This window comes from Miniopterus schreibersii (assembly GCF_964146895.1).
Source record: "Miniopterus schreibersii genome assembly, chromosome: 10".
Lineage (NCBI taxonomy): Eukaryota > Metazoa > Chordata > Mammalia > Chiroptera > Miniopteridae > Miniopterus > Miniopterus schreibersii.
Window position 1 is genome coordinate 4,482,114 of NC_138110.1, and position 142,359 is coordinate 4,624,472.

A 142,359-nucleotide genomic window follows, 5' to 3' on the forward strand; every position below is an offset into this window, starting at 1 on the left:
GAATTTCAGGAGAAAAATCTGTTTTCCACATGGTTCAATCTACTTTTTAAAAAAATTGGTTTAGAGAGAGGAAGGGAGAGAGAGAAGAACGTCTACATGAGAGCAAAACATTGGTTGGTTGCCTCCCGCACATGCCCCGACTGGAAATCGAACCCGCCACCTTTTGGTGTGCAGGACAACACTCCAGTCAACTGAGCCACACCAGCCAGGCTCAATCCACTTTTAATTGACTTCCCTGTGACCTGCTGTCAGACATATTCTGACACAATAGTAGTCCCTGTGTCATAGGTTTCTGTGAGAATTAAATGAGATAACGATGTTTGTAAAGCACTTGGCACAGAACCTAGTGCCTATGAGCACATGATAAACTTCACCCTCAGCCGCTAGAACATAAAAGCCCTTCAACACAGTAACTGCGTAAGGCTCGCAGTAATGAGAGGCACTCATGGAGCGCTTACTCCATCTAAGGTTCCAGTTAGTATTTGGTGTGCACTGTCTCACTGAGTACTTGTAAAGGTCATCGGAGGTTGGGATATTTATTATCTCCAGTTTATGTAGCAGGAAACAGTTGGGAAGAGGTTACAGAACCTGCCCCAGGGTCCCCAGCAAGAAAGTGGTGGACTTGGGACTTGGATGCAGGCCTGTCTCCCAAGCTACCAACTCTCTCCCCTGCGCAGCACCACTGCTTCCAGACAGGAGCCCTGCCATTGCACATCCCAGTTGGAAGTGTCAGCAAACCCTACAGAGCAATGCTACCCTCCACCCCTGGAGATCCCAGCTTAGGGCCTTCAGTGATGTCCCTTCTCCCTGTGTCATGGTTGGGCCTGACCCACTTTCCAGGGAGTCAGGGATGAGCCAACATCCCCTCGCCCAGATGCCTCACTAATAAAATGAGAAAGTTCTTGTCAAGATGGATTTCCTCCGGGATGGCCAGGCCAGCCACGTGCTCAGCTGCTAGAGAGAGAGGACAGGCATGATGTGGCATCAGGGACTCAGCCATGGCAGATGACACTTCTTCATTCCCATGGCACATGAAGAGAAGTGTTATTTGCATGACAAAGCCAAGTTTATTGGGGGAGTTTTGATAACTTTTGATAACTTTGGGCTTCCCTCCCACGTTTCTGTTAATTTCCCCCTTCATCTGAGGCCAATCTCAGTGCAAGACCTGTAGCTGGGACATCACATGGTGCGGTGGCCCGTGCCCTCTGTGGGGGTCTTGTCATCTGGTCAGCCCATGAAGGGGGGAGCGAGGTGCTGTTCTGGTGGGAGTGGCCCTGCTGGTGGTCTTTGCTATCCTGCTTGGCTATCACCCTGCTTAATGGAATTCCACAGACTGTGGGGAAACCCTGGGTCAGAAACTGCTGTTTCTGTTTGCTTTTAAATTCGATCTCTGGCTCTCTCTTTGGATTTCCTTGGCCAACCTCAACCTGGACACTGCACAACTGATTCCCTCTGGAGAACTAGAACTGGACACTAATGAAGTCACCACCGAGTTCCCTGGGGGCTTCAGAGAAGGGAGAGAAGCTGGGAGGCCGCAGCTGAGTTCTGTCAGCCTGCACATCACGCCTCGGGCAGGACACGGCTCGTGCGCCTCTGACTCAGTGTCGGGAGAGGATTGCACACACATCTGTCTTCTTTTTCCTCTCATCCAGTTATCTGCAACTCTGAAATACCCACCCTCTTTCGCATGATTTGCAACCAGGGAAGCTGTCCATATTGTCATGTGCTTGTAAATCCCTGTCTCAATTAGTTTCTCGCTCTGTCCAGATGCTGCAACTGGGGGGGCAACATCTCCATTTTGATCCCGTGAACATTCCATCTTGGGGTTCTAGGTTCTTACGTGCTGATCACAGACAAATGACACTGGATTTTAGATTTGTGCTGATGTTTTTGCCACTCACCCAAGAGTGGGCAAAATACAGGCTTCAAGAGGTCCCTTCCCACATCCGCTAATCAGGCTGGTCAGGTGCTTGTGGGTGGTCTCTGCTGGGGACTGGTCCCTGAAAGCTAGTGTGAGGGGGTCTGGTAGACCCTCAGGCCATCCTCATCAACCATCTCCTTTGCCATTTCAAAGCCCCGATTATAACTTTTACTGCTGCTCTGTGATAGCATTTAATATGATCAAAGTCACAAATATATTGCCTACAGGATTTTCTCACTGCACCTCCCATACTAAAAATTCCACATTTTCAAACAAACTATAAATCATTTCAGCTCTTGCTCAGCTCTTTTGCTTTGAGTTACTTTCTTTTTTCTTTATATCACCCTCTGACATTGTATCCGATGCTATATCTGACCCTCATTTTGCTGCCTGTCTCCTCACACTGGGATGGAGGCACAAGGACAGAGGCCTTGCAGGTCTTCTGGCTGCTTCATTTCCAGTGTCTAGAATAGTATCACGGGACATTGCAGGAACTCAGCCAGTATTTGATCAATTGCATTAACTTACTAAATATTAATGGATGTCCCATGATGTGTGTGGCGTACTGCGGAGGACACAAATAGTGATCAAGTGCTATAATTTATGGACTGCTGGGTGTAGATGCTGTTTCTATTGTGTGTGTGTTCCCTGTTCCACATCTGTTATTGTGTTAACTAGGGAACAGTGGGGCATGTGGTCAGAAAGCTGGGCTGTACTGTCCAACCACCTGGGTTCCATTCTGTCCCCAGCACTTGCTAGATCTGTGACCTTGGACAGATTATTCAGGCCCCTCTGTGTCATTTTCCTCATCTGTAAAATGGGGATAATATTAGTACCTGTCTCATTGGGATGTTGCCCAGATTAAGTGAGGCAATGCATGTACCACACTTTGAAGGATACACTATGAAGGATACAGGCTCAGCGAAGGCAGTGTCACCAATCTTAACAGCAACCCTACTAAGCAGGAACCTTTAGGATCCTCATTTAGCAGACTAGGAAACTAAGCTAGTAAGCAGACAGAACCATACAAGACCCACCCTGCCTTCAAGGAGTTTGTGGTTTAATATTCGGGAGGAGACAACTACACAGAAAACTCTGCTATGCATTGCATTGCACTTAAAAGAACATCCCACGCCCGCAACATGCTTCATTTCCACCACTTGGATCCCATTCCTTACAGAAGGAATAATTCCAAAGCCTGCACCAGCTCCCAAAACTGTATTTCCTGACTTCCAGAATGCCTTGGAATAACATCCATGTCTTCCCAAGAAAACTCCGTTATGCAAGGACACAAGCTGGGGTGTGACCTCAGTGTCATGTGGTGTACGTGTTTTACACAAATAGCAGGATATTCGAAGAGTGCTCTGTGAGTGGAAAAAGCTGTAGTAATACACATCCGAAGCCAGTAGCACCCCCAGTGATGGTTTAGCGTGGACGTGCTGTTCCAGCTCATTCCCAGGCTACACTCGGCTACGAAGTGTCCCAGTGTCTGTGCCATTCATCGACTGGGTTCCATTTCTGCTTTAGGAGTGCTGAGCCCAGGAACCGAGAAGACAGCGTAGTTCCCATGTGCTACTTATTCCTTAGCAGAGGTGAGATGTTCCTTGGGGAAGGCTGTTTGCTGCAGCCTCACTTAAGGGAGACTCCACGCCCTGAGCAGCAAGCTGAAACCTGCCTCAGACTACAGCCCCTGAGGGGTAGTCATTACCTGACCCTGGCCTTTGAATCTTGCCGATGGTGGTATTTATATTCCTAAAACCCGGCTGAGCAGGCAGACGCGTCATTGGAGTCGGCACGTTTGATCTTGGCCACGCTCTGTTGGTTAGAAGCAGTCATAGGCCGCCCACACTCGGGAGGAGTGTTACACAGAGGCTGGGGTGCCAGGCCTCAGGGACCCTTGGGGGCACCTAGAGCTACCATGCACACTTCAGCGTTGAAGGGTTAGGGCAGGCCAAAGGATGGACATCTTGGTAAATATTTTTAATCTCGAGAAATGGGAGGTGAAAGGCTCTTTGGAGGAGGAGTTTAAAAAAAAAAAAAAAGCCAGGAAAGGTTTTCACGAGTCCTGTCGCTTCCTGGGCAGGGACTGTGTGCCGAAGGCCCCTCAAGGTCTTCTCTGGCCCTGTGCTCCCTGTTGATCTCAAAAAATAAACTACCAGATACTTCTCCAGGAAAATGCGTTTATTTGGGAACAACAAAGAATTGTGACTCGGAATGTGCAGTCTAATAGCGAACAAAGTGCAAATCCAGAGACACGAAGGAGGAGCTGCCTTGTGGAGGGAGGAAGTTGGGAAGGCCGCGAGGAAGAGCCCCTCTTGTTGGGAACCTACCACCCCTGGGCGAGAGGGCCCCCCCCGCGGCGCCTCCCGGCGCCCTCCTGGGAAACGGGGCCCTGTCCACTGGCCCGCGGGCCCAAAGGAGATGGGGGCTGACACCCCAGGATAAGACAGTGGCCCGGGCCCGCCTCCGCTGGGGCACCACCCTCCCCCCTCCAGGGCCGGGCACGGGATTTACCAGGCCTCCATCAGCACAGCAATGGATTTTCTTCACAGGAAAGTCTGAATCTGGCTTTAGTTGGCCAGATGGAGTTTTTTCATTCTCATTTCATGGGCTCTTTTGAGTCACAAGATAAAAAATAGACTTTATGATGAGTTAGCTTATTAAGAGAGAGAACACTCCTTAAGAGGCTGCTCCATAAGATAGTCCAAACTGTTTCCTTTTTATTATGAAAATTCTCAGATATAGACAAGTGGAAAAATTGTACAGTGGACATGCATATCCCTATGGTCTAGGTTCTATAATTAGCATTTTGCTAAACTTTGTTTTTCTCAGGCCTGTCTCTCTCCATCCCTCTCTCCATCCATCATTCCATGTAATTTTTTTGGAATTGTTTCAAAGTAAGTTGCAGACATTAGTATAAGGAAGTCCAAGTTTAAATGTTATTGTAAAAAGTTTTAGATAAATGCTGAAATTTAATAGATTAAGGTTTTATAGGATCAGGGTGGACAGTTCTATCACTCACTCATTTACATGTTTTTATCTTCACCCAAGGATATGCTTATTGCTTTCAGAGAGAGAGAGGGAGAGAGGGAGAGAGAGAGAGGAAGAGAGAGAGGGAGGAAGAGAAAGGGAGGGAGGGAGGGAGGGAGGGAGGGAGGGAGGGAGGGAGGGAGGGAGGGAGGGAGGGAGGGAGGGGAAATATTGATAGGTTGCCTCCTGTATGTGCCTCAACTGGGGATTCAACCTGCAACCAAAGTATGTGCCCTGACTGGAATTGAACCCGAAACCTTTTGCTGTACCTGCCAGGCCACCCAGCCAGGGCTCAGTCATTTACATTTTTGTAAATGTGTTGTCATTTTCTAGGATGAGTCTATCTCCCAATACATCTAAAGATTACATCTACCAGATTTGGGACCCAGGAATTTTAGAATAACATATCAGCATTAAAGGTATATGGCAAAAATTGCCATTCACATTCATTCCTTCACTCATTCACTCATTCAGAAATACCCATTGAGATCCTTTTAGGTGTCAGGCACTGTTTGAAGTACTAGCAAGCGTCTCTAGACTAGAACAGTTGAACAATGTGTCATATGCAGAAGATGCTCAATAAATATGTTTTGGACAACAAAATGAATCTCCAAAGAACTTGCTAGCAATGACATGCTTGAATGTTGATTGATTTATTGTTTTGTTTTGTGGTGGTTTCAGAATCTAATGAGTAGAAATTCCAGCCTTTACAATTTGTAAAAAGAATAACTTGTACAAAAAGATGTGCATGTTACAAATTTGTAAGTTCTGCCATTTATCACTTGTTTGATTTGGGATAAATTATTTAAATATCTGAGCCTCAGGTTCTTGACTATATAAAGGGGGATAGTAACCCAACCTCCAGGCTTGTTCAGGAGATAAAGTGAGCCCTGCAAAGTGCTTAGCACGCAGTGCCTGCCTGTAGAAAGCCCGTGATAACACTCACTTTAATGATACCTATGCCCTGGACAGCTCTGTGCCAGCTCCTGAATTCTGAATGGCCAAGAGAGAAGGCATGTCTGAGGGAGATGGGAAGGAAAGGAAGATTGTGACCCCCTATCCCTTCCGTTCCCGTCTGTTATCTCCTCTCCCACCTAGAAGCAGCCACATCCCAAGATGGAAGAACCCTGTCAGCTTGGAGCCCACAGTCTCCCTGGTCTGAGCATCTGGTAGGTCTCCCTAGGTGGCCAGTGGGCTGACACAGGGCACTGCAGGTCCTATTCCTTGCCTGCCTGCACCTCTGAATAGCAAAGTGTCTCCTAGCCCAGCCCACAGATCACCTATGTCAAAGTCACACTTGATGCACTGAGGTTCCTTTCACAAAGTACTGTGACAGCCCTTTCCAGGTCACTGCAGTGGAATTTGACCCCTGGAGCCAGGCTCTCCCCCTTTCCAGAGTGAGACTATCCCAGGGGTCATTCAACTCCCTGTGAGAGCCTCGGTCCACTCTTCCTCTGAGGAGTGCAGCTATGGCTGTTCTCATGCCATGTGTCTGTATTATTATACTGTTGTTTTTACACTACAGAAATCACATATTCTCACTGTAAAAATATTGAGACACAAATGTAGAAAGAAAATCCCTTTTCCCAGAAATGAGCAGTTTATGAAAATTCCTTTAGAAGTTTTTTTGCATATCCTGACAATATTTTTTAAGCAAAAATGGAATAACTTTATACATATTGTTTAGTCGCTTTTTTTTCTTCTTTAACTTTAGGCACATCTTAAACATGATTCCAAATCAAGTCATTCTAACGCCCGCGAAGACTCTGTTTATAGATGATCTGTAGTACATTTCCCTCCCCTGTGGGTAGATACTTAGGTAGTTTATAATTCTTTGCTATTACAAGTACTTATGCATATATTGTATGACACCTGAGGAATCATAAAACTAAACAATGCAATTAGAAAAGTAGAATCATTGGGACAAATAATAGATATAATATTAATCAAGCACTTACTAGGTTCCAGGCATTGTCTAAAGTGCTTTCCACTTATTAATTCATTTAATCCTTAACAACAATCTATGGAAGTCACTGTTACCCCAGTTTACAGGTAAGGAAATGGAGACACAGAGAGGTGAAGTTATTGAGATCACACAGCAGGTAAAAAGTGTGTTTTAAATTTTGAGCAGTATCCAATACTGCCCTCCAGCCAGATGGTATCCAAGTGCGCCCCTTCCTCTCCAACAGCTGGGCGCCGAGGACCAGCTCCCGGCTCCGGAGCGTTCACCCTATTGTAATCTTCACAGCCACCACGCGGTAGGAGCTCTTACTGCCCCACTTTACTGATGGGGAAACCAAGGCCCCATAGAGCTTCAATGCTTGCTTAGGATCACCAGCTGGTACAAGGGGATCTGGAATTTGGACATCTGTTTAATTTTCAAATTAAAGAAAATTTACATGAAAATGGTCTTATGAATTCCAGGGCCACCCAGGGGATTCCTGGACTACTCAGGTGACCTTGTCCCCAGTCATTTTCTTCGTATGTCTTACGTTGTATGTCGAGGTGGATTTGCTGTCATTTGTGGATGGTCCTGATAGTGCCTTTGGAGGTCTCTGGGGTGGCTGAGTATGATCTGGGCGCAGTGCTTGGCAGAGTTCTGTCCACAGAGGGGCAAGACTCCCCAGGGCAAGGCTTTGATGTTCCTTAGCAGGAAGGGGGTGGGGGCAGAGAATCCCTGCAAGGTGAGGAAGTAAGATGGGAGTGGCCCTTCCCCTTCCAGGGACACCATGGGACCCTCCTGGCAGTTTCTAGCACTTCTAGGGCAGCCACCTTTGTGCCCTCCCCATTGCCGGTCCATGTCCCCACCAGAGGTTGGGACTCCTTCTCTTTGTGGCCTGCAGACATGCACCTCCAGGTGAGGCCTATCAGTAGTTCACATCTTAGTGTCAATTGCTTTACTCAGCCAATTAGATCAGCACCTTGTCTCCCGGATGCCCAGACTTCCCCGGAGGGCTTATCAGGAAGGAGACAGACTAGTTTCTGAGGGAAGGTAGCCCAAGGAGGAGTGGGGGTGACTAAGTGGTGACTGTAGAGACACAGCTGCCTTCTGGGACTCCAGGAGGAAGAGAGTGGGCCTGAACGGTAGGAGGGGGCTGTCTTCTGGTCACTTAGGAAGGCAGTTGAAATGGCTGGGGTGGGAGAAGGGTGGTTTGGAGGAAGGTGCTGGACCTGGGATGGCTTGGGACCCCCAGTGGCCTGCAAACCCTCAGGTGAAGGCCTACAGCTGTCCCAGCTAGAATGTGACCCCATCCCCAGGGACAGGCCCTTTTGTGGCTCCTCTTGGGCACATCCTTGCCCACTGCCTGCCTACTCCCTTTCTACTCTCTCGGAGTGAAGGCAGCAAGCTCTGGGGTAAAGGCCCCCCCACCTCCCCTCACCCCCGCGCAATTAAGTGCAAACTGCTTGCTCACAGCCCTTTCCCCCTGTGCCTCCCCTTGAGTCCTCTCACACCCCAGCCTCCAGCTGCACCTGCCGGACCGTATGTTTCCTCTGAACCTTGACACAAACTGTTCCTTCCTCCTGGAATACCTTTTCCCTGGGGATAAAGTAGAGTTACCCCTTCCTGAGGCCACATTCCCTGACTTACCCAGTCACTCTGGGTCGAGTGCAGCTGCTGGCCATGGGCACCTTGGTGTGAATTTGTGAAAGATGCCCTGTGCTGTGAGTTAGGGGGAGCTGGGTGAGGGACATACCAGAACTCTCTGTACTGTTTTTGCAACTTTGCCGCAACTCTAAAATTACTTCCACATCAAGACAAGGCACCCATTCCTCCCCCCAGTCCTAGTGGGCTTAAGTTCAGGCCCCACCTGTCCCATGGGCAGGGCAACCTGTGCGACCGGACCTACTGGTCCTGTGGGTCTAGGTGTCTCCGTTGTCAGTCCTCCAGCCCTGTGTGGCCCCCACTAACACAAAGCATGGCCTGATAGAGAAGCTACTCAAAAGACACACAAGTTGATGCGCTGATAACCCCCGGTGTCAGCTTCTCAAAACTTGAACACAATCAGTTTGACCCCTAACCTACTGTTTGAAACCACTTTGCACAATATCTCTGTTAGAGTCCCCCTGCAGCGGACCCGGGGTGCTCATTCATGAGCCCATGATGTCTGTGTTTACTGAGGACATGTGCCCAGGGCGGCTGGACAGGGGCGGGAGGAAGCCAAGCTTGGCGGTGGCTTCAGGCACAGTGCCAGGCTCGGGATCCTGCGGGAGCTCTGGCCTGTGAGTGGCACTCAGCGACAGGGGCTGGGCTTTTGGTCATTGGCTAAGGGCTGCTGGGCGTCCACGGCCAGGTGCTTCCTGCTTCCTGCTCCTGCCGGGGAGAAGCAGCGGCCCAAGGCTGTCCCCTGAAGGGAGTGCGGGCCAGGGGTCTCTGTGAGGCGGGGAGAGAGCACAGGGCAGAAAGGGGATCTCAGGAGGCCTGGGCAGCCTCTGGCACTTGGAGTCGAGAGGACAGACAGTCGGGAAGGGAAGTGGATGTAAGGTGGGGGACAGCAGGAATGTGCCTGAACCCGTAAGTCTGAGCTGGAGCCCACTGGGATGGGATGGAGCCTGTGTCCACTCTTGTTCCCTCTGACCATGGTGACAAGGGTCCTGCAGCAGCTGTGTGCTTCACCGCACAGAGCTGAACACAGGCCTGGCTTGGGAGTCTTAGCTGAAGGAGGAGCCAGGGGGAGGGGTCAGTGGTAGGCCCGGTGGTCACTTGGTGCCAGAGATGTCAGCCAGCAGGTGAGCAACATGCATGTGGGCCCCAACATTCTGCGGCTTCACCTGCCCTCCAAATCTCACACAAGAATCTCTCTTGCGGGGCCCCCTGTTATGGGTTGAGTCGTGTCCCCCCAAAGGATACGTTGAAGCCCTAACCCCAGATCTCAGAGCATGACCGTTTGGAAACAGGGTTGACGTGGATGCAGTTAGTCAGGTGAAAAGAGGAAGTCACGTTAGAGCAGGGTGGCTCGTCCACTAGGATTGGTGGCCTTACAGGGAGAGGGAAGGAAGTTTGGACTGAGACACGTAGAAGGAAGACGAGGGATGTGGAAGTGGAGGCGGAGGTCGGAGTGATGCTCCCAGAAGCCAAGGAGAGGCCGGGCCACCAGAAGCTGGCAGAGGCAGGAGGGGCCTCCCCTACAGGCTTTGGTGGGAGCACAGCCTGCCCGCACCTGATGTTGGACTCCTGGCCTCCAGACTGAGAGAGAATACATTTCTGTCATTTTAAGCCACCTCAGTTTTTGGTACTCTGTTACAGCAACCGTAGGAAATGCAACCCACCGCAGACACCCACAGAGAAGGGGGTTCTGGGAAATGTGGCCTGGCCACACGGGTACAGAGAGCCACCCCAGCCTCCTTGATGAAGGGCCCCTCCTCGCAGAGGACCCCTGGGCCAGCCCCTTCCAGGTGCTTCAAGCACTTGCTGTGTCACTGGCCATTATTGTTCTGCTCCCCTGGAAGCCCATTCACTCTGTAGGGATGAATGTGCCACCTGGTTCCTTCTCTGTGGGTGCCCCAGGCCTAGAGAAGTGCCTGCCACATTGTAGGGCTTTTTGTAACTGACAGAAAGGGCAGGGGGTCACAGAGAGAGGGAAGTGCCCAGCCTGGGGTTGGCACTGCAACCAAGGTGGGCAGGAGTGGGGGCCCAGTGGGTGGGAGCTAAGTAGACTGGCACTGGTTCGAGATACCACGGCTCAGAGAAAACCAGCCATTCTCCCTCCCTCCTATGGGACAGGGGCCGAACCCTGGCTTACTGCTCCCCATGTTCATTTATCAGGACGTTAATAACCTCAGGGGTGATCGCTGGTTTGGAGGGACATCAGCCTGTAGTGGTGCAGCTGATAGGCATTTATTACCTACTTAACCATTTAATTCAAACAAAAAAGAAAAGCCTGGTTACACAAAGGTGATGAGTGTGTCTGTTAAAACCCTCTATTAAAATGATTCATTAACATGACAAAGAGCACCTGGGTCTCAGGACACCACTGAGGTTGCAATATCTCAGGAGACCAGTGCTCTTGGGGGGGCTTCAGGAATTCAGCATTTGCTTCTCTGCTGGGGGGGGGGGGGCAGGGGGGCGTGTCTGCACAGGTTGCAGTCGGGCTGCTTGGTGGGATTTGGGTTTTTTTAAAGATCCTGACCCTGTTCACCTCTGACAGCAACGCTGCAGGCTGTATTGTGAAGGGATTGGCAGTCAAAGAACCTCAGAGGTTTCCCCAATGTCTCCTTATTAAATCACTTCTAAACAGCAAAGGGGTCAGGCAAGGATGTCAGGGCTGTGGTGTCCAGTGATGGTGTGGTCACTCAGCTGCAGGCACAGAAGAGTGGATACTAAACCTGTAATGAATAGGAATGGGGAAGGAAGTGACTACAGCAGAGTCACGGACAGCTGGGGCTGGGAAGTGGCGAGGATACTTTGCCCTGGCGTGGGTTTAAATGACCATTTTGCCATGCCCTAGCTGTGTGATCTTGAAGAAATGACTTCTCCTCTCTGAGCCTCAGTTTCCTTATCTGTAAAACTGAACCTATTCCAAGTGTTGTGAAGATTAAGTGAGAGAATCCTAGCAAAGTTCTTGAGCGAGTTCATGGGCAGAGCTTAGCACACTGCCTGGCGCAAAGCAAGTACTGAGTAAAGTAACTCTGGGGCTATCTTTGGGCTGTGTTGCAAAATTTCTGTTTCAGCAAACACACATAGTGCTCTCCAGTATCAGCTAGCCAGCTTGGTACTGTTTTTAAAAAATATATAGATGACATTTATCCAGTACTCCCTTTTCTTTCTCCCTTAATTCTCACCACAGTCCTGTAGGCACACACTGCCATTAGCCCCATTTTCCAGATGAGGAAAGTGAGACTCAGGGTCAAATGACTCACCTAAGATCAATGACCAACAAACGAGATGAGTGCTTAATTCAAACTCGAATCTGTGTGAATCTTTTTGTCTTCGGCATTTCCAGATGCATTTTGCCAGCTGGGAGAGGCGGGAAATGGGCAAATGTTTCTTAAGGAATCACATGTCCTTTATCTCATTGAATCACTTCAAAGTAGGTATTTTCTTGATCTTGATTTATAACTGCTTGCTCACAGAGTGTTTGTTAGTCTTCTGTACAAGGAGTGACTCTGAGGAGGCAGGCAACTTTGGGGGCAAACCAAGTTTGGATTCAGCTTCACTATGGAGTGTGTGACCCAAGATAAGATACCTAACCTCTCTGTGCCTCAGCTTCCCCCTCAGTAATCCTGACACCGCCTCCTCGGGTGGTTTCCATTTCATGACTTTGTGTCTCCTTGAGAGGCTCATGGTCAGGGCCTGGTACTTGTTTTCCCTGATTATTTGGCAGCAGGGGGCTGGAGTCTGGCAACGCCGATCTCTCTGCCATTGCTCAGTGGATTGCAATGGTCCACTGGAAACTGTCCACGCTGCTGACCCCACTGATAGCTACTCCCTACAGCACACCTCCCTAGTTCTCTTTTATATGAAGATGAAATTCATACTTCTACTATCTATTCTAGGTGTGTCTGAGAGCAAAAATTAAAAAAAAAAAAAAAAGTAATTTAAAAGCTTGGAATTCAAAACCCTCCAACCTTTGAAGCTACAGCCAGCTGAAAAAATTGTAGTCAACCGTAGTCAGTCCTGTTTATCAGGGGGAGAAAATAGGTTTGTTCCAAACAAAGCCGCTGACCAGGGAGAGGGAAAATATGATAAGTATTTGGTCAACACTTCATTTGCTCCCGCGCCTGCCTCTGAGCTGCTTAACCAGCAAGGCATCTCACCCACTGGGGCTCTGGCTCTCCCCCCACCCCAGCAAGCTATTAAGTTGAAAATAATTAAGGTTGCTAAGCGATTTCACCCCTTGAGAAACTGCTAGAAAGGAATTCTGTCATTGTTTAATTAAAAAATGAAGAAGAGAGAGAAGGGGGGGAGGGAGGGAAGGAGAGAAGGGAGGGAGAGAGGGAGGGAAGGAGGAAGGAAGGAAGGAAAGAAGGAAAGAGGGAAGGAGGGAGGAAGGAAGGAAAGGGGGAAGGGAAGAAAGGAAAACTTGTGATATGCTTAGAGGATGGCTTCTCCTGGGGGCTGGGTAGGAACCTATCTTCTTATCACAAAATGAGTTCATTTCCTGCTGAGCTGGAAAGTGGTTCCTGCCATGACCCTCCCCTGCTGCCCCACCTCTTGCTGGCACCTCTGTTTTGGCAGATGCCTCCTTCCTGCACCCAGGGGAGAACAAAGGGATTCTGCAGTTCTCTTGGCATCATATGCCAACTTCTCTACGGGCCAAAGTATCCCAGTTAGAACACTGCGCAGAGGTTCTGGACTCAAGACTGGCTCCAGTGTTTCCCGGTTGTGTGGCCTGGGGAGGCCCCTGGCTTTGCTTGACCGCAGTTTTACCTCCGTGCAAGATCGGTGGTATGCTTGTCATGCCTACCCATTTAGACTGGACCCTATGAACTGCCACTTTAGTAGGCAAGAAATGGTTGAGAATCATAATTGCATAAGGTTCCTCTACTCGAATCAGTTAAAGGAAAGATCGTGGGAGTGTATTTAAGATGAGTAAGTGCTGTGCTACCTAAAGGCATTAGCTCAGCCCACAAGGACTCGCTGTCTGCAGGGCGCCCGCCCTGGGTACGCTGCCAGGTAACGTAGATACTGCTTCATTCTTGCGGTAGCACCGAGGATGGCTACAACTGCTCCTCACTTTGTAGATAAGAACAGGGAGGCTCACGTGGCCGAAATGGCACACCCTAGTCAAATTGCATTTGACTAGAATGCACAGCCTCAGGATTGAAACCCAGGCAGTCTGGCTTCAGAACCCAGGCTCTTCACCATTAATTAATCAATCATCAATTATTTAAATTAATCCATTCACTCGATAAGTACTTTTTGAGTTTAGTTTTAAATGGGCCACACACTCTCCTAGGCATTAGGAATATAGTGATAAGGGAGATAAAGTCCCTGCTCCCATTGAAAGAGAAAGATAGCACCCAGCAGATGAGTAAAAAGTATCACAGATAACGGCGTTATCAGAAGGGAAGATGAGGGGTGGTGATGGAAAGGCTGTAATATAATGAGAAATATATATATATATGGTCTTTATCCCTGGTTCCTGGCACAGAGCTCCTAAAACCTTTGGAATTTCCTGAGGAATAGGGGTGATAGAAGCATCTTTTGTTCTAATATTTGGTCTTTGCCTCTGGTTCCTGACACAGAGCTCCTAAATCCTTCGGAATTTTGTGAGTGATAGGAGATTCTTCTAACCAGGGAACTCTTGGCAGATTCCTAAATAGCTTCGTGGTGGGGGCTGGTCACAGGAAAGACCAAATCTTGATTAGAAGCTTGGAACTTTCGGTCCCATCCCCCAGTCTTGGAGGGGTGGGGATGAGAGGACCAGAGATTGAGTTAATTCATCATACCTATGTGATGAAACTCCATAAAAACCCCTAAATGATGATGTTTGGGGAGCTTCTAGGTTGGCAAACACATCCGCATGCTGGGGCGGTGATACTCCCCAACTTTACAGAAAAGAAGCTTCTCATTTAGGTACCTTCTCTATGTACCTCTTCATCTGGCTGTTCATTTGTATTTTTTACAATATCATTTATAATAAACCAGTGAATGTGAATAGTTCTTTCCCTGAGTTCTGTGAGCCATTCAAGGAAATTATTGAACCTGAGGAAAGGGGTTCATGAGAACCCCCAATTAATAGCTAGTTGTTCAGAAGTGCTAGAGGCCCAGGACTTGCAGTTGACATCTGATGTTGGGGTCGTCTTTAGGGATGGAGCTCTTAACCTGTGGAATGTCCGTTAGCTCCAGATAGTTAGTATCAGAATTGAATTGAATTGAATTGTAGGACACCAGTTGGTGTCCAGAGAGTTGGAGAATTGATTGGTGTAAGATAAAACCCACACATGTTTGGAGTAGAAACAGATCATAGTTGGTGTCAGAAGTGGGATTTGTTAGAACAGCCCTGTCTCATAGAAGCATGTGGCTTGAGAAGAGAAAGGATGAAAGGGCAGGACATGAGGGACTCTTGATTCCTGGGTGGCCATGTGGTCACCCATGGTCTGGAGCAGCAGCTGTGCTGTGATCAACTACAAAAGTAAAAGTTACCAATGGGCTTCAGAGTTGCATCCAACTCCTGGGGAGCTGGTTTACTGGATGCATAAGGGATTGCAAATAATAAGGAAAAAAAAGCATAATATATAATCACTTGGTCATTGTCATCTGTAATAGCTGATGCGATATTAAAAGAGAATGCTGGATTGGACCTTGATGTTGAACAAAGCTCAGATTTCAGTCAGTCTGAGGCTGGCCACTAGCCTCAAAGCAACCCATAAAGGGAAAAGTAATGGAACAACAGAGAGTACCCCGAAGACCTCTGATCACCAAGAAGCTAGACCATGTGAGGGGAGGGCAAAGCCAAGAACCTGTTGAAACCAAGGGGTATTATATGAAGGAGTGATCTCATTTTGTGGAGTGCTATCATCAGCTTCCTGAAGAGCCTTTACTAAAACCGATTTTGAGAGTGACTAACTTGGGGGCAGTGTCCTTGGTTTGTAATGCTGCAGAGTAGAAGAGGCTATTTTGATAGGGTGGTCTGGGTGGTGATGTTTGAGGAAGAGTTCAGGATGGCTGGAACTTCGGGGTAAGGGTTGCCAGAAGGGGGGAAGTTGTGGACTGTGGCATGGGCTTCAGGGGAGGCCAGGGAGTGGGCCTGGCCACCATCCAGGCAGAGGTAAGGGTGGCCTGGATTCAGGTGCAGGTGGGAGAACTGAGTAGAGTTTGACTCCACCCTGAAGGTACAGGTGGCGGGACCTGCTGATACATTAGGTGTGCAGAAGGGAAAGAGAAGGCTGTTGTCTTTGTTACTCCAAGTCCACAGCTAGGAAGTTGTAGCGAAAGGACTAGAAGTCCTGGCTCTTAACATCGATCAGCTGCTCTCTTTGCCATTCATTCATTTCATAAGCATGTACTGAGTGCTAACTGTGTACCTATGCCAGGCACTGAGATGGACCTGCTCTGTACTCGTGGAGCTTACATTCTCAAGGGGAAGATAGGTTTGTGATCACAAATGTCATAAAAGCCGGTATAATTACATGGGTGTAGAGAATCAGTGTGCCCCAAGAACACATGGCAGGGGGACCTCATTATTCTAGGCTTCCCAGAACCTGCAGAGGGACAAAGCTGGACCATAAAGATAGTCAGCATCTCCTGACCACTTCCCAGGGCTGGGGAGTGACTGAGTGAGCAGTTTACATCCATGATTGCATTTCAGTCTTGGTAAGAATCCTAGGAGGAAGGAACTATAATTATTTCCCTTTTACAGATGAGTCAACCCAAGGTTCAGAGAAGGGAGTCAGGTTACCCAAGATCACAGAGCTGGCAGAGCTAACACTCAAACCCTGGGACTTGGATTCTAACTCTCTCCCCCTTCTTCTCTGTTCAAAGTTCTCTATCAGCCCCTTCTCATTACTTCTCGGAGGGAAAGAAACATGACTAATAAATCAATATGTCAAATAATAAGCACACTCTGCCTCCAGACAGTCCCCTGTGATAGAAGCAGGTGTGTTTTTTGGGAGGAGGTGAGCAAGAGGGAAACGTGATGAAAGTCCACAATTTTCCCTGTGAAGTCCCCATGACCTTTAATTACTTACAGATTTAATAGAATATCATTCCACATGATTTATTCCACTGAAAGATTGATTAGTAATACAACTTGAATTGTATTCCATTTCCCATGCAATTTAAGATGATTTAGTGCCAAATAAAGACTAACCCAAAGCCCTTCTTCAAAGACCCGCAGTCCCCTTGCTGTTGTGATGCATGGCGAAGGGAGAAACTGGGCCTCCACCAGTCAGAAAGCAACTGCTAACCTACTGCTAATCTTCCCTAACCTTCAGCCGAATGGGCGCCTGGTTCCTTCTCATCGTGGCGATGGGGTGCAGGCTCTCCTGGGTTCCCAGCCTCGGCACTATGGACATTTGGGTTGGATCCTTCTCTGTCCTGTGCATTGTAGGAGGTTGATCAGCATCCCTGGCTTCTACCCTCCAGGTGCCAATAGCACCCCCCTCCCGAGTTGTGACAGCTAAAAATGTGCCAGATATTGACACAGGTTTCCTGGCCCAATTGCTCCTGGCTGAGGACCTGTGAAGTAGACTTCACTAATATGGGGGAACCAAAGTGTGTTCTTTGGAAAAGAACAAATTAGCACGTTTAAGAATCTTACTTGCATGTGTACAGCTAAAAGTGGGGGGACTTTCTCCAAAGGAAAAATCACAGCCTTTGCTTGCTTGTCTCTTGGTCCCTAGACAACATCCTTCAGGTGCCACCCGGGAGATCCTCATAGGATGGACACTGTGGACCTTGGGTTTTAGCAGAGGTGTTGAGCGGGCAGCCTGTTGTGCCTTGTGACTGGCTGGTACATTTCGTTTCGTTTCTCCCTTCTGTGTTCTGGGTTCTGTTCTTACCAAGGGACTCCTGAGACTTCCAGATGAAAAGCAAAGTGGTCAGAAATGTGGGTTCCTTAATGCAGTCCGAGTTCTCGGGCCAGGGGAACACATGTTGTTCCATTTAGTAGATTTGCTTTACCAGCTTCTGGGTTTTCAGATTTTAGGACCCCTGTCCCTTCAGGATGACTGGCGTTTGATGTTACTCTGTATGTGTGTGTGTGTGTGTGTGTGTGTGTGTGTGTGTGTGTCTAACACTTTGTGGGCGCTAATTATGGAAATTTGTGGGACAGTCCCCTCTCACCAACCCCCTCCCCTTTTCTATCTCAGACAACAAATAAAATAGCCCAGTTCTCCTTTGCGGCAGGACCACCAAGGCTGAGCAAAGGGCCGCCAGCCCCTCCCAAGGGCTCCCTCGGCTCTGCTCTACTTGGCTCTTTCAAGGACGTCTCAATGAGTGGCCTTGTTGAGACTTCCACTAAGGCCCGGCCTAGAAGGGACCATTAAAAACAGTTTAATCCAAACAAAAGAAGTTCTGTTCTTATTGTCCCCCTGATTGCCGGTTGGATGCAGCAGCTGAAAATCTATCTGCACCAAGCAGCAGATCTGGGCTGGCCGTACTGTGGAGCTCACCCTCACAGAGATTCTGGATGGATCCTTGGAGCAGATAATTTACAGCTGAAGCAAAACACAAGGAGAGGCCTTTCTATTTGGCACAAATGTTTCCTATTAAAAGCCTTCGGAAGCCCCTGGTAACTGGAGCTCTCTTCTTCCTGCACAACTCAAGGTGATCGTGTTTACGCACACAGAGCCCCTTAAAAGAACTCCTGGTCTGGGTGCTGATCCTGTCTGTGAGGAACAATGCGATTAGACTATGAGAAAGTGCACGGAGGCAGAAGCATGTGAGAGAGGAGTGTCTTTGGGTTGATTTTAAATGCCTGCCCTGGAAGCTTTGCGGTTGGTGATTTTCTGCTGCTGAGAAGCTCCAAACAGGCAGGGGCATTTGTGGTAAACCTCCAGAACCTTCCAGAAACAGAGAGAACCACCCCAAAGTGGAGTTGTTTGTGTGTCATGGAGGATGGGACTTTTGTGGCCAGCTTTCTGGGACATCAGATGAATTCAGTGCCACCGATTCTTAGAAAAGACCACCAAAAAGAAGTTATTTTAAATTTTTTGGTTTTTTAAAATCAGATTTTAATTTTATTTTTTTTAATGTATTGCAAAGGTGAAATTTCTAGGGATGCCTAAGTTCAGAAGATCCTCTTGTTGGACCTCTGGAGTCCGCATCCAGATTTCCAGAATGGTTGGCCCATGGGGCTGTGGGCTATAGTTGTGCAGGGCCTAATGCATCTCGGGACCATTTTCATTCATATCAGGAGTAGATCTAAACAGAAGCAGTTGAAGGAACAGGTCTTACTCTTTTGGACTCAGCTTGGGGGAAAATGTGCCTGCTGAGGTCTGAGGAGGACCCTCACACACCTGAGAAACAGCCAGAAAGCTCTGTGGGAACAATTAGATAGAAGCCTTGCTGTGTTATATCAAATAAAAGCCCCAGAGAGAATTCAGCACCAGACTGAGACTGATGTCCCCAGTGTTTCTCTCCTGGTGCCCAGCAACCAGGAGAGAACAGGAGCCTGTCTTTGTCTTCAGAGGACTTCATAAGTGCCCTCCTGGGGGAACGAAGATCGTGAGGCTCACATGAAGACCAACACCAGAGATCCGTTACCATTTCTTAAGGAATTATCACATGTCAGGCACTTTCCACGGATTATCTCCTTGATTCTTCCTGGCAACACGAGGGAGATAAATTAGAGAAATAGTTTTGTCTGTTTTACAGGGGAGAAAATGGAGACTAGGGAAGGTTCTGTAGGTCGTGCACCCTCACGCAGTTAAGTCGCAGGTTCCGCTAAACACAACCGCTGGGCCTAAGATCCTGCTCCTGGTGACACTGCTGCTGCTGATCCACCCACCACACACGAGTAGCAAGGACTTAATGCCGGAGCCAGTAAAACATTTGCTGTAAAGAGTCAGATTGTAAATAGTTTTGACTCTGCAGACTCTACGTTTGCTGTCGTAGCTACTCAACTCTGCCGTTGCGGAACGAAAGCAGCTCTAGGTAATATGGAAACAAACAGCTGTAGCTATGTTTCAATAAAACTTTATGAACTAAAATAGGTGACTGAATGTGGCCAGTGGGCTGTAATTTGCTGAGCCCTGACCTAGTGGATACGAACTCTCCATATCTCACAAGGACATTGGGAAGATGGATTGAATTAAGCCTGTGATGTGCTGAGGCAGATGCTGCCGGTTGCGGACTCAGTATCCATTCCCCCCCTCCTTCCTTCCTACCAGAATCAACATTATTCCAGTTAGAAATTCTCACTGGTTAGCCTTCCTTTCCCCTAAGGGTGTCCGTGTGATCCTAAGACAAAGAGGCTGATGAGATGTGAGAATGAGATGTGTTGATATTAGTTAGGAGAGGCTGTTGTTTTCCCTGTCCTTCCTCTTCTCATTCATCCTGCCTAGAAGGCTGATGTGATGCCTGGAGCTGGAGTAGCCACACTGCAACCAGGAGGAAGCAACCCACAGGCTAGGGGCAGCGGAGCGGGAAGCTCAAGAGGAGGGAGGTACTTGCTTGCTTTTCTGAGAAGCTGCATTAGCCTTGGGCTCCCTACCTAGATACACTTCCCACATGGGAAAAACGCCCCCTCCCCTTTTTGGTCAAGCTATTATGGGCAGGTTTCTGTTATGTTACAGCCAAATGCTATTCTACCAATTCCAATACTGAGTCCCGTGCTGGGCACATAGTGAGTCCCTACCTAATAAGTGATCATTACTCAGTGTTAGAAATGTCAGAAGGGAAATCTTTGACCTTCTTTGGCATCTTGAATGATGGGTAGGGTGGCAAGGTGACATGCTTTGGCATGGAATCAATTTTAATGCCTGTTTTCCCCCTTTAATTCAATGAGCAGTTAGGAGGCTGGGCAAGGGTGAAAAGAGCAGAGCCTTAGTATTTTTCTACCGTAGTATTTTTCACACTGTCATAATTGTGACTGTCTCTCTCCTTCCCCCAAAGACATAGATAACCTCTGAATTGTCCTGTGCCCCTGGGTACTGGGACCTGAAACTCACCCACCACATGCTCGGAGAGGTTGGGATGTAGCCTTCTCACTCCCTGTAATGGTTAATTTTATGTCATTTTTGCCATATTCTGTTGGTTGGAAGTAAGTCACAGGTCTCTCCCCTGTGCCCAAGGGGAAAGGATGACACAAGGTGTGAACATCAGGAGGTGGGAAAATTAGGGGCATCATAGAGTCTCTGCCACAATAGCATTCAAGGCCCTCCCTGATGTGGCTGCTGATTAAATCTCTGAGCTAAGCTCCTAACTCTCCAGCTCTTCCCTAATGCTCCAAGCTCGGGACCTCAGGCTGTTCCTTAAACACACAAGCATGTCCTGCTTCAGGGCCTTTGCTCTTCTTGGTCTGGTAACCTAGAATGCTTTCTCCAGTGGTGAGCAGCTCCCTCCCCACTGCCTGCAGGGGTCTCTGCTCAGACACATCTCCTCCAAGAGGCTTTACCTGATTACAGTGGCTAAAGCAGCACCATTGTCCCTCTGAACCCCTGCCCTGCTTCACTGGGTCCCTTCTCTGACAGTTACATTAGGATAGAAGCTCCACAAGTCAGGAATTTTATGTAGCCCGTGTTGTTTGCTCCTGCATCCGCCACTCTCAGAACAGTGTCTGGAGCATAGTGATGCTCAGTCCATACCTGTGGAGTAAAGACAGGGTGAGCCCCCAGCAGGATGGGCCCTTCCTCTTGAAGACATGAGTTTAAGATGAAGGGTAGGAACAAAGACAGGGAAAAGCAAACCAAGACACAAGCAAAAACCTCTGGCAAGTGACATCCATTCCCTGATTCACTTCCTACTCCGTGCCAGGTGCTGTTGTGGCTGAACAAGGCAGGTGTGACTCTGCCTGTCAGCAGGCAGCCTTTTGCCGGGAGCTGGAGAGGAAGCCAGGAACAGCCCTGAAGTGACATGAGTTAGGCTGTGAGAGGAGACATGCGGCTCTGCAAACTCCTCTGTCAGTCAGGGATTTATTGGGCACTGGCTGTGCAGAGTCCCAACACAGAAAGCATAGAACAAAGGTACAGAGGGTGCCCTCTGGGACCTCACAAACAATGAGCATGTGGCATCCAGTGCTGAGGATCTACCCACAGCCAAGCAAGGGCTGAGTTTGGGGGATGGAGTGGCCACTTTTCAGTAATAAGTGCTAGTTCCCAGGGCATCTGTTGCAGAGCCCCCGCTCAGCTGGATGCTTGATCAGACCTGGTGCTGGCATCTGCTGGTTTGCCCACCGAGCATTCCCTTCCCTGCTTTTTTCTGGTGACAGCAACAACCCCCCCCCCCCCCCCCACTTTGGAGGGACTGTTCCTGCCCACAGCGTGATTCTCAGGTGAGGCTGAAGGCTGCCTCAGGGATGGTCAGGTTGCCTATCCAGAAATCCAGGTTCCATCCCCTGGTCCAAGAAGTGAGCCAAGACCTGGATGTCCTCTCCTGGGAGGGAGCGAAAGGGAGAAGCTCACCATCTCCCCCAGGGTCACACCCTGACACTGTACTCCTTCTGGAGCAATCAGTCCCTGAGTCCCCTTGCCCTGCAGAGGAAGCCTGTCTGTGGTAGGAAATAATGAAGCCAACATTCAAACAGATGCCAGATTGAAAGATAGAGCCCCAGAGCCAGGGAGACAGGTCACCCTGTGAACCCCTGGGCCCAGCACTGCCCAGGCCTGACCTCCCTACTAGAGGCACCACGCTGACTGAGGCCTGTGTCGCTCGCACCCTATAGGCCCTGGCTTACTGTAGCAGCTCAGGGAAACACTGCGCTCTAATTAGAGACTGAGAAGCCCTGCAGGGGAGAAACCTGTTTAACCTTCTGGAGCTCATCACTTCTTAAACCTACTGGACCAGGAAGCCCTTTTTCTGTGCAAACAGCTTAATGACCAGGGAGAAAGAGAAAGGGCGGTCCAGGTGATGGCTCAGCACAGGCGTGAAGGTGATACTTGCAACGCCAAACTCATCTAGAAAATGGGGCTTCAAGGGGGCTGTTTGAAACCAGGCAGAGAACGACCCAAATCCCCAGACCTTCCTGTCCGTCAGAGGGCTCAGCTCCTGAGGGACAGCTGAGTCCACGCAGGGCCAGTTGCACAAATGACTTCGAGTCACGTCCTGTTGTTTTATCTATAAAAATTCTGCCTTGGAGACAGATCCACTTTTTAAACACAGGATGGTTTTATCTGCTTGGCCTGTTTACTGCTTCATGCCAAGAAGGCTTTCTAAAGTCCCAGATGCCTTGAACTAACCCCAAGGAAGGGGGACTCAGGGTGGCCACACTCAGTGGATTTTTTTCTTCTCCTTCAAAAATGGAAATGAAAGAACCAAATTAAATTTGGTTCTGCAAATTAAATTTTCTGGTTATAAAGAGGCTTTTGAACCCCTGTAAGTCATCGTTTTGTTTTTCTGGTTCCCACCTCCCACCCCCAGCAATTCCCACAAGGCATTTGAGAATCAAAGAATATTACCCCATAAAAACAAAACCAGGGGCCATAGTGCCAGAGATGTGCAGGGACATGGGGGCCACAGATTGTGGCATTAGGGTGGGAGTGGGGGGAAGGGCGGCTTGAGGTGGCGTTGGTAGCGTCTACCCTTCATTGGAGCCTAAGGAAAAAGCCTCGGACTTGGTATCTACAGAGCAGCTGCAGGAAGAGGCCTGGGCCTAAGGTGACCGCAACCTTTGCAACCTCTTTGATGTCTGGGAACATTACGCTTCCTGGTTTTGCAACTGCAGATAATTTACTGGGAGCACACTCTTCAGAGATGGCGGGGAAGGGTCTGGCTGAGCTTCCAGCCAGGAAAAGTGGATCAGCACCCAGCGACACCCATGCCTGCACTCCGCTCGGGGACGGGGCCCAGGCGGGAAGTTCTGGCAGTGAGAATTAGGTACGTCGTCAAGCCTCCCCAAGAAATGTGGTATCATAAAGACACCTGCGCCCCGGGATCTGGGCACAGGGAACCACCAAGTCTCAGGAAAAAGTGGAGTTAGGCCAAGTAGCCCAGATGACCTTGGGATTCGCCTCAGGGCCTTTGCACTTGCCAATGCCTTCACTAAGGACGCCCTTTCCCTGTCACATGACTGGCTGCTTCTCAGACATCACCTTTCCCGAGACGCGCCCCCACCTGCTGCGCTCAGCCCCTCTTGGCTTCCTTTTCCTCTGTGGCACTTGCTATTCATTCTTGTTTCTCATCTGTCCCCCCGACAAGGATATCAGGGATTTGGGGCGTCTTTCCACTGCTCCCACCTCAGGGCCTGACAGAGGGTTACACAGTAGGAACTAAATAAATATATGTGAGTGAACCACTGAACAAGCCAAATCCCAGTGCTGCCAGGTATGAGGGTCACCTCTCAAGCCTGTGGTCGGAGGGGTGACCTGGGGCTGCACCCCAGACATGGGCCCTGAGCTGCTTATCACGTGCGCTCGCTCATATCAGTCATGGCCATGTGGGCTGCACTTTCTATTTCTTTTTTTTTTAAAATATGGTTTTATTAATTTCAGAGAGAGAAAGGAGAGGGAGAGAGACAAACATCAGTGATGAGAGAGTCATTGATCAGCTGCCCCCGGCACACCCCTCACTGGGGATCGAGCCCGCAACCCGGGCATGTGCCCTGACCGGGAATCCAACCGGGCCTCCTGGTTCATAGTGCGATGCTCAACCCCTACACCACACTAGCCAGGCAATGCACTTTCTGCCTCTTGACCCAGCCCTACTCCCATTTTCTCAGAATTTTCTACTTCAGATTCCCAAGAGAATGACTCTGATAAGTCTGGCTAGTTGTCTTGCTCTAAGCCATGTCATGGATCACTCTGGCCAGCTTGAAATGGTGGCCCTCAGGTGACCTTCTCTAACATAATTATCTCTGTCCCAGGAGGGGACTAGGTTGCTTATGGGGGGAACCCATGTTCATCGCCTGCCCTGCCCAAGCCTACATACGTACTTCACACAAGACCCCAGCAAGGCAGCACTACTGTTACGCCTGTTTCCCAGGTGAGGAAATGACTTGGAGACTGACATCATGCTGTCTGCATTCATATTTGACTTCATTACTTTCTTGTAGTGCAACCTTGGAAGAATTGCTTACTCTCTCTGAACCTCAGTTGCCTCATCTGTAAAATGGGTATGACAATAATGACTTCAAAAGAATTGTGAAGATTAAATGGGGTCATGAAGACAATGTGCCTGGAGACCTAGAGTATTAGCTATGTTGATGATAATGTCTGCAAGTGTGTTTTCCTTCACAGGAAAAGTGCTTGACATCGCAGCTTGCACACACACTAAGAAGTAGGTAAAATGGGAAAAGTTGGCTTTTAGGGTTTGTGTCCCTGGGACTCATGGTCTGGAAGCATGAACCCTTGAGGGAGAAAAGGAAACCACACTTGAATACTTGAACATGTGGCCATTCTAGTCTCTATCCAACTGTCAAGGCTGCTTTGTCACTTGATCTCCCCAGTGAGGTGGGGCTGTGTGATGAGCCATCACTCAGCACCTTGGTGACAGGGTGCCAGTGACAATCCCAGCTCCTGATTCTGAGTCAGACAGAAACCAAGACATCTGTCAGGGAGTTCACTCAGCGAGTATTTGTTGAGTGTCTACTGAATACTAGATACTATCCTGGGCTCTGTTTACAGCAGTGAACAAGCAGACCAAGATCTGTGCCCACGTTGCAGAAGGGGAGAGCCAGTAAACAATAAACATGGAGCTAGATGACATTTCAGGTAGTGAAATGTGTTACAAACAAAAAGAGAACATGAGGGCCAGGAGGATAGGAAAGGCAGGCTGGGGAGACAGAGATTTTTGGTAGGGTAGCCAAAGAAGGCTGCAATGGTGAAATGATATTTGAGCAGAGACTTGCAGGAGATAAAGGGGGGAGCCATGTGGATATAGGCAGATGAACCTTCCAGGCAGCTGGAACAGCAAGTGCAAAGGCCCTGAGGTGGGTATTTAACTACAAGGCAGAACCTAGGACCAAGGTGATGCTTCTTGCTTTACCCAGAAGAGTCCTTTTGTGTAGAATTGTCAGATATAAAATACAGGATGCCCAGTTAAATTCTAATTTCAGATAAACAATGACTAATTTGTAAATATAAGTATATCCCAAATTGCGTGGGACATACTTATCCCAAAAATTAGTCATTGTTTATCTGAAATTCCAATTTAACTGGGTGCCCTATATTTTTACTTGCTAATTCTGGCAACCTTACTCAGTGGTCATCATGTGAGCTCTGGAAATCAAAGCTGCTGGCCAGCTTTATGGAGAGGTGTGGCTGGAAGGAGCAAGGGACTCAGAATCAGGTTGCCCAGGCTCTGAAGGCTGGGGCTCCCTCCCTTGACTATGTGTCTTTGCCATGTTCTTTGACCTCTGTGCGTCCATCTCTCCTTCTGTGAAATGGGAGACATAGCATCTAATATTGGGACTGCTAGATCATTCAAGATAACCTGCAGCGACTCTGCATCAGTTAGTTGTGTCATTCCTGCTACTGCTTATCAATCTTCCCATCCTGTGTCAGATGAGCTCAACTCTGTTCTTCCCAAATCCTTTTTTTTACATGAGTGCAGACTGACCTATATAGTGAGGGTGTCCAAAGGTGGAGGCAATAAAGATAAAACCCGAAGTAGAAGAAAGATAAAGATAATACCCTTTTCTTTTCCAAAGAAAAGGGTAGTAACACAGAGAGGCAAGAGAAGAGAGGGCCCGATTTTGTGGGCTCTGGTAGGCTGTCTTCTCAACCCTCACTCAGTGGTCCTTGAATAGTGAATTAAGTGGAAATTCATGAAGGGCACCAACCTTGGTGCTTTTTTGGTTCGGGTCAGGGTAGGCAGGAATCCTCCAAACCCAGCAAAGCCCTCCATAAGGCCAGGGAAAACCAGTTTTGTGGAATCTGACTGGTAGATGAGTTTCCTTTGGTCTAAGGGTTCAAAAACAAATTGAGTTATTTGCCAACAAATACATATTGAAAGCTGTCAGGCACCAACCCAGATTTCCAGCTTCTCTTAAAAATTAGAAGTATCAGGTGACATTGGCATCAAATTCCTGGAGGGCAGCACCCATGGGCAGTGGTATCCAGTCCACCCTGGTCCCTACCTCTATCTTCTCTGGGCCTCCTGTCCCTCGCCACCTGTCATTGTGTCAGTGCTCATGGTCCCTATTAGTGGAATTAGGAAGGAGGTAAATATTCATTGGGCCTCCCATCATGGGCCCTGCATCTCTGTATTTATGTTACCTGACTGGTGCCTGTAGGTACTTTAAGTGTATAAAGAAGGAATTGAAGAGGAGCTCAGAGGTACTCTAGGCATTTATCAATGCTGATGAGGCACCCATTCTGTGTGCTAGGCCTCTGCTGGGCCTGGGAAATACAGACAGGACCAAGACAAACTCTCCCTTTTGGTGTAGCCCAGGCCATAAGGACTCAGGCCCTTGGACCAGACAGCCTGCCTTAGAGTTCTGATTTCACCACGCAGTCACCCACACTGGCTGTGAGCAGGCTCTCTCAAGTGTGTGTGTGTCTCAGTTTCCTTATCTGTAAAATGGGGATCATAATAATGAGCATCTTATAGGGCCGTCACTTGAAATAGCTGGCAGATAGCTAAGGTTCCTTTGGAGCCTCAAACAATTGGCTGTTAATTCAGGAATGTAGAGCCTTGCCCTTCCACAGCCAGTCCTCAGATCAGCAGCGTCTGCACCCCTGGACCTGGGGAAAAGTGCAGAATTGCAGACCCCTCTCAACCAGCTGTCTGTGTGGGAAGCTGCATTCTGATAGCTCCCAGGAATTTACCTGCATAGTTAGGATGGAGAAGTGTTGCCTTAGGATCAAGCAAATGGGAAAAGGTCTTCTCCCAGATCACTAAACTAGCAGATGGTTACGAGCCTGGGCTGTGACTTGGAATAATGGTTTCATCACAGATGAGTTGTGTGACTTTGAGCAAGTCACTCTCAGAACCGTAGTCTCCTTTTCTGTGGCTTGAGAAGCAGAACAGGCTCCTTCATGTTGGAGAGTGATGTGGGCTGAGGCGGTGCGGGGCTTCGCAGGTGCCTGGTGGACAGGAAATGCTTCAGACTTGTCAGCCATTCTCATTCATGCCTGGGAAGGGGGAAAGGGCTCCCCCCAAAGCTGAACCAAGAGTAGTGATGCTCGAAATCAAGACAGATTTCCTCCAGTCAAGGAAGAAATAACAGTAGTAAACAAAACTGCAGCTTCTCCAAGCTGTATGGGAGACCCTGCAAATCCTGCCTTGGCCATTAGCTTGCTCTGGAGTGTGTGTGTGTCCGTCTATCTGTGTTTTCCATATGGAACTGTGGCTACTGCCACGTGTAATTAAGACTGATAGAAGCTGTTTAGTATCTTACTCCTCTGTTTAAAAAATTGTGCAAAGAAAGCCCCAGAGTGAGCAAGTGATGAGTCTGTATCTCCAGTACAAGGGAAGATTTGCCTGGAGAGCAACATTTCATTACAGGTATGCTAAAACGATTTCCTCTCCAGGGTGCATCTCTGCAGGCAAGGATTTTAAAGTCTGTGCATGAGAAGGCTCTTGGCCTCCTCTTCCCTGCTGGGGTCTGAGGCCCAGGTCATCAGGCCTTGGCCAGGTGGGTGGACAGGGAACAGCCCTCAGGCTGCCTCAGCTGTGTGTCATGGCCCTGGGGAGCCCCAGGCCAGCCGAGCTTCCTCCAGGCAGATGGTAGAAGAGTTCTGCCGATGAAGATGAGGTCCCTACCTCGCGCTGAATGTGCATGTCAGCAGAATTCTTTCCTTCTTTTTATTGCCTTTGAGACATATGCTGACTTGGTCAAAATCGCTTAGGCAAGATGTGACTGATGATGTATGAAATGAAAACTCCTTGCCCAGTGCCGGGAGGCCAGTGAGCGAGGGGTGCGGACACTCTGCCAGGGCGGGCCAGACACAATAACACCCCTCACATTTCCAGGCCATCATTCATCCAGGGGAGCGGGCCCCAGGTGTGGAGCAGACTGGGGCAGATCCGGTTACGGCCTAGGAGTCCAGCGCTGGGTGCCTGGGCTTGGGGAACCACAACTGGGGGGTGGGTGGGTGGGTGGGAGGCTGGCTGCTGGGGGAAATGGGATAGGCCCTGGGGAGTTCCTGGGCCCTGGATGGCATGGGGGAGGAGTGGCTGGGGGGACAATGAGAGTACGGAATGTAAGGATTTTCCTTTCACTCTCAATACCACTCTCTGCTCTGCTTGCTTGTGTGCTGGATCTCTCAGTCAGGATAAATTTGCTTTTCTTTGCTTGGCCAAAAAGAAGACCATCATGAAACTTCTGTTGTTGTTTTTAAACTTAGGAGGCTTTCCTGTTAACATATTTTCCTTTTCATCCAGATGGTAACTAACATTTATCAAGTGCTTTCTCTGGGCCACAGGCACCTTGCAAAGTCCTTACGTGAATTGAATTAACTTCTGAATACTCCTGGCAACCCTATGAGAGAGGCAGTATTAGGGCCCCACTTATACACAGAGGTTAAATCCTTGGTACACAATTGTAAGTGGCATGGCTGGAGTGTGAAACCAGGAGGGCAGGCTGCTGCTTCCCACCCTAGACTTTCGCTAAACAATCGTGAAGCCTTTGCTGGTGGCCTCACCTCTCAGAGCAGCATCTGATGTAATCCCCGCCAGATATTTCCTGCCTGCATGTTTGCATTCATTCATTCATTCACTCATTCATTCATTCATTCAGCAAGCATTCACTGAGGGCCTGGTGTTGTCTTGGGGACTCCTTTGGGGAAGAAAGCAGGAAAAATAAAGAACCCAACCCTCCCCCAGCATGGATCACAGGAAAGGTAAGGTCAAAGACGGGGCTGTGGGAGTTCAGAAGGAACCTTCTCTCTTCCAGGTCTTGGGTATGGAAAGCATGTTGCCTCTTCATCTTGCATGAGAGAAGACGGCCTCCAGAGGAAGGATGGTGGGACAGGGGTCTGGGAGATGCCTTAGCCTGACACCTGTACAGCCAGCCCTCATCCACCGTGCTCCTAGGTATTGGCTCTGCTTATTACTGTTCATTCAGCAGGTACTTATGAGCACCTGCTGTGTGCCAGGCTCGGTGGGCTTGGTGAGATGCCCGGAGGGGTAGACTATTACCCTTCCTTCAGGGCCTTCCCAGGACCAAGGGGGGGGGCAGGACAGATGCTGACCAATCAGCTGTCATATGCAAATTGGCAGCACTAGTACCTGCCCCTCCCACCCCAGCCTCATTTGCTCCTTAAAATCTCCCCCAGAGATTTGAGAGTAGATTCAAAATCAGAGAAGGCTGCTGCAGGGCAGTAGCGTTTTAGGCTTTGAGAGAAGCAAGCACCTTCACCCCAGCTGGAGCTGGAGGTGGCCGGGCAGTGGCAGCAGCTTTGCCCCTGGAAGGCCAGCCATGGGAGGCACTGGCAGCTCCCCGCAGCCCAGTTTCTGCCGCTCCCTCTGCAGGGCTGTGCACTTGCTGGTTACTCTGCCTGGGATGCCTTCCCTGGGAAAGCTTTCTCTTTCTCATCCCCCCAGGACTCAGGCCAGTGGCATCTCTTCCAGGAGATCCTGTTGCCACCTCCCGCCATGTCACCTTGTTTGTTTCCTGCTGTCACTTATCACAGGCTGAAATGGTCTGGGCTGCACACTCTACAGTGGACACCGACGCCAGCCAGCACTCCTCCGCCTGCCTCAGTAGGCCCCCCAGTACACACTGCCTTTCCCTCTGGTCTTTCCCCCTTGACCCTCCTGCATGTCCCGCTCCCCTGGCTCCAGCAGTTAAGCACACCGCACCCTTCCCTGAGAGAATCCATGGACAAGCACAGCCTCCTGTCCCACCCCAAACTGCACTTGAAGTCCCTACTTTGTGTTCCTGGCCTGAAAGCCAGCTCTGTGAGGAGGCCACTGTGTGGGCTCACTCACTGCTGCACCCTGCAGCCAAGCACTGTGCCTGGCACCAGGATGGTCCACATGACTTTCAGGGTCCAGTACAAAATGAAAGCGGGAGCCCTTTGTTCATAGATTATTAAGGCCCGGCCGGGCGTGGCCTAGGATCCAGGTGATCAGGGTTCGATTCCCAGTCAGGGCACATGCCTGGGTTGCGGGCTGCAGCCGATCAATGACTCTCTCATCATTGATGTTTCTATCTCTCTCTCTCCCTCTCCTTTCCTCTTTCTGAAATCAATAAAGATATATTTAAAAAAAAAAAAATTGTGATATGGCAATAGCAGAGCATAAAGTTCAGTGTGGGGCCCTTCTGAGTTTGGGGTCTGGGCACCTACACAGGTTGTACAGTCACAAAGCCCACCATGCTTGTCACCCAGGAAGTACTCAACAAACCTGTGCTGAGGGAAAGAGTGAATGGATGAAGGGCAGGTGGAGGGGCTTTCAGAGTGCCTTGACTGACAGGTGGGCCAAAGCCCAGCCCTGGGCACTGGATTCAGGGTCCCTTCTCAGTCTGGGCAGGCCTATGCAACAGGGCCTGCCTGTGTGATATGAATGGCTAGGACCTGCAGCCTTGAATTCTTGCCTGGCTTCTGGCCTCTCCTGTGTCCATCCATGTGGGCCCTCAGGCTGCCATCTTTTCCAAAAGTCCCAAAGGGATTCCTGGCAGAAGCACCTATGCTCCAGAAAAGCTAGAAGACCAGGTTCCTTTGCACCAGCTCTTGGAGCTTTCTCCTGCCCCAAGGTGAGGCTTAGCCAGACCACCCTCCCAAAGGAAAGCCCATCTTCAAATTCAGCCCTTCGCCTTTCATCCCAGTGCCCCAACCTGACACTGGTTTGTGGGTTTGTTTCTGTGGGGCAGCCCCAGGAGGGAAGGAGGCATAGAGAAACATCCACCCCGTGTGTCTCACTGCCACTCTGGGCAGTTATTTTGATCCTATATTTATAGATGAAGAAGCCAGGGCTCTGAAGAGCAGTAATTCACTTAAGGTCCCACAGCAGGTTCCGAGTTGTCTGGGGAGCTTGTACCCATGCCCCGTGTGTACTGGGCTCTGAGTGGGTGGATCTCTGTATTGTTTGTGGGATGAACAAATGAGGGGAGGGAAGAAGGGAGGCGAGGAGCTGCTGTCTGTCCAGTGAGGTCCGAGGTGAACTAGATGCAAACTGGCTGCCAGGCAGGGGCTGATGGGGAAGGTCACAGTGATGGGCTGGGGTACCTGTCTCAGGCTGAGGAGTGGCTGGAAATAAACAGAGCCCAAAGTGGGAGGAGATGGGAGGAATTCTCCAGCTCACACGATTTCATTTATTCATTTAACAAACGATTGTGCAGCCACAGTGGCTGCCAGGCCCTAGGTTCAAGGTACTGTGGGTACAGGGCAACCAAGGAAAGTGCAGCCTGGGCCCCAGAGTGGTTCATTTCCAGTGGGGGAGACAAGACAAAGAAAGCATGAATAACTCAGACAGTAACTGCAGCTAGTGAGAGGAGTGAAAATAGAACAAGTGTGTGGGAATGAGGTGGGGAAGTGACCTATGCTGGTCTCTGGGGGGGGGGGGGGGGCTCCTGAGTGGCACCTGGAGGTGGAGGAGGGCTGGCCAGCCTCATACTTCTGAAGGTAGTGCAAAGGCAAACTGGTGACAAGTTGGAGAAACACCGAGGGGTCAGAGTGGCTGGAGTACATGGGGGCAGAGCGTCAAAGGGGCTGTGGGTCCCCTCCTTCGGGGAGCCTTCTCAGATTCCCGCGCAATTTCCACACTCCCCCAGCTTCTTCCACACGGTCCGAGTCCCCCGGTCCCTCTCAGGCCACCTTCCTGTCCGGACTGCCAGTGCGGGGAGGGGAGGGCCCGCGTGGATTCTTTCCTCCGCACCCTGGTGGCGCCCGGCCGGGCGCTGGGCACCCCGTGGGCACTCGGTAAATATTTGTAGAGCGCTCAAGAAGGAATGAATGAACCCATTGGGCGCAGCTGGGGGGAGGGCGGGGCCGAGGGCAGGTGGGAGGCCGCGGGCGCGGGAGGGGCCCCTGGAAGCCCGTCCTCCTCCTCCTCCCAGGCCCCAGCGCGTACCGCTCTGGGCTCCCGAGGCGGCCTTTCGTGCGACCAAGGGCACGCAGGCCCTGGAAAGAGACCGGGGGCCCCTGCTCTCGACGCTGGAGTTCGAAAAAGGGTAGTTCGCCGCCGCCCGAGGGCCAGAGCGCGAGAGGAGCGGGAAAAGGAGCGCTCGCCTGCGCGCCGCCCGCCGCCTCCCCGCCTCGCCAGCCGCCCCGCCGCCTCGCTCTGCGCTCCTAGGGTTGCTGGCTGCTCCTCCCACCCGCGTCCTCCTCCTTGCTCGCTCGGTCGCTCGCTCGAGCTGGTTTCTTAGCCCTGCGGTGCGTCCGGGCGATTACGGGGCGAGGGGCCCCGGGGCCAGCGCCGAGCCGCGGGTGGGCGTCCGGGCAGAGAGCAGAGGGCCGGGGAGAGGCCATGTCCGGCGCGGGCGCCGCGGGGCCCGTCTGCAGCAAGTGACCCGGCGGCGTGCACCGCCGTCTGCCCCCCTCCGCCACCTGGGGCGGCGCGGGCCCGGGTGCCGGGTGCCGGGAGCCCGCGTTGCGCGTAGAGCCGGCGCGATGCACGTGCGCTCGCTGCGCGCCGCGGCGCCCCACAGCTTCGTGGCGCTCTGGGCGCCCCTGTTCCTGCTGCGCTCCGCCCTGGCCGACTTCAGCCTGGACAACGAGGTGCACTCGAGCTTCATCCACAGGAGCCTCCGCAGCCAGGAGCGGCGGGAGATGCAGCGCGAGATCCTCTCCATCTTGGGCTTGCCCCATCGCCCGCGCCCCCACCTCCAGGGCAAGCACAACTCGGCGCCCATGTTCATGCTGGACCTGTACAATGCCATGGCGGTGGAGGAGGGCGGCGGGCCCGACGGCCAGGGCTTCTCCTACCCCTACAAGGCGGTCTTCAGCACCCAGGGCCCCCCTCTGGCCAGCCTACAAGATAGCCACTTCCTCACCGACGCCGACATGGTTATGAGCTTCGTCAACCTCGGTGAGTGAGGGCAGGAGGGAGGGGGTGACCGTCTCGGTCAGAAGGCGCTTCGGAACAGGGAGGAGGGGGCCGCTTCTTACATCCAGTCCACCCATCGTCCCACTCAGGCCGTTTGCAAAACCGTAGTGCCTGGCCAAGGCTCTCCTACCCCCAGGTCCTTGAGGACCCCACGCTGTGCGCGCCCCAGGTAGGGCGAGCCAGGCTCATTTGGCCTGTGGGAGCTTTGGGGAGGGAAGGACTAGTCCTGAGACCCCTCCGGGTTAAGTTGGCGGCCGCCCCTCTGGGGCTGGAGGCGCCGGGCCGGCCGCGGCTCAGTTCAAAGCGCGGGGCTCGGTCATGTGAGCCGTGCCGGGCCGGCGCGTCCCGCGCTACCTGGATTTAAAGGGCCCGGCTCCGCGAAGCTGCCTTCCCGCCCTTTCTGGGCTCCGCTCAGCCCTACCTGGCCCTGGCATCGCGGGCGTCGCGCCCCCGTCCCCGCCTGGGCTAGCACTACCCTACCTGTCCGTTCGCTGTGCGCCCGCCCTAGCGTGCCGCGCGCCCCGAGCGCCTCGGGGGGGCCCCCCTCCCGGCTGCCGGGCGCCCCCTCGCTCTCAGCTCTCCGGACTGGAGCTGGGGAAGAAACGTTGCCATTGCGAGCTTTCTATTTTAAATATTTAATGATAGGTCCCGGGCGGGCAGAATCCATTTTCAGCGTTTATCACATGTGGCGTGCAAACCACGGCTTTTGGCGATTGGGTGGCGCGGGATGGATCTCGGAGCAGACGCCGCCCGGGGCGGCTCGGGCGCTGCTCGGAGCCGGAGCCCCGAGGCCGCTGCGGGGCGCCGCCTCCTCCCTCTGCACGCAGACTCACCAGACTTACTCAAACTAACCCCCGGCAGCGCTCTGTAGGCTGACGGTCAAATATTTGGTTTCCGAGATAACACGCCCCGATAGCGCTGTTTCCTGCGCGGCTTTCATTCTGCATGTGTAACTTGCTGCGAAAATCCGAACCAAGTCAGGACAGCAAACTCACGCCCACGGGCGCCGTGTCAGCCTGGAAACAGTGATACTCAAGCGCCCCCCCCCCGCACTGGGGGCGTGGATGGAGGGCGCAGGGAGGCAAGGATCAGCCTTAATGCTTCCCCCTTTAGATAAGGTACCGGGGTTCCCCGGATGCCATTGTCTGCCCTTAATCATAGCCAAAAATCAAACAGAGAAACGAGTGTCAGCGAGCAAGGGGTGGGAGGTTTAGATGCCAAAATAACTTCAAGAAAGTTTAAGTTATACTGAGCAGCCTGTTAGAATGAGGCAGCTCCATATGTCCTGATTTAGGACAATCTCCAAGATGTATGAGGTGGAAAAAAGCAAGGTGCAGATCAACGAGGTTACATATGTGCTTGTATATCATCCCTTCCCACTGGAAGAAGACACCAGGAGCTGGAAATGGACTTTACTGGGGGCTGGATGGGCAAGGCTGGGGCTGGGGCTGGGGCTGGGGCTTAGGGAGTGGAAGCTGGAGTCTGATCTTTCATTGCCTGCACTTTTGTCTTTGTGATTTTTTTTTTTTTAAACAATGTGTATTTATGATCTATCCCAGAAACTAAAGAAGAAATTCCAAATAGATGTAAATAAGTAAATTAAAGCAGAACTCTGTAGCTGTTCTGAAGCTGGGGTTAACCAGGGCCATTTCTCTGGCTGGGATTTATGACATCCCTTTCTGTTGGGTACCCATGACTCCCAGTGAATGCAGCAGGTCCCAGTAGCTGCCTTCAGAGTCTGGCTAGGGTCATTAAAAAGGTATTTGTAAGCTCTGGCTTTGCAAATCCCAGGCAAAAAGTACCCAGTAGCAGGGCCAGACCTGGGTGCCCCTCCCCCTTAACTGAGAAAGACTAGGTTGCCAACTGGGTGCCCCTCAGGATGTGGGGCAGGGCTGTTCGCTCCCCTTGATGGTGGGAGCAAGCTGGGACTTGTTTGGGAAGGCCACAACTGGGTGGTTTTCCTCCTCTGGCTGTACACACACCTTTCAACCCCGTTAGTCCCATTTCTTTCATCTTGAAAGGACAAAGACCGACTTGTCTGAGCCTCTTAATCAGTCAGGCTGGCTTTGGGCTTTGTGGGACAGTCCTGACTTTCTCAGGTCTTGCTTTCTGGAACATCACTCCAAATTAGATGGCAGAGTGGCTTTTTAACAGAGTGCACTGACCTTGTTTTCTTTCTCTGTCCCTAAAACTTGAGGTAATTAGTTGGGTGAAGACCTGTACTACAGTTTGGCAGGACTCTTCTGTCGATGTTTCTAAGGCTGACCTATTTCTGCTCGGCACTGGAATAAACTGCCTGTCCCCTCCATTCTGTTGTGGTCCTGGAATTCCTACCCAGGAGGGGCTTGGGGGTATCAGTGGGGTTGGGGTGGGGGTGGAGGGACATGCAGGAAACTTGCCTGGAAGCTGAGTTTGCTGAGAGAGCACGTGATTTTCCCTTGGATTGCAAATCATATTGATCTGTAACCTACAAAGTTTTCTAAAGGTGTGTTTAGTCTCACACTTTACCTAAGCATGAGAAAATGCCACTTGTCCATATCAAACCATTGCTGGTTGTCTTGCAGGGGACCTGGGGGGCACTTTGGGGAGCTGTTGATGGAGATCTTGAGGGGAGGCTGACTTTCTCCATGGTCCCTCCTCCCTGCACTGCACACCACGCCATCCTGCAGGGCTTGGGAGACCTCTGCCTGAAGGCTTTTGCAGACCTGGTGCATTTGTTCTTCCATCTGCAGCCAAACTGGTTTTTGTTCCTATAAGTCCTTGGAATTCAAGCTCTTTGCCAGGCTGAGCGAGATCTAAACTAGAGAGGGAACTAGAGGAGAATTTATGACAAAACCAGGTGCTGAGAATGAGGACTTCAGACCGCACCTTATGACAAAGACCAGCCTGTACGATAAACCCAAACTGAGACTCCCATCTTCCCAACCTGGGCCCCTTAAGTTCAAAGGTGAGATTTGTAAACTGGTTTGGATTAACAAGCCCCGACTCCTCTGTGTCGACTTAATTTTTGGAATTCAAAACAGGCTACCCTCTCTTAAATAGTCCCCAGGCAATGTGAATTCTATAGGAATCCAAGACACCCCCCCCCCATTCTTTCTTTGGAGAAATCCAGCAGCTTCTTTTGGAATCTTTTAAAGAAGCTGGCTGGCATGAGGGGGTGCAGTGCGTGTTTATCTCTGGTTCCAGCCTATGAAGGGACCAACTTTGGTTAATCCTCAAAGCTAAATTAAAAAAAGAGAAAGTTGGAAACCTATCATTATTGGACAGCGGGTATAAAAGTGGCTTTTGTGAATGCAGCTGAAGAGCAGCAAGAGGCCTTGCTGTTGGACTTTTCCTTTATACCATCTGGCTATCCTTTTTGTTGACAAGTGTTTGGCATTAAGATCTCTCCTTTTGCCCCTTAAGAACAGGCCCTACCACTGTAGAGTATTAGAAAAAGATTCTGTTACAGTTTAAAAATTTCCTTCAGGGAGTGCTTGGGGAAGGGAGCATGGGCTGCAGGCATTTGCAGCTGTAACCTGGCTTGTGTTAAGATTTGGAAGGGGCTGTTCCACATTCCAGCACTCGGAGCGCCGGCCCTCACTGGGAAGCAGCCAGAGGTTAATATAGATGTCACCCAGGCTTTCCCTTCCTTCTTTCTTTCTTTCTGCAGCGCCTTCGCTCGAGGAGTGCACCAACAGCTGTGTTTTTAGTGACCCTTTCAAAAATCACTTCTTTTAAACCTCATTTCCCTGCTTCTATAAATCAAAGATCCCCCCCCTCCCTTCTCCCAAGGATATGTGTGACCCAGATTTGAACTTTTTTGATCTTCTTTGTATTTCTCTTCTGGAACTGAAGCAGGTTAGGGCTGAGCCCTGGATGCCAGCTTGGGTGGCTATTTTTAGTTTTTATTCCAGGCTTGTCATTCGGTTGGGGAGTGGCCCATGGAAGGGGTAAGGGAGGTGGCCCAGATACAGATCAATTTCAGGGCAGCCGAGGGACTGTTCTCTGAATGCTTGGAGAGGAGAAACTGCTCTGGGATACAGCTCCTGCCAGCCCCGGCTCGGGGCCTTATGTCGGGGAGCAGGCTCTCAAGCCTCTGCGAGATAAACACAGCTGGTGCGTGAGCCCTGACCACCGGAATGCCTGCGATGTGAGCGCGCATCACATGGCCGTGAACTCAGACAAGTGATGACTTCATTGCAGGGAGAGTCCGTTTGAGTTGATTGATCACCCCTATCACTTTAATATTTTTTTCCCTATTGGGTAAGGTCATATTTGGCCCATGGCAAGAATCAGAGTGTCCTAACACTCCCCCAGTCCCCGCCCTTCGTCAGCCTGCCCATCCCTTTAACCAGCTGAATATTTTGAATGGAGAGTCCTTTGCACCAGAGGGCTGGCCAAGTTCATTTTTTCGCAATCATTCTTCAGACCTGGCTGGGGGCTGTCGACACACTAGTTTTTGTTTTGTTTTGTTTTGTTCTGTTGCAAGTCTCTGCGATGCTTTGCCTTAATGCACTCTGGCAGTGTCACCGGGGTTAGGGCACAGGCAGGGATGTGTGGGACCCGTCATATATTGTCAGAAGGCATTCAAGGATTAGCCTTTAAAGCATGGTAGTGGGAGAGCCCTGCAGCTGTGTACACTTATTATAAAAGATTTAAGTCCCACTGGTAAAATCAATATATTGAATTGCATGACCCTCTGCTTTTAATTAGGTTAAATCAAACGCTCCAGTGTCATTTGCCTCCTCTCGCCTTCATGGGGTGAGGAAATATCAATATTTACATAGAAACTGTTAATGTGTGGTGAAAATGATAACACATTTAGCTTTACACACCCAAATTGCCCCTATTTGATGGATCCCAGATCAATGTGGAGTTGTGGGGTGATGTCACTGGGGTGAGGGAGGAGGGCAGTGGGCAACATCAGTGATGTTGGTCCCTTAGACCCTGGATGCCGGACTCAGGCGGGCATGGCTGTGGGCGAAGCACCTGGGGATGCTGGTCTTCCAGGAAACTAGCTGATTCTTTCATCGCCAGCCAGAAACCTTGAGATTCACTCACATCGCATCTGAAATCTCTTACCTAAGCATTCTCGCAAAATTGGGAAGTGGGCACTCGCCTCCCCGGCTGTTTTGAGTGTCCTCCTAGCGTGCTGGGTCCTTTGCACGGGCAGCTCAAGGCGCAGAACTTTATTCCCGAGCTTCAGACGCTTTTCTTTCCAGTCGCTGGGACGGTCGGTTCGTAGAGGAAGGGCTCCTGCACTGCATGCCGCGTGCGACCGCGGCAGTGACCTGAACCATCCAGGCTGAGCCTCAGCTGCAGTTGAATTCTGGGTTTTGCAGCAAATGACATTTGACAAATAATATCTGACAAAAATGCGACTTGGTATTTCTTAATATGGAACAGATATTTCATAGCTAACCTTCCCCGGTGAAGAGCTGCGTGGACCCAATGGGAAATGGCAGTGCCGATGAACACCAGGGCTGCCGCGGCGAATTCTCCCCTCCCCAGCGCAGAGTGTTTATGATTTGGGGGGACATTAGGAGCTCATGAAGTTTGACACTCACTTATGTGAAACCCGGAGTAGCATGTGCGATGCCGTCCTTTCAACATTTGTGTTGGGAGGCATTGTTGGGAGCCGCGCAAAGCCTTTGCTGATCCGCGTGGAGTGGATTGAATTAATGACAACTCAGAGAGCACCAGTTTTAGGGTAATTGCTTTATTGTTTTGGAGCCAGGGTGCTTATAATCCGGTTCCTGTACAAACATGTTTAACGTGTGTTAATGCATTTCCAAACCAGAGCCTCTCAGCACAACCCTGCTTTTCATTAATTGATGTCGGTAGCATGGTACAGTATTTCAAAGGGCTGGCCAAGTATAAACTGTGTTTCCAATTTCCTTCCTTTCCTGTGTTTGGAATGCCAATGTTAATTTGTTCCCATGCAGGAGCGGGACTGCCAACTGCGGCTTTCTATAAAGGGCTTCACAGTGAAGGCTTCCAGCCCTCGCTGATGCTGGGGGCTGCCTGGCCAAGTTTCCTGACACTTTGCAGCTAATTCTGGATGATATATGGAGTGGGGGGTTGGGGGGCTTTACTGCCGTGTAACGGAAGTTCTCGGTGACAGCAGAGGGTGTGACTTGGCAGAGGAGAATGGCACGGCATCCACAGTGATTCTCTTTAGACACAGCTTAAACCCATGTGTCTGTTTCCACCAGGGTTGCATGTTAGCTGTGTGACCTTGAGCAAGTTACTCAACATCTCTGAGTTTGTTTCCTAATTTTATAAAGCTGGATAACAACTCCCTCCTCCATAGGTCCTCATGAAGACAAAAGCCATATCATGTATGTGTAGAGTCTGGCACACAGTAGGTGCTCAATAAATGGTAGCTCTTGTTTTTATTGTGGTGGCCAGATCACTATTCACTTTGGTATATTAGTCCAAATTTCCGTTTTTAAGTACTTAATCTTATAATAAATACTGAGATCAAGCCACGCATGTTATTTTAAATATGTTAAGAAAATGGCCCCAAAGCTGTGTGTGTATTTGCATTTCCCACCTCTTTCAGAGACCAGCAAAGTCTGAATGAGAGCACCAAACCTGCATGAGGATAGGAGAGGATAATGCTGACTCTCTCGCTTTTAGCATCTATAGCTATTTAAAATTTTTACTACTTGAGAAACTGAAACTTGAGTGAGAGCTGGCTATAGAGGAACTCTTTGTACTGTCTTGCAACTTTTCTCTAAATCAAAAATTATTCTAAAATAAAAAGCTTTAATTTCAAAAAACCACATTACTGAAGTATTTCTTCCCACCCCTTTCTGGAAGATGGTCAAAGTACAAATTGTCTTTTCCTTCAAGGGAGTGACAAGCCCAAAGCATTCATTAACAGAACAGCACAACTTCCCCACTTTTTATGGGAGCAGGTGCAAGGCTGCCCCCTCCCCCAGCTGCTGTCAGGCTGTGACAAAGCCCTGGATGGGTTCAGTGCCTTTAGACGCCTCTGGAGACCAGAGGATGGAGAGCCCGCCTCCAGGACCGAGAGAAGGGGTGGGCTTTCTCACTCTCTGCTTCCCATAAATTCCCTCTGGCTCCTTCTATACTGTTTGAAAAATCTGACTTAGCGAGTGTTAGGTTTCGCTGCATCTTTGAGGTCACGAGTTATTCTTTCACATCTCTATCTCCCCAGAGAAGCTTTCAAGTTTCCATCTTTTGTTGTCGGGCTTAATTAAATTTGGCTGTGAATAAAAACTTGCACCGTTTCCAAAATTGAGGACTTGCATGTTTTTAAGCATTGGAGTTAGGCCTGTACTGTCTTGTAACACCAGCCTCTCTCTTGCTTTCATGTAGTTTGAAAAAAAAATCTAAGCACGTAGCATGACAGGCAGCCTTGGATGGTCCTATAATGGTCCCCGTGCTCATCTGCCTAGCAATTTAACAGCACACACAAAGGCAGGCGAGCTCTTCTGTGGTTTCCATGACTTGTGTTTTGGCCTTTGATAAAGGACTTTCTTCTTGACTGTTTTCACGTTGTTACCCGCCTGCTCTAGCACTGCCTCGCAGAATTCTCATGGATAGGAGGTGCCCAGACAGTGGCTGCATGTGTATATGAATGAGGTGAAGATGTTCTAAGACAGGCTTGCTAAATATTTTTAACTTTGCATCCCCACTAATTTTAAAAAATTAAAATATAATTTACTTAAAATTGATTGATTGACTTTAGAGGGAGGGAAAGAGAGAGAGAGAAAGAGAGAAACATCGATTTGTTGTTCCACTTATTCATGCATTCATTGGTTGATTCTGGTGCCCTGACTGGGGATTGAACCCTCAAACTTGGCTTATTGGGATGACACTCCAACCAGCTGAGCTACCCAGCCAGGGCCTCACTAATAAATTTTTGAGTACCTACCCTAAATAGGAATAGATCGTGTAACTATTGTTTTAGGATAGTTTTTACTATATAAAACGAAATAAAAACTGAAACAGAAATTTAACTAGGAGGCACTGAAGATAAAAACAATCCAAAATTATTTTTTCAAATTTGAATTTGTTGGGGTGACACTGGCTAACAAAATTATACAGGTTTCAGGTGCACAATTCTAGAACACGTCACCTGTACACTGTATTATGTGTTCAGCACCCCAAGGCGAGTCTCCATCCATCACCATTTATCCCCGCATTCCCTCCTCCACCTCCTCCACCTTCCTCCCCCTCCCCCCGTAATCCGAAATTCTAATGTTACCCAATATACATTTTAACTAATTGATCATTAATTAGTACAAAGATTTAAATTTTGATTGAGACAAATTTAGCCAGTTTTGCTATTACTAAAATTTTCAATGTGATGCAATTTGATCTTTTAAACTAATGGTTCAACAGTTTGCCATAAGTGAGCTAAAGGTCTGGTCCTAAATTTTGATCATTTTGATCATTTTGATCATTTGTCTGGTTAACATGTTGTAACAAAGAATCCCACAGTCTCAGTAGTTTAAAACTCGTAGGTGTGTTGTTCTCTCATAGTAAGTTATAGCTCCATCGTGGGTCGGGAGAGTGCTCAGCTCCTCAGTATGATGGACCTGTCACCTTCTGAATGTCGCTATATTGTACCAGAGGAGAAAGAATGTGAATTGTGCGTGGGCTTTTAAAATCTACACCTGGAAGTAACCCAACACATTTCACTGGTCAGAGCTAGTCACATGGTCAACCGTGACCCAAGGTGGTAGGCGGTTACAATTCCACCCCGTGCTTCGAAGGGGAACCCCAGAAAGAACCTGGGAAATGGCCCGAGTGGCCACCAGACTGTCCTAGGCGAAGGCATATAGATAAAGAGGTGGAAATGGAACAAGTGAGTTGTTGGCTGCGTTACAGAAACAAGATCCTTACTTTTTAATCTCATCCCCCACTTATACAGAGATTGTTGAAGCTCAGCTACATTTCCATCTTCCACGATGCCCGTCAGTTCTTGAAATTTACTCAGTTGCAATTGTAATCTTTCCCTGTCTCCTGATGGACCCCTCCTGCCCCTGCCCCAAGTGCTTGCACCCCATTTTGGAGACCAGTGTTTGTAGAAGCCTCCGCGTCACTGAGGTGTTCACGTGGTTCAGCAAGAATAACCACTTCTCTCCAGCCGCACTTGTAAAATGACTCGCCTCTTTAGGACTTGTCTTTCAGCAAAAGCAAGCTTGAGCTTTGGTTCGCCCGGCTCACTACCCAGAGAAGTACGGGCACTTTCTTCCTTGGACCCAGAGGCCTTCCCGGTCCCAGGCCCTTGCGCGGCTGAGTCTGGAAACTGAAGTCAGAGGCGGCTTGGCTGTGCAAGTGCAAGTGCGTCGCTGGAATAAGTCAGTGATAACGTGGGAGGGTTGAGTTGAGAGCTTTCTGTAGCAGCGATGGATTCCTGATGGCTTTCCTTGTCGGGCTTCTCATTTAATTCTCCCCGTATCCTGTAGAGCAAGTAGTGTTCCCATTTCAGGACGAGGGAACGGTAGGGCCCAGACTCGCAGAGCTAGGGAGTGGTGGCCGTGGCATTTTCGCCCAGCTCTTGCTGAATGGAAAGCCATCGGCTCTTTCCTCCTGGCCCGTGGGGGTTGTGAATGGACTAGGGACCACGCAGAGTAATCTTGAGCCCACCCAGACAGACGCTGAGCCCTTGATCTTGACTTTGTGGTTTGGAGCTCTGAAGAGTAAGATGAAGAAAGGCGGCTGGGACCTTTTCCTTTCATTATTCACCTGCTTACGGTAACCGCCCTCTCCTTTGTCTCCGTGGCTTCAACATCCTGGTCAGGGCAGAGGGCCCGAGTGCCACGCGCTGGGGCTCCTGCGTGGGGGAACTCCAGAGGCAGCCAGAGATGGATATTTTAGCAGCAGTACCCCAAGACACTGTCTAGAAAAGCCCATGGGGATGGTGTTTACGTTACCAGAATAAATATTGCATATTGTTTGTAATAGCATAAAATCACCAGCAGTCCACCAACGAGCAGGGGATTGGAGAAATAAATTTGTGTGATAAATGTACTTACTCATTTGTAATAAACCAGAAGGGAATGCGAGGACTTCTTTTTAATGTATTCACGTAGACTCAAACAGAATGTCCAGAGGGAGAAAGCCGGCTGCCGAAGGATGTTTAGGCAGTAACCATTGCCATTGTGTCAGAACACACGCACAGGGGCCCCAAATAATACTGGGTATGGTTTGTGGGTTCCTACAGATGTGGTGACACCATGGAAACATGGGCAGCAGGAGTCACCCCAGCTGCCTCTGGGGAGGCAGGAAAGAGATAGGGTTGGGGAGGCATTTGAAATGTCTCTCCAGCTGTTCCTGACAGGTTTTCTTTCTTTAGGAAGTGCAGTGTGGGAACCCTGGATTGGATCTTGTGGGACAAGAACGTCAGTGGAACACCTGGGGCAATCCGAAAAAATCTAGACTTTGGTTAATAGTGACACACCAATGTAAATTTCTTAGTTTTGACAAGTCTCCCCTAGTTAGTTATGGAAGGTGTTAAATTGGGGAAAGCTGGGCAAGGGTGAACTCTGTACTTTCTTTGTAATTTTCCTGTAAATCTGAAGTTATTCTAAAATAAAAGGTTTATTTATTTTTTAAAAAAAACACCCACTGTATTAACGTTCGTTCATTCTTAGTTGTGGGTGTTTGTTACATTTTTCTCTGCATCCTTTGTGATTGCATTTCCCAAGCCCCACCGAACCAGAAAACCCGCGTGTTGGCGACGAGGGGAGGTGGCTGTTGGTGGTGCCCCTGTTTCCAAAGCTTGGATGCTGGAAGCCGGTCTTAGAGTGTGTTCAGGGGACCACACCCTAAAGGCCAGTAACCCACAGACCCACTAACCCAAGGCGGCCCGCGGCCAACCCCTCGCAGCGCCCCGAGCCCTTTGAAACCCTGCCTGGCTCAGGAGGAGCCCCGTGGAGAGCAGTCACTGGTTTATGAGCACGGAGGGGGGGGCGTTTAGTTCTTTCAGTTTTCCTCTTGGTCCTGAACTTCATAAAATGCCCCCCACCGCCTTCCCGCTTCTCAGGTTCCATTTTCTGACTGACTTGACCTAACATTTGTTGGGAGAAAAGCCCTTAAAAATGGCAGTGGGGCTCCGAACCTTCCAGGGCTAGTAAATGTTTATGGGGGAGGCACCGATCGGCCATTTCCTTCAGGAGGAAACAGTAAATGAAGCTACTCGCTTATACCTCCTGAAACGCAGAGCGCCTCGAGGCGGGGGAGGGACCCAGAAATCTCTGGGTGTCTTGTGACTCAAACACCCTGGGCGCTTGGAAGCGCCCTTTCAGGGAGGCTTAGCACAGGGGTTCCCAGCGTGGCGCTGCGGACGCTTTAGGCCACACAGTTCTGTTGTGGGCCTTCCGGGCGTTTCTGGACGTTGGGCAGGATCCTGGCCCCTGCGCACAGGATGGCCGTGGTGCCCTCTCGCAAACTGTGACAGCCAAAATGTTGCCAGACATGGCCAGATGTCCCCTGGGGGGCCCGATCGCCCCCAGTGGAGAGCCACAGGTTTAGGGTAACATCCCTCCAACTTGGAAACTGCTTTGAGGGCCTTCGCTTCGGGCCCACTGGCCCATGGCAGTGAGTGGAGGGAGTGGCATCGCTAGACTGATGGGTTATTTTCCGGTTGAGAGGAGCCCAGATTGCAATCAAAACGTGAGCCCTCTCCCAGGAACAGAGCCCTGCCTGCGTGCGAAACTCCCTGGAGACGAAACCGGAGGGCAGATGGCTAGAGAGCGGCCATCAGCTCCTGGGAGCCGAAGATTGTCACAGCGCCTTTCGCCCGAGAGGCCAAGCACCCTCTTTGAACCGGGCCTTCTTTTTTCCCTCCCCCAACTTTCCTCAGGCGGAAATAGGGCAAAAACCTTTCTCTTACCTGTTCCCCTCTCTGGGCAGGTAACTTGTTGGGCGGCGGGGGGAGTTGGGCAGAGAAGCTGCGTTTTCCGCGTCTCACCTGCAGCTCAGACGCTGCTCAGAGCCGGGCAGCTGGGGCCCCAGCCAGCCCGCTGTCTGCTTTCGGACAGCCTGCGAGCACAAAGCGTTTTCATATTTTTTGAAGGGTGATACATAATCAAAAGAAAAACAGTATTTCCCAACATGTGAAAATGAGGTGAAATTCCAGTTCCAGGGTCTGTACAGCTTTATTGGACACGCTCATCGTTCGTGTAGCGTCCAGGTGCTCGTATGGTCAAGGACAGGTGAGTCGTTGCCACGGAGACTGTATGTCCCAAAGGCTAGATTATTCAGTATGTGGCCCAGTATAGAAGTTGGCTGACCCCTGCTTTCCACAGTCTATACCGTCTACCTCAAGGGTAAAACATTTTTATTTTATTTATTTTTTATTTTTGAAATATATCTTTATTGATTTCAGAGAGAGGAAAGGAGAGGGAGAGAGAGAGACAGAAACATCAATGATGAGAGAGGCATTGATCGAGCCCGCAACCCGGGCATGTGCCCTGACCGGGAATCGAACCCCGATCGCCTGGATCCCAGGTCGACGCTCAACCGCTGAGGCACGCCTGGCCGGGTGGGCAAAACATTTTTAAAAGCCTCGGTTTCATCTGCCCCTTTGTCCCTCTGCAGTGACCCTCTCTCCTCCTGGATGTCCAGGGGGGCTTCCAGGCTGAGGAAACGGGTTTACACAGAAGCCGCCTCTGAAGCCGTCTCGGCGTCTTTAACGTGGGGCGTGCTCTGAATCGCGCAGGGCCCGCGGAGCACTTTGTGCGGCTGGCTCTTCCTCAGCTGGCTTCGCCCCAGCAGCCCCCACTCATGTTGTGTTTGCAAAACGTTCTCCCGAAACATCTCAGGTGGCAGTTAAGACTGGCTCTGGGGTCAGACCATGTGAGTCTAAACCCCACCTCTGCTACTTGTTAGCTTCGTGACCTTGGGCAGGTCACTGAACTCTGGCTGCCATTGCCTCCTCCTGGGGCTGCCTGGATTTCGGTGTCTGCCTCCTGGGCTTCTGGGAGGATCCCCCGGGGAGAGGCAGGAGGAGAGCTGAGCACGGTGCCCGCATGGCACCAGGCGCCCGGAACGTTAGCTGCTGGCAGACGCTGTCACTTGCCAGGCCCAAACGTGGGCCGCTGGAGTTGGCCTGCCTGTGTGGGTCCCTAGTGCAGCTCTGGCATCCAGGGGAGTGGGAAGCGCTGCCTGCTCATGCCAGGATGAGAGCAGGGATTCGGTCAGGCTGATACCCCTGCTGAAGCAAGAGGCCCAGCTATATTGATTGGGCTCAAGACAAAGCAGGAAGCTGGTTTTCTTATTACGAATCCTCTGTTCTAGAACGCTGCCTCACGCTGATGAACTTCTGTGTTTATGGACGCAGGGTTTAAGGAAACAGCGACCCGTCAGGACCTATGTGTGCTGCCAGCTCAGGGCACAGACACCCGCAGATTTACACACTTGACTGTAGGCTGGCCTGCTTTTCAAATCAACCAATCAATCAATCAATCAATCACAGTGAATTGATTGATTCACAGTTCAATTGATTGATTCAATCATAGTTCTCTGTCTTTCCTGAACTCTATCTGACTTAGTAGGGTAGCATTTCCACTGCCCTTCCCCCACCCCCCGTTTTGACATGGACAACTGACATTTCTACATCTTAAGCGAGGACCCACCCATGCCATCATCCATCAAATAGCATGAGTCCCACATTTGTTTTTATGTGTGAGGAAACTGAGACTCAGGGATGACATGTCACTTGCCCAGTTGTGTGGACTTTAAGTCTGGCTTTGAGTCCCAGGTCATTGTGTGTGACCCCAGGCAAGTCACTGCAGGTACCAAAGCGCTCTGGGCCTCAGGGTTGGTCAGGTCAGGCCACCATAACAATACACCCTCGCCTGGGTGGCCTAAACTACAGACATTTATTTCTCACCGTCCTGGAGGCTGGAACGAGATCAGGGTCCCAGCAGTCAATCCTGTTTCTCTCCCTGGCCTGCAGTTGCCTTCTTGCTGTGTCCTCACATGGGAGAGAGAGGGCTCTAATCTCTCCCTCTTCTTATAAGAGAACTAGTTCCATCATGGAGGCTCCACACTCGTGACCTCATCTCAACCTAGCAGTATCCCCCGAAGGTCTCATCTACAAATGCCATCATGTTGGGAGGTAGGGCTTTAGCACATGAATTTTGGGGCGACATAATTCAGTCCATAGCAGTTTCCCTCAAATGTGGGGTGGCTCATGGATCAGGGCAGCTGGGATTAAATGAGAGCATGGCAGGGAGCTCTTGTAAATGGAGGCCACTCCTAGGGCTCCCTTTGGGGCCTCATCTGGCTGCAGAGTCTCTTCTAGGCCCTTCTGTGACCATGACAGTGACTCTCACCTGATGTCCTGATCAGTGTGCCAGTTGCAAGTCATTGGGGATGCCTGTAAGTTCCTCTCCAGTCCAGTCTGGGCTCTCGTATTCAAGACTACGCATTTCCCTAAGTAGCTTCCCATTAAAAAATTACGTTTATGTTATTTACTCAGATAGATTTTGACAAGACTCCTGGGAACTTGAAAAAAACACACGAGCATGATGTGCAGTTGTCCCTTCCGTGGGGCTAGGCTGAAGGCAGGGGGTAGAACAGAAAGTGGGCACAGTGAAAATTGCCTTTGACATCCCTTGGTTAGCTGTCATGTTGGATATAGACACAGTCTGTTTCTGATGGTAAGTCCTTGTTGCTGTTTTTCCTTTGAGCACTGGGGCAAATTACCACCTCTTCCACTGCACATGAGATGAAATAATCGGCTTAAGTTATGGCCCATATTGTTCCAAAATACTTATCTTTAAATACTAGCACCACTCTCAGGGACAGGAGACGCTGTGAGACTTTTCCTCCTAGAGCTTACTCCCTGCTTCTGTGGAGAGGAGTGATGTCTCATTTAGGACTTGTTCTAAGTCACAGAACACCTGCCTAACCACTAAAAACATGTCATCTCCCACAATAGCAAGTCTTCAGGGAGGTGGCTCCAAGTTGGGATAGCAGCCCCAGTGATACCATCCAGATATCCATGATCTTTCCCTTTTCCCTCCATCAGCCTGAAATTCCTTGTGCCTGTTACGTCATGGTTGCAAGGTGGCTGCCACAGCCCCAGACATCGCTTCCTCATACAGTCTCACATTTAAGGCAGGAGAAAGGGGAAGGGTCCAAAGACCTCTCCTTGCTTGTCTATCTCTTGGTTTCCTAGAAGTTCTTTAGAAGACTTCTCCTTATGTCCCATGGGCCAGACTGGTTCATAAAGCCAGGTGCTGCTGTAAGGAAGGATGGGAAGGTTTGAAACTGGCCTCTGGCCACCACAGTGGGAGGTGGGTGAGGGAAAGTATGTTGGGAGTGGTTGCTGGGCAGCCACATTCAAATGATACATTGTTCCTCTCTCCCTCTTTGTCATTGTCCCCTCTGTGGTCTGTAGTTGGCTTTATAGAAGTTATTTACACATGTGATTTGGCTCAACTATATGCCCAGATAGAGACCCTACTCTAATTTACAAAGCGTCCAGATAACCGTTCCACTGTGAATATGTGCAGAAGGTTGGCGTGTTGACATTATTTCAACCAGGTCCTCTGCAGCCCATGGAGAGACTTTAGTTTCTCTTTAAACTCAAACCTGTAAGAAGGTACAACTTTAATCCTAACTTTGAAGTGTGCGTGGGACTCCAGCCAACGGCCAATTGTTTGCTGAAAACAAACTATTTTATCTACAGAACCCTCCTGATCTCCTTAAGTAAGAGGCTGAAGTTCTTGGAAATGACCCGAGCAAATCAGGAATCATTGTCCCCTGGGAGGACGCAGAGGCCGGGGTGGGGCTTGGTCCAAGTTCTGCTTGTGGGACTGGTGGCTCCTTTTTCCGGGTGGATAGAAGATGAACTGATCGAGATACTCAAGGCATTTTAAGAATCTGTGTCATTGTTTGCTCACCAAGGGTGGAGAGCTGCTTGGCAGAAAGGCCTGCTTGGTAGCGCCTTGTAGGTACAGTGAGAGCGTGAAAGAACTTTTCCAGTAAGTGGGTCCTGGGCACCTGGGTTGCCTGTGCTTGTTTGCAAGAGACACTGAAGTGGGAGTGTCTGCTGTATCCGTAGGGCCACTCATTGGAAGAGATGGTCTGGGGGAAGGGGGGAGAAGCTATTCTCAGCGGTTGTTTTTGGGCAGAGTTTGGTGTGAACCAAATTACATGTAACAGAATTCTTTTGTTTTAGGCAAAAGAAATATGTTCAAGCTAGTTTAAGGAGGAAAAACAAAAGGAAAGGAAATCAATGCATTCCCAAGCCTTGGGGAAGGACTCACCAGCAACTAGAAGGTCCTCAGAGAATCCAGGGGTTACTCTCTACACCCCTCAACTCTGTACTGAGCAGCTTTCTTCTTGCCTCTCTGCTGAACTTGATTCCTCCACTCCCCTGCCTGTTGGGAGAAAGCTGGCTATTCATACCCACTAGTAGTTACAACTACCTGGCTACCCACACACTTGCTTTCCCAGCCTCCCTAGCAGGTTGAAATGGTCACAGATGCAGTTCTAACCAGTGAGACATGGGAGGGAGTCCGCTAGGGGTAGAAAGGGGTGGGAGGTGGTTGTGAAAAATATTTTGCTTCCTGATGAGTGACAGCTGAGTAAACAGAACTCTCTATCCATTCCCCCCTTTTCCTGCCTTGAATGTGGTTCTGTGATGTTTGGAGCCACGGCTGGCATCTTGTGACCATGAGGCAACAAGCCTAAGGGTTAAATGTCAATGTGCAGACAGTAGCAGAGCCAAAAGGCAGAAGAAACTTGAGTTCTTGATGACATGGTTGAGCTCCTGCACCCAACTAAAATTCCTGGGGAGCGACTCAGGCAGCGCCAATCACACATTCACTCATGAGTCAGCTGGGTCCAGAAGGCAGGTCATGCTACATAAACACGGTTGCTGGGAGTCAGCCTCTGACCCCTTCCAGCTTGGTTGAGGGGTTGGGGGGTATGCCCACTATTATAGCTGTGTTAGCCATTTTAATGATATTTAATAATAATTTCCATGATGACCATTCAGGTGGGGTTCTATTATTTTATAGACCAGAAAAGTGAGCACAGAGCCATGAGAAGCTGGCCCAGGATAGCCAGGGAGTGTATTTGAATTTGGAGGTTTAGTTACCGATCCCTCCCTCTTAGCCTTGATCCTGAACTACTTCTCAGCGAAGAATGGGTTTGGAACAGGTTAGTAAACTGCCTTCTAATGGGAGGGTCATGTGTGAGGGCAGTAGGAAGCCTCATTAAGGTTTTATAGCTGTGTGCTTTAGGCATAATATCCCATTTCTTTGATTATCAGTGTTTCTGAAACCAAGATGTCTTAAAATTGATAAAGGTGGTGGTATCTCTCCCCAAAGAGCTGCCATTCAATTGCTTGCACCTCCTTTGATAGAGGAACTATGGTGACAAATACTCCTTGAGTACTGCACCTGGAGAAAGCCAGCCAACGTTTATCGTTAATAAAACTGTTTATTAACGTGTGATGTGTGTGCAGAGCCGAGCACAAATCAAGAACAGTTAGGGGTTTTTGCAGAGAGAACACATCTGGGTAACCAATGCCCAGAGCAAGAAACAGAACGTGATCAACTCCCAGAATCCCCTCACAAGCTCGCCCAGGGTGACCACTGTCCGGTCTTCTAGTGGCATAGGTCAGTCTCGCCTGTTTTAAAGCTTTATGTACATTTCATCGTACAGGAATTCTCTTAAATCACTAATCACTTCCAATGATTTGGAAAGATGACCTCATTTAGAACCGGAAGCCTGTTTGCAACTGTACTGGCGACATTCAGCTGGGGACCCAAAATGTAATTTCAAAACCAATCTTTGGTTTGATCTCGGGTTCTCCTTCCTGTACCAGAAGTAGGTTCGAAGGACAACAGTGCGGTTTTGAGGGTGTTCTGATAGTTCAGCTTGGGGATTCGAGCGCAGGTTGTGAAAATGTGAACACGAAAGAGGCTCTTGAAGACTCTTATTTTGAAAGGGAGACGGGAGCTGGCATGAAGGAAACGCAGAACAGTCTCCTCGCTGCACCTGCACCGCCAGGGCCTAATGAGTTTAGGTTGATGGAACCCAGACCCCAGGAAGGATTATAAATTCTCATTTGATTTGATTTGCTTCTAAAGTACCTGAAACCAGCTGTGCCTGCCCAGCTGACCGAGGCCTCTCTGGCTGCCTTGGGGGAAGGTCTGGGCAGGCACCCTCCTGTCCTCCTCTCCCCACCCCGGCTGCTCCCATGATTGATAGCCTCTGTCTTCTTGAATTCTCACAATAGCCCCATTACCTGGGGACTATTAGTGCCCCCATTTTATGGAGGGGGGAGCTGAGCCTCCCAAAGGTGGGTTACCTGGTCCTGAGTCACTGGCAGGGATTGGCGGGGCCTGTGTTTAGACCCGGGCGGTAGGTCCCCCGGCCCATCTCTGCGCCAGTCCCTGCTGCTTCCCGAGCTGAGTGAGGCCAAGATGGGGGTTTTGTCCTGAGGGAGCCTGCGGGGCATGTTTCCAAAGTGTCTTCACTGAGGCACTTGATAGGCTGCCCAGGGCCAGGCCAGGAGCCGGTAGATGGTGGAGGGAGGGCAAGCGGTAAGGGTTACCAGCGCTCCCCACCTTGCCGTGTGCCCTGCTCCGCAGGCGCTCCTACGCCAGCAGCTCTGCAAGCAGGGCCCCTGCCTGGCCTCCCGGGCCTCCTGGACTGAAAACGCTGGGACACCACCCACTAGTCAGTATTGTTATCATCAGCCTCCCATTTTACAGGTGAGGAGGGACTTTCTAGCACCCATGGGCGCTTGAGTGGGTTCCCATACCCCAGCCTCGCCCCACGGTGGATGCCTATGTTTGTGTCTACCCTCAGGTCTCACTCTCTTGGAGTTAAAACCTAGAAGACAGTTAAGACTCAGGTCAACAGGCCAATCAATAAAATAATGAGAGTGGTTAAGTTCTAGGAAGAAAACGAACGGGGCTGGGAGGGGTGGGTGGCCGGCCGTGGGGCTCAGCCCAGGGGGAGGGGCCGAGGGGCCAGTGTCCTGGAGCAAAGCCCCTGCCCCTGTGCTTGAACTTGGTGTCTCTGATGATTACCCAATATGATGTGATTCACCAAGTGACAAGCTCCCACGTGGCCCTGTGGCTGAACAGAGTCGTCCCTCCTGTTTGATAGACAGAACCGAGAGCCAGGGAGCCACCAGTGTCCATCCCGGACCTCTCGCACGATCTAGAATTAAATTCTCCCTTCTTCCATAGAATTTCTCTCTGAGGAAAAAGCTTCTCGTCTGTCTCTGAGAACATCCTTCCAGATGCTCGTTGGCAACAAGGCCTTTATGTCATTGCATTGCTTCCTGTCATCTTTATGTCAGTGCGCTGACGCTGTAGTGTAGCGGGTGCTGTGAGACAGAACTCTCTGTGGCTCCAAAAGTGCTCTGTGCCTGTGCTGTCCAGGACAGGAGCCACTGGCCACATGCGGCGACTTCGACTTAAATTAATTACACTGAAATAAATGTAAATGTCGAGTTCCCGGCCACACTGGCCACATTTCAAGTGCTCAGTAGACGCATGTGGTTAGTGGCTGCCATGGTGGACAGCACAGATGTAGGATTCAAATTTAGAAGTATTTGGTTGAACCAAATGTAGGTCAAAATTGGTAGAATGTTGGCAACTTTGTAGGGTACAACCTAATAGAAGAGAAAGGGACTTCAGGCCAATTCAATCCATCCCTTTGATACAGAGGGAAAAACTGAGGTCCAGTGAGGTCCTGGGGTCCCACCCCGCTGGCTGAGAGCCCAGACCCCAGGTTTCCTGACCCCCTTGCGGTTTGCCGGTGAGCTCAGGTGTCCCCTCTCGGCATGGTTGGCAGTGGGGCTCCCTGTGCATTGCGTGATGTTTAGCACTGTCCCTGGCCTCTGCCCACCAGAAGCCAGTGGCGCATACGGAATGAATCCAGGCATTGCTCGATGTCCCCTAGTGGGGGCGAGGAAGACACACTTGCCCCTGGTTGACAATTGCTGGTTTAGCTGAAAATAGTGACTAGTTTCCATTCCTTTCCCTCATTTTCAGTTAGCCAAGGGTGGGATTGGGACCCAGAGATCCCTGGGGGCTGAGTTCCTCCCTCTGAGGAGACAGGGCGTGAAGGGTGGCTGCCTCGGTTTACATCGGAAATATTGACATACACTTACAGCCCGTTTTTCTTTTCAGCTCTACAGCGTCTGGGTCTTTTTAGGCAAACAACTGGCTTCAGCCCTGGAGATAATTAAACCCATCTTTCCTCCCTCTCCCCACCCATCCCCTAAACCCTTTGGTCCATTCAATTCACAATGATAACATTGTTTGAGCAACACTGCACACATGTTGACACTGAAGTGTTTAATCTTGCGGTACAGTAATTCTCTCCCCCCCACCCCACCCCCACCCCTACCCCCACATCTGTGCGGCCTGCAACGCTGATGACAAAGAGCCAGGCTGCCAGAGGTCTTGCCTACACACCTGCGTCTCAGGACACAGCCCCCGCATCTAACAAGGACGCAGTGTCTCTGAAGACCCTCTCGGAGCCCGGCACTGCAACTCCAGGTGGTCTTGCTGGCAGCCCAAGCATTTGGTGGAAAGTTCGAGAGTTGAAGCGGCACTTCAGGGGCCGGGGAGACAATGCCTCTTGTGTGCCTTTTGCCAGGCAGGGCCCTGGCCCCCGATTTGGGGGGACTAGGGAGGGATGGAGGGAGACAGGTTAATGCTACAAAATCTTCAGGCTCTGAGCCTCGATCAAGGGTGACTCTGGCATTTGGGTGGGAGCAAAACTTACGAACCAGAGAGGGACCTGAGTGGGATGCAGTCTTCGGACTCTGAGTTCATTTTTTAAGGAGATTAATGTTGTGAACACATCCTGTGTGCCAAGCGCTTGGTATACTTCAGAGCTGTCCTTATTTAATCGTTTTCATAGCTACAAGATCGGGGTGGTTCACGGTTTGGGGGAGAGAGTGTGGCCAAGTGCTGAAGACCATACAGGTATTCACACCAGCTGTATGGCCATGGGCAAGAGACTTTACCTCTCTGAACCTCATTGTCTTCATCTGTAAATTGGACACGATGTGTGTGCTGCCTCTGAGCAGGAGTGTTACAAGGATTCAATGAGATGATATGTGTGACATGGGATATGGCATCCCGGCCAGTGGGAAAGCTTTTATAGTGGTGACTGTCCATCTCCCACCCATTAGGATGGCTGCTATTAAAACAAAACATCAGAAATGACAAGTGTTGGCCAGGGTTGGAGCAGTTGGAACCCTTGTGTGCTGTTGGTGGGAATATAAAATGGTGCAGCCTCTGTGGAAAACAGTGTGAATGTTCCTCAAAACTTAAACAGAGAATTACCATGTAATCCAACAATCCCACTTCTGGATCTATATCCACAAGAATTAAAAGCAGGGTTTCAAAGAGCTATTTGTACACCCATGTTCATAGCAGCATTATTCGCAGCCAAAAGGTGGAAGCACCCCAAGTGTCCATGGATGGATGGATGGATAAACAAAAATAGAGACAGAAAGGAGAATGGTGGGGGCCAGGGGCTGCGGTGGCGGGGATGGGGACTTGTCCGATGGGTACCGACTTGCAGTTCTGCGAGGTGAAAGAGCTCCGGGTGTTGTTTGCATCGCGCCGAGAATGGACTCCACACTACTGACCTGTATGCTTAAGAACGGTCACGATGGTTACTTTTGTGTTATGTGGCCGCCACGTGGTTTGGGGGTTAGGTAGGTGACACCGCAGCCTAACCCGGCTTTTTACCGGCTTCTGCCCTCCCGCAGGTCAACAGCAGTGGGACGCTCCAGAAAGACCTGCTGGGTGAGCACACCGGGCGCAAGGAGACACGGGGTGTTGGCTTGGCGCGGCCGGCGGCTTAGGCTTGTGTGCGATGTCCCTTCCTCTGGGCTTGGCCCCCGTCCCTTCTGCAGGAGCCGCGTGCAGCGCGGAGCATGCGCCCCTGTTGTGGGCAGAGGTGTCCCTGCGCCAGTAGCTGCCTCTGCTCCGCTTCGAGGGCGGCTGGTCTCTGGCGGGCCCCTGGCTGGCCCCTGGGGCCTTGCGCGCGCCTTCACCTGCCGTGTGAGTCTTTGAGCGAGTGAAGAGCCATCATCGAATTTCACATCCCGAGGCTGCGGGTGTATGTCACCTCCCGAAGGCAGCCCTGGTGGCGTCAGCTCCAGTGAATTCCGCACGAGCCAGAACCTTCTGGATGAATTGTATTCCTGTAGGAGGAAGGGAGGGGTCCGGTGGGATGTGTCAGAGCTCAATTGGGGTGGGGGGTTCTCGGCAGTCGAGGGTCCTTGAAAACTCATTTCCAGCTTCTGGTTATATTGTGGACTCTGGTCTGTTTCTTCTCCCTCAGGGGGTTCAGGGGTGTGTCCCGCCGTAACTGGGGCTCCTCTGTCCAGTCTGAGCTTATGGAGGCCAGGCTCCTAACGCTGGGCTTGCAGGTGTGACCTGGAAAGCGTGCCTTTGCTCATAAAATATTTGGTCCCATCTCAGCTTAGTGGCATCTTTGGGGGCAGATCACATGGTCTGAAGCTTAACCAGTGTTTTCTGAAAACCACACAGTTTTGGAAGGAGCTGCTGGGCGATTAAGTTGGTTATTTAACCATTTATTGGCTCTTCCTCGCCTGGGCCAGGAGAGCGTCTTGAGGAGGAAGTGAAGACGGCTTTGTATGGCTGACAGTTCCCCTCCCACAATGCGAATGTGTCATCGGCAAATGGCCGCTATCTTGCCCCTCAGGTTTCTTTTCTGCCTGGATGTCCCCATGAGAGCTGCTTACTGAGGTCTGTGAGCTGCTGATGACCAAATCCAGTGAATGGTCTCCCGGTCCCTTTATATCTGAATCTGGCCACCATCGGTCATCTTATTTTGCCTGTCCTCAGTCCTGCTTCTTCCCCGGGGCCAGGTTCTTCTGGTGGCCATGTTCTCCATCTCCCACGCAGCCCTGATGTCAGCCCAAGGCTGTGCTTGTCCTTCTCATTGTCTGTGTATTTTCCCCACAAAACTATCCTAAGCTCAGTTCAATAGCCCCAAACTTGAACTTTCTTGCCAGGGTTTCAGACCTCTCTTCTTTCAACTTCAATCAAGTTTTTTACTTGGGTTGCCCAGAGGTCACCTCAAGTGTAGCCTGTCCGCAACAACCTGCATTCTTTCCTCCTACCTGACCTGCAGAGCTATGCCTACAATATTTACATCTGCTGGTGGCATTATTGCCTATCATGCATTCCTAGCTGGCCGAGGACATCCCCTCTCTGGCCCTCTCCCTTCAAATGCTTTCATTTGATCAGTGTTGACTTCTGTCCATTCTCCTAGCTTCATTTCCTGTCCATTCTATCTCTTCTGTAGTCCGTAGCTGGGGTGGGAAATACAGTCATTTCTCAGGCAGCCAGGATTGGTAGTGGCTGCCCGAGTGCCAGGTTGAAGCAAAGAGTGTGTGATTGTTTAGTGATGCCTGCCCTGGTATAGGAAGGGAGAAAGGGGGCACGTGTGCTGGATATGCATCATCCCTGCCCCAGACCCTCCTCTGCTCTCCCTGTCTCTGTTCTCACAGTATTGCCAGTCCTCTAGCTAAAACAGGTTTGATCAAGGCACCATCCAGCCTAACAATGGACCAAACCAACCATGGTTGATGGTGTCAGTGATTGACCCCCTATCATGGCATCCACGAACCTTCTCAATGAGGAACTAACCGCCCTTTTCTTGTTATTTCCAACAGACTTCTTACCACTCACCAACATGCTCTGTCTCTCAGGCTTTCAGTCATGCTGTTCCCTCTGCCTCCCGTGGCCTTCCCTGTCCCCAGGGCTGGTCAACCCCAATTCTTCCTTAACTTCCTGAACATTCTTCCATTCCACCCCTTTCTGTGAAGAGCTCCCACCGCCCTCACACCTAAACAAATGCACCAGGGTATATTAAAATAAACTAACAGGAGCTCTTTCTTTAGGGGTGATGTCTCATTTGGCTCCATACCCTGTTACCCCCAAATTTCTAACACAGAAACAGTGAGATGTACATATTAAAGCCGAGCACCAGCCCTTTGACCGGCAATCATGGCGTCCACCCAGTAGAAATGTGTTCACCAAAAGGCCCAAGCACGAATATTCATCATGGCGCAACTTGTAACAGTCCCAAACTGGAAACTGCCCATCAAAAAAAATGGACTGTGGGCTATCCGTACAATGGAGCCCTCTACAGCAGTGGAAATGAATGAGCTACCACTACGAGCAGCCACATGGGGTGGGGGGTAGGCGAGTGGAGGCAGCAGATGCAGAAGGGAAGCGCCAAGCAGGCAAAGTGAGCCTGTGGTGTTGCATGTTAGGGAGGCTGTCACCTCTGGGGAGAAGGGGCTGGTGTTTGGGAGGGGCCTTTTGGGGATGTCCTTGCTGCTAGTGAACTTCTGTGTCCTGCTCTGGTGTTTACACTGAGGAAGTTCATCAAGCTTCAGGACCACTTCTGATCTGTACGCTTCACTGGATGTACATTATGAATATAACTGCTCACTTAAAGACTAGACGGGAATTACACCAAGAGAGATGTATTCAATCCAATAGATGTATGGAGCCCTCCTAACTTTCAGGCTGTGCTGGACACTGGACTTCAGGATGGAGATAGTCATTGTCCCTGTTTCTAGGGTCCAAGGGGTCATCTGATATTTGGAAATTATCCAAGTCTAAATACAGCATCTTTCATGCCAAATGGTCACCTGGAGATGACCACTATTACCTGGGTGTGTTTCCTGCCCGTCCCTTTCCGGGCATGTATATAGTGGGCTCATGATTGCTTTTCTCAGAGCTGCCTTGGTTGCAAAGGGAGCAACCTGACTCCAGCTTAAAGGGGACTTGTTTGAAGGCCGTCCACATAACTCATAGGTTGGAAGAACTGGGGCACAGACTGGACTTGCATGTGGGGCAGAGGTCGTCCCTGAATGTTAAGGGATCATGAGAGCTGACACCCAGTGTGTGGCTTCCTGTCCCACCTGCCTCTACCCTTTATTGACGCTCTGCTGCCCAGAATTCCCCCTCCCAGGGCCAGCTTTAGGGTTATTATTTGAGGCTTTTATGAAAGGACACTAGGATCAGCTTTGGGGACAGTCACAGGGCTGGTCGCTGTCAGGATGGTGCTTTCCAGAATCCACGTTCTTTGGACTTATCGTTTGGTCTTGGGGATTTGGGCCCTTTAATCTTTTCAAGATGAAAGTCTTTGTTAATGCCTGTGAGCTCTTGGAGCTGCTGGGGTGCTGGAATGTAAAGAGCAGTGGGGGAAAAGCTGCATTTCCAGGCTCTGGATTTTCTTAGGAAGCCCAATTATATTCATAAAGTTTTTTTTATGGGCACAGGGAGACATCAACACTGGACACTTATTTTAAAGTGCAAGTTTTGGGTAATCAGTCTGGTAGTTTAAGAAGACAGTGTTAAGAAGTGCTTTTCCCCTAAAAGGGCACATGTGCTTCCATCTATACCTTTGAGGTGCTGATTAAACTGTTGATTCCTGAAGGAAATGCTGTGGAGTCCATGCTGTGGAGTGGCTCCCACATAGAGTTGAACCCTTGGGAAGACCAAACTTGGAATTTGGGCTGTACTTGGAATTACTCACTGTTCTTTTTAAAAAATGACTATTCTTTCTTTGGTAAATCACAAAATTATTTTCAGAACAATTGATGATGTGGGTTTCAGGAAGAACAGGCGATGTGGCTCATGCCTCTTTGTTGTCTTAAAATAATTAAAGAAGAAAATTCACTCCAAGCCATCCCAAAGAGCCTGCAAGTGTGGCAAGAAGTTCACTTGGACACTTTATTCATTTATCTTTTTAAAAAAAGAAATTTTATAACCCTGCTATCTTAACTGTCTGATAGCTTCTGTCTCTTAACAGTTAAGATGCATTTATCTTATATGCTAAAACAGCCACACGGACACCTGCTGCAATAAACTTTATATTTGTGATTATGTATCAATGTTTTCTTTCTTCACTGGGTGTGTGGCTTTAGCAGTTGTACCTGTGTCAATGTCATGCTTATTCAAACGTTTCTGTATTGTTTGCTCTATTGCACTTTTTCCCCAAATAAAGTTATCTTGGCTGAACTATGTAAATACCCACACGCACACATGAATTCTTCTGCACTGGTGGACGTTCTCTGGGCTCATTGTTTTAGAGGCCCTGTAACAAAGGCCAACACGAATTGCTTTCCATTTGCCAAGCTCTGTTGTAAGTGCCAGCTCCTGTGGTCTTCCCAACAACTCTATGCAAAAGGGCCTTTATTATTATCCTGGAGGAAGGGGACACACACAGAGGTTAAGCTGGCCAAGGCCACACAGCTAGTGCACAGCTGAGACTGGAACTCAGGCCACCTGGCTCCAAAGAATGTAAAGGTCAAGAGTGTGGGTTTTGGCCCAGCCGACGTGGCTCAGCGGTTGAGCATCAACCTAGGACCCAGTCAGGGCACATGCCCAGGTCGTGGGCTTGATCCTCAGGTGGGGGAGGTGCAGGAGGCAGCCGATCAATGACTCTCTCATCATTGATGTTTCTGTCTCTCTCTCCCCCTCTCCCTTCCTCTCTCTGAAATCAATAAAGTTATATATATTTTTTAAAAAGTGTGGGTGTTAGAGTTCAGCCACTCACCTAACTTGTGACTTTGTGCAAGTTTACCTGGCTCCCTGAGCCTCAGTTTCCTTATCTGTAAAATAGGGATCCATCCTGCTTCACCGGGTCCATCAGATTGGCAGACTTCCATGTGGGACCCATCACAGAGCAGGCACTCATAAGCACACTTTTTTTTTTGCACTTCTGGATTCTTCATCCAACTTTATTGTAAACCGACCAGGGTTCCCAACCCCCATTCTCTGTTCTGTTGGTCGCTGTATTTACCGGTAGGAGCTGTTTGAGGTGTGGTCTATCCCGGCACTGGGAGCAGGGAAACTGAGGTTTGTTGGAGTCTGACTGTGCTCCAGGCATCATGCTGGAGCTCCTCTGTGTGATCACAGGAGCAGCGCTCTTTGCTGAATGTTGGAGCATCGTGGGCCTTTCTGGCCTTCAGAGGGTTGGCTCTGCTGGGGGAGGAGAAGGGGAGATGGCTGGAAATGGAGACTTTATCTGTGCCATCTGTCAGCATGGGGGCGGGCCTGGCCTGTGGAATGCTGTCCTGATCTCCACAGCTCCATGTTAACTCCCGTAAATGGGAATAGCTAAGGGCATGTTTCCAGGAGTGGCCGGAGTGGTGGGCTGGGGGCAACGTGAATGCTCACAGCTCAGGGAGCCACAGGGAGGCGAGATTCTTGAAGGGGGGAGGGCCGAGCTGAATGCTGCTGCATGGAGGTCCAGCAAGAGGATAACCGTGGGCGTCCTTTCCGTTTAGTTACAGGATGGTCTTTGGTGACCTCGGAGTGAGTGGGGTGGTGGGACCAGGGCCACTGTGGGACACGTTCCCTGGGAGCTCCCTCACTGGAGGCCCAGGGGTGGGTGCTGCGTGGGTGCACCTGACTGCTCGCTGCGAGTACAGGATTCTTTCCAGGAGTTGTTGCCTCACTGCCCCCTCCCAGCCCCCTGAAGAGAAGCACTGAGGAGGCCACCTGTCATCCCCAGGCTCTGCCCATCTTCCTAGATAGACTGTCCCCTCCTGGCACCCTCTTAGCAATCTCTCGGGTACAGTTCTGGGAGAACAGCTTGGCGATATTACCACAGCTGAACATACTCAGGTCCACTTCTCGGTAAGCGTGCCAGGCTCGCCAAAGTGCAGGTGCCCGAGCGGTCATCGAGCACTGCCGTCAGCCCGGATCACAGACCCCCCGTGCCGTGGACTGTAGCAGGGCTCCCCGAGGGCTGGACAGTCAGGCTGTGGACTGTTCCACAGCAGTGAGTGTGGGGCCGAATCACGCCAGCCCTGGTGAGGGAGGCAGCCAGGCACAGAGGAAGGCACTTTATCAGCCCTGCTTGGAATGTGCAGAAGCAAGCACAGCGCACCTGCGGCCAGAGACTGGGGGAGAGGAAGGGAACACCGGGCATGTTCCGTCTCTCCATCTGGGGAGTTTCCATGGGTGGGTTCCCTCTGTGACAGTCGCAGAGCTGCACACATCTGGTTGTGTACATATTGTACAAATGCTGTAATACGATGGAAAAGTTCTGACAAACCAGCAGGGAACTCCCCTTCCCAGCTGTCAGCACCGCCACTGAGATGCGTGCTGAGGCCTCTGGGTGGGTGGCACCTGGGTCTGAGTCCCCGCTCTCTGTCTCTGGCCAGGCTACTCGGCACCTCTTTGGTGTCAGGTGTATTCCCTCCCGGTGTACAGGGTAACTGAGCTCGAGGGTGGCAGAGTCCAGGCTGCTTGCCACGCCCCCGCCCCCCTGAGGCTCCTGATGCCCAGTGGTCTGCACTTCCTAGAAGCCGCCACAAAAGCCCCCTCCTGCCCTCTCTGCCTTCATAAACCAGAGTCCCCATGGCCCTGTTTGCCATCAAGTTCAGCTGTCCCTTTTTCTTGGATCGGGTCGGGAGAGAAGTGCTCCTTGTGGGATAAAGTGGGTGTGTGTGAGGACAGTCTGGTTTCTGGAGAGCACTTTCCACTGGCCAGCTCTCCCCATAGAGCCCAGATTCCAGAGGCCGTGGTCCAGAGGCAGGGCCACTCCTGTGCCCAGCCAGAGTCCCTGGCCTTGAGGATGTCACCTGCCCCCTCCGCCCCCGAGGGAAGAGCCTAATGCGCAAGATCACTCCCCAGTGCCTCCTGCCCTTACCCCCCCCCCCCATATCTTTTCCCTGGAGACCTGTAGGAAGGGCCCTGGGGCTGCCACTTCTGGGGCCGTGTGCCTCTGTCCTGCTCCAGCCCCCACCCACCCTGAGAGCTTGGGCTCGTTAAGCTGAAGCATGCTGGGCATGTTTCTCCTCGCCTCTGGTCAAGCTGGCTCCCTCCCCCAGGCGGGAAGGGCAGCTGGGGCTGTGTCTCCCAGGAGATGAAAGGGTCTGTAGATGCTCAGAACCCTCCGGGGCCTGGCCGTTCTGCATCTTCCCACACTTGATGACGCCCAGCTTCATCCCTCCTCTGTTCGGATCCAGAGGATGCATGAGCCTTGGGAGCCCCAGATCCACTTCCAGAAACCTGGCCTTGGGCTCATACCCATCTCGGTGTTTATCACCTGTGAAATGGGCACGATGTCTTAGTCCAGTCTCACTGCCTGTGTCAGGGAGAAGCACTGAGGCCCTTCACTTTATTTTGTCCTGAAGTCATTTTCCAAAGGCCCCTCCCCCCAACAGTGCCATCTCTTTTCTGCATTTAGTCTAAGTCTGCAGTTGTAAACCTGGCTGCTGTGAGAAACAGCCGGGTGCTCTAAAAAGCATGGGGCTCTGAACCCTCCCAGCGACACTGATGCAGTTGGTTTGGAGCGAGGTGAGAACAGCAGCTTCTGGCGCCCCACCTCCACTTGGGGAAGTTGAGATCTGCCGAGATGGAAGTGGCCAACATGACAGACAGGCTCCCAGAGAGCCAGTGGGCCAGGACACCCAGTATTTTTTTCAAAGCTCCCACGGTGATTCTCACATGCAGCCAGGGCTGACCTTGGGCCTAAGGTACCTTGGTAGGCAGAGCGAGGTTGATGCTGACTAATAATAGCTCGCAGTTATCTAGCCCTACCAGAGGTAAGCTACATATGTGAATTAGATCGCTTACCTCTGACAACAACTGCAGGAGGATTATTCTCCCCGGCCGGTGTACTCAGTGGTTAGAGCATCGGCTCTCAAACCAAAGGGTTTCGGGTTTGATTCCCAATGAAGGGCACATACCTGGGTTGCAGGTTCGATCCCACCACGTGCAGGAGGCAACTAATCGATGTGTCTCTCTCACATCAATGCTCCTTTCTCTCTCTCTCCCTCCCTCCATCTCTCCCTTTCACTTTCTCTAAAATTCAATGGAAAAAATATCCTCCGGTAAGGATTAACAAAACAAAACAAAAAAAAGAATTATCCTCCCCATTTTTTAGGTGAGGGAATTGAGGTTACTTGGTACCTTGTCCAGGCCATTCCGCTAGTTAGTGGCTGAGCCTGGATTCAAGCCCAGGCCTGATCTCCCAGAACCCGAGCCCGTCCAGGGCCCCTGGGACAGCTGTGGTCAGCCACCTCTTCCCAGCAGGTCGCACGCCGCGCTGTTGCCCCCATTTTCCCAGGTGACCACAGGGTCTGAGCCTGCGATGCTTTAGCCTGCAGCAGGTCATGGACTGAGCCGTTATCACCAGGGGTCGCCAGCAGTGGGCATGTCCAGCTTAGGCCAGATGCTTGGACTCTGAGCCTGGAGAGTGAAATCCAGTTACTAACGGGCTTTTGGTGCTGGTGTGTGTTTCTTCCCTTTCCAGTGGAACATGACAAAGAGTTTTTCCACCCGCGCTATCACCATCGAGAGTTCCGATTCGATCTTTCCAAGATCCCTGAAGGGGAAGCCGTCACCGCAGCCGAATTCCGCATCTACAAGGACTACATCCGGGAACGCTTCGACAATGAGACGTTCCGCATCAGCGTCTACCAGGTGCTGCAGGAGCACTTGGGCAGGTGGGTGCTGTGCTGATACCTGGGAGGGCTGCTGAGCTTCCTCTAGCTACAGAGGAAGGACAGGCCTGGCTGCTTCTACCCTGGAGCACCCACCTGTGCCAGGCCCTGGACTGAGTATCTTTTTAGAAGAGGGTGTATATGTATGTCACTGTTTCTTTTTGTGTGTGTGTTTATTTTTGTTTAAAATATTACAGATGTCCCTTTTTCTCCCCAATGACCCATTCCACCCCTTCCCACCCCCCTCCCCAGTCCCTCTCCCCACCATTGTCCGTGTCCTTGGGTTGTGCATATATGCATATGAATTCTTTGGTTAATCTCTCCCCTTTCACCCACCCGCCCTCCTCCATCCCTCTGAGATCCCTCAGTCTGATCTGTGCTTCCATGTCATTGAAGCTATTCTGTTCATCAGTTGATTAAGTTCTTTAGATTCCACATATAAGCGAGATCATGTGATGTTTGTCTTTCTCTGCCTGGCTTTCACTTAGCATAATACTCTCCAGGTCCCTCCAGGCTGTCCCACAGGGTATGAGATCCTTCTTTACAGCTGCATAGTATTCCATGGTGTAAAGGTCCCACAGCTTTTTTATCCGCTCATCTACTGATGGGCACTTGGCCTGTTTCCAGATCTTAGCTATTGTAAACTGCGCTGCTATGAACATCGGGGTGCATATATTCTTTCTGATTAGTGTTTCAGGATTCTTAGGATACATTCCTAGGAGTGGAATCACTGGGTCAAAAGGCAGCTCCATTTTTAATTTTTTAAGGAACCTCCATACTGTTTTCCACAGTGGCTGCACCAGTCTGCACTCCCACCAGCAGTGTATGTCACTGTTTCTTAAAACTATCACCATCCATGAATCCTGCTAGGAATAGGGGATGGCCAGTGAGCCTGGATTGTGTGGCCTCGAGTGGGTATTTATGGGTGGTCTGGGCCTGGCACGTGTTTAGGGGCATGGAAGGGGAGGATGGGGAAGAGGGAGAAACGTTTTTGAAGGTCTGCCTCTCCCCCATTCATCACTGTGAAACCCTCACGTGATGTCAGGCAACCAACCAAAGTGGCCATTTGTAATCATCTTAGAGGACAGAAACCCCCAAACCAAAAATAAACAGGCAGAGAACTCTCAGCCTTCCAAATTCAGGATGTCAGGAACCAAATGCTAGTGTTTTAAGATTTTAATTTCTTGAGACCCTTTAGTTTCAAGGTCTCCTGAGAGGTAAGAAGGTTAAGAGAACTGACTGGAACGCATGACAAGTCCAGTCCGCAGTCCTGAGGTGCCCAAGACCAATGTCGTCCTACCCGTGGGCTGGGTTTCTGGATGTCTCAGGTATCAGACTTTTACCCACTCCCCACATACTGTTCCTTGGTAATTAATGGAAGGAAGGTGGGTGGGCAGCTTCTTCGGATGGGCAGTCAAGCATCTTCAGTTGGAATGGGGACCTGTTACCACACTGGGGACACAGGGACCATTACTGCCTTGTTTGTCAAGCACCTTCATTTTGGGAGTAATCTTAAATATTGAGAAAACCAGACTGTTGAGTGTTTCCGATGCCTTGCACTCATTATTTCATTTTATACTCACACTAGCCCCCTAAAGTGCACACACATAGTGACTTGGCAGATTTTAACTGCTGCGTGTGAAGCTTGTATCAGCTTATACCAGGGCAGGCAAAAGTAGGTTTACAGTTGTAATACAAATAAGTAACACAAGAATTAAAAATAATAATACAAGAATAAACTGTACTCGCAGCTGTAAACCTCCTTTTGATGACCCCAGTCTTCCCAGCAGCCACACTAAGGATGCCTGTTTCCCCTGTGCTCACCAACATGGTCTCGTATCAGACTGTTCTGGTCTTTGTTGGTCTGATGGGTGACAAATGGTATCTCGGCGTGGACTGAATTTGCATTTTAGGGCCCTCATTCAAATGCAGTGCCCTATGGTACCTGAACATGGGCATGGTGCAGGGGAGGTGGCTCTGAATCTTACCAAAGGTGCTCAGGTGCCCAGTTTCCCCTGGTGGGCTGTGCGCTGGCCCAGGCCCAGTTATAAGAAGCATTGAGTTCCTTCCTGGGGACATATATGTTTGCTCTGTACGCTGACAAGTCCCTGGGACTCTTGAACAAGATCACATGACTTTTCTCATGAAGGCACAGTAATTGGGGGTGAGGCAGGTGCCCAGCGGCTATTGGTCAAGAGCACTCCATTGCCCCACTTGTACAAACCCTGGGCCCCGCTCACACCTGGGCCTCCTGCAGGCTCCCTGAACCTACCTCAGAAATCTCAGGGATGTTGCTGTCCCGAGTGGGCTTGGCTGAACAGAACTGGGAGGGTGGCTGGTGTCACCGGCATGGCTCTTCCTGCAAGTTTTCTGGGTGGGAATGTGTCCCCTGCCCGTCGGTGTCGCTGGGGTCTCTGGGGTCGGCCAGGATGCCGCTGTGCCGCCCTCATCGCTGAGCAGGAGTGTGCTTCGAGACTGCCAGCGCCCGCGGGCACCGCCTGGATGGGACGGTGCCCCACTCGTCGGCCCTGTGCCTAGTGTGCACACCCAGTCTGTCCCACACCCTGGGAAGAGCACTCGGACCCGGAGACGGGCTAGACGGGCATGAGGGAAGTCAGAGACCACTGCATTTGGAGATAAACGTGGGGGCCTGGTGACTCGTTTATTCAGCCACCACTGAGCACTCATGCGGTGCTGGCCTCATCACTGGACTGCGGGCGCCAGCCAGCTCGGGTTATGAGAGCGGGGACCTTGCCTAAACATTAGCTGAGGGGTGCACTAGTTTCCCAGGGCTGCCCCAACGAAGGACCACAGACTGGGTTGCTTAAAACAGTACAAATTTCTCTCCCAGTTCTGGAGCCCAGAGGTCTGAAATCAGTGTTGGCAGGGTCATGTTCCCTTTGCCACCTGCATTCTTTCTGTGTGCCTCTCCTCTTCTTATAAGGATACCAGTCATCTTGGATTGGGATTCCACCCTACTCCAGTGTGGCCTCATCTTACTTAATTACATTTGCAAAGACCCTGTTTTCCAATGTCACATTCACTGGTACTAGGGGTGGGACTTGAGCATATCTTTATAGGAGACAGTTCAACCTGTGACAGGGAGTGAGGAAGACAGGCAGTAAGCAGGCAAGCGAGCAGGTAGACCAACTGGCCTGATAAGGTAATTGGGTCGTCACTGATGGCCTTGTTGAATGGGTGACATTTGAATGACAAGAAAGATCTGGCATTGGGGTTGGGGATTATCTTGGGGGAACTTCAAGGTATAAGGCAGAGATGGGCCATTGACTGTGGGTTGCAGGTAGGACAGAAGGGAGGTGATGGTACAGGGCACGGTGAGTCACTTAGTCCTTACTTAGATGAAACAGGAGCCTTTGGCTTCCCCACCAGGCTGCCAGCAGCTGCTTGTCTTTCTGCCTGTGTCAACCTGCTGACATTGTGGGCACCTGGTCCTTTCATGGTTTGAGGTGGCTGCCTCCTCGACCCTGCCTTATATCCATGGGTAGATCTGAAGGCCCCAGGGGAGAGGAGAGAGCCTGAGTCACTGTGGTTGGAAGAGGGACAGGTGGGACAGCTGTCCACGGTTCCTTGGCAGGTGGCCAAGGCAGGTGTACCAGGTTGCCCTAACAAGCAGCTTGGCCACAGGTAACCTCTGGGGATGCCCAGCCTACCTTTGGGTTCCTGCCTCTGAGGGCTTTTGGCTTGCTGGGAGGCCAAGTCCCTTGTCAACAAATGTTTGAGCACCTGCTGTGTGCCCTGCACCAGTGGAAATTAGCAGACCCAAGTCTTTGCCCTCTAGGAGCTCACGTTCAAGCAGAGGAGGTGACATGACAGGTGTAGAGTACAAAGTAGGGCAGGGGGTAGAGTGAGAGGCAGTGAGAGGGGAGGAAGGGCTGCTTTCTTTAGATTTCTAAATTTCCTTTCTGCACCTGAAAGAAGGAAGCTAGTCTCTCATTCTCCAGAAGTTAAAATGTAAAATTTTTAAAAATTACTGTTTCTTTTTCTGGGTGGGTTATTTTGTTTTTTAATGCAGAAGCAAGACGATCCTATTATGTAATTCCCCAGGTGGGATAACCAGGCTATTAAGATTTGAATCCCAATGTGGTCTTGGGAAGTAGTAACCCCTTGGCGCCTCAGTTTCCTCCTCTATACAAAGGGGCTCATGATTGCATGTACCTCTCAGAGTTGTGGTGAGGGTAAAGGAGGTTAATATATTTACTTGTAACATAGTAAGTGCTCAGTAAAATTTATCAATATTGGTATCATCACCACATCATCACCACCATCACCATCAACACCATCATCATCATCACCATCACCTTTAGCACCATCTTCACAACCACCATCATCATCACCATCACCTTTAGCACCATCATCACCACCATCACCTTTATCACCATCGTCATCATCACCACCACCATCAACACCATCATCACCATCACCACCATCATCATCATCACCATCACCTTCATCACCATCGTCACCACCATCACCATCACCTTCATCACCATCGTCACCACCATCATCACCATCACCATCACCTTCATCACCATCGTCACCACCACCATCATCATCACCATCACCTTCATCACCATCACCACCATCCTCCTCCTCCTCCTCACCATCATCACAGGGAATGCAGAGCCTTCTTAGGAAAATGGAGGGCTCCAGGCTTGGCTGTGGCAGTGCTTTTGCCTCTCTGCTAAATCTCTGAGTTGTTCAGCCTTTGATGGGGATAAAAGCCTGAGCTTGTGTGGAGGTGGAGCCTGGTTTGCATTTCCTCAGTCTGGGGTCAGGCGTTTTCTTTAAGCTGAAGGCCTGTGACTGATCTGATTCCCTGAAAGGAGCCCAGATCCTGCCCCGCCACCCTGCTGTGTGGCCGGCCTGCTCCCCCTAAGGGAGCCATGGCCTCATTGCTGCCGGCCGGCTGCTCAGCTGTGCGGGGCTGGGACATCTGGCTCTCTGGCGAGCCTCTGCCTGAGCTTCAGGAAAGCCCTGGGGGTGCCGGGGATTAGCTGGCTTGGGTTGGCCTCAGTGTCTCTCCCCTTGTGACAGCCACTTTCCACCCAGGCCTCTTGATCTCTTGGAATCCAGATTAAATTCCGATAATGAGCCCAGCTGGAGGTCTTCCACGGCCTCAGACCCTGCTCGCAGTATGGCCCCAGACAGCTGGAAAGGCATGCTGGAGCCACCCCTGCAGGCTGGGGGCCAAGTGGGGGCTGAGGGGCAGGTCTGGGGTCAGTGGCCTTGGCTCCAGTGGCCTTGCTGGGGGTAGTGGGGACCAGGGCATCTGAGTCTTGCCCTCCTTTTCTGGACCCCAAACCCAGGGCCTGATCAGCTGAGGCCCAGCTTCCTGGAGCTGGACTCACGTCTGTCCCATTGGCTCAAACTCCTTTTCCAGCTGCAGGTGAGGGTGTTTGGGGGTGGAGGTCACATTAGTTAACGGGTTTCATTCGTGGAAACTAGACTGAGCATTTCCCATCTCCCCCCACCCCGCGCCCCTGCAGGTCCCAGTGCTGCCTATGTGTAGGGGATGTGGGTGCTCTGTGAGATACCCCTTGGGGGTTGCAGGCCTGAGAATCTGCTCAAAGGGCATCAGACACTGTCCAGGTCTAGGTGATGTTGGCAGCTGGATGAAAAATGTTCCTTGGTCCATTTCAGGGACTTTGGCTGCCAGGAGGGTGACCTCACAGTGGTCTCCGGGGCCAAGGTTGGATCAGTGGCAGCCTGAGTCACTCTGAGGAAGAGGGAGCTGTCCCTGCAATGGGCTGGAGAGGGAGGCTGAGGAGTGGCTTACCAGCTCCCTTCAACCCAAGGCAACCCCCAGGCGGTGGGGAGGGAGGAGGCCAGCCCTGTGCCCCCAGCAGCCTTCCCCGGGGCTCCCCAGGTTCTCAGCTTCCCATAGGAGGAGGTGTCTCTGGTGTCCTCAGCAGTGCCCCCAACTCTCCAGGCACCCATGCACCTACCTCGGCCTTACCTTTTCTTTTTTTTTTTTTTTTAAATATCTTTATTGATTTCAGAGAGAGGAAAGGAGAGGGAGAGAGAGAGATAGAAACATCAATGAGAGAGTCATTGATCGAGCCTGCAACCCGGGCATGTGCCCTGACTGGGAATCGAACCCCGATCGCCTGGATCCTAGGTCGACGCTCAACCGCTGAGCCATGCCCGGCCAGGCAGCCTTACCTTTTCTTCAGAGAAGGGTGTGTCCTTCAGAGCTCCCTGACCCTGGCCCAGTGGCATCCTTGCCCCTTAACAGCTCAGCTCAGCCCAGCGGCTCTGGGGGATCAGGTGAAAATACAGTGCAGGGTCAGCTGGCTGGGGTGGTGCCTTAGCCTCTGCATTTCTGACCCACCCCAGGGGATGTCCTTATGCTTAGGTCCAAGGAGAAGGTGCGTGGGTGCTGGATGTAGAGGACATCTTGCTGGGAGAGCACTGTAGTCCCCGCACCCCAGTGTGGGAGATTAGACGCTTCCTGTCTTCATCGTGCTACGTAGGACTTGGTAGCAAGACTCTGGCTTTTTCTGACTTGAATCACCATGAGCACATCTGGTCAGAGGGACACGGTCACCAGCCAGAGCACACCCCACCACCTGCTCCAGGCTTGTCATCACTGTTGTGCGGGACACTTCACCTTGGTTGTGTACCTTGTCAATGATCCTAGGAAGACTTGTCATCCCCATTCACAGGTGCAGAGACTGCTCAGAGAGGGCAAGTAACTCACCTGAGATCATGCAGTGAGAAAGTGGCCAAGTTCTTAGATTCTGGGCTCATGCTCTTGGCCATGCCAGCGACATGGTGCTTTCTGCTTGTACAGATTTCCTCGCCTGGGGTTAGACAGGGCGATATGCATCCGAGCTGTGGTTCTCAGCCTTGGTCACGCATGAGAATCACGGGGGCTTTCACAAGCCGGACACAGCAGAGGCTGAGGTAGGGCTGTGTGTTCGTGTGGTTTCCTGTGTAGCCAGGGCTGTGGACGGGTGGCTAAGCTCTCTCTTCTCGCTCTTCTGTGAGCTGTCTTATGGCCTCAAGATGGAAGGGGAGAGATTTCTCCTAATACAGGCCCCCGGGGCCCTTTTGCCTGGTCCTCAAGGGTGACTGTTTTTCCTCCATAGGACTGAACCCCAAGTGAAGTCCAGGCCCTGATTGACAGTCTGAAGGAGGCGGGGAGGTGTCTGGCTGAGGGTGCAGATTGCTTCGGGCTCTGGTTCTAGAGGTTTCTGGAAGCTTCTGGAGCCTTCTTTCTGCTCCTGAAGGCCTACGTGCCTGGTTCCATGTCTCCTGGCTTCCCTCTCTAGACACTACACCTCAGCCCCAGGGCGTGAGCTCTGGTTTGGAGCCACTGTCTCAGGAGTTTCCGGTTCAGCTCCCCAGTAGCCTTTTCAAGGGCAAGGAGGGAGCAGCCGGCTGCCAGGGCCCCTCTGGCACGTCCTGGAAGGTCAGAGGGGAGCACAGCAGGGAGCAGCCTGGTCAAGGTGCCCCAGTGCTCTTCCTTGCCTTGCCACCGTCCTCTAGACCCCAGCTTGGAGGGAGCAGCTGGAGCAGGAGACCAGGGCCAGTACGTCTCTTGGTTCCCCTTGGGGTCCTCCCGCGTATGTAGGGGCATCACTCTGGGAAAGCCTGCATTCTCTGACACCTTGCTGGCACAGATGGAAACGCTGTGCCCAGTCCAGTCAGTGCTGGTCATAGACGCAGCCGGCCTGCCCTGCTTGGCATCCTGGAGCCAAATGGCCCAGGGCTTCCTGTCCTGCGGGCTGAGGCCATCTGGTGGGCCTTGGTGTGTTTTTTTAAATCTTTGTGCCTTTTATTTCCTCCCATAATCCATCCCAAGCCTAGCATCATGGGTGGAATATGGGTGGTGGGTGGAGTCAGTGGCAGCAGATCTCATTTGTTGTGTGCTTGCAACGGATCAGGCTGGTGCGTGGCAGGTGGCACACGTCCTGTCTTACTCCTCACAGGGACCTTGAGAGGTCTGTTTTCTCCCATTTTGTGGAGAAGGTCACTGGGGCACAGAACAATCAGATGGCCCTCCCGAGGCCACACACTAGAGGTCTAATTCAAAACCAGGTAATAGATAAAATTCAGGGTGCTGGGGCCCCACCTTCAGAATGCTCATGGCACCTGGGCACTGAGGATTTTTCAAGTTCCCCAGTGGACTTGCTCCCTGCTCTGTTCTGTTCCATTGAGGATCTGAGGGACTTTGGATGAGTCACTGCACCCTTTTAATGGGGGTGGAGATGCCTATCCTGCCCCCTCCCAGGAGTGTGCAGGCCGTGGACAGTGCTGGGGAGGAGCAGCCAGGATTCTCCAGGTGAGCGGATGGGGGTCCAGATGTCTTTCTGGGAAAGGAGAGCACACGTGATGACACCAAAGGCGTTTACAGACACTTCCTCTGTCTGCTCTGTTCACGTCCCTCCGCGTGGATGTAACACTTGACCATGAAGGTCAAGATGAGCACATGGCTGCATGAAGCTGTCCCCTTGCAGACCTGCCTGTGGGAAATGGCTGCTCCTTTTACATCTCAGTTGATTTGGCTGTTGCCTCCCAAATTCGCCATGTAATCTTTGCCCCCTCTTTTTCGACAACATCTCCCTGGACGGGGAGAAGAGATGGCTGCCCTCATGAACAGTGATGATGACAAAGGTGATTGTAGTGAGCACTTACTATGCAGCAGACACGCCTTAGCCCTTCCATCACAGCCCCCGAGGGAGGCAGCTTCACCAGCCCCGTTTCTCAGACAAGAAAATTGAGGCACGGTGCCACATTAGGGGTCAAGGACAGGAAGCCTGCCCCTTTCCTCAGTCCCATTTGCTTGTCTCCCTTGGCTAGGGACACACATTTTTCGTTCCCTTCACGGCAATCTTAGGAATTGGTTATGGTGGGGAGATGTGTTTTCTACCCAAGGAAACTGAGGCAGAGAAGATAAAAGACCTGTCCAGTCGGCTGGGTGTGGCTCAGTGGTCGAGCATCAACCTAGCATCCAGGAGATCGTGTTTCGATTCCCAGTCAGGGCACATGCCCAAGCTGGGGGCTCCACCCCCAGCCGGGGGTGTGCAGGAAGCAGCCGATCAGTGATGACTCTCTCATCACTGATGTTTCTATATCTCTCTCTCCCTCTCCCTTCCTCTCTCTGTAATCAATAGATATATTTAAAAAAAAAAAAAAAAAAAAAAGGCCTGCCCAACTTGTTCTAGCAGTGCCAACGCATCTTTTGTCCCTGGAGCATGACACATAGTAGGCACTGAGCAAAACGTGCACAAATGGATGAAAGAAGGAGCTGGTCTTCGAAGGCATGGGGCCCTGACTTGACAGGTGACTCCGCACAGAGGCTTCCAGCCCCTAGCGCCGTGCCCGGCACGGGATGCATGGGGAGGTGCACGATACGTACCTGTTGGCTGAGCGAGTGCCCGTCCAGGGGCGCTCGTGCCTGCCCTTAGCCCCCCCCCCCCCCGGCATCTCGGCATCTCCAGCCATGGCCTGTCCGCCCAGCAAACTTCCCACGTGTTCTCGCCTGCAGAACTGAAACCCGAGAACGCCCTGTTTGCAGTCTCTCTCCAGCATCTGAGCCCAATTTCCAAAAAGTGAAAATTGCCCATAATTATAATACTTTTCGATCTCAGGGCACTTTCCCCATGGTGATTATAATCATATTATTTAGAGCTTATGTGCCAGCGGGTACCCAAGGGTGGATTGGTTCTCGTCTGAAAACGGGGCATGTTGTGTGCGCCATGGCCCTGGTTCCCTGTGCAGAATGGATTTCGGGGGAACAGGCGTCAGTATTGAGGGCTGGCTGTAGAACTGGACCCGGGCTTTAATTCCAAAAGCACTTCATACTTGGACCTCTGCTCGCCTATAGGAGCCTATTTTCCAAATGTATTAACATCTGTGTTTCATATCAGGGCCTGTAATTCCTTTAGCCTTTTTGGCAGGAGACAAAGAGAATTAATATTTTTCAATTTGGTCATGAGCGGTCATCTGTAGCTGGGAAGAAAAGTGCCTGCTCGACTGTGACCTCAGTAGGGACAGGAGTGAGGAGATGTTTCTAAGTCAGCCACGGCCGAGGAGGTCCTTGGTTACTTCACATTCAGGGTAGAAGTGGGCCTGGGATGAGCGCTTGAGGCTCCTCCAGACACCGGCTCTGCCTTCAGCTTCTCACTGCCAGCCCTCGCCAGAGCCATTTTTTCCCTCCACGGTACCCATGGCATTCCACTTGCCCTCTAAGGATGGCGGGAGGAAAGCTGACGCCTGGCCTACTTTCTGGCACACAAGCCATCACTTCCATCTGGGACCCGAGGCAGGCATCACTCATGGATTGCAGCACCCCTTCCTGCCAAACCTGGAGGAGGCCTGAACCCCAGTGCAGCCCCCCCCCCCCCCCCCCCCCGGGCAAGGCAGCCGTGCTTGGCAAGTGACGTTGCTGGCCCCTGGCCTCTTGTCGGGTTTCCCTGAAGATGACCCTGAGATGAGCATTGTGTGTGAAAATGAATGATCAGAATGTGTTTCCAGATACGGTCAGAGCATGGGGAAGTGTGCCTGGAAAGGCAGGCAGCCAGGCAAGGGGGGTGTGCCTTGCAGAGCCCCCGGAGGGTGACTAGGCTCCTCCTCCTGCAGCGGCTTCTGGAGACAGAGTTGCACGTGTCACCCCAGCCAGTGTCAAGGATCTGAAGTGTATATAACTCCACGTCCATCAGTATTGGAGGCCGGGTTCTCAGCTTCGGCACTGCCCACGTTTGGGGTAGATCATTTCGGGGGCATCCTGAGCACTGTAGGGTATTTGGCAGCATCCCTGGCCTCCACCCACAAGACGATACCTCCAGTTTTGACAACTCAAAATGTCTCCAGACATTGTCAAATGCCCCCTGGGGGGCAGAACCGCCCGGGCTTGAGAAGCACTGGGGTGGAGGAAGGGGTGTGGATCCCTGGATGCTCACAGGTGAAGTGGGGCTGGCAGCCAGGAGCCAGGTAGAAGAATCTGAGATGCTGCCCTTCTGGGCGAGCCCCGGGGAGGCTGCTGCCCTGCCCGTGTTCACTTTCCGTCCTCCTCCCTGTTCGTATTGCTCGCCACCCTCTACCCCCTAAAACACCGCGCCGTGCAGCCCTGCCCCTGCTGGCGGGCTTCTGGGTGTCCTGTGGTCTGGGGTGGTAGGGCTTCCTTAGTGAAAAGTGGATCGTAAGTACCTTTTGAGGGACAGGATCTTTTTCTGGCTCTTCCTCAGGGTGGTTGGGGACCCTTTAAAGAACTTGGATCCACAGGAGGCTTCTTTATCTCTTAATGTTGTGGGTTCAGGATGTGCGCCCACCCTTCGTTTCTGGGTGGGGCCCATAGCTTGGGGGAGCGGGCTGGAGGCCAGGTGGTTTGCGAGTCAGCTTTGCATATGGGACTGAGTTAGAAAGAGGAGCCCCCTGATCTCCCAGGGGAGGGACCTGGGAGGGCCAGAGTTGTGATTCCTGGGCAGTTGAAGAACCCCTGTTCCCTTCCACACTGTCTTCTTTCGCAAGCACCACCCACAGGTGACCTTGGGCAAGGCCCCTGCGCCGTATGTAGGCAGCTGTCCCTCCTCCAGCATGTGCCCTCGCTCCCAGAAGCACCACGCTGAGCTGTGCTCAAGCAGCAGAGGGGGAGTGGTGGGTCCCAGATGCCCACAGCTCCTGTTTTCTCTTTTTTCCATCCCTGCCCCCTTCAGGTGGTTCTTTGGGTCACTTCTCAGACAAACTACTTACATTGAAGTCCTTGACTCAGGATGTGTCCCTGGGGGGGTCTCCGAAATATGGCGGAAAATGAGTATCCACCTGGAACTGTGGCGGGTCAGTGGCCTTGAGGCACGTTTGGCACTTGGCATAGTTTGCTGAGTGGGCCGTGTCTTTAGCACCCCCTTCCTTGCCAGCACTCTGGTTTAAGGACCCACAGTCACAGTGACTGTTAGATGCCGCTCTCACTCTGCGTCGAGTTGTTCTGATCTGTCCTTTGCTCTTAGAAACCTTGGGTCTGGTCACTGGGACACATGCTTCTGCCTGCAAGCTCCACGGTTAAGTTCATTTCCTCTTGCCCTCGCCTGCCTGCTGCGCATCACTTTTCTGAAAGCCTCTGGTTTGGAGTCTTAAAACAGCCTGTGGTTCTTTAAAAAAAAAGGTAGGAAAGATGACCCGGCGCGATGGCTGTGTTTGTGTTGGTTTGTTTATTTCTTGCATGTGCGTGAAGAGGCTGAGTTTACCTAGTTTTGTTTTGGTCTGGAGCTGGAGCTGGAGGAAATGAGGCAACCAGGGAGTCTCGGAAGATGCGTCTCTGTCCCGTCCTGTGTCCTGGGCGTCTCACCACCCCCCCTCCTCCACTGTGCCAGCCGCACACAGCTGCCCAGCAGCGTGGGATTCCCGGGGCTGTCTCAGAAGCTCCCCACAAGGCCTGGTTTTCCCGGGGGACCCCAGAGGTCTTTATGTGTCACCACAGATCTGTCTCTGAGCACTGCCGTCACCGGCGTGACTCACCTCTCATCACTTGGGAGGCTGGAGAGAATGACAGGGCCTCCGGTTCCCGGAAACCCTGGGACCCAAACCCTGGGGTTCTGAGCAAGGGGGACAAACATCGGGTTCAAAAGTAGACCTGAGATTGGCTTTCTTCCCAGCTGTGGCTCCTTATTTGTCCCTTTTGGTTTCTTCTGACCAGTGCGGATGAAGGAGCTGGCCCTGGTGAAGGGAGGACATGAAAATGGCCAAGGCGAACCCCAAATAACCCTCAGCTTCCAACTGGGGGTGTGCGGGGGGTCATTTGGCAGCCTCCGGGTTACACAGGCAGGCCAGTGGAAGGGTGTGGAGGTGCCTGGGGGCTGACCAGTGGACACAGGGTGGGCAGTGGACTGAGGCCCCAGGGAATTGGAGGCAAGTCCATTTCTGGAGACACCTGAGTAATTTGGAAAAAATTCATTCTGCCTCTTTCATAAACACAAACTATAGAAAGCAACACCAGAAAACCTCCTTGGCTGATCAGAACACTCTGAGGATGCCAGCATATCCGTTCAAGGTATATTTGAGACCCACTATGGGCTGTGCTGTTTGCTGGGTGCTGGGCTATGACAGTGGTGAGCAAAGTAGGACTGGTTCTTGCCCACGAGGCGCTTCAAATCTGGTGGGGAAAGAGGAAAACCCAGAGAGCTGGGTGAGCAAATTTAAACACAGCCTGAGTGCTAGAAAGGAGGGTCTTAGAGGGTCTAATGAGGTTTCCCCTGATGGGCATTGGCGGAAACTTCCCCGGGGAGCTGAAGGATAGACAGGTGTGACAGAGGTAAAAGGTTAAGGAACAGTGTTCCAGGTAGCAGGAACAGCATGTGCGAAGGCTGGAGTCTGGGACAGATCAGATGACAGCCTGAAAGGAAGCTGGAGCACTGTGGGCTGGGTGAGAGGAGAGGGGATGAGAGGGGATGTCAGGGGGACGGACCACCCAAGGCCTTATAGGTAGGTAAGGTGACTATGCGCCCCTGTGTGCCCATCTGGAATTATAGTAGTGCCTCCCTTCTCTCCCCAGAGTTCCCCAGTTTGACTCTTCAGTTACACATTCTCCTGTACTGTGGAAGACATTAGGGGATTTGGGCTTTTTACCGTAAGAGCTAAGAGAGGGTTAAGGCAGGGCAGTTATCTGTTTGGACCTGAGGTTCTGAAAGCCTGTGCAGGCTGCTGGGGACGGGCAGGGTGGCTGCTCTCCCTCCATCGGGGGAACATTTGCAGGCTTCCCTGAACCTCAGTCTCCCCCGTGACGGGATCACAGCACCTCCCTCCCAGGTACCCGGAGCCTCAGCGAGCTCTCCGTGTCCTGGAGCCAGTCCTGTTCTAAGGTGTCGTATCTTGACGAGGGTTGGAACAATACGGTTGTGAGCTCCTTGCTTTAGGACTGGGGAGCTTAGATTCAGTGGGAGAGGTTCACAGTGACATTGAGGTCGGCTCCTTCCCGGAGCCCCAAGCCTCTGGCTCTGTGCTGGCCTCTTGACTATAGCATCCCATTTAATCAACAATGCTCACTGGTATCTCCACTTGACAAAGCAAAGAACCCCAAGGACAGAGCTTGACTTGCCCAGAATCACTCCTCTTGGGTTGTACTATAACTTCCCGAGGACCCAAAGCCTTGTGCTGTAATGCCTACGTCGCCTACATCCCTGACCACCCAAAGTGTGGGCCGAGGACCACCCTGGGGATTCATCACAAAGAAGATCTTGTGCTCCACTCAGACCTCTTGACTGTTTTCTCGTGCTGGTAGGTGCATCCCTGGTGGGGGAGAACCTTCCATTTCTAGCTGTGCTCCTCCTCCCTCTCCACCTCCAGCCCCTGTGATCTGCGTGTACACACAAGTTCAAGAGCCTCTTTATCACGCGCTGTTGCTGGAGTAGATGTTTCTTTGCATCAGGACTTCTCAGAGCCTTTAGAGAGCTGATGTGCATTATAAAGTCTCTAAGGAGCAATAATTGTGTGGTACTTCCCAACCTTATTGAAATAGAGCTTTTTAAAAATGTTCATCTCATTCTCCTCTCTCGGATATCCTATTAATGGGAGGCAGTTTTCGAGACCTTGATGAACTCCAAACCCTTCATTGCAGATGAAGAAACTGAAACCCAGACCTTCTGGCTACTGACTTGTTTCCTGACTTTGACCACAGAGCTTCCTGGACTCAGGACAGGAGTGTATGCCCAGGTGCGGGGGTGGGAGAAAGGAGGAGGGAGACAGACAGACAGACAGAAGGTCACGGGGCAGGGAGGCCGTGGGCTGGGGACTCGTGACCTGGCTCCTCCATGGGAGGAGGGTACCATGCTTCTTTGTGTATTTTTCCACCTTTCTCCCAAATGACTTAATTTTAGTCTTCCTGGATGTGCAGTCTTAAAGTGTGCTTAAAAAAAGCTTCGGACCTCCCTGACTTCATCTTCCCGCCCCGGGGACGCCAGGGACTGTTTGGTGACTTGGTAGAAAGGCAGGGCACTCCCTGAAGCCTGAGGTGGGGTGCTGGGACTAGGGCTGGGTCCCCTCCAGCCTGAGGCTCAGGAGGGGCAGCCCCTGGCCCGGAGCCTCAGAGCCCGGGAGCCACACCCGACTTCCTCCCTCCCGCTTCCTTTGATCTCCCTCCCGCTTCGCTGCAGGCTGGTGTTTGCGTGCTGGTCCCACTCCAGGTGCGGCGCTGGCTTCCCAGCCTGACTCATCCTTAGCAGCCACATGCCTGCTGTCCTCCGTGACATCACGTTAGCCCGGGAGCGCTCCGGCTCTGGCTGCTCCATCGCTTTCGCTCTCTGTCTCCTGAGGAATGTTCTCCAGGCCCGTAGCAGTTCACAACAGGCAGGGCTTGAAAATCCTGGCCTCGTGGTGTCCAGAGAGCCAGCCACAGGCGAGGGCGAGGGCGAGGGCGAGGGGCAGAGCAGGGGTGAGGGAGAGTCTGCTGGTGACCGCCGGTGGTGAAGCTGATGACTCCCAGCCCCTGCCCGATGCTCTCCCAGCCTCCCGGTTCTCTTAGGACCGGACCTTCCAGGGGCCGGGCCTTGGAGGCTTGGCCACCGCCTACTTGCCTGCTCTCCACACACCCGCCTCCTCTCCTAGCCACCCCCTCTCACACTTTGAGCACCCTGTCCCCTGTGCCAGAAGGCCCTCCTGCCCTCCTGCCCTCCTGGCTGCATCGGCCCTGCCCGTCCCTGGGACCTCCGTCCCAAGACACTCCCCAAGGAATGTTCTCCCTGACCGTCCTCACTGCCCACATCAGTTCGTTGCTCCCTCTGCTTGCCCAGAGGACTCCTCTCCCTCCTTCCCGCCCCCCAATCAGGGCTTCCTGACCCTCACTGTGATGTGCTCGCAGCCATGGTACCCAGCTCTGGCCGAGCACCTGAGACACAGGAGGCATTCAGGGGGTTTCAGGAGTGAAACCATTAGTCCCCTCTGGCTGCTGTAATAAATTATCACAAACTTAGTGGCTTCAGACAATCCAGGTGGACTCTGACAGTTCTGGAGGTCAGGAATCCTCAATGGATCCTACCCAGCTAATATCAAACCTTCCTCCTGGAGGCCCCAGGGAGAAGCTCTTCCCGTGTCTTTCCAGCTTCTGGAAGTGCCTGCATTCCTTGGCTCCTGGCCCCTGCCAGCAGTCTCATCACTGACTCTGTTGCTGTCCTCATGTCTCCTTCTCTGCCTTCCTGTCTCCCCGTGATCACCTGGGTAGTGCAGGATCAGCTTCCGTCTCAGAAGTCCTCACCTGAATCACCCCTCCGAGTCCCTTTGCTGTGGAAAGCGACAAATCCACAGGTTCTGGGATTAAGACGTGGACATCTTGGGCCGGGGTTGTTATTCTGCCTGACGCAGAATCTGAAGTTCATTTCCCTTTCTTTGATGGGGGCCACTTAGCACTGGGCCAGTCGCATTCTCTGTTGGGTTCCCTCTGTCTCTAACCCTGGGGAGAGTTCCTGGCTGGGGGCACCCAGGGGGCAGCTTGCTCCATGTGCCTCCTGTCACTTTCTGTCTGGGCGTCCTGCTCACTAGCTGAGGATGCCTTAACTCCATTGCCTCATCTGTAAAGTGGGCCTTGTGACCGCATGCAGCTCGGTGGAAAAGGGTTTGGTGAAAGAAGGTCACTCAAGGCTTGCTGCACAGTAGGTTCCAGGATGTGGCGCCGGGTGCCACAGCCCTAGCCACCAGCCTCTGGGAGTGCCCTTGGTTGACTCTGAACATGGCCCTTCCAAAGCCTGGCTGTCATTGCCCCTAAAGGTGACAGGCTGTGTCTGAGGGACCCCGGGTTTGCAGGGGAGTCAAGCCGGGCCTGGGGCTTGAGGGCAGGAGTGTTTCCACCACACCACACTAGGTGGAACCCAGAACTGGGTCCTGATTTTCATGCGGCCACCAGCAGCCTGTGGGCAAGGCCGAATCTCTGGTCTCTCCAGCTTAAAAGCAGCTAGAGCTGATTTCTGAGGTCCTGTGTGGCCAGGAAGACCTAGAGCACAAGGGCCTGCTGGCAGACCAAAGGTGCCATCCCCACAGTCCTGCAAGGGAGGAGGGAAGAAGAGTGAAACTGGGTCCTGAGATGACAGGGTCTGTCCCAGGTGTGAGGCAGTGGGCACTGGGTGACCCAGGTGCAGTTGTGTTTCCTGTGGCCCCTGCTCCCGCCTGGCATGCCTCGGACCAGAGGAATCCTCCGATTTCCCGTCTCAGTGCCGCTCTGCCAGCTTCAGGGCTGGCTTCCCTGGACTGCGTGTGTCCAGGGACGACATCCTGCCATCCTGCCTCCCACATGGGGATCTTACTGCCACTGGAGTGGACCGTGGGTGAAGGCCCCTGAGATCACAGTCTCTAAATAGCCTCTAAAGAACCAGAGGGCCAAAAATAAAAGGACTTTCCACCTTCCCACGTTGGAGATTTTAAAATACCCACTTTTCCATCGTGGTAGAACTTTCCAGGGGAAGGTGGGCTGAGAGATGCTGAGTGGAAACCAGCACTGGTGGTGTGTGTGGCTCCTCCTTCTCCCTGCGGGTGAGATTTCGTCAGTTCCCATGGGTGTCCCTGTGAGGAGGAACCCGCAAGCCCCAGCAACACTCTCTCCCCAGGCCGGTGGTTAAATATTAACACCCCCAGCCCCATAGAGTTGGGGTCACTGGTGGTTCATGCCTCACAGAGAGCAGGGCTTTGGAGGAACCTGGGTTTCAGGCAGCAAGAAGTTGACCTTTGGGGTGTTCATTCTGTCTGTTTCTTCCATTGGAAGCTGTGTAAGAAGGAGGCAGGAGCGCCAGGTTTGCACCCCAGCTCGCTGCCTCTCTGTTTGCCTGGTGGAAGGGCAAGAGCCAAGCCACCTGCCTGGCCCAGGTTTGTCCTGCAGATCCAGCAGGACATGGAAATTTGTTGCCCCCAATGGATCTTGCTCTTGCAGAAATAGAACTGTGCTTGCTAAATTGAGACAATGTTGACATACATGTATAGAGGGGAGCAACTTCAGAGTGAATTTTTGCTGAAACTCTGGAGTTAAGGGCATATGTGCTTTTCATGCATAGGTGTGTAAACCTTCAAAATATTATTAGTGTAATGACATTGGGCTATACTTTGGACTTATGTTGTCTTTGTCCATTTTTTAAAATAGCTTTATTGAGATATATACTTATAAAGTATACAGTTTGGTAGTTTTTAGTATATTCAGAGTTGTGCAACAAATGCCACTATTCAATGTTAGAACATTTCCATCATCCCAAAAGGAAACTCTATACCCACTAACAACGACCCTCCCCCATTTCCCTCTCCCCCACCTGTTGGCAGCTATTAATCTTTCTGTGTGGAGCTGCCTCTCTGGACACTTCATATAAATGGCATCATACAATATGTGGTCCTTTGTGTCTTCTTTCACTTAAAAGATTTCAGAGTTCATGCGGGTTGCAGGATGTGTCAGTACTTCGTTTCTTTTTATAACCAAATAATATTCCACTGTAGGGATTTGCCATATTTTGTTTATCTGTTCATCAGGTGGTGGCTATTTGAGTTCTTGGACTATTATAATGCTGCTATGAACATTTGTGGATAGGATTTTTATTTCTCTTGGGTAGTAAAATTATTGGGTCATATGGCAACTCCACATTTCACCTTTTGAAAAACTGCTGTACTGTTTTCCAAAGTAGCTGCACCATTTTATATTCCTCCCACAGGGTATGAGGGTTCCAGTTTCTCCCCATCCTTGTCAACACTTGATACTGTCTGTTTCTGGTTTAAGCCGTGCTAGTGGGTGTGAAGTGCTGTCCTACTGTGGCTTTGATCTGCATTTCCCTGAGATGTTGATTAGCTTTTCATGACCTCACTGACTGTTTGTACATCTTTAGAGAAATGTCTGTTCAAGTTGGTTTTATCCAGTTTTGGAATCAATAGCATGCTAACTTTACAATACTAGCTTTGCAATTGGCCCTCTTCCATTTTCTTGATCAATTTGTATAAGACAAAATTATCTGTTGATAATTTGATTTAAAAACTACAGTATAAAACCATCTGCAGGGATTGGAAAAGTCTTTTATTCCTTTTCAGTTCTTTAATGTATATTGGATGACTCAAAATTTCAATACCTTTTTTCACCATTTTTAGCATTTTGCATTTTCCCAGAAATGTACATACTGCACGTGCTGTTTTATAACACCTGCTTGCTTCATTCCATATTTCCCCCTTGCCAGGAAGTACAGATTTACAGAGACCTTTGGTGCAGCTGTGTAGCACTTGTATGCACATAATGTTTGTACCAGTCCCTCTTTGTAGATGGTTTTCAGTTTTTCTGTTATAAACAGTGGGACTGTTGCTTGGTTCCATGTCTGTCGGAGACAAACCACCCACAATGCAGTGGCTAAAACAACAGTTACCTTATTGCTCAGGAATTCAGGCAGAGCTCCGCCGGGCGGTTCTACTCTGTAGTGTCTGCTGCATCACTGATGAAGCTGGGAGCTTGGCTGGGGCTGGAACACCCACGATGGCACCTAGTCCAGGGGCTGGTTTCTCTCATAGACCTGACTCCTCCATGGCCTCCACCTCCTTCCCCTTCCTGCGATCTCTTTCTTTAGCAGGATAGTCAGACTTCTTGATCCAGTGGCCGGCTTCTCAGGGAGAACTGCTAAGCCTCTTCCATTCTAGCCTGGACATGGTGGGACCTCCCTCCCACTGGTCCTGTATGGTCAGCCCAGACTTCAGAGGAGGGACACACTACACCAATGTGTGGTAGAGCTGCATGTGGGTACAGTGATAGGAGGAATTGTTAGTGGTCGTATTTCCAGAAAATCTAGAGATGTGAACATATGGATACTTGTCTGATGAATTTTGGAATCAAATGACCATCCTTTGGGTGAATGGATGGATGGATGGATGGTCAATTGACATGTGGATCTTTGGAAGTCACATAACGCCTGGGGCCAAGACCGATAAAGTCCCCAGCATTTCCTGCAGTCTCTCAGGGAGTGGATGCCAGCACCCAAATGACTTGTAGTAACTGCAGAGACACCCCAGGGACCTTGACAGTTTTATCCCAGGTTGGGCTTCACTGGGCTCTCACCAGTCACTGAAGAAGGTGGCGTTGTCTTGACTTGACGGAGGAGGAAACTGTGGCTCAAGATTTAGCTGGCCTGACCTACTTGCCTTCTCCCTCCCCCACCACCTCAATCTCATGCCTCTAGAATTTTCTCTGCCTCATGCAATGTTGTGACAATAACACCTGCAGGATTCAGCAGCTTCCTGTGTCTCTTGTCCCCAGGTTAGAGGGTGAGTTATGGAGGTGATTGGCTTCAGTGCTTGAGTTTGAGATCACTTATAAGGTCTATCAATGCGGACAATTGGCTTCACTTCTGAACCTCACTTCGCTCATTTGTAAAATGGGAACAGTAATCTTACTGTTGGGGAGATTAGTAGAACCCGAGCAAGGAAAGCCCCAGAGTTTCTACAGTGGGAGAGTGGCAGGTTTCCCTCAGGCCCTTTACCCTGAGCCTTTCCCACCTCTGCTCTCACCTGGGCTGGGCTGGGGAGGCCAGTATGTTCAAGGTAAATAAATATGTCACAAAGGACTTGTTCAGTTCCTCCTGGTTGTGAGAGCCATTGTGTTCTAATAAGATGCCCCAGGTGGCAGCTGGGAATTCCCACTTTCCCACCTGGCTAGCTGGGCTTGGCTGTCAAGCTTTCTTCATGGTCATGTTCATGTGGGCGGCCTCATGCCTGGGCCTTCCGTCTAAAAGCAGGGCCTGTGTTAGGATCTCACTTGCCCCACCTTGACACGGGTCTCCTGTCCCGATGCCATCACACAAAGGCCGGCTCTTCCCAGCTTGCCTGGAACAAAGTGCAGACTGTGGCTTGGAGGAGGGGAGCCAAGCGTTCACTGGACTCATGGATGAGTCAGCGCTGGCCTGCAACATCTGGCCCTCGGAGTCACGGCCTGTAATAAGAGAATGCTTAGTATCGTTTGGCAAGGCCGTTGCTCATCAAAGGCCCGCTTCCGTTTCTTCAGTCACTATTTGTTGTTCTGCTGCCCATAAGGGCCTATCCAGATCGCTGGTCACATTTTCCTACAAAGCACAGTTTCCCAGCACAGCACCACCCAGGTCTGTGACTTCTGTGCTGTGGTGGGTGTTCCTACAGGGGCCTGGGCCTGTCTCAGTTGGGGGCCTGTTTTGTTCAGAGCAGTGTGTCTTCTCTCATCGCATTGCTGAGGACTATCAAAGACTCAAAATATTGAAACTGAATCCTTATAATTAAAAAGAGATGTTATGATACTTTAGATACTAGAATTTTACTATCTAGGAATATAAAATTCATCCACCCATCTACTCACTCATCCATCCATCCACCCATCCACCTATCATCCATCCATCCACCCACCCATCTATCATCCATCCATCCATCCACCCATCCACCTATCATCCATCCATCCAACCACCCATCTATCATCCATCCATCCATCCACTCATCCATCTATCATCCATCCATCCATCCATCCACCCATCCATCATCCATCCATCCATCCATCCACCCACCCATCCACCTATCATCCATCCATCCACCCATCCATCATCCATCCATCCACCCACCCATCTATTATCCATCCATCCATCCATCCACCCATCCATCATCCATCTATCTACCCACCCATCACCGTCCATCCATCCATCCATGTATCATCCATCCATCCACCCACCCATCTATCATCCATCCATCCACCCATCTATCATCCATCCATCCATCCATCCACCCATTCATCTATCATCCATCCACTTATCCATCTATCATCCATCCATCCACCTATCCACTCACTCATCCACCCATCCATCCACCCATCTGTCATCCATCCACCCACCCACCCATCTATTATCCATCCATCCACTCATCTATCATCCATCCATCCACCCATCCACCTATCATCCATCCATCCACCCATCCGTCATCCATCTATCCACCCACCCATCTATCATCCATCCCTTTATCCATCCTCTGTCCCCTACGAGGTCAGTTGTGGTCTTACCCATTTTGCTATTGCATCATGGGAGGGAGAGAGAATTAAAGGGCTTAATAACATCAGTCTAGGAGTTCACCTCCTAACACCTATGGGCTTGGGAAGACGTTGCATGGCCTGGAAATGAAGAGTGTCTGTGCTGGGGCCTAATTGCCTGGTCTTGAGCCCCAACTTGGCAACTTCTGGCTAAATGACCTGGGACAAGTCATGGTTTTACCACGTATGCAATGGAGATGATAATATCCCCACAACTTAGGGTTGGGAGAACTGAATGAGACAATGTGTGTAGAACCCTTGGGGCAATGCCTGGCAATTGGCAAGTAATCAGCAAGTGTGAACTACTGCTCCCCAGGATGTCCAGCACCATGGGGTTGTATCACTTCTGTACCACTGGCATCCCTCTAACAAATTTGAAGGGCGAGCTTGCCTCCTAGCAGCGCCCTGTCTCCTGTGTTATCTCTTTACACCGTTCCTGCAATCCCTGTTCTCACCACAGCTACTAAGGGGTCTCTGTGCCTGGATCTTGGTCTGATACACTCACTTTTGGGGACCAGCAGACCTCCTCCCACCTCCCCCACCCCACATGGACCTCGTCTCCATCAGTGTCTGTTGGATCACTGGGTGGCTGAGCCTGTGTCTCCTCCTCTCTTGTAGGGAGTCGGACCTGTTCCTGCTTGACAGCCGCACCCTCTGGGCGTCGGAGGAGGGCTGGCTGGTGTTCGACATCACGGCCACCAGCAACCACTGGGTGGTCAACCCACGGCACAACCTGGGCCTGCAGCTCTCTGTGGAGACCTTGGATGGTAAGTCCCAGCCCCCTCCCAGGCGATTCTGATGCAGCTTGTACTCCTGGACTTATGTGGGCCTCCACTATGCTCCTGCTTGTTCCCCTCAAGAAAAGGCTTCCCCTGCCTCCTCCCCAACCAGCCCTCTGTGTCCAGCCTTCGATCTGAACCGAAAGCAGCCACTAGCCCCTTTGCACGGGATGATTACCCAGGCGGCTGCTGTGTCGGGTAAGGCCTCTTTGAGTGGCACCTTAGCACCGGGGACAGAAACGTGGACTCTGGCCCATCTCAGGGCTGCTGCGTCAGAACCTGCACTTTGATGAGCCCCAGGGGATGGCTGAGCATATAACAGTCCGAGACGTCCTGCTGTGCCTCCTGCACCCCAGGCCACGGGACATTCTGGGCTGTCCTGGGCATTGTGGGATGTTTGACAGCACCCTGGCCTCTGTCCACCCGGTGCCTATGGCCTTTCCCAGTTGTAACATCCAAAAATGTCTCCAGACATTTCCAAATGTCCCTGCAAGGCACAATTGCCCCTGGTTAAGGACCACTGCCCTGGTTGAGGCAAAGACAACTTATCTTGGAGGTTGGTCCTTTCAGTGATTTCCTCATTTGTTTAAAGGCTGTTGTGTTTGTGTTTGTTTGTGTTTGTGTTTCTGTGGAGTGAGTGTATCTCTGCCTCTTACTGGCTGTGTGACTCAACTTCAGAGTCTCAGCTTCTCCCCTCCAGCAGGCAGGTAATGAGAGGGCCCGGGGCCATTGGGCTGTTCTGAGATTAAATGAGTTAATACGGGAAGAGTTAAAATAGTGCCTTAACATGCACCCGAACCCCCTGGGCATCTTGTTAAAATGGACATTCTGATTCTGGGGTGGACGCTGGGAGTCTGCTCTTCTAACCAGCCTCCAAGTGATGGAGAGGCTGCTGGTCCCTGGGTAGGGCTTTAAGCTGTTATTATTATTGTTGTTGTTATTGCTACCAAAGGTGACTTACCCAGTCTCCTTGGGAGGGATGTGTAGGTTTTTTGGTCTTTGGCGTTTACAAACAGGGCTGCGGTGGAAAACCTCAGTGTAAACGTCATTGTCCCCATGAATGAATGTAGGTCTGGGATAAATGCCCGCAGTGACGCTATTTGTGGATTTGACAGATATTGTTAACTTACCCTCCATAGGGGCCCCTCCTTCGGCACCCCACCAGCAGTTCCCGAGGGCACCTGCTTTCCCATCTTAGCCGGCACAAGTTCCCAAACTCATCCCTTCTTGCTAATCCCACAGATGACGGACGGGATCCTGGAGCTGGGATCCTCCTCGGGTGTGCCCTGTGCACCGTCTCGGCACATCCTCTGCCCACTGTTCTCACCAGGTGTTAGTCTTTCTCTTCTTTATATTTTAGAGACGTTTGGCCCCTTGTGATTGAGCTGCAGATAGTTTCCCAGTCTGTATTTTCCCTCTTACTGTGGTTAATGCTGGGTTTTGCCAAGTGGATTTAGACAGCGTAGCTGAATTTTATAACCTTTTCCTCGATTGCTCCTGGGCTTTGCCTCTTTTCCGTCCTATCAGAGGCCGCTGCTTTGGTCTGGAATTACTGGCCTAATGAGCCACATGGGAAGGGGGCCACAGAGTTGAGGACCACACTTATCTTGTTTTCAGGCCAGTCTTCTTCCTATGGACGGTCTCCCGACCTTTCCTGACCTCCTTCCCCTGTCCACACCCCTGACACTTAAAAGTGGTTCATCAAAGATGCTGGATTTCCCATCTTTTTATATTGGGGGTCCGCAAACTTTGTCTGTGGGTCAGATTCGGCCTATAGTTTGTTTTTGTGTGGCCTGTGAGCTAAGGATTGTTTTCACATTTTTAAATGGTTGAGAAAAGTCAAAAGGAGGCTATTTCGTGACATGTAAAATCACACGAAACTTCCACTTCGTTGTCCATAAATAGTCTCATTGGCACACAGCCACGTTCCTTGGTTCATGGATTGTCTAGGATTGTTTTTGTCCTGTAACGGCAGAGGTGAGTAGTTATAATAGAGCCTCCATGGCCCACAAAGCTGAAAATATTTATTATTTTCAGAAATAATACTGAGAGAAAAAGTCTGCAGCCCTTGCTGAGGATCACGGTCAATTATGTGTGAGAAATGCTAGGTTGGAGAAACGAAACAGATTTCCCTGCAGAACTTAACAGAGCTTTTATGTTGCTGATGTCCATTGTGAATCTCCCTCCTGATGGGGCATGTAGCACTTTTTCAACTTCTCTTTTTCCTGAAAAGCCCCTGCAGAACTTAATGGAGATGAGGTAAAAGTGAGGCGAAGGTAGACTTGATTTCTCTCTTCAGGGTGACCATTTCCCTAGACTTGCAGATATTGGCTAGACCTTCCAACTGGACCTCAGTGGGTCCTGTGCTTCCAGGTTTGGTTTTTCTCTTAAGCGACACTCAATTCAGTGCCCCCTCCTGTCAGGTGTGCCATCCTCTTTTTCCCCCAAAGTCAGGGTCTTTGTGGCCCTTTGCCTCCAGCTTCTGCTCCCCCTAGGCCGTGGATAAGGCTCAGCACTATCAAGGTGGCACAGCCTGATGGTTGGAGTGTGGGCTCCAGAGCCGGCCAGACTCCCCAGGTTCAAATCCCAGCTCTGCTGTTTCTACCACATGACCCAGGGTGAGTCACTCCATGTCCCTCATCTGAAAAGTAGGGTTCATAATAGTTTCCACCTCCCAGGGAGGTTGTGAAGGATTAGGTGAGCTCACGCAGGTGAAAAGCTTAATTACTCAGCCTGTGGAGCTCCTCTGCTCAGCACAAAGTAAGCGCTTTATGTCCTTCATTGTCTCCCGTAATCCTCACCAAGCCTGGTGAGCTCGGCACTGCCATTACCATCCACAGTCCAGTGCAGAGACTGACACCCCTGAGAGGCGGCAGGCTCCACATTCCAGCAGCCGCCAGGACCCCTCTCCATCCACGGGGAGTTAGCGTAGTGGTCACAAATGCCACCTAGAGTTAGAGCGTGGATTGGATGCTGTACCCCTGACTCGGTGCCCCATCTCCTCCCCTCCCAGATGAGCACTGGGGGGTGGGCAAGGGTGCCCTGGGGCTCAGCCTGTGCAGGCTCTGTGCATGCCATTTGGTGTGGTTGCCTGGGTCAGGGAAGAGGCAAAGTTTGCCAGCTGGCCAACTTGACCAATTAGGCATGTGCATTTTTGAACCTTTTGAGAGTGAGATAGGAAGCGAGTGAGATAGGACGCAAGTGAGCCCAGCATTTCGCAGACCACAGGCTCCTGGCTGTGAGATTCTTTTTTCCCTGCCATGGAGTTTGTTCAGCATGGTGCTCATCAGAATTCCTGGGGAGGCACGGAGAGTACAAATTCCTGGGCTCCACCCCAGACCCCTGGTGGCCAGTCCCTGAGGGCAGGCCCGGGAATCTGCCTTTTCTTGGAAGCTCCTTGGGTAACTTGGGGCTTGGGTCGGTAATAACACTCTGGGCAGAGTTGTGCCTTCTGTTTTGGGGTGCCCCGTTAATAAGATGGTACCCAGCTGATTGGCTTCCTTCAGGGTCCAGGACTAAGCCTTTTCCTGATAGATGTCAACACTGGTGAAAGACCAGCAGGGCCTGCTGGGGAGTCTGTGGATTCTGGGGTTCATTTGCTGGGCAGCCTGATGCCCACCTCTGTGTGCCAGCCTGAGCTGCCTGTAGTGACAGCCTGGTCCCTGCCCGGAGACTTCCCACCAGCATTAACATAACTCCGTGAGCACCACTGCCTCCAACAGCACCTGGATGAGCTGAGTCCCTGGGTGGTGGCACCCATGCCCAGCTCCTGGTCCCCATCACAGAGAGGAGGAGATGGGACACCGAGTCAGGGGTGCAGCATCTAATCCTTGTCCAGACCTAGACAGCATCTTGCAGCCACTAGGCAGCTGCTAGAATACAGAGCCCTGTCACCTGTCAGGACCTCAGTTTCCTCACCCTTACAATGGGCATGTTGTTGATAGTGATACAAGCAAGCTTGCTTCCATTCTAAGGAGGAACACACATCACAGGCCTTTTTTCAGAAGCTTTTTGTTTTGTATGAGGTGAGCCCCCTGCCCACCTGGCCTCCAAATGCCTCCCGAGACCACCCAGGCAGCCTGTGCCTGTTCCCTCTTCCTCTAGCTGTCACCCTCCTGTTATCACTCCTTGGGATGGCACAGCTGGGCCTCTGCTCTGCGGGGTGTGCCTGGGCGGGGGAGAAGCCTATAAACTCCCGGGCACCTGTGGCTCATCGGGAGCCAACTGGGAGCATCCTGTCATCTCCAGAACAGGATGCCACAGGAGGGAGGCTGGCGTCTGCTTGGCTTTTCCCTTGTACGGAAGAGGAGAGGCAGCCCCCCCCGTCCCCAGCACACAGGGGGGGTGGGGGGGGCACGCTGAGCGGAGGGAACCTGTGAGCAGCTAGCCCCTGAGAAGAGGGCTGTCTAGGTGGGGCTGGGGAGAGCTGAGCCCTCACTGCAGGCCAGGCCCATGCCGGGTTCCTGTGCAGAACTGGGACAGCCTGGCGGCTCCTATGCCGTCACCAGGGCTCCTCCAGGCAGCCTCCTGGCATCTTGGGCAGCTAACCTAGCCTTTCGGTGCCTGGTCCCTTCATCTGTCCCATGGGTTTAATAACGATTGGGAGGAAGACAAGAGTGAATTCATGCAAAATGCTGAGCCCTGGGCCCGACATCCTGTCTATGCTCATGAGTATCAGATATTACTATTATTATCGTTATTGTTAATATGTTTAATTCTCACAATGACCCTGCCCAGGTTATTGCCAGCATCTTACAGATGAGGGACAGACTGAGAAGGCCAAGAAATTTGACCAAAGTCACTCAGCTCTAGGTACACTTGTGTCACCATGGAGTCTGACTTGCTCTTTGCTGGAAAGCCTTCTGAGGAAGTGTTCACCAGGGACCAGACTGGGGGCCCTATGTGATCAGTGAGCCCCTCTTGGGCACACGACTAGGCTGCAGATAGAGAGCCCAGGACACTGCAGTATCTGGCTCCTGCCTGGTTGTTCTCGGCACACCTCCTTCCTGGGAAGGAGAGAGTTTGAAAAGAACCCAGAGATAGTGGGCTTCCTGTAGGACTAACTGAAGGAACCTCAGCACAGAGGTGGCCAGGCTGCATCTGACTTCTGTGAGCTCCTCCTTCCATAAAAAAATATATTAAAAATTATGTTTTATGATCATGTTAGTATAAAGACGAATGCAATCCTGGCTGGATTAAAAATTAAAACATGTTCTCTGACCCTGAACAGTTCATGTTTTGTCTTATGATTTTAAGAGACATTAAAACATTTTCATGGGCCCCTAAAAATGTCCTGGGCCCGGGCACTGTGCCTGAAGGACACGTTGGCCCTGGGCAGTGTATCCCAGGCCTGGGAGTGATGTTGAGCTCTCCCCACCTCAGCACCTGCCTGTTAAAATCAGCTTCCTACAGTCAACAGCCTTTTCACCTGCATAGGAAGCACGTTTGTTCACTCAACAAACGCTTGTACCTATGATGTGCCAGGGACTGTTATAGGCGCTGGGCTAAGGCCCAGACAGAGCGAGCCTTTTGCTGTTGTGTGGCTCCCATCCTTGCAGGAAGAGGCGGGTGTGAAGGGACCATCTGCTGGAGTCAGGGACGAGGCCCTGAGGACGGGGCCTGAGTTCTGAGGATGGCGCGGGCGGACTCTGGCTGCTTTCCAGATCAGCACACTTGGTGTTTTTTCCCCATGCTGCCTTCCATCTGTCGGAAAGCTGCGGGGAGATGAAGGCGGCCGTGGGCTGGGGACTCTTTCCTCTTTGCAGACGTGGAATCATCTGGTCATTTGTTCCCAAGATGAGGACTCCAGCATCTTGTCCTAGCCCATGGGGGTCCCCTCCTCTCCCTTGGCCACAAAAGAAATAACTTGGAGGCTTGGGAGGGCAGTGTGGATCAGCCTTGCCTCTGATCCAGAAGATGATCTGGCTGCCTCGTTTCCCCAACTCACACTTCCTCCTGGTGGTCCTCCCGCTGCTGCCCAGTGTGCCCTGAGCTCCAGGACCAGGAGGCCCCTTTTGCTCCCCCCAGCCTGTCCCTGCCTCCTGGACTCAGCTACGTGGACAGTCTGGTGTCTGCGTGCAGAGCCCCAGGCTCCTCTCAGGCGCAGGACCTCTTCCTGATTGTCCCATGTGGCATCGGATGGGATTGCATGGCATTTAAGGGACTGAGGGCATACGCTCGATGCTCAGGCCGCAGCTGCTGGGATGGCGTGGAAGGCGAGCCATTCACCCACGGCGGCCACGGAGCCTGAGCCCTGCAAAGCCAAGGTTGGCGAGCAACCCGCCCCTGCGCAGCTGCCTCGAGGCGCCCGTGCCCTTGTGATTGCTTCACATCCTGTTTGTCCAGAAGCTGGAGTGAGAGAGGAAAGGAGGCCTTGATGGCCCACAGGCTGGGATGGGTCCTCCCAGGGCTGGGCGGGCAGTGGTGGCAGGGACGGGATTGGGTAATTGGGGCCAAGCAGATGTCACAAGTGTTAATGATGGTCTTGCTTGCCACTTGGGCCTCAGTCCGTCCAGAGAAATAGTTGGAATTAATGTGTTTTGCACAATTAATAGGAACATTCTTATGCTCTGGGTCTCCTTGGGGCAGCTGATGGCCCTGGACCTGGGAAACAAAGACACCACAAGAAAACCAAGATGCTGCTCTGTCTGTCGGCAGGTTGCGTCCCCTTCTTTCCCAAGAGGCCCTATTTGTGCTCTATACCTGCTCCTGGGGCTCTTCCTCTGGGCTGGACCTGCTGATTCTGCTCTTGCCACTGGTCCCTGTCCCCAACTCAGAGTCCTGCATCCAGGCCCCCCCCCCGGCTTGCCTCTTGGGAGGCCTTACTCCCTGTGCCTCAGGGAGCCCTTCCTATCCTCGGAGGCCTCACAGGTGGCCCAACCCATGCCCAGGCAAGCTCTCTTTTCTGCATTTTCCCAGACACCCACCTAGACTCAGTGGCGAGTCAGCTGGACCGGGGTGTGGACTCTGTCTCTGTCCTCCATGGCAGCAGGTCCAGGGTAGATGGCTTCATGCCTGTGACCTCACTTGACTCATCTGTAAATACGAGATCAAGAGTCCTGCCCATGGAATGGGCTCAGCACAGTGCCGGGCTCAGAGCAAATGGTCAGAAATGGTTGTTTCTTGTCTTTGCTGAGGACAGTAATGGAGAGAACCAGCTCTCTCAGGATACTGCAATTGGCAAATAATAGGCACTGGGATGTCTCATCTCATGGGGACATTTGTGGTGTTCTTGACAAGTCTGGAAGGAAGTGGAACTGGGGTTGGTTAGAGCAGAGGCCGACAGGCTTTCTGTCAAGTACCAGCTAGTGGACATTCTGGTATCTGTGTGCAGAGGCTTTGCGGGTGGGTCAGACCTTTTCTGTCGCGGGCTCCTCAGCTCTGTGTGAGTGTGAAAGCAGACGGACAGCGTGCGGATGGAGGCCCGCAGCTGCGTTCCTGTGAAGCCATCTGTGAGAACAGCCGGTGGCACCACGCCCCGACCAAGGAGGAAGGAAGCAGGTGGGCCCGACAAAGGACGTGCTCTTCTCGTGCCTGCCTTTGTGGGGAGGAAGACATTTCCGAGGAGCCTGCAGCCATCCCAGAAGGAGCTGCAGGGAGGCTGGGAAGGGTCAGACTGGCACCTCCTCGGGTGGAGGAGCACCAGGGAAGGGGGCCGGGCAGGGCCGTGGGGTCTGCACCCTGCAGCCCCTGCCTCGCTGAGCCATCCTGGGGTTGGGCAGCCTCTACTCAGCCCTGCTGTGGGAGCGGAGCCCGCTTGGCCAGCTTCCCTGCCCTCTTCAGGTAGCAGGCGTCATGGTGGAGTGAACGGGCACCCAGACTGCACAAAGACTGGGAAGTGGGCCCCACGACGTACTCCACTCTGCTTCAGTCACCGAAATGAAAACAGAGGCCTCGCAAAATTCTCTGCCGGATGCTTTTCATGATATTCATGGAAGCCCCCGATGTCCCGCGCCAGGTGCACCGGCCAGCAGCCTGCGTGCACCCACGCTGTGGGACACTGCTCAGCAGCAAAGGGATGAACGGCTGACACCTGCGACCCTTGGGTGAACCTCAGAATGCAGATTGAAATAAACGCAGAAGACTGAGAGTCCATTTATGTGAAATGCCTGGAAAATGCAAAGCTAGAGGGGTGAGAACAGGCCATTAGTTGCCAGAGTCTGGGGGTGGGGAGAAGGCGTGACTGGCAGAGTTTGTCCCCGCAGCACTGCTGGCATTTTGGACCTGATCTTCCTCTGTTGTGGTGACCACTGTGCACTGGAGGGCGATGAACAGCATCCCCAGCCTACACCACTCGATGCCCAAAGCATCTTCCCCAAGACATGGGGGAACTACAAATGTCTCCAGACACGGCCACCTGTCCTGGGGAGCAGAACAGCCTCTGGGTTGCACACACTGAGATGAAATGCAGTAGAAGGGAGTTATTTGGGGGTGCTGGGGCTGGTCTTTACCCTGTTAGAAGTGGTGATTACATGGAACCATATGGGTTAAAATTGACAATCTGCACAAAAAAGTGTCAATTTTACTATATGTTAATTTAAAAATGAAAAAAATTAAAAAGCCAAAAAAACCCAAAACAAGCAAAACACACCAGAGAGAGGCAAGCTGTGAGTTCTACTAAAGAAGAAATCAGCAAATTTATTGACTTGGGCCCTCTTACCTGCCTGTGGGGTGGGCCAGACACCTCCCCATCACTTCCTGTTGCCTGCAGGGGATCTGCTGTGATCGTACATCTGGTAAACCTTTCCTTCCTAACTTAAGGATCACCTCTTGGCAGATAAAATACAAGACCCCCAGTTAAACTTGGATTTCAGGTAAACATCTAGTAATTGCTTAATATAAGTATGTCCCACATATTGCGAACACATTATTCATTTATCTGAAGTTCAAATTTAACAGGGCACCCTGTATTTTTATTTGCATATCAGACAACCCTATTCTTGGAAAAATCTTTACAGTGTGTTTTTTTTTAATCTATTAACCCTTGGCTACAATATCAATCTTTTTCAACTTTCCTAAAGATATAGACCTATGTTAAAATAGTATGTATATCTTTTTCCCCCCATTTATTCAGCCACCTCAATCCCTCTGCCTAATATATTTGGCCTGACTTATTCAATATGACTTGCCTTGGACATTTAAATACAAATAAAGTGAACTCTTGCATGTGTTAAGAAAAGGCTGTAACCATAACACCATGAAGTGGAACAGATTCCCTCTCCCAGCCAACCCTCATGTCCTCTCCCCATAGAATCTGTCCCGGCCTTTTTGGGGGTATTAAAATAAAAATGGACTTTACATATGAACACACCCACACGTGTTTGTCTAGGCTTTAAATTTCTTTTCCCCCACTTGTAGTCACACTGGATCACGTTGGTCCTCTTACTCCGGGGCTGATCTCGGGGGCCTTTCCCTCTGTGTGCCCGACGAGAGCCTGGGCCAGCCTTGTTCCCAGTGCACCCTACAGAGCAACACTGGCCTGGATACCGCAATGCCTTGTTGAGGTGGCTTGTCACTACTTCATGCCACGCCCCCAAATTTAATTATCTTGTCTGATAACATCCCATGGTCTCTCAGGTTTTGCAGTTAAAGGCTGCAGTGACTTGTCTGTGTGTTACTGTCTCGCTCCGGGGTAGGTGTATGTCAGGCCCCGGCTCTCCATCTGGGGCATTTTGCCTCTCAGGAGACACTTGGACATGTTTTTGGGAGCATCCTGGGATGCTCCTACACACCCTACAACACCCACACAGCCCCCGAAACCCATGTGCCAGGTGGAGGAGCCGCTGTGTCTTCAGTGGTGTGTTTGGTGGACGGGTCTGGGCCCAGCATGCAGCTTCACCTGTCTGTCCCATGCAGGCTGGTCAGCGGCAGATGCGGGTGCAGAGACCCTCTTCTTCCCGCTCCGTCGCCCATTTCCCAGCAAAGGCTGTGGGTCCCTGGCCCTGGGAGTCATGACAGTGGAGGAGCAGCCTGCCCTCCACCCCATGGGAAGTGTAGGGTTACTGTATCTGGGCCGCATCGTGTTTTCAGGCATTTTTATTTTGCCCTTAAAAGCCTTCCAGGGGGGAACGCAAATCCTAGCGGCTCAGCTTTAATGGTTCCTTTTACAGAACCGCTCCAATTATAGATGGGTGAACTCAGGGAAACCCCGCTAAAGAATGCAGGAGAGAGAACGTTAAAGGGGTTAATTTAGAGAAAAATAGTGGCGGTCGGGGAGTTTGGTCTTTGAAACACGCTCGTTGTTAAAAAACCAAAGTGAACCCCTGGTGCTGGCCTGGTCCTTGGGAGGCGGGTTTCCTGACTTCGGCCCGTCTGGGGGGCTCCAGGTGAAGTTAATTCCAGATGTGGATGGGCCCAGTGCTCCAGGAGCACCGATTCTGCTGGCCTCTGACCCGTCACCTAATGTGGAGGTCACGCAGCCTGACCTGAGTTCAGGGTTTGCCCCTTTGCTCCCAAGCTCTCCTCCAGCAGGTTATTCGGTCTTAAGATAGGCTTTCTTTGTCCCATCCCTTGCTTTATCTGTCTTTGGAACCCTATTTACCACCGGACATGACATTATATCCGTGTTGGCCAATGGCCTCATTATTGCCATCACGCTCGACCTATTGGCAGAGCACAGGACATGGCTATTGCTCCATCCGCTTTGTCCCCTCGATCCCCAGGATCCCATATCCTCTTTTTGCCCTTCCTCCTGTCCAGGCCTCCAGATCCTTCCAGATCCTTCCTCACTGGGCGCTCCCATGCAGCCTGTGCCCTGTGCCCTGATCACTCAGTGGTGGAGATGGGCACCTGCACGTGGAGTGCCCAGCTGCACACTTTCCCCGGGTGCGCTCATCCAGTCCCCATGCGGACCCTGACCACTGCCCTGGGCCAGCACTTACCGGGCACTTTTGAGGTGCGAAGCTCTGCTCTGAGGGGCAGCTGCGTGCTGAGTGGCGGAGACAGGACCTGAACCTAGGAAGGCTGGCCCTGGGCCAGAGCGGGTCTTGATCAGAAGCCGAACCCAGGCTGCGATGTTCCCCTGCCACCTGCCACCCTCCCCTCCAGGCTTGTTCTCCATCTCCCCCCACCCCTGCCATGGTTTCCCCACCTCAGTGAACAGTCCTTCCCTTCTCCTTGGTGACTTCCAGGTGCTCAGGCCCAGAGTGCAGAAGTTACCTGTGACTTCTCACTTTCTCATCTTTTATATCCAATCCCTCAGCAGTTTCCCTCAGTTTCTCTCAAAACAGAGCCTGGGTTGGTCATTTCCCAAGTTGGGATATTATACTCTAGTTATGTGACCATTAGGTGAAACGGGGTGAAAGGACATGGGGCCTCCTGGAAGGCTTTTATTTTTCAACTTCCTGTTAGTCAGTAGTTATTTCTAAATAAGACATTACAAATAAAACAAATTCTAAAGGTGGACTTAAAAATAAACTTCTGAAGATATGACCATTTCTGGCCAATGCCACTCCATGGCCCAGGCCCACCCAGGTCCACCTCCCCCTGGGCTCTGGCTGCCATCCTCCCCCACCCAGTGCAGTCTCCAGGGTCTTTGCAAACAACTCAGTTGCCCAATCCTCAGCTCTCCAACAGGCATGGTTTCCACTTCATGCAGACTGTATGAGTGTCCTGGGGCTGCAGTAACAAAGTACCACAAACTGGAGGGCTTAGAAAACAGAACTTTATCCTCTCAGCCTGGAAGCTGCAAGTCCAAAATCAAAGTGTCCCAGGGCTGCACTTCGTCCTAAGGCTCTGGGGAAGGGTCCTGCCCTGCCTCTCCTGACTCTGGTGGCTCTTGGCGTTCTTTAGTGTTCCTTGGCCATGTTGTGTGTGTGTGTGTGTGTGTGTGTCTGTCTGTCTGTCTGTCTGTCTGTCTCCACTTGGCCTTCTTCTCAGGACACCAGTCGTTGAATTAGGGCCCTTAACTGATTTCATCTGCATAGATGCTATTTCCAAATAAGGTCACATCCTGAGATCTGGGGGACATGAATTTGGGGGGCACACTATTCAACTCAGTAAACAGAGTAAGATAGAGTGATTGCTGATGCCTTACTGTCCCCCACTACTTATCCCTCTGAACCCCCTTCTACCCCTCTAACCCCATTCTCTGCTCCAACCAGGCTGCCAGTCTCCTTGAACATGCCCACCTGACTCCACTCTCCGGGCATTTGCCTTTGCAGGGCCCTCTACCTGTAATGCCCTCTCCCCAGATATCCACATGGCTCCCCTTCTCGCTGTTACCCAGCTCTCTGCACAAGTGGCCCCTCTGTGCAGATGGGGTAGACATTAGGGCTGCTTGCAACTGTTACCACCTTCCCTGTCATCATGCAGGATTGCCCCAACCTCTTGAAATTAGGTGGATCGTGTGACCTGCTTCGCCCAAGGAAATATGAGTGGAGCTTCCTCTAGCCTGAGACCCTGTGCAAACCTCAGCCCAGCTCTGCCCCTCCCCTGCTTCGTGTTTTCACCCTGGGATACCTGCCATCTGTGTTTCCTGCCCAGCATGCCTGCCCAGGGGACAGGGAGTTTTCTCTGTGTGGTCCCCCACTGTGTTCTAAGCTCCTAACACACCTGGCCTAGAGCCAGTGCTGAATAAATACAGGCCGGGTGGACAGATACGAATTCGAGAGTGAGCTGTGAGGCTCCAATGACAACCCCGCTAACCACCTCTCCTGTAACCATCTTCTATGCATGTGTCTGCTTCCGATCTAGGGCAGAGCATCAACCCCAAGTTGGCGGGCCTGATCGGGCGGCACGGGCCCCAGAACAAGCAGCCCTTCATGGTGGCCTTCTTTAAGGCCACCGAGGTCCACCTTCGCAGCACCCGCTCCACAGGGAGCCGGCAGCGCGGCCAGAACCGCTCCAAGACGCCCAAGAACCAGGAAGCCCTGCGGATGGCCAACGTCGCAGGTACGCCCAGGGCGGGAGGGTCCAAACACAGACCCAGGGCCCCACGGGGCCCCGCGAAACTCGAAGGCCATTCATGCGCTCCGCTGATGGTTCTGGAGCCAACGAAGCAGGCAGACAACCCACAGACTCCCCTCCTGACCTGTGTCCAAGTCACACATTCACTCAGAAGTGCAAGTCCCCAAACATGAGTATAGCAGGATGCCAGTCAGGTAAGTCTCTCAGTAGACAAAACAATGGCTACAGGTAAATGAAGGAAAACTGTGAGAGCCTGTGTGGGAAGACGCCCCACCCACTGCCCAGGGAGGCTGCTGCCAGGGTGGGGGGAGGGCTCAAAGTGGGGGACTTGGCGGCAACCTTAATTTTATTTCTTAAAGCGAAGAATACTTGAAACTCCTGGCAAATTTGAATACTTGTTAAATATGGGTTTTCCCTGTCAGGAGTCCCTCTCCCAGCACTCTGGGTTGGTCGTGAGGCAGGGACCAGCCTCTGGCCTCGCTTGTCTGGAGCTCGCAGCAGAGCTCATCTACTGTCCCGGCTCCTGGGCCTGGGGGTGGTCTCAGGAAACACAGAGGGGGACATGGGGTATTTAGAATATGCAAAGCAGACCACACCCCCAAATCAAGCTTATCTTGTCAACAGCTTCTTTTTCCTTTTCGAGGGAGAAGGGAAGTAGGTTGCTGAGGTTTTGAGGTGCGGGCTTGCTGAGCCCCAGCGAGGGGTGTGGATGGCTCCGGAGTTTGCTCGCAGGTTTTGTAGGGCGTCTTTTCTGCCAGGTGCATCCATCTTTTCTCAAAGGGGTCTCTGATCCCCACATTAAAAACCAACCAGACCCTGAATTTGTGTTGGAAGCCTGCTCCATGCTGGGCTCTAGAGGCTGGGGTTCAACGGTGAAAGCCAGCCATGGCCTGCCCTGGGGATTCCAGACTGCAGGAGGTGGCTGTCATTCACAGCCACACTAACAACTAATAACAGGCCTGAGAGTTGAGGACAGCGACTAGGGACTCACCCCTGGGGGCAGGGTTCAGGAAAGACTTCCCAGCTGGGAGCCCCGGTCAGGGCAGGTGCCCACCAGGCCAGGCTGGGTCAGCTCCGCTCCGGGCTCCAGGCAGCGGGACCTGCAGGTGCGGAGGCCTGTGGTGGGAGGTTCGCATGGCACCTACGAGGGGAGAGGGTGAGGATGTGGCGGCTGGGACGGGGGAGAGGGGAGGGCTGGTGACGTGAGCGCATCTTGAGCTTGAACTTCATCCAAAGCAAATTAGGAGGCCTTTGCAGAGTTTCAGCTATGGTGAGGGGTGGGGGTGGATTAGACGATCCTTCGATCCTTTGGCTGCTCTGAAAATGGTGGGGAGCAGGCAGGGAGGGATGGTCAGTGTAGGGAGACCTGTCTGAGGCCTGTTTGAGGTGGGAAACACTGGCTAATTCCATCCCAGCAAAGACTCCATGTCTTGGAGTCCTACCAGCAGTACCTCAACGTCTCAGAATTCCACACTCAGTTTCCCCCACCACATTCCTGGCGATTCTCCATTTACATAACCCCCAGGATGAGGCTCTCACTACCTCACGTGGCAGCTATTCTTTCTCGCCTGGAATCTGCCTCCTTCCTGTGGATTCTACTTCCTGGCCCTGTTGGAAGTTCAGTTAAACCCTGCCTAGAAGTTTGATAAGGAAAGAAATACTGAGGCCTGGACCCCACTGCAGGCTCAGTAAACCAGAAGCTGTGTGTGTGTGTACACGTGTGTTTGCGTGCATGTGTGTGTGCGCTCATGCCCATTCGAAGTGCTTTACCCCAGATGACAGACTCGGAGTCCTGCTGTAGGGCCGCACGAGCCAGCTCCTCTCTCAGGGCAGCCCTGTGCGTTGGAAGGAGACGTGCTCCAGCGTGCTGCCGCCAGGAAGCTCTTTCCTGCAGGCTAACCCACCCCCGGCCTTCCACTGCTCTTCACAGGTTGTGGTTTGGGATGAGAGACTGGGGTCACTGCCTTCCCTCCACACCCTTCTCCCCACCCACGTTTGGACCCAACTCCCTGGTAATTAGCCGTTCTCAGCAGATGACCCTGGGGAGTGGGAGCTGAGCCCCAGCACCAGTTGTAACTTGTTAGTTGCTCAGGGGGGCTCCTGGAGGCGGAGAAGCAGCTCGCCTCCCGCTGGCCTCCTGCTCGCCTGCTGGCGCTTGGGGCTGGAGGGGCAGGACTGGAGGGAGGGCAGCGGGGCTGGGGCCTGCTTCTCGATCATCCCTTTCCTTCCCTTTCTGCACCAACATTGCCGGCTGCTTGGTGCTGACACCAAGTAAAGAAGGATCTGAAGCTAGGTGAGGGCTCAGTGAGGGGAAAGTGCCACGATTGATTAGCAATGTCTGCTGTGAGCAGAGGAAGAGCAAGTAGTGGCCTGGTTGCCACTTTCCAACCCCGCCTTAAAGCACAGCAATGACACTTGGCTTCATGTTGAAGCCCAAGGCCCAATAGACCAAGGCCACAAGCAGCTCATGGAGCTAGTTGTGGACAGGCAGCTGCAGGGTATGTGCACGTGTGTGTGTGAGACAGAGACAGAGATCTCTCCGTGTTTACAAATGCTTAATCCCTAACCCACATGCCTGCAAGCCTCACGTACTTCTGGAAAACCCCAGTGCATCATTTCACTCCTCAGAGAAACCTCAGTGGTGTGTTTTTCTGGAAGGTCAGGGGGATTTGACTTTCTGCCTCTTGTTTCTTCTTGGTGGTGGTGGTGATAGGGACTTTGTCCCAGGCCTTGTCTGTACCCCTCTTGCCCCCTCCCACAGCGAGATTGGTCGGAAGCAGAGCCCTCAGGCAGCCTCCTGTAGCCGGTGTGGGATGTGGATGGGTTTTGATTCCCTTATGGAATCTGGGCAGATGTCAGCATCTAAACCACACGTGGGTATAAAAGAAACCAGTGTCCGCAGAAGGATCCAGAGTATGTTGTGAGCTCCAACTGTGAGAGCAGGATGGGGTTTGGCACCTCCCTTGTGGGACTGTCTGCTGGGGGGTGGAAATGCTTTTGAAGGCTACGGGCTCTCAAACAGTGTTTGTGTCAGAAAAGCCACCCTCTGGCTTTACACCACTGCCTTAGGCTGAGGAACTAACGAGTGTGTTTCCTGTCTCTCCGCATCCGGCTCGTCCCGCAGAGAACAGCAGCACTGACCAGAGGCAGGCCTGCAAGAAGCATGAGCTGTACGTCAGCTTCCGCGACCTGGGCTGGCAGGTAAGGGGCAGACCCTGTGCACCCCCAAGGCTGCAGGCTGTGCCCCACGTGTGCAGTGAGTCATGTTTCTCCTCTACATCAGCTAAGACCCCGTTATCAAGTGTCCTGACCAGGGTAGAGGATTTAGGGTGCCTCATGAAACCCAAGAGCAGAAATGTGGCTGAGACTCAAGCTGGAACCAGGAACCCAGACACTTTGGACTCTGAACCTCGTTCTGCGCATGAACCCTGTTTCCATTCCTGCACTGGCTGCTCCTCTCAAACTTGTGCTAGAATCCAGCTGCCTGGAGAGCGGCTCCCTCCCTCTGCCCTGTCTGCCCCCCCCCATGATCCAAATTCCCAGTGAAGGAACCGATTGGCCCAGCTCCGGTCAGGTGCTTGTTACTGAACCAATGAGCTGTGTTAGGGGTGGGATCATGTTATAGGAACATGACTGCTCCCTCTGGAACCATTTGGATGGAGTGAGGTGAAGGGCAGGGGATGAATCCTAGAAGAGGAGTGAGGGTCATACAGACTTATAACTAGGAACCTCTGTGACATCCTGGGCCCTCTTCTAGGTCCTGAAGGTGTAGCCCTGAGCATGACAATGTTCCTGTCCTCATGGAGCTCAGATATCCTGAGTGGGGTGCTGTCAGAAGATCACCAGGTCAATGGGATAGTCCAGATGCTTCCCTGGGGCTCATGCCCCTATATACAGCCAGGCACTTGTGCGCACAGCCAGCGCAAACCCCTCCTTGATTCTGTCCTCATGCTCATGACAACACCCCATGATCTAAGGGGAGCCAGGTCCTGCTTGAGTTCTGTGCTGGAACAGAGCCCCAAACTCCAGTCTCTGCTGGAAGGTTCCACGGACTTGAGTCAATTAGGGGTGCATTTATCGATAGAACAGTCTTTCTGCACTAACCCGACCTTAAAGAAAGCATGGCCATGGGCATTCTTGTCTGAGCCACACATGGGTGCCAGGCACTAAGCTGGGCCCTCCGCACTGTCGTTTCATTCTCCCCGTGATGGGCTATGCGTCTCCCTCCCAGGTAGGGGAGCTGCGTGCCGTGTGGAGGTTATGTTTATGCAAATGGCCAGTGTGTTACCACCTAGTAGAGGTAAAAGTGATGCCACCCTGGCCACCCGTCTCTGTGCTACTTCTCATAAAGCCACACGTGTCTGTTCTGGGCTCAGCCCAGCCCCCTCGGTGGTCTCTTCTTCATTTTGCATTCTGTTGGGACCATGAGAGGTTGCCACCCATGTCTCCTGCCTCTGCAGGACCCACAGCTGCTCAGGAGGGTGTCCTTGACCTTGGGAGTACTGGAGTCTGGCCCACAGGAGGAGGGTTTTGACCTGGAGGGTGGGGCCCTGGACGCAGCCCTCACAGCCACACGCTCTCCTCTTCCCTAGGACTGGATCATCGCACCCGAGGGCTATGCCGCCTACTACTGCGAGGGGGAGTGTGCCTTCCCTCTGAACTCCTACATGAACGCCACCAACCACGCCATCGTGCAGACGCTGGTGAGTGGCCCGCATGCCACTGGGGTGTGGTCAGCCTGGGGGAGCGGGGCCCCCAGATCCTGCCTCAGGCTCCTCAAAGCTGGGCCCAGAGTAGATCTCTGCCTAAGGCCATGTCATGACTTTCAAGCCCCTTTCCCTATAAAAAGAAAGGTTAAAAATTATATTTTTCTACTGTGTTGACATAAAGATGTGTTTAATTTTTTACCCTAAAGTTGATTTATTTCTCCTGATTTTAATATAAATGAGAAGTTTCATGGGTTCTTAAAGGTATCGTGGGCAATAGTCACTGTGCCTGGTGGAGACGTGGCCGGGCCATGGCACTGCCTCTGTCCCGGGGCCACAGTTCGTGGCCGTCAGCATGTCTGCTCCACATCTACAGACCTGCCACGCCCCCCCCCCCCCCCAGTGTCTGGTCTTCCCCTGGGTTGGGGGCTTGAGAGCTCACCCCCTCCCACACCTCACATCTCCACCTCCTGGCCTTGAACTTCACAGTTTGGCCACTCAGGGTATTTATTATGTTTGTTGAGAGTCTACTGTTTGTAGACCCTGCGTGGGGAGGTGGGGGCACCGCAGGGGCCAGCACAGACGTGGGCCCTGCCCTCAGGGCCTCGTTTTCCAGGGGAGGAAATGATTAGTAAACAAATGAGGAAACTTCAGAGACTGAGGAAGTGACAGGAAAATGATCCAACAGGATATTAGGATCCTGAGATGGGGGGTATGGGGCTGTTCTGGGTTGACCTTCCATGGGCGTCATTGGAGGAGTCAGTGTGATGAGATTAAAGCTTTTAACTGGGTGCCCAGAACTGACAACACAAAACAGACGTTACTTTTACTATGCTCCCAGCAACAGCAACAGCAACAGCAGTAGTAGTTAAGGACTTGGTTCATTAGCTTGGAGTCTGGCGTTCAAGGACCTTGGTTACCTAGCTCCCTGCCATGAGCATTGTCTGGGCCTTTCCTTACAACTGGTCATCCTCCCTGGCTTGAATGCTTCTAATGACAGACAGCTCACTACCCAGGGCCACCCCTCTGTCCCACAGTTCTGTTTGTCATGGAGCTTTTGTGCTTCTTTTTAGTAATCCACCTCCGTCCCTTGTCCCTGGCCCACGTGTTCCATCTTGGAGGAAAAGCTCCTCTGTTCCTTTCTCTGGACCAGGCTCTGTCTGTAGAGGGAAGCCTCTTTTTTGGGCATTGCTTTTCCAGGGCCCCTCCCCCAATAGCAAACTCCGAGGCCTACTTAGGATTGAACATCCCTGCGCTGGAGATGCAGAGTCCCCCAGCCTGCTCGGTGGCCTGGACTTGCTCCCCTGTCCCCCCCGAGGACCCTGGGAATTGTCCCAGGTTGCCAGAGGCACACCTCTACCCTCAGACCCTGCTTCGTGGCCCTGTGAAACACCGCTCTGTGTTTCACTAGAGACCTCCAGGCTCAGACCAAACCCTCCGGTTATTCTGAAATGAAGGTCATGCTTTCAAAGGGGGTGAATCCCTGTCTTCCAGGGAGTCCCAGTGAAATACAAATGTGATGAGCTGACCTCTGGGACTTGCTTTAAAATAATTCCTGGGCAAAAAAGCTGGGGGAAGGTTTAGATTTTAAGGTTTGAAATTGTCCGTAATAAGTTTAGAAAGTGTGCTGGTCTGTGTCGGAGGTCACAGACCGGAGGCCAGTGAGCAGAGGGTCGTCTACAGTGCTTTCCCTGGGCACACACAGTGTGTTGGAAACCTGGAAATTTCACCAAAAAACAGAACAGAGCTGAATCTTGGCCTGTCCTGCACAGTTGGCACATCTGCTCGCACGGGCTTTGGGTGCAGCAGTGCTTGTGGCCCGAGAAGAGAGACCTTTAGGTTGCCCGTCCTTACTCCTGGCCTCATTCACGCGTCGGTGACACTCATGTGGCCCCTGTAGGCATTTGATTTGTCTGCCACCTGACCCTTGTCCTCTGCAAGGCACATGGAAGCCCATGAGTGAGAAGGGGCAGTAAACCTGAGCGACTGACCCAATCTTTCTTCATTTCTTCCCTCTGGACTCTGCTTTCCTGTTGATGTCCATCCACCCAAGTGTTGCCCGAATTCGTTGCCCCTTATTTTTATTGCTCAAGAAGTGAAATGGTCCAGTATGGCCCAGACCTGTACTATCCAGGACGGTTACATTTGCATGTGGCTCTTGAGCACGCAACATGTGCTCAGTCCGAATCAAGATATTTTATAAACATAGAATACACTGGGTTTTGAAGACTTAGCACAAAAAAAGTAAAATATCTCTTTAATGACTTTTTAATGTTAAGTATATATTGAAATAATATTTTTAAAATACCGGATTAGATTAAATACATTATTTAAATTAATTTTATGTGTGTGGCTTGCATTATGTTTTTCTTAAACAGGACAGGTCTAGCTCAGAGGTCAGCAACCTTTTTCTGAAAAGGGCCAGATAGTAAATATTTTTTACTTTAAGAGTCTTAATTTGCAGCTGTTCAGCTCCACCCTCCTCATAAGAAGGCAGCCTTAGACGCTATGTAAATGAATGGGTGGGGCTGGTGCCAATAAAACTTTATTCACAAAACCAGGCTGCGGGGCAGGATTTGGCCTGTAGGCTGACCCTGGGCCAGCTCAGTGGTTCTCAGCTCGGGGCAGTTTTGCCCCCCCAGAATATTTGCCGTCTAGCAACATTTTTGGATGTCATGATTGGGGGGTAGAGAGCTTCTGACCTTGGAGCCCAGGAGTGCTGTTAAACATCCAGCCCCACAACAGAGAGAGATGTGCCCCACGCGTCTGATCTGGCCACTGACTTCCCAACTGTGTGCTCCCAGCTCTATACGGACACCTGGGTTCCCTCCTCTGTGAAGCAGGGATAATCGCAGAACCGAGTTAGTGACACGTGGCGTGCTCAGAACTGGTCACACTCAGAGTGTCACCTCAGTCATTTCGCCCAAGCAGCACATGCGCTTACAGAGAGAAGGGACTGACCACTTCTGATCATGTTTCGGTGTGTGTTCCAGGTCCACTTCATCAACCCAGACACGGTGCCCAAGCCTTGCTGCGCCCCGACCCAGCTCAATGCCATCTCTGTCCTCTACTTTGACGACAGCTCCAACGTCATCCTGAAGAAATACAGAAACATGGTTGTCCGGGCCTGTGGCTGCCACTAGCCCCTCCTAGAAGTCAGACCCTTTGGGCGACCTCTTTCTGGATCCTATGACTCACCGCCCAGCGTGTCCCACTGCCCGCCTTGTCAAGGAGCCAGCAGCCCGGTCGGCCACCTTTTGCGAGAACTTCCTGCCCCCTCCCCAACTTGAACGGTGTAGGAGCATTCAGGAATTTGAGAGGCAAATGGCTTTTGGTCAGTTTTTCGTTGTCATCCTATGGACAAGATCCTACGGACAAGATCCTACAAGCTGCTGTAAGCAAAACCTAACAGGCAGAAAAGTCCATCAGGAGAAGCTGCCCGGCCCCGATCACGCTGCAGGGCCTCGGCCTTGCGCCGACTCGCTCGGGGTGACTGGGAGCGGCCCCCGCCAGGCCCTGGCGGGAGGAAGGGGCGCGGCCGGGGTGGGCACGTCTGTGTCTGTGCTGAAGGAACGGTGCGGAACTTCCTGTAATAAATGTCCCAATAAAACAAATGAATGAAAATAGTTAGGATGTTACAGATATATTTTCCTAAACAATTTATCCCCATTTCTTGGTTTACTTTGATTTCATAAACAGAAGCTGTGTCTGGCGGAGGGAGGGGGGCACCCTCTCTATTCCATTTGGGCTTTGTCTGAGGTTTCCAGAGACCCAGGGTTTACAGAGACTTGCCCAAATCCAAGATTTGGCTGGGAGGGGAAAGGGCAAATTTCTGCTTGGAGGAAGGGGCGTGTTGGTCTTTCAGCTGGGCGTGTGATGGCAGAAATTAAAATAGGCACTGAAGCCCCAGCACATGTCTGCAGGTTCCTCTTCAGTTCCCCTCCACGCTAGGATCTGTGTGAAGGGGAGTGGAGGGCGATGGCATTAGGACAGAACCTGCAACTTGACCCTGAGCTCTGGCCGGCACGGCCCTGTTTATAGAAGCACCAAGGAAGCCCAGCTCTCCATAGGGCTACCACCCGTCTCCTAAGTAGGTTGTCCGTTGTACACTGATAGCTGTTTTCTGAAGTCTGGGTTCAGACTGGGCCTCCGTGGGCCCCCCTTTTCGTTGGCAGACCCTTACCGAGGGCTCCTTGAAGCATAGTGGGGGTTCTGCTGGGTGTAGGGTTTGCTGGGCGTGGATCCCAAATGCAAGGACCTAGAAGCCTTTTGAGAATGACTTCCTGATCAAGTGACCAGATTTGAAAGTGCCATTTTCTGACATGGCTCTTGGTGAGAGCCTTCCTCGCCCTGGCCAGTGGGTCCCCTAAATGCCATGCACCCCACCTCCAGCTGCGGCACAGGGCTTGGGGAGCACGGAGCTCTCTGAACAGAGAACAGGGTTACCCAGAAGACCCCTGGGATCTGCTGTAGGGGGAACTGTTTCTCCATTGTGATTAAGTTGGTTGCTGGAAACTGTGGGAAAACTTTGTTTTTTACTTTCTTTTGTTTTTCCTTCTTTAGTAGCTTGGGCTGCAGCCGTCACTCTGTCTGGTCCACAGGGAAGAGTTGCTGTTATTGTTACATTTTGTTTTGTCTGTTGGCAGATCTGGGGATTCTTGTGTGATCCCCTCTTGGTGCAAGTTTCCTCACCAGTTAAGCCCAGACGGCCTCTGGTTAGCTTCATTTGTACATTGAAACGTGTAAATAGTTGTTACAAAACAAAGAAATTATTTATGTCCATCAGAAATCTTTTTAGACCCTCTTCCAATCGCTCGTTTGGGACAATAAGCTCGCTTCCCTCCAACCTGCTTGATTTCTTATTTAAGACTATTTATTAACGGTCGGACCAATGTACCCTCAGCTGTTGCGTAGAGCAGTCCTCAGCGAAAATTCTGTATAAATAGACAAAATAAAAAGCGTTTTGACTTTGCAATAAAAGGAGACATTTGGTTCTGGTTCTTGGGCCTGTACGTGTCTGTGTGTTGTTGTTTTTTTTCTCTCAACTCCGGACACTGGCATCCCCTTGGTCTGCTGAGAGCTCTCTGCCTGGCCTCCAGCATTCGCATGCTGTTTATCATCCAGGCCCTGGGGAGAAAGGGGCACTCGTCAATATTTGGTGCAGCTGCGTGGGGCTCCGGGCAGGAGAGATGGAGCCCAGCAACAAATGTGAATTTGGTAGGCTCGACTACAAAGATCCTGCGCGGAGTTACATGTAGTGCAGCTGTCAGCAGCTGTTTCAGAGAGGCAGGGGGTAAATTAGCTGTGTTTACTGCTAACATAGTTGAAAGGTTTAGTCATCCCAATAAAATAGAGGCACAAGAAAGAAAAAAAAAAGGTGGGAGGGGAGTGTACACCCAAAAGTTTTAAGCAGCACAGGCCCCAGGGCCGACATTGTCCAGTTCAAATTATTTCAGTGGTTTGGGGGCTGCTGCTGGTTCCAGGCCCCAGCTGGGGATGGCCCACCGCAGGCCGAGTGAAGCAGCCAGGGGCGTGGGACAGCCTCTTGGGTTTCTTTTCACTTTGAAGTGCACACGAAGGTCACCCGTTGGATGTTAGAATCCTGGCCATCATTTGGCCAGACTGCTCTCTCTTCCCTCGGTGCCTCAAATAAGTGACCGCTTTTAACAAGTTCCAGCCCCTGTGATTTCCAAACCCTCCTGTCATTGTCCTGATACGCAATTTAGCTTTTGTTCTGTTTCCAGGCTCGAGACCAGAGCCACAAATCAGAGGGCCAGATGCAGCCTGCAGACGTGTCTTGTTCCCCCTGCGTGGTGTTTATACTTTTTTTTTTTAAAGTGACTTCATTCCAACATGTTTTAGGAAATCAGAAGATTTGGGTGAGGAAAAAAAATCCCAAATTCTGGCTTCTCTTGAGAAATTAGCAGATCTGGCCATACTGGGCGTCATTCCTGTGTGGAAGCTCTTGGCTGGAGGCAAAAAACAGTTATTGCCACAGTCTCCACTACTCCCTATTGCCTCTCTCACAAAGATGCAAATGTCAGTTGCTGTGTTAAAAATTGTATATATCTATTTGTCTCTATTAAGAGTAGGAAAATAAAAGCAATACCGAGAGAGCCACACGCTTCAGGAAGAGCAGACGACAAAACTTTTGTTCATCCCTGGCTCTTTCCCCATTTTACACCCAGTCAAGCTACCATAGGCTGATATGTTTGTGGCTGCAGCACCACAAATAGCCTCATCTTCTGCCCCCACCCTTTCCCCATCCTGGTTTCCATCTCTCTTGCTCATTTCTACCTTAGAGCATTTTTCAAGTTGCTTCTTCCAATCCTGCTCATGGAGCACCTGCGTCAAGTAACACTGCTCCCACCACTCCACCTGACATCACCATGGGTCATGCTGAGAGGGTGCCAAGAAGTGAAGGAATTGACTCGAAGTCGCAGCTAATAATTGCTAGATCCTGGAATTTGAAATTGGAACCCAAAGCCTGGGCTTAAACAGAAGAAAAGTTTATTTCTCTCTCATTTAAAAGAAGTCTGATCCAAGACCTGGATGGCAGCTTCACTGTGCCATTTGGGATCTAGTCCCTTCCCATCTTTCTGTTCTGTTAACCTAATTCATGGCTTCCATCCTCACAATTCACCTCAGGGTCCAACATAGCTGCTGGAGCTCCAGTCATCATATCTATATTCCACCCTGTATGTGCCCTTTAAGCAGCCATCCCAAAGGGTAGACACAAAATATCTACTCACTCCTCATTAACATAATATACCACACCTAGCTGCAGGGGAGACTGGGAATGATAATCTTTATTCTGGGTGGCAATGACCACACCTAGCTGCAGGGGAGACTGGGAATGATAATCTTTATTCTGGGTGGCAATGTACGTAGTCAAAAATCAGCAGTCAGGATCCTATTACTATGTGAAGTTTATGAATGCTAGACATTAACAATTAACTATCTGTACTATTTTTCTATAGCTGCATAACAATCACTGCAAACTAGGTGGCTTAAATCATCAACCGTTTATTATCTTACACCTTCCGTGGATCAGAAATTTGGGCAAAGTTAGCTGGGTTTTCTGCTTATGGTCTCACAAGGCTCAAATGAAGGTGTCAGCAGCTGCATTGTCACCTGGATCTTGGGTCCTCTTTCAAGCCCATTCCTGTTGTTGGCCAAATTCAGTTCCTTGCAGGTGTAGGACTAAGGTCCCCAATTTCTTGCTGGCTGTCAGCCACAGGCCACTGTTAGCTTCTCTAGAGGGCATTCTCACATCCTTTCCACGTGGTCCTCCTACAACATGGCAGCTTGAGTATCCAAAGCCAGCAGGAGAATCTCCTACTTCTTCTAAGGTTCACCTAATTAGATCAGACCCACCCAGGACAATCTCCCTTTGATTGACTCAACGTCAATTCATTAGGGGCCTTAATTACATCTGTGAAATCCCTTCACCTTTGGGATTGATAATTAAATATTGGGCAGAAATCTTCGAATTCTGCTTGCATAGTAGCTAAGTTGCATTACACAACTCAGGCTAGAGAAGGCATTCGTGACAATACATATGGAAAGTACCTGGCATAGAGCAGGCACACATCTGATAGTGCCTGCAGCTGAATACAGGTCTTCCCACTAGGAATCTCCCTACCCACCAAATCAGTTGAACAATTTGAATTGTGACCATTATGTGTCTGGAATCATTACCTGTAGTCCCCAAATTCTTTATAAAGTCACTCGTCACCCCAGCTATTCTCATGTGCACTTGGGAAGGATGAGGGCATGACAGGTTTGGATCTTTGCAAACGATGGTACATGCTTCTGGGTGCTCCCTCTTGGCCAGGCCCCACCCAAAGCACATCAAGTGCCTGACACTAGCTCACTGACCCCTCTGGATAAGCCCGGGAGCTCCATACTCTCACGTCCTTCCCATGGCAGACAAAGGAAGGAGCAGGGAGGTGGGAATGGCACCACTGAATGATCGCTGCATGTTCGTGGACTGGGCCCTGCACACCTCCAGGGGGTGCTCTTCACCCAGGCGTCAGGGAAAACGGCACCCTCCAGGGTGGGGCAATGCAGAGGCAGCCTGCTCCAGCTCTGAGTCGGGGTCTCTGGTGGAGAGAGGAACTTGTGTCCTGCCCCGACCCTGCCTGCAGGTAGGAGCACATCCATCCCCTCTGAGGATCTCCACAGTGACCTCGTGCAGACATCTTCCCCCTGCCTGTGGCCGATTCCTCCTGGCTCAGGCCCCTTCAGAACTCTGGCACTAGCCTCTCTTGGTCTGAGATTTGAGGAAATGAAAATAGAAGAGGGAAAACACAGACCTGTCCCAAGCCGTTGGAGCTGCGACAGCTGTTTGGACGGAGGCACTGTGCACCTGGGTGGGAGCACAGCGCTTCCTCCATGGCTGCAGCCCTGCGGCCCCGCCCCGTCTCGGACAGCCTCCTGAAGGCAGAGGAGGGCCAAGTGGGCAGGTCTGAAGCCCCCCATCCACGATGCGAGGCCGGGAGCTGGACCTGCTCTGAGCATGCGCTCTGGGCACGGTCACGGTCACAGCACAGCGCCAGTGACCAGGGCTACAGGACGGAACCAACGAGCCCCGGGCAGGGCCGGCTTCCCAGGCAGCCTAAGTGTCACACAGGGTGCGGGGCTCCGAGTGGCCCCGAGTTTGGGTAACACTTGCTGCTGCCAGCCTGAGACTCCGAACCTTTAGAACAAGGCCCCGCAGCTTCATTCTGCTCTGGGCCCCTCAATTCTGTGTGGGTCCTGTGCCCAGTGGACAGAGCAAAAGACTTTGGTATCAGGCCCAGGGGCCGAGGGGGCCTCTGCCACATTCACCATTCAACCCGTGCGTTTTGGGCACCCCCACACTGCAGACAGTATTCTGGGAGCAGAGGACAAGACCGAGGGGGAGGGGGAGGCCTGCCGTCTTGGACGCATGTCCACCCGCAGGCAGAGCAGGTGCAAGCAAGCAGTCAGGAGAGGCGGGACCCCGCGGAGCTGGGCCCAGGAGACGGAGGGCACCCCAGTCGGGACGGGCCGAGGAGGGTGTCGGGAAGGAGCGAGGTGCTCAGTACGCAGAGTCCCCTGTGCAATGCCCAAGCCGCAGGGCCGAGGGCAGAAGCCTGGGGGACGGTCTCTGATTCTGCCTGCTCCGCAGCTAAGCTGCAGTGCACAGCTGGGGTTACGGAAAGTTAGCAACAATACACACATAGAAAGTGCCCGACACAGAGCAGGGACGTGTCAAGGCCGGCAGGGGACCTGCAACCAGCAAAGGGGGATCAGTTAGAGGGGTTCTCACACGTGACACTTTGACATTTGGGGCCAGAAAAATCTCTGTTACAAGGAGCGCCCTGTACTTTGTAGGGTGTACAGCCTCCCTGGCCTCTACCCACGCGATGCCAGTAGAACTGAGTTGGGATAACCTTCTGTTGTGATAACCACTCATGTCCCCAGACCTTGCCCCATGTCCCCTGGGGGGCACAGTCACTCTCAGGTGAGAACCACCAAATTAGACTGAACTCAAGCAAATGAGGCATTCACCCTCCCGCACCCCCAGCCCATCTCCCCTCCCACACACTCTGCTCCAGCGGCACCCCCTCCTTGCTGTTCACCCCAGGTGCCCTCCTGCCTCAGGGCCTTTGCATTGTCCTGCCCCGCACCAGGAGAGCTGTTCCTCCAGACAGCTGCAGGCCATTACCTAAGCAATGTCAGATCTTTTCCCCGTGTCCTCTGACTCCTGTTGATCAGAGCAGTCTCCACCCGGCCCTCCCTGTCCTTTCCCTCTTCTCTCCATAATGCCCATCGCCACCCAGAAAGCTCAATGTTTTACTTATTTGTGTAAAACACAAATCTAGTCACTGTGGTGTTCCCAGTGCCCAGCCCAGGGCTTGGCACACGACAGAGCTTCCTCGACAAGTTTGATGAATAAATGTCATTACTGTTATTAACAGGCCCAGAATCAGGACACTTGGGCCCTGACCCCAGTAGCTGAACGACCTTGGAGAGGGCCTTCACCCCCTGTGCCTCCCCGTCTCTGGTCAAGGCCAGAGCCAGGGGATCTCTGTTGGCCCCTCTGGGCAGTGCTTTGGCAGCTGGGTAACACGGGTTCACCAGTGACATGCTTTCCCAGGAGCTCCCAGAACCATCTCCAACGCAGCAGTCAACTCACTACTGGCTTTCAACCCAAACCCTGAAGCTGTTCTCTAATGCCAGAGCCAGCCACCGAGTAACACACTAACTCCCAGGGAAAGCTGTGTGTGTGTCGGGGTGGGGGTGAAGGTGGCGGTGGGCAGGGTCTGGAGACCTTGGCAGCCCTTTGCTCAGAGGCCACACCCTTGTACATGACCCTCCAGGTGAATAGCCTAATTAAGTTATAGCATTTCTGAATAAAAATGGTTTCAATTGCTAAGGCCAGCAGAGAAATTACGTATTTGAGCTCTGACCCTTTCTAAGCAAATCCAGACTCAAGATCTGCCTAGTTTAGGAGGTTTTAGCAGAAGTTGTGTTACCCACTCCCCCGAGCCCAGAGCTGGAGGGTAGCCGCTTTGCCCCTTCACCTGGCACCACACCTCGCCCACGGGGCCCTGAGGGGGATGGGAATAGTGGCTCTGAGCACACTCCTTCCCAGCCACCTTGGGGAGGGTGGTTTTCCGGCCCAATGGGGCCTCTCCAGCCCCCCATGCGAGCACTGGTCTTCATTCGACCCTCGTTGAGCACGTTGATGAAGGAAAGGTTGACAGATGACCTGGGCCCCCACCCCATCCGTTCTTCTGAGTGGTCCCTAAAATAATACCATTAGCGAGGCCAAGCGCCTTGATTAGTGGAGGCTCAGTGATGATAACGATGTCACATTATCTTTGGAGTTGGCCTGCTGATAGCGCTGAGCCAGTCCTCAAGAAGCCCTGGGCGAGACCGGGCGGCCACTGCAAGGGCCTTTGCTTCCCATCAGCCCAGTGACATTCTGGGGGTATAAATAGTCTGGCGGCTCAAAGCCTGGTGGGCCGTGTAACACCTGGAGTGGAGCCTGGGTGCCTGGCCCTCGACAGCCCCTGAAGCTCAGGTGCACAGAGACCTGCCACTGCCCCCGTGTCCTCAGCCTGAGCGGGCTCGTGAGCAGAAGGGAGCCCAGGTGGGCTCACCCCGACATTTCTTCCCAGCCCTTGCCCTCTGTGGCTAGAGGTGCTCACCTTCTATGTCACGTCCTAAGCCTTTGTCTGGCTGCCTATGGCTCGTGACCCGAATGCTGCTCTGGTTAACATTGACCATTCCTGGTCCTAGATTTGGAAATAAGGAACAGCAAGCACACAGGAAAAGGTCAAGAGGTCCAGAAATCCAAGCTTGTCCCCTGGCCAGATGTAAAACACCACACACATGAACACGGCTGTGTCCCGTTGATAAACGGCTGCCTGGTCCTTCCAGCACTCACTCGGACTGTGCCCAGTGCTGCTCCGGAATAGGGCACCCGGCAGGGACAAGACGGACAAGCCCCTGCTCTCCTACACTCCGGCAGGACACCCTGGTCTCAATCAACCAACAGACCCAAGCATGCAAGCAACACCCACCCAGCAGAGAACATGGTGCCCAGGAGAGACAGCAGGTGGGGACAGGGGAGGGTCACCGAGGGCATGGCGGTGCTGGGGGCTGATTTGAGATAGGTCTCCAGAGACGGCGCTTCTGAGGTGACATTTCAGCTGAGACAGGATGACAAGGGGCGTCCCCGACAGTCCAGCCCCCATAGCCCCTTGGACGAGAGAAACGTGATCATGACTGTGTGACTATTTGTTTTTCATTTTCTACTGAGTTCTGACATGCGGGCAGGAAGGACACACCTGGAAGAGTGGACATCCACCAAGTGAATTCAGAATGACGGTCTCTGTACCTGGGATAAACCAAGAAACAAAAAGAAACAGCCTCACAGTCCCCAGAGGTCCCCTGCGCCCCCTTCAGGGCAGCCACGGCCCTGAATTCTCACTGTGGATTTTGTTTTCTGTCTTAGAAAGCTGTGAGACCCACACGAGCTGGACGCGCTGTTCCTCAACATTATGTTCATGAGATTGTCCCCTCTGGTTGTGTCTAACTGTACTTTGCTCATTTTCGTTGCTGTATAGTATTCCGTTGCGTAAACGTAGCGAATCTGCGCTCCATTCTCTACTGGTGCGCCTTCAGTAGTTTCCAGGTCCTGGCCAGGGGGAAACGCTGCTGTGCACACCCGAGTACGTGACTTGGTGAAAACACAACTGTGCCTCCGTCGGGTCCACTCCTAGGAACGGCACAGGGCTGGTGAGCTGTCCACTCCAGGCGACTCTGTCAAACTGCTTTGCCAGGCGGTCGAACCCAACACCCTCACAGTACAAGGGAGTCCCATTTGCCCCACATTTTCTCCAGGCCTTGGTACTGTCTTTTTTCTTATACATCCTGGTGAGTTATTCAATTTTGAATTGAATTTAATTTCTTTGAGGGGGAACCACAACCACACAAAATTATTTTGGGACAAGGTCAAGACCAGAGATAGAAAAGAGGAGAGAGCTCTCTGCGTGTTCCTGGTCTCTACAGCAACCTCCCTGGGCCGGGTGCTGCTCGGGGCGTCTCCATCCTGGGACTGGCGTCCAAGCTCTGTGAGAGCTGCACTTACCAGGCCACCCCTTTCCCACTCACACAGAGGCACTGGGCAGCTTAGAGGTGGGCCCAGAGAGAGCTCCCTGCTAGGAGCAGGCATTTGAAGCGGGTTCCTCCCACTCCAACCCTGCTGCTATCCCTGGGGCTATCTCACCCACCAGGGCGCTCCTCCTGCCAAGTCAGGAGACACCGAGATGACTCTACCGCCGCAGACCAACGGCTGTTTCTTGTTTTCTTGGTGTCTGCCCCAAGCCCTGAACATCACCGAGGTGGGCGCCCACCATCTGAGAACCTGAACTGGAACCCGGGCAAACAGCTTCTTGCCCAAACCTGTATGTGGGTGAATTAAAACAAACACAAGTGAGCACATTGGTCATCTACCGAGCACAGCCTGAAGACAGGACTTAGCAATGGCCCTGCTCACTGCCGCTCCAGCCGAGCCAGCCCGGCCCGACCCGGGTTCCGTGGGTCCTGACTCACAGGGGCGCCGGCAGCTCCCCTCCAACTGCACCAGCACCAGGACAGCTGTGGGAAGGACAGTGACATATTTATGTGTTTAGGATTTATAGACGACTGCTTCCCAAAAAAGGTTTTGTGGGAGATTTAACAAAAAACTTAAACACATGATAAACAGGAAGATTAAAAATAAAATTGGAGCAAGAGATTTTTTTAAAAGGATCAGGGAAGGCAACAGTGGCTGTTACCTAGATTGGGACAACTACACACACGTCCCAGGGGCTGCTTAGGGGATCTGAGTACCATGCTGACACCACAGAAGGCAGAGCAGAGAGACAGAAAAACTCGTCCCTTGCTAAGGGGACCAACCATCCCGGTTTGCCTGGGACTGAGGTCTCCTCCGCATGCACACATTTCTGTGCTAACACTGAGAAAGTCCTGGGCAACCTGGGTCCAGCTGGCCACCCTCGACCTTGGTGACATCACTGAGCTGCTGAATCCAGCTGAAAGTAGGCCACGCCTGCAGAGCTGCAGACGCGTATACCAATGAATTCCTTTTATTATTATACCAATGAACTGCTTTTATTACTTTTTTCCCCATAGAAAACTGTCCTTTTGTTACCTTTTAATTTAATTTTTATTTGTGCAGAGGTAAATAAAAAGTTAAACTGTAATACAAGATTTATAGGAAAAAGCAGCTGTGCTTGGCCCTCTCTCCAGCACCGGCGCCGACCCCCAGTTGGGGTCCAGATTGGTACCGGTCATTCTGAAACTTATTGTCCTGGGCACTTGATGGGCACTTAAATCTGGATATTAGGACTTCTAGAAGAAACCACTTGTCTTTTCACCTCTTTAGTACTTTTTTCTATTTCTAAATAACATGTTCATGTGGTTCTTTCTTGATTGCCTCCTTTAGACACTATTCATAGACCTCTCATATGGAAAATGAGGGTTGAAAACCTTATACCACCTCCGTGTATAGCTTGTCCTCCCACCAGCTCTGAATCTATTGGTCCCGATTTGTGGTGACATTACTATTCAGGGTTCACATAATGATGGCCACATAAGGGTTGGTTATGTCTCCATCCTGTAGTATCTACAGTGGCATCATTTCCTTTCTTGTAAGACCTTTTGTTTTTCCTGGAGTTTGTAATTGCCTTTAGAAAATATTCCGCTTAGTTTTCTCTGTATTTATCACTGTCTTTGTCCAATTCTCAAAAAAAGTCCTAAAATTTTTCTCGGCACAAACGCATTAGGTAAGCCAGTGGGTGAATTTGGGGTTTTGTTTTGGATGGTGTTTAAGTTACTGCTCCTGGTTCCGTCAGTGGCTTCCAGGCCTGCTGCACCGTGGGCAGCCCCCTCAGCCCTCCTGGAAGATGCCCTTGCCTCCCCCCTCTAATGGGTCCCAGTTCCTGGGCCCCACGCCTTCCTCTCTCTGTTGTGTGGCTGGAACGAGGTCCAGGAGCTGCCTGGGACAAGATACATGGGAGGCAACTTCGTGAAACTTCTAATATCTGAAAACATCATCGTCGTAGCTCCCGCCTTGAGTGGTTAGCCCAATAGAGACTTCGAGTCAGAATAATTTTCCTGCCCCCGGCCCCATGCCTGTCGTAGCTGCAGTGTTTCCAGTGCTGCTGTTATGAAGCCCTGATTCCTGCTCGTGCGTGTGACCTTCCCCGCCTGTCTCTCTGAAAACTTGGAGTGTCTTTGTTATCTCCAGTTTTCTGTAAGGTTTTGAATGCTGTGCGAAGTGCTCCCTCCATTTGATTTCCTCTTTCGAAAATGCCTGCCAGTTGGGAGCTGGTGTCCCAGGATGGGACCTCTAGTTTCCTTATCTCTCCCTTCTGTTTTTTCGTCTCCAGGTTTTTATGCCAAGTGTGGGGATATTTCTTCACCTTTATCGCAAATATGCTGCTGGCTCTCTCATTACAGTTCTATAGGGGTACATTCTTGCTTCTTGATGGCTCCCTTTTTTAAAAAAAAAGTATTGCATTTTCTTCTTGTTTCACAAATTTAATCTTTTGTCTCTGTGAGGCTATTAACCATGTTTTTGTTTGTGTTTTTCCTCCGTATGTGTCTTCTCTCTGCTCCATCTTTGTTCCCTGTGTTCTGTGGTTTTCTGCCTGGTGTTTTGGTTTCTGGCTTGGACGTGGAGGCGGTCCCCACGATGGAACGAGGGTGAGGCCTCCCAGCGCCCTTGGACGTAAGAGTCCAGTCCTCACAACAGGGCTGCCCATCCTCTGGGCTGGCATCCCAGCTCCCGAGCAGCTCAGGTTGCATGGCTGTGAGGGGCAGGCCTCCCGCCTCCTGGGGGAGGCGATGCAGTGAGGGGCCCAGTTTTCAGGCCTGCTGCGGCCCCCATGCTTCCTAACGGCCCCTGCCTGCCGGGCTCAGGGGATTTCCACCCATTTCATTCCCCCGGCTCACGTCGGTGGTCGTTGGGTGCCCTTCCCCTGCTGTGTCCCCTCCTCTGTTCCTGTTGTTCTTGGGTTTATACCTTTACTGTCCACTTGGTTCCTCTTTATAAGCATGTCCGGATGGAGCAAAGAGAAACGCCCACCTCCCATCCCCCAGGTTCACCAGGAATAGAGGGACCAACTCGTCCTGGTGTGTCCAGGACTTTCTTGGCTTTAAAACTGGAAGTCCTGCGTCCCAGGAAACCCTCGGTCCTGGCAAACCCTGCTGTCACTTCTCAGCCTCCTTCGCCCATTGACCGCTGAACCCACCTCAGTTCAGAGTCCCCCGCACAGCCACTGAGTGGTCCCCGGAGCGAGTCCCCACTGCCCTGGAGAGTGATGCAGACCCAGTCACTCCTGTCACAGTCACTCGAGTGTCTGGAAAACTGCCTGTATTTCTGGAAACCCCGAGGATAAACAACCTGCATGACTGTCATTACTGAAATTGCCGGCTGCAACAGACGTGTGCGTCCGACGGCCTCCGGGCCGGGCAGCCCCCGCCTGCACAACCCCCGCCTGCACAACCTCTGTAATTATAAGAAAGCATTTTAAATGGTTCCAGTCCAAACAAGACCTGAACATGCAGGGAGCAGGCTGGTCGTTAGGGCTGGAGAGGAACAGCTGCCATGGAAGAGCCTGGAAGGACTTGCTCACAGCCAAGGGCAGGGCTGCAACGGGGGTTGTAGAGGGAAGGAGAGTCGCAGGCCGCTCTGAGCGCCCCCAGCCGGCCCCACGGGAATGGGCATATGGGAGGTGCCCTTTGATTTGACTGCCATTTCTCTACATTCCCCCAGTTAGGTGTGCACCTGGATGAACCAACACTTAAAATAAAAAGGCAGATATCTGTAGGATGAGCTCAGCTCAGCAGCCACTCACATGTTAGAATAAATTAATTTCCACCAAGGGGGAGGAGAGCCCAGTACAAGGCAGTCGCTAGAGGGCAGGGGGGAGGGGTCAGCACAGGAGGAGCCTGCACCTGACACTGCCCCTGTGGTTAAGCCCCAGCTCCACTCATTTATTGCTTGTGTCATTTGGCCTCCCTGAGCCTCAATTTCCTTATCAGCAAAGTGGGTATAATTATAGCACCTGCTTTGTAGGGCTGTTGTGAAGAGTAACAAGAAAAAGAAATAGCATGTGCTTAGCATATTATGATAACCTGGAACTTAGCAAGTACACAATGACTGTTATTATTGCTGTTATAATCTTATAATCATCAGGCTTGCTTTGCCCTTTTTCAAGGGACCCACCTGACTGCCGGTGGAAAGGATCCCCACCCTGACATGGGTGGCCACCTCCTGAGTTGAAAGGCACCAGAGAGAGCAGACCTGTAGTCAACGCCAGCCAAGCGAACCCACACTTTATCAGAACTCAGCTGACCAGCCTGCCCGTGTAACCCGGCCCTGCTCCCCCAGCGCTGACTCCTCCACACCCCACAGCAAGTGGGGAGCAAGCAAGGACCTGCCCAGCCGGGGGGAGGCGGGGCTGGCCGGCCCCGGCAGCTTCCCACCCGCCTCGGTCCTGGTGCTGGGGGAAGCCAGCCGGGCTTCGTGGGTCCTGACCGTGGAGGGGAGCCCGACCGCGGGGTCACAGCGTGAGTCCAACGCCCAGGGTTGCGGAGCAAGGCGATCGGGAGCGTTCGCTGTCTCCACCTCCTCTGGCCCAGAGACCGGATCAGCTGAGCTGTTCCCAGCCAGGCCTTTCCCCCCGGATGCCTCCTGGGGCAGCCCCTGCAGGACCGCGTCCTGGAGGGACCCCAGGAGCTCACAGCCTCAGGGGGAGACTGACAAGTACAGGCAGTCACACCGCAGTCTCAGGAGCCCCCTCGTTGTCCTTGAAATGAGGAAGGGAATCAGTGGGGAGCAAGAGCATGAATGAATGAATGATGGGTGAATGGACTAAACCACTGACACGGCGGGGTAAGCGCAGGTTGGGTGGAAGCCTGCGGGGCTGGGACAGCCGCGCCCTCTCCCTCCTGCGCCTCCTGCTCACCAGGCCCTCTTCGCCATCAGTTCTCCCCCTTCTCTTTCACAAAGTCCCGGGACACCTGGCATTTTCAGAGCACGGGAGGGGGGAGAACGTTAAACAGGGGAGCTATAAAATCCTCTTTAGCGGCGGTGGCTCTGGAGTAGTTAGGTAAAGGAAGGAGCATTCAAACTATCGATTTGTGTCTCTGTCACGAATGCCTGGAAAAATACTTTGAGGCACTGATTAATGTTCCTTCTGCCTTTCCTGCTTGTCCGGAATGTGGGCGTGATGTCTGGAGGTGCAGCCGCCGTCTTGCAACCATGAAGTGATAAACATGAGCATAAAGGGAGAAACGAGGAGAGAGACGGAGAGAGCCAGAGGGTCAGAAAGGGACACACGCAGCACTGAGGTGGAGAGAGGGAAGGGAGAGAAAGGAGGAGGGGGTGACCCTACCTTTGTTCTGCAACTTTTTTTAAGTGCCATCAGGGCACCACTGTCCTGAGCCCTCTGTCATCGGCCTCCTGAACCAAGGCAAGGAAGGGGGAGGCTCTTAACTTCCAGGCCAGATCAGAAAGCTGTCCCTGCCCTGGGGAGGGCCAGGGGGTCAGGGCACACCATAGCTGTCCCACCAGGGACTCCTCCTGACCTCTGTTTCTGTTTTGGAATGCAGGATGGAGTAAGCGCAGGAAGGAGGGGTTCCTCCTGGCTGGTGTATTTATTCAGGGCCTCTCCCCAGAGGACTTGGCAGAGGTTGTGTTTTCCCAAAGATGAAGAATAAACATGGAGAATCCAGTGTGCTGTGATACCACAGCCTCTGTCTAGCACCTTGAAATTTGCAAAGCCCCTTTCAAAAATATAACATCCATACAACTCACCCACTTAAGGGATACAACTCAGTGTTTTTTGTATGTTCCCAGAGTTGTGCAACCATCACTATGGTCACTTTTTAAAAAATAAGTTTTTATTGATTTTAGAGAGGAAGAGATAGGGAGAGAGAGAGAAGCATCAATGTGAGAGAGAAACATCAATCAGTTGTCTCCAGTACACACCCCAACCGGGGACCAAACCCAAAACCTGGGCATGTGCCCTGACTGGGAATCGAACCGGTGACCTTTTGGTGCATGGGACAATGCCCAACCAACTGAGCCACCTGCCTAGGGCACCACAGTCACTTTTAGAACATTTCTATCACCCCCAAAAGAAACCTCGTACTCATTAGCAATCATTCCTCACCCCATCCCAGCCCCTGGCAACCACTAATCTACTTTCTGTGTCTGTGGATTTGCCCATTCTGGACATTTTATGTAAGTAGAATCATACACTATGTGGTCTATGCCTGGCCTCTTTTACTCAGCATCATGTTTTCGAGGTTCACCCTGGTTGTAGCATGAGTCAGTACTCCATTCCTTTTCATGGCTGAATAATATTCCACTGCATGGACAGGCTGTTTCATTCATTTACCAATTGATAGGCATTTGTGTTGCTTCCACTTTGGGCTATTGTGAGCAATGTTGCTCTAAATATTCGGGGACAAGTTTTGTGTGGACATGCCCTTGCGTTTCTCTTGGGTACATACTGAGCAGAAGTCCTGGGTCATATAGCAATGCTATGTTTTAACCCTTGAGGACCGGCCAGACTTTTCCAAGCGGGTGCACCATTATACATCCTCCCAGCGGCCTACACGGTTCTGATTTCTCCACACCTCGCCAACACTCGTTATACTCTGCCTTTTTTATTCTGGCCTTTGTAGCAGATGCAAGTTGCTCTCTTACCGTGGTTTTGATTTTGCATTTTTCTGGTGACTAATGATGTCAGGCATCTTTTCATGTGCTTATTGACCATTTGTACACCTTTTTGGAGAAAGATCTATTCCGATCCTTTGCCTGTGCTTTAATTGGTTCTTTGTCTTTTTATTATCAAAGCACTTTTATTGGCACACACCCTGCTGCCCCATGCCTGCTGCCGGCCAGGTGAGAGCATCCTGCGTTGTCATCCCATCTCACAGATGAGGAGAGCGAGGCCCAGACAGGCCTCACCGATGGCTGCATGATGTGCAGGGCCCCGTGCACAGTGGAAACGAGGGCCCTTTGTTCAGAGCATGAAGAAGGTCAAGACCGACGGCAGAGCAAACCAGGTGAGGGCACCTGTGTGACCAGCCAGCTCTCTCGCCCGGAGCGCCACCCAGTCTAAATGACCGTAGGAATAACTAACCTTTGGTTCTATGTGCAGGGCCTATGCTAGACCCCTGACCTTCGGAATGTGCTGAGGTTGACAGTGAACTCGAGGTGGCTGCCGTCACTGTACAGGTGAGGAGTGGAGCCTTGGGGACCGTGCATGGACAGTGGTGCTGAGACGGGAGGGGGAGCAGCCAACAGGGACCACTCTGAGCCTCTGTTTGGTGGCGACCCTTGGGGACAGTGTGGAGCTGGCACTTCAGAGAGCCGAGGACTTTTATCCACCAGCTTTGTCCAGCACAGAGGGGCTCTGGGGTGTTAACTCCCGGGACACTCAGTATGTGCCGCACATTGTACTAAACACACTGGATCCTCCCCACCCTGAAGGTAGGTACCATTACTCTAATTATGGTGAGGAAGCTGAGGTCTGGGAGGCTTAAGAACTTGCATGAGGTTATAGCCCTCATGACTGGTTGAGCTGAGATTCGAACCCAGGCCCTCTGGGTCCAGCACCCATGCCCCTAACCACGGCATGGCACTGGAGCTATGCCTGGCTGGCTGACGACCCAGGTTCTCTGCTCTAGATGCAGGGAACACAAGCTCTCAGCACCATCCCGGACCTGGGCCTGCTGGGTCCACTGCTGCCCCTCCCTGGCCCAGGGCCCTGCCTGTGGAGCATGGTGGCTCTGTGGGGCCTGGGTTTTTATCACCGTGCTGTGCACTTCCTCGGTCCCCTCCCACCCTGGCCTGGGCGCCGCCACTTTGATGTGGTTCCCGCTTCCCGTCCTGCATCTGGCCTGCACATGGAGGGCGGGCATCTGAGCCTCCCCCACCCCCTGTCCCCTCTGCTGTTCCCCACAGCTGCTGTGATCCCAACATCTTCCAGATTCTGTGTTCCCACTCGGGGCTCTGCCTTTGGAGGGGTTGGGAATCAGGGCAGAGAGGCAGCTCCCGAGGGGACTCCAGCACCAGCCTGCTCTCCAGGGAAAGAACAGGACCAATGCTCACTGTGGCTGCAGGGAAAAGCTGCAAGGCGGCAAACTGTGCTGCTTTGAGCCCTCTCAGTGCCCCATCCAGCGCCCCAGATGCTCCCCCACTGCCCCCAGTCCAGCATCTAACGGGGCAGCATCCACACAGTGGGAACCACCAGCGCCCAGCTCCAACCCTGTGTAGTTACATATTTTGGAAAGCACCCTGCAAATGTGGGGGTGGGATGGGGGACATGAGTCTCTAGGGACAAGTCAGGCTCACATCTGGGCATCCACAGATCATAGCCAGCAGCCCAGCCCTCTGGCCATCTCACGTGGCCAGTGGTGGAGGCACTCAGAGCTCCCACAGAGGGCTGGACGGGCGTCAGTCAGTGAGTGGTCCATGTGGGTGCCTTCTAGATGTTCGAGTGTCTGGTTTGAATCCAGACCTGACTCTCAGGGCTGTGCGATGGAACCCCTGAGCCTTCCGCTCTGAATGTGCCCAGAGCAGTGACGGCCTCACAGGACTGCTTGAAGGTTAGGTTCAACATATGTTCCCAGTGCTGCCTTAGTGCCCAGACATAGTCAGCACTCAAAAAATGTAGTATTACATATAAATTTAAAACAAACAGGGGCTCCAGGCTGATTTGTGACCTACTTTTTAAACTGAACTCGTGGAATTTTCCAAATGGCTTCGATTGCAAATTCTAGCCTTGGCAATTGGGAGCTGTGTGACCTCGGGCAAGTCACCTAGCCTCTCTGTGCCTCAGTCTTTACATCTATGAAATGGGAATACAAACCAGTACCTAGATCAATGGGTTGTTGTGAGAATTAAATTACTTAATATGTAGACAGTGTTTTGCCAAGTTTCTGGCATAAAATATGCTCTTTGGAAGAGCTTATTATTTTCTTCATTATTCCTCCATGGAACAGATATGCAATTTATTTAGTTCAATTTCTCATTAAGCAGCTTGCCCAGAGCTGGGATTTGAAACCAAGGCCTGTTTGTATGACACCAAAGCCCAGCCAGCTAATCAAGGTGGAAGCCAGGAAGCTTTTACGATTGGGATGGGAAGCCAAAGAGCAATGCACGTCACAGACACCTGAATTTCTAGTACTCAAGAGCACTCGGGATGTGGCACCTGAGTTCCAGCCTGGCTCCACCTTTAGCCAAATCGTGGGTTTTTTTGGTTTTTTTATGTAATCGCTTTAAAAAATCATTTGGCATGCTGCCATGAGCACACGTTACTCTTATAATGAAATAAAATTTAAGCTGAGAAAATATATATAAAAGGAATGTGATTGTGGACAAGTTTACCCAGTGACTCAGTTTTCTCATCTGTAAAGTGGGCTGGAAATGCTAAGATAGTTACCCTGTGACCCAGAGATGCCCCTCCTGGATAATACACCCAAGAGAACTAAAAGTGTTCAAACAAAAACATGTACACAAACGTTCATAGCAGCATTAGTCACAATAGCCATAGTTGGAACAGCCTGAACATCGTTACAGATGGACAGACAAAACGTGATCCATCCACACAATGGAATATTATTCAGCCAGAAAAACAAATGGAGCTCTGACACCTGCAACATGGACAAACCTGGAAAGCATGATGCTCAGTGAAAGAAGCCAGGCACAGAAGGCCACATATCATATGAATCCATTTATAGGAAATGTCCAGAACTGGCAAATCCATAGAGACAGAAAATAAATGAGACGTTCTCAGGGGCTGGGGGGAGGGGGTATGGGGGTGACTATTAACGGGTATGAGGGATTTTTTCTTTTGAGAGGCAAAAATATTCTGGAGTCAGACAGTGGTGATGGTGGCACATTGCGAATGCATTAAAAGCCACTGCAATGCGCACTTGAAAATGGTTGAAGTGGTGAATTTTATTCTACGGATTTTATCTGAACAAAACACAAAAACGAACAATATCTCCCCCCGAGGAGTTGGGCCTGGCGTGTAACAGGAGGCAGCGGGAAGGGCGCGGGAGGCTTGCGGGGCCTAGGACGCAGCCGGCCCAGCCTGAGCGTCCCGCTCGGGGCGCGCTGCGCGGCCGGGCCGAGGCCTCCCCGTGAACTCCGGCCGGCTTACGGGCACCGGGGCCGACGGAAATGAAGGCCCGCAGGGAGCCGGCAGGGGAAGGACCTGCAGTAAAGGGGGAGCCCCCTTTGCTCGTGAGGACCAACTCGGGGAAAATAAAAGTCACGTGAGACATTTTTCCCCCATTTAATGATGAAAATCGTTAAAGTGTGTCCCACAGAAAGCACAGAATCCTACAATGTAGAGCACATACTGTGAGGGAGCGTAGGCTTGGGAACCGATAGCCTGGGGTCAAATCCTCCCCATTTTCATCATTAAATGGGGGGAAAATGTCTCACGTGACTTTTATTTTCCCCGAGTTGGTCCTCATGAGCAAAGGGGGCGCCCGCTGCGCCCGGCTCCCCCTTTACTGCAGGTCCTTAAATGGGGGAAGTCCATTTATCAGGTGAAGAAACTGATCCCCAATTCTCCCCAAGGCTCCGAATAAGTTCGCTCCAAGCTCTACTGTGGGGGAGCCCCTTGTTCCGGTTGGCCACTGGGATGTTCTCTCTGAAGGCTCCTGTCCCCCATCACTTGGCTCCGCACCCTCAATCTGGCTGTGATTACTGGTGGCTGCCACCCACCCGCAGTCTAGCAAACATGGAACAGCTGTGCCGCAGGAAATCGCCTCCAGCTCAACCCCGATGCCGTGGGGATGTCTTTCGTTAACGTCAATAGGCTTTTAATATCCATTTTTTTCTCTTTGTGCAAAATACCTATCATTAATTCTGACTTGCGAGATCAAACAGTTAACAACGTGTTGATCCCAGCTTGCTTTCAAGTGATGTATTGTACCATTTTGGAGACTTATGGGCGGTTGCTACTTTTTTTGACAAACACATCCAAGTCCACGAGAGGGGCGCACCAGCATCCCAGGGAAGGAAGCAATTAACAGCCCCACGCCAAGGGGTCTGAGCACCATTGCGTCATACGTTTTATTGAACACTGCCTTTTTCTTGTACGTTCTGGTGGGTTTGTGTTTTTTCCCAACCAAAGGAAATGAGCCTCTCTAATCCATCACTCCAAGCAGATCAGAGGAATAGTGGAAAAATCAAAAGGCTCCATTGAGCATCATTGAGCTTTGCCCTCCCCTCCCCGTTGCCATGACTCTGTGAGGCTGTTTTGTGAATGGGCTTTTCTTTCTTTCTGTTGTGGCCCCTCTGTCTTTCCAGGGAGGAACCTGTGGCTTTCCAGCACTTCGTACGCCAAACAGCAACCTTCCATGGCAAGGACTCATTCTCAATGCCTCCAGGGTCCGCATGAGATTATAAGCCAGTGACATAGTCAGGTATAATACACACATGGGAGTCCTGGCTGGTGTGGTTCATTGGTTGGAGAGACATTCTGTGCATCGAAGAGTTGCAGGTTCAACCCCTGTGAGGCGTCCTATTGATGTTTCTCTTTCTCTCTCTCTCATCAATGAAAAACATATCTTTGAGTGAGGGTTTTTTTAAAAAAAAAACACGCACCAAGGAGTAGTGGGGACTGTGGCAAACTGCAGAACTCATGCCCAGCCTGCAGGGGCTGCCACTACTTAGAGCCACACAATGGCTATTTTAGGACCATTTTCAAGAGAACCTGGAAGTGTGTGGTGTGTGTGGGGTGTGTGTGTGTGTGTTTCTGTGTGTGTGTGTGTGTGTGTGTGAGAGAGAAAACAAAAATACTACACAGGCCAAACGGTCACCAGTTTACAAGCCCTGCTATCTGGCTAAGACTCCTAAACCAGAGCATATTTAACCTCTAGAACAAATAAGTGGGTGAAGGGGTTGATAAAGCCCCAGAAAAAATGAGGAAATGTTAGGTTTATTAGAAGTTTTTTGGGGAGAAAGTTTGTGGAATTTCACTGATAGGCCATTAAAAACATCATTTTTTACATTAAAACCAATCGAGATACAGAGCAGAGTATAAAAAAACAAATCAACAAAAAATCCCAGAACTTGAAAGAAATATTGCTTTTGCAGCAGGTGGATCTGGAAAGCGCCCCCCCCCCCCCCCAACACACACAAACATACACCAAGTCCCGAGCTCACATGCTCCTTTTAGTTTATGATCAGGAGCATTTTGATGGAAAAAGTTGAGACACCTGAGAGGCTTGGTTTTCTCATCTGTGAATCGGGGATCGTGATTGCACCTACCTTGCGAGATCATTTTGAAGAATAAACGAGGTAATAAGTATGTGGAGTCTGGTCTCCCCAACCCGCCATCCTTCCTTCTAAGCCTCCCTCTGAAGGTGCCACTCTGTCCTGTCACTGTCCCCATTCTACCCCCCACAAGCATAGCAGAAGATGCCATTCAAAGCTTGTTCTGGATTTGATCTTCTGTCTCCGTGAGAAATTGTGAATTTAAATGGCCTCGGGACAAACAGGCGCTTGTCCTGTGTCTCACAATAAGCAGGCACCCCTCCTGTCTCACAACCTTCGTGGCCGATTTCCTGTATCTCTCAACATCTTCTGCTTCCAGCTGTTGCAACTCTGGTTTCCTCTGGGATGTAGAGACACTACTGGCCATGGCTCCCCTCGGTTCCTTCCAGGGCTAGGTGTAGGCTGACACACAGTAGGAGCTCCTCGAAATTTGGTGGAAATGAAAGCATGCCAAATGAGCTCCCCAAACGGGCCATCTGCTTCAGTGAAATCATTTCTGGCAGGGTTTTGATGAGATTTGAGGATGTTGAGTGATTTATGGAGTTGTTAAACATACCCTAAATCAATCTCGCTCTTTTTTTTAAAGGGTGGGGGTGGAGAAGTGACATCCTTTGGGGAAAAATAAAGCCTCTGAGCTCAAATTTGCAACCTGGGGCCTGACATTGCACAGAAAACGGCCAGGGCTGTGAGGCGAAGCCAGCCAGTCGATTGGAGTATGACAGTTTTAATGTTCCCCAAACCTTGCAAAATGTGCATCCAATTAACCACTACTGAAGGGCCTTATTTATGAAATAATACTTTTGTGGTCAGGTTGCACTTCTTCCATTCATTCCTGGTGCGCGGGCTCAGGTTGCAGCCTCCTGTGATTAACACTGGGTTCCTGCTGCAGCCGCGGCGCTGGGTGCGGTCGGGCCCGGCAGACTTCCACGTGGAACCCAAACTTGAAGGCTTCTCTTCTCGTGGTGGCCTGTGGGCGACACACTCGGGTAAGAGGGGTTGTGGGAAGTGCTTGGGCGGGGGCTGGCGGGAGGAAGAGGTAAAGTCGTTTTTCTTGGGCAGGAATGAATGGGCGCAGTGCTGCGTGATCCCGCTGGCGCATTGGAGGGGACGTCTGAAGAATTTTGTGGTATGTGGGAAACGGCTCCCTGGCCCACTCAAGGGTTTGGTTTCCTTTCATAAGGCCCACTTTATTCCTGTTAATATGTGTGCATCGTTATGATAGTGGCAGCGAGTCCAGTAGGTGGGGAGTTAGAATCTGGAGCCGGTAAGAAAATCAGGGCTGGTCTGGAGCAGGCGTTGACAAGCTTTTTCTGCAAAGGCCCAGGTTATAAATATTTTCACCTTTGCGGGCCAGACCATCTCTCTTGACTCTACTCCATCCTGCCTTTGTAGCTGTGGACTACTTGTAAACAAACAGGCGTGGCTGTGTGCCAATAAAGCTTTATTTATACAAACGGGGAGGTGGGTCTGATTAGGCCCCTGGGCCTGTATTTGCCAATCCTGGTTCAGCCCACTGGGAAACGAGACACACAAAATTGAAGCAAGCTGACCGCTCTGCCCAGGGACTAAAGAAATGCCCTGTCGTGGGCATGAACTGTGGTCTCCTGTCTGTGGTGTGCAGGGACTGCAACTCCAGCTGAAGTCAGTTTCCCTTTCAAGCCCTCTGAGCCAGGTAACAAAAACCTAATTTTAGGAGTCTGGGCTCACGCTTTCCCAGGAGCATTGGGGAGCCCTTATAGCCCAAGGTGGGCGAGTGGTACCTGGTTCGGGCTGTCCCCAGGTGTCCTGGCCATGCGCCTTGCCTAGCTGGCCTCCTTCCCCTCTGCCCTGGCCCTCAGTTCTCACCAGCCACACCTGTGCCCTCTGTATCTTGGGAGCAGAGCCTCTCCAGGGTGACGGGGCCCTCGCCACACCTGGCAGGGCAGCCGGAGGGCCCATGGGAAGCTTTCTTTGGACACTGTAGAGTTCTCAGCTGAGGCTTCGAGGCACCCCAGACTGCAGCCTCCATGCATCCCGGGAGAGCGCGCGGGCAGGCTAGCTCTCTGAGTCCTCCTCTGCAATGGGGGGTAGGTTTTCTGTGCTCTTGGACCCCGAGACATTGCCTGACGGCCCCCCCGGGATGGGGCACCGCAGCAGCCTTCAAAGCGTCTGCATGCGTGCCCTGGCTTGGCTCTGGTGCCCAGGGATCCGCCACGAGAAGAATGTGCCCAGATCAGCCACACCCTGGGCCCTGAGACCAAGCCCAGCAGAGCCAGCCTGGGTCAGCGGAGCCGCAGTCCGCCCTTCCTGTCGCTGGAGAGCACAGAGCTGCGGACATGTTACTCGGCATGATCATGTCGTAGCCGCTCCCTGGCGCACCTGGGCTGAGTCAGCAGGTGCGGGCATTGGAGCTGCTGGCAGCTCTTTCCCAGGAAGTGTGAAGGCCAAGGGGTGCAGGGGGCCAGCAGCACTTGCTGGAGTCTTCATTAGTCCTTCCACCACCTCCCTTTGGACACAAACAGTTTTCTAGATTAGTGAATACTTGGTCTTACCACCCATTTACATGGCTGCAGAGTGGCCCCGCGAAGGCCGAGAGCCTTGCCGTTCAATGTGCACCTCCCTTTTGTCTGTGTTATAGAGATTTTGCAATAATAGCTTTTCTAGAGCCGTACTTTACAGATTCCTGGAAGTTCCTAGCCGCTCACAAAGCAATGTTCCATTCTCCCCATGCCCGGCCCTCCCTGCTTCTCTGGCTCCTGTGAGTGGAGCCTGCGTGGAAACCAAGCACCGCAGGGCAGGGCAGCCTGTGGGGACAGGAGGCCTGCTCCGGCTGGGAAGGACAGCTCGTGGGCCAAGAACCTCTCTGTCTGGGGCAGAGGGGAGGCCTGTGTAGAGATTCCCCAAAGCACAATGAGAGGCGTTCGTTTTATTTTCTGGTGGGAGTGAAATTGACCCCATAAAACTGACAATTTCTCTTCAGCCTTGGCATATGTGTGACTCTAGAGAGAGGGTCAAAGAAGAGTGTTTGAGGGGAATAAAGACGCCTTCAGGGTCACCGGTTAGCACCAGCCTTCCTGTGACAGCGTCATTAAGCGTCCTTGATCAGGGAGTGGAGCTGCCGTCTCCCTGTGAGAACACCCTGCGTGCGCTCCGCCTTGAGCCTCCCAGGACAAAATCCTGGCCCTCCCTCTCTCTCCCCCCCTGCTCTGCACAGCGCCCCTCTAGCTCCAGAGAAAGAGTAGCTAAGGCCTCTAGAAGTTCGTCTCCACATGCTGCTGTCACCAAAAGACCACAAACACCCGGCAGGATGACCCTTCCTTCCGCTAGTCCCAAATTTCCATGATGTCAAGTTCACGGCTGATCCTGGGTGTCCCAAGTCCAAGGTCGAAGCTGTTTTGCCCACTCGTTTATTCATACAGTCAAGGCTGGTTGTTGGTGGGTGAGGTACTGCGTGCCAACGTCCGGCGAGCCGTGGGCTGCAGAGTAGAGCAGAGCCGGCTGCAAGTGGCACCGACTTCCTGGGAGAGGAGACAGAGAACAAACAGAATCCACTTCCAAGCGCAACGGTGAAGGCTCTGCAGCCACTAGGACGGTGGGGTCCAGACAGTGACCAGGAGGAAGCGCGGTCAGCCTGGGAGGGAGCAGGGAGAACCACCCACCCGACGCCCTCCTTCAGCCTCACGTGCTCTCTGAGCAGCTACGCTGTGCCAGCACCCTTAGGTCGAGCAAGGTGCCCCGCGGAGAGCCCCTGCCGGCTTGGAGCACACACTCTAGAACAGGGTTCTCAACCCTGCCACGGCTGACGCCCGCCAGGTGATTCCCTGCTGTGGGCTGCCCTGGGCATTGTGGGGTGTTCAGCAGCATCCCTGGCCTCTACCCACTATAGGCAACAGCAGCATCTGCCTCTGGGCTCCGACAACCAAAATGTTGGCGAACATCACCACCTGCGCCCTGGGGAGATAATGCCCCAGGTTGATCACCCCTGCTCTGGACCGTGATGACCCTGCTCAAACTCGCAGAGCCAGGTTTCTGAGAGGGAGATCTGCCTGCAGGAGCTCACCCGGGAGAGGCCCTGGGACACCATGTGTGGGCAGCGAGGGCAGCGGGGTGGGACGGAGGACCCCAGTGGTGATGTGGTGGCAACAGGGACTCATGGAGACCCATGGGGCTCTGGATCCAGGATGCTCCTGCAGGTTGTCCCACCCTGAGCAAGGGAACTTGCTTCTAAGCCCCCACTAACCTGTCCAGTGGACGCATGGCTGCTGTCCTGAGCTGGGGGGTGACGTTGGGGATATGACTGTCTTCATCCAAGGACAAGTCCCAGAGAGAGACTCAGTGGAGAGCTGAGGCCACCAATTCCTCCAGCAGCTGGGGGGACGAAGGCTGGGCCCCTGGACGAGGGGACCGGTGTGAGCCACAGCATCTGGACAGACAGTGCCCGTCTGCACTGACTGACGTGTGGGTCTTGGCGGGGCACAGGAAGGCCCTTCGTGGGCAGGCAGAGCAGGAGAGACTTCCCACTGCATCTCAGGGTGCCTGCCGGGCGTCCTGGCCTCAAACACACCCTGAGCTTTCTACGCTGGAGAGGATTTTTTTTTTAATTCACATAACATAAATGAACCATTACAAAACCATTAAAAAAATTTTTTTTGAATTAATTTTAGAAAGAGAGGAAGGGAGGGGGGAAAGAAACATTGGTTGCCTCCTACAAGTACCCTGACCGGGGATCGAACCCGCAACTCAGGTATGTGCCCAGACCAGGAACACGACCCTCGACCTTTCGGTGTACAGGACTATACTCCAACCAGCTGAGCCTCCGGCCAGGGCTAAATGAACTGTGTTAAAGTGTGTGATTCAGTGGCACTTAGTAGATTAACAATGCTGTGCAAACATCACCTCTATCAAGTCCAAACACTCGCATCACCCCAAAAGGAAACCGTGCACCCTGAAACAGACTTGCCCCCTTTGTCTGCCCCAGCCCCTGGCAGCCACTGATCTACTTCCTGTCTCGGTGGACCTGCCATTGTGGACATTTCATGTGGATGGGATCACACACCATGTCACCTTTGTGTGTGGCTTCGTGCACTGATACGAATGTAAGTGCTCCCAGGGTGGCAACGCAGTGTCCTACGGAGCGGCGTTGGGCCTTTTCTGGAGAGCAGGTATTCCATCCCCAACACCTTCCCTTCCAATGGAGCCCGGCTGGCTGCAGAACCAGCTTCCTGAAGGCAGACGCCCAGCATCTCTGGTTTCCCTCATGTGCAACTCTGAGAATGCCCTCGAGCTAAGAAATTTTGAAAATTGTTTTTATTTTGTAGCCCATCATCTAATTTAACACTTTATTTTTTTGCATTCGCTGAAACCACGATTTTTTGAGCTACACAATCCTGGCAGGAGGAAGGTCCCCCAGGTAGTGGAATTTCAGACCAGTTCTCCCAACAGTGAGAGCTACTCAGCTTCAAACCCAGACCCGCCTGAAGGCCCCAGGCAGGGACCTTGGGAGTGAGGCCCTCCCACTTGCAGACCAGCTTCTAAATGACAGGTTTCAAGTTTCCCTTCCTCTGCTTGGGGATGGGGGAGGGCTAGTCACTTTTACAACTGTGGAAAACAATATTTCTCTTGGAGAATTTTTCATTCCCAAGGCCATTTCCCTGAGATCCAAGTTCAAAGAGTTGTGTTTCCTAAACCCACAGAGCCCACTTAATGCTCACTCTCGCCCGAGGGCTCCCACGTTTGTTCTTCCCTCCGCACCCCGCGGCCACTGCAGTCTCCCTGTGTCCCTCGTTTCTCTCTTTAGATCATCACGGCTAAATGGATTCTCAATGGAAAACTGGTCCTTCCTCTCTCGGGTGTCTGGGCGCCGTTGAAACATTTTTGTCTGTATTTTTCTCGGCATTTGCTGCAACCCTGGGAGTGTTTTACAAAGTTCTGATATTTGAATGTCCGTGATTTGTTTGAAAGTCATATTATTAAAAACAGCGTTAGCTGATCATCAGATCCTACTTACATAGTTGACATTTCTGAAGTCTAAATCAAATTACATGATAGCGTCTATTTCAGGCACAGCTCTAGGGGCAGGTGTCAGCTGAATGACCTTGGGTAAGTAATTTAATCTTCCTCAGCCTCAAATTCATCCAAAAATGAGGATAATAATAGTACCTATTTTCAGCAAAATCTGCTAATTATCTCTCTCTATGCTTCTTCCCTTCTCCCCTAGCAAGAATCTTGATTCTTACCTGAACCTGTAACCAGCTGGAATAAAAACTGTATTTTACAGCTTTTTTTTTTTTTAACAGCAAAGTCACATGACTAAATTCTGTTAAAAGGGGCATAAGCTGATATGTTTGTGCAACTTCTAGAAAGTGCCCTTAGGGAGGAAGTGCGCCCTTCTCTGCTTCTCCTTCCTTCTTGCTGGCTGGAGTTTTATGCAATGGCTGATCTCCAGCAGCTATCTTGGACCATGGAGGTGACCTTGGGAATGGAGGCCACACATGTAAGGAGAGGGAAAGGGTGGGAGTTCACTAATCCCAGCCTTGCATTGCTTATCTTTGAATTTTTGAATTTTCTTCGAATCACTGATAGTTTCCATTTTCTATCATTTATAGTAGAGTTGATCTGGACAGATTACATTTACCTCAAAAGATAGTTGTGAAGCTGAAGTGGGTTAAGAGATGGTTGACAGCTTTAAAATTCTTAGGACATGGTCCAGGACAGAGTTCGTTTTCAATATATGGTGGTTATTATTTTTTTAATTATGCCTTTAGGCAAATATAGGGTCCCATTCGAGTTGTTACATTTCTTACAAGAGAAACCCAAGCCAGCCACCTTGTAGGGCATGAGTCGGCGATGCTCTGAATGTGTGACATGGCCCCGGGCCCATTCAGAGCTCGATCCCATATCCTGTACTCCCTGATCCTACTGGACTGCCAGAGAAAATACAAACTACTCAGATGGATTTGGACTTCAGATCAACAACAAATAATGTTAAAGTATGAACATATCCCAAATATTGGGTGGGACATATTTTTACTAAAACATTATTCATTGTTGATTAAAGTTGATTAAATTCATGTTTCACTGGGAATTCCGTATTTATATTTACTAAGTCTGGCAACCCTAGACCCCACGCCTTTCTCGCTAACTAGGGATTGTCACGGAGCAGGTTCCTGAGAAAGCAGACCCTGGGATGAAATTACTGTGCAGAAGTTCACTGGGAGTGTTGTGGGGTGAACAGGTGTGGGGGAGACGGTGGGCTGTGGGGCAGTTACAGCAGAGGCCTCCACTGACCCCAGGGAGGTCTGAGTTGGGCTGCCCTGCAGAGTGGTCATGAGCAAGGGCCATGGGCCTGGGCTTTTCTACCTTCTCTTTGGCTAGTCATTGGAGCAGGCCACCCAAGGAGGAGCCTGGCCTTGGGGACTTTGGCTGTCGGAGGTGGAAGGCAATTGATGCAGAGGGACTCCGCTAAGAATGATCAGCCATCGGGACAACCCTGACACCCCTAAAGGGACGATCCCAGTGGCACATCATGGCATCCACTGAGGCCCAGGTGACTGTCTCAAAAGAAGCCACTGATGGCCTGGTCGGGACAGCTGTGCCCATCAGGGACATGCAGTGCTGCTGGTGATGGCCAAGCAATCAAATTCTTCCTCTCAGGAAGCTCAGAAAAGGAGCCTTCAAAAGAGAAAGCTCCATGGCCAATGCACACTGGTGACCCTGTAGGACAGGGACATGACAAGCCCAGCTCCACGTGGGAAACAGGACCTAGAGTTAGCTGGAATCGCAAACAAGAATCTTACTCCTGGGATGCCTGGCTCTTGAGGTTGATCTCTGAATGTCCTGAAAACAGACCCCCATCACCTGAGGTGCCCTGAAGGCCCCTCTGCCCCCTACACCCCAAAAGGACTCAGCACTGTAGCCCTAATAACAACTGGGTCCCACAGGGTCTGTCTCAGAGCAGAGCCTCCCATAAAGAAACAGTCCAGTGACCAGAAGTTACTCAGAGGAATTCTGACCTTCATCGGCCTCTCGAGAGGAATATCAGCACGTGTTTAATTCACACCCACAACCTCATTTCGCCAGTTCTCTGCCCTCCCTCCCTCCCAACCCCCCAGCACCCCCAACTGGTCTGGAGCCCCTCACCTACCCACTGCCCAACCTGCCAGCTCCCTGCTCCCTCATGGTCCCCTTTTGCGGCTCTTCACTGTGCACATTGATGGCCTTTCTAGGCAGGTGACACCACTTTTGTCTCGCCTCTCTGGTCCTCTTCTCCCATTTTCCCAAACATCTGGCAAATGTATCATTTTGAATTAATGTGGGAAGGTCAGGGGGCAGCTGGGGTGGAGATGTTTCCCCATCAATAAATCTTACTCTCACCACAATGGTGACTTTTTAAAAATCCTACCATTTAATGAGCACATACTATATGTCAGGTGCTGACCCTAGTATTTTCCATTGACTACACCATTAAGGCTCAGGTCAAACCCCTGACTGGTAGAGAGTGACTGGATTGGGGGGGCACTGACTCTGAAGCCCGCCCACACTAGGCCTCTCTAAGAAACCAAAGCCCGGAGGTGATAAATGTGCAGGTTACTCCTTTGCATGCCTGGGAAGCCGCTGCTTACTCCGTCTTCCTCCTCTCTCTCCAGCCACACAGCACAGGGAACCCCAGCAAACAAACACAACACAAACACAACAAAAATTTAAAATGCTCCCCCAAATGCCGGCCACACCGGCATGTTTTTGGAAGAAGACGTTGCTGTGTTAAGGCAGATTTGTTAGCACTCTAGTCTATGGAGCTGATCGGTTCAGAAGTAGACTCCGGGGGTCATTTTCCTGCTGAACACGTGCGCACGGTTTGGGTGTAAGTATTTTAGCTCCTTGTCAGGTGCTGTTTTCGTCTCTATCAGGAGACATTCGTTAAAGGCTGGAAGGCAGGGCAGGTTATAGGCATGGGGACAGTCCCTGAATCTCGAAACAAGCAGTCTTCCCCTTAGGAATGTTTCCCATTCTGTGCCTCCAGCCTCCCGGCATGATGTAGCCTCTCGTTTCTTATTCTGAGGCCGCGGGGTCCTGTGAGGGGGGCCACCTGGTATGTGGTCACTCCACCCCCACTTGTCCTGCTTCTGGTGACCATCTACTTTCCTTCTGCAGAACCACCCTCCCATCTCGGTTCACAGGGTCTGAGCAAAGCTGGTCCTCTGCCCCGCCTCCCGAGGCTGACCGCGTGGCCGGGCCTCCCACGGTCCCCAGCTGCAGGGACCGGCCAGGGTGTGCGGGTGTTGCCCAGCCAGAGCTAGTGATGCAGGGGCCCTGCTCTGCTGGAAGCGAGAGCTTGAGGGGATGTAAGCTCTAGAGTTGCTGGCAGCCATATCGTCACTATGAAGGAAGTTCTTTTTAAGAGAACCAATGATAGAGAGTGGAGCAACGAGATGAGAGAGAGAGAGAGAGGGAGAGAGAGGGAGAGAGGGAGAGAGAGAGAGAGAGGGAGAGAGGGAGAGAAAGAGAGGGAAAATCTTGTTGATGTCATGTGAGCTCCCGATCCAGCCAGCCTTACCCCCCCACAACTCGCCTCTCAACTTTTCAATCACATGAGACAATACTCTTTCCTTAAGCCAAATCAAGGTCCTTGTCACTTAAAACCAAGGACATTGCAACTGATACAAAAGGGAAGGGAACAGAAAATCCTTGGCGGGTAAGATGCCATGTGGAGGAGTCGTCAGCTACCTCTTGGCTTCTATCAAATGAGATTTCCAGATTGCAAATCCACTCTGTGGGATGCATTTTGAAGGAAGTCTTTTTTTTTTTTAAAGTACATTGAATTTATTTATTTTTAAAATATGTCTTTATTGATTTCAGAGAGAGCAAGGGAGAGGGAGAGAGAGAGAGAAACACCAATGATGAGAAAGTCATTGACCGGCTGCCTCCTGCACGCCCCCCACTGGGGATCGAGCCTGAAACCCTGGCATATGCCCTGGCTGGGAATTGAACAGCGATCTCCTGGGTCCTAGCGTCGACGCTCAACCGCTGAGCCACGCCAGCTGGGCTGAAGGAAGCCTTGATGGGCTTTGCTAATTGGATGTGGGCTGCAGAGAAATGGACTCAGGAATAACTTTTAAGGTTTTTGCTTGAGCAACTGCAAGAATGAAGCAGCCATTCATTGAGATATTAGTACTGGATCAATAGTCACACCGGACCATTGCAGCTGCAATTAAACAGAACATCAGCCCATTGTGTCTGTTTTCAAGCATGTATCCACCAGCTTAAGTTTCCACCAGCTTAATCAAAAGTCCCTTTATTTTGTTCTGGGAAAACACGACTATGCCTGAGTTCTGTGTGCAGAGCAGTATCTCTGACTTCTCTTTCTTTTTCATAAAGCGATTTTCATCCAGTTATAGGTTAACCACTCTCGCTTGTTGGCCTTCTAAAACATCAGCGATGCAATGAATCATTTCCAAAAACTTCTCTGAAGCATAATTTCTTTAAAGCTCTCACCCAGCAGAGCTGAACGCATAAGGAACAGGCCGTGTGTGGACGTGCCCTTTGCTCCTGTCCAGAGGAGGGAAAGGTGCCCGCACCCGAGGGTGGGGAGGAGCGAGAGGTCTGGACGGTGGGAAGCCCCAGGAGGGCTTGGTGTTGCCTCCCTGCAGGCGTTCCAACGAAGGCCCCCAATTTAGAAACAGACAGACAGAGGCCTGGAGAAGGTGGGGTGGGGTTCAAGGGCAGAAGAGCCTCGAGCTGCATTTTCCAGCTGGAAGGCGGGGACGGTCCACCTGGGCGAGTCCCCGCGCCGAGGCGCGCGGAGCAGCCAAGGGGCTGGTTGTGGCTGCATCTCAGCTGAGTCAGCTCTGCCTGAGGATTCCCCGGCTCTGAAAAGGGACCAGAGGGGCCGGTTCCCCTGCGTCTCCATGGATGCTCGGAGGTAGCTGAGATCAGTGCGGACTTGGAGACCCCTGGAGCCCAGGCCTGTGGGATGAAGGATGGTGCAGGTCACACATTTGTGACCGAGGATGACGGGCTGCTGCCCAAATCAGTGGGAACTGGCCTGCAGTGGTGAGACCCGCAACCCCGCGTGTTCCTACCTCTAATACGCGGCTTTCTTGGGCCTCCAGAAATGTAGACACGAGCGACCTCTGACGGGCACATCCAGGGAGGACAGGGAGGCCCGCACCCATGGAGGGCGAGGCCCACTGCCCGGAACGAGGGCTCCTGGGCGCCGTGGGGTGGGGCTACATACAGAACATGAGCGTCCCGCTCCTGGAGGACGACATTTGTCTCTGATCCATGTGAGCCCGGTCCAGGATTGTGTGAGTGTTCCCTGAGGATGTAAGTTTTGTTCATTTTGAGTATATATACACATCTCTAATTAAAGCCCTTTGGGCTTGCCCAATGCCCTCTCCTCCCAGGTGACGCCTAGCGACGCCAGGGTCTGGGCCTGCCTTTAGGCCGAGTGTGAAGTAGGTGTCGGTGCCGCAGTTTGCCGGGCAGAGCCTGCCTTTCCCCTCCAGTCCTGCCCATCCTGACCTCCACCCCTTCTGCCCGGACCGCCCCCCAACTCCCAGCTCCAATTCTTCTCAAGTTCAGCACATCTCTCCTCAGCTTAGGTCCCCCAATCATCTGTCCCCGAAGCTGCAAGGGCATTCAGAAGCCACGGGTCTCCATTTAAGCAGAGCCCACCACATGGAATCCACGGGAATTATAGAACAGAGACCCCGCCTGAGCAGAGAGCAGCACCCGGCCCAGGGCAGGTACTCGCGGGGGCTGGCTTCGCCCTTGGCTGGCCTGCGTCCTGCCCCCTCTCTGTAGTTCCCATCTGCCTTGCCTCCCAGCTCCCCCACAGCTCAGGGTGAAAGGTGTACACTCCGGGCATGGGAACCGCCCCATCTGCAGGAGTGATGGAGCCCAGCTGGACGGGAGGCACCTCTCCGCCAGCACCCTCCTGTCCTGACAGCTGGCCTTCTGCACCCTGCGCCTTAGGCCCCTCCTCCGGGCCAGATCACATTCCCATGGTCACTGCAGGTGCCGGGGGTTCAGGGAAGCAAGGCAGGGAGGGGTGTGTAGAGTAGAGGCCACGGAAGGTTCTGCTGGGGGAGCCCTGTTTACATGCAACGATGGGAGGAAGTTTGAGAGGGAGCCATAAACCCTGGAGACTTGGAATCTAATGCCTACTTTTCCCTCCTGGGGAAGGGATGAAAATTCAGCTTCCAGAGCTCCCAGGCCTGTCACCTGCACATGGGATTCCTGGTTGGGAGCGAAGGGGTCAGAAGCCACAGACTCTCCTTGTCAAAGGCTGGTCTTTGCCTTTCAGGGGGCCCAGGGGAGGCACATGGTTAAAGACAGCTCTGCAAACAACAGGTCCTGCACACAAAATGGTACAAAAACACTCAGTGTAGTGGGACTCAGAATAATTCCAACTTGAAAACACCACAGGTGTCTAGTAATGGGGACATTTAAAAAAATTAGCATAGTCACAAAACAGAATAGTGGCCAGTCATTGAAATCTAGTGATGCATTTGGTCGAACAGTATGGCATTGCCGTTTTCCTGACGTCGTGTCCAGCCTTAGTCTGTGTTTACACACAGGTCCACGGTAGCATGAGTGGCAATTCAGGTTTGCTTTTGTACAACAAATGTACTTATATGTGTGTACGTCCACATTAAATATGAAAATTATAGATAGGTAGAGAGAGAGAGATACCAAATGGGCAGCCAATATAAGCATTTTTTTAAAAAAATATATCTTTATTGATTTCAGAGGGAGGAAAGGAGAGGGAGGGAGAGATAGAAACATCAATGATGAGAGAGTCATTGATCGGCTGCCTCCTGAACACCCCTGACAAGGGATCGAGCCCGCAACCTGGGCATGTGCCCTGGCCGGGAATCGAACCCCAATCGCCTGACGCTCAACGGCTGAGCCACACCTGGCCGGGCCAATATAAGCAATTTAAAATTGCTTTTATACCTTTTAGTATTTGATTAACCTGGTTTTTACTTTATAAGTGTATAGTTTTTACAATCAGAAAGTAATATTTTATATTTAGCAACAAAGATATAGAAAAAGCCTATGGGGTTTCTGTGCACCCACCCTGCCCTCGTTTGGGGGGAATTTCCCTCCCCCTACTGGCCTCATGGTCACAGAGTGGCTCCCAGGAGCTGTGCTCACACCACTCACCTCCTCCCATCTCTGGTGACTGCTGATTGGTCAAGGGTGGGCATTGACCCAAGCGGGGCCAATCAGTCGCTTTCCTGAGAA

The 142,359-nt window shown here is 51.7% G+C and overlaps 1 protein-coding gene across 1 annotated transcript; it reads left to right on the top strand.

Annotated features, from left to right (window-relative positions):
• The first annotated feature begins 32,807 nt into the window (after positions 1–32,807).
• Positions 32,808–109,288, top strand: BMP7 (bone morphogenetic protein 7). The gene is made up of 7 exons (XM_081148467.1): positions 32,808–33,404; positions 63,705–63,897; positions 86,504–86,652; positions 99,358–99,555; positions 102,695–102,771; positions 104,163–104,273; positions 107,270–109,288. The coding sequence occupies exons 1-7, from the start codon at positions 32,987–32,989 to the stop codon at positions 107,417–107,419; spliced, it is 1,296 nt and encodes a 431-aa protein (XP_081004593.1). The 5' UTR covers positions 32,808–32,986; the 3' UTR covers positions 107,420–109,288.
• The last annotated feature ends 33,071 nt before the right edge of the window (positions 109,289–142,359 follow it).

What these genes read in the sequence shown, in the direction of transcription:
- BMP7 (XM_081148467.1), top strand. Translation starts at nt 32,987, where the DNA reads ATGCACGTGCGCTCGCTGCGCGCCGCGGCGCCCCACAGCTTCGTGGCG. An exon ending in GCGGATGGCCAACGTCGCAG is followed by an intron (nt 99,556 to 102,694) that starts GTACGCCCAGGG and finishes CTCGTCCCGCAG; the next exon opens with AGAACAGCAGCACTGACCAG. An exon ending in ACGCCATCGTGCAGACGCTG is followed by an intron (nt 104,274 to 107,269) that starts GTGAGTGGCCCG and finishes TGTGTGTTCCAG; the next exon opens with GTCCACTTCATCAACCCAGA.